We start from the raw sequence: 114,897 nt of genomic DNA, 5'->3' as shown, positions 1-114,897 counted from the left end.
TCTAGGTCAGCCATATTTCTTTAGAATTAATCACATGCATTAGTTCAAAAAATGTAACTTTTAAATATATTTTTAGAATCAGAAAACGGAAATATATACTTCAACATACACACAATCAGTGTATATAAAGTGCGAATCCAGCTAGTTCATTTTTACTGTTATATGCGGGTATGTCTATTGTAGAATGAAGGATCATGGGAAAACTGTATTTGTTTATGTTTTGAAAATATCAAGTTAAGTGATTTGAAGATAAGTTTTAACATATTTTCATTGTGATATGTCTTTATAATATACAAACATAGCATTAAAGTTTAAATACGTGTTATAAAAGCATCATAATATAGCATATCGATTATAGAAAGCGATCCATTTTAACTATAGATGCGATGAATTATCACTGTTAGTGCAGTCATTATTAATGTAGAATTTTCAAAGATGCGAGGAATTTTTATTGTAGAATTATGTGATAAATGCACTTGCAACAAACGAAAAAACTTAGCTGATGACTTTATGATTTATGATACATGTATTTTCAAATTGAAATACAAACTCCTCATTCATTCTTCATCAAATATATAGCTTTTCAAACTTGTCACAAAAGCGATTCTCAAAATGAAAAATTCTAGATCCGCGAATGGATAGTACCGCAGAGATAAAACCATACACATTTGGGTTATTGTACACGAAATGCATGCTACAATTCATTTTTGTTGATTTTAGACCCTTTGGAACTCTTTGTGGGCTATTTCAGCAACTAGGCATAACTTCCCCAAACTAGATACACGGTTAGATTCAGCATGTAAACGATTCCCAAATATCTATATTAAAGGACTTTTGTCTATAAATGTGGACCCCACAAAATTGAAAAAGGGACCAAAAAAAAAATGCATGCATCGGATACATTTGTTATTGAAGGCATGACTGTAACAAAAGGATGAATATACAAAAATATCTTATTCTGGGAGTCTCATTGGGGGGGGGGGGGGGGGGGGGGGTTCTGATCCCGGATCCCGCTTACTGTTTTGGCAGATTCACGTATTCCGCTTATGGTTTTGTCTGATTCCCGTATCCCGCTTATACTATGCAGTTCTCAATTTTTGTAATTATCCGTGTCCCGCTACACTTCATTTCTCTTTTTTTACGACACAATCATTTGACTTTCACCTGTCACGCTTGCAAAAACTCGGCAATCCGGCGTCACGCTCATATCCAAATGCGACCCACTATTTTACTTTATTCCGACTCATATTGAGCCCATTATAAATATATTAAAAAAGTAGCGTGGATTTTTTTTATCACTTTTTATCCCGTCTCGTTTCGTTTTTGAGCCATATATAGATGTCGTATGTGACAATGAGACAACTCTCCATCCGAGTCACAATTTTATAAAAGTAGACCATTATACGTCAAAATACGGTCTTCAACATGGAGTCTTGGCTCACACCGAACAGCAAGTTATAAAGGGCTCCAGTGTAAAACCTTTTAAACGGGAAAACAAAGGTTCAATCTATATCAAGATGTACGTAATTAGTGGTGAAGTGTCATGGAAATGGATAAAAAAGTAAGGATAAAGATCCCTATACGCTTTATAAGAAACTAAATGGAATACATTTGAAATAAATGTTATTTCTATTGAATTTATTAGAGTGTTTTAAAACCAAACTTTCCTCCGTAGGTTAAATTTTATCAAATCTTTCTCTTACTTTATCTATTGTTTGAGCAAGTCGGCTAAATTAAGGCTTTACAGCTAATTTCCTAATGTATGTAAAGCAAAACTTTGGTTGGCTTGCTTGCTTTGTTTGTTTAATTATCTATACAAACTTTGTAAATAAGTTTGACATTTTTAAACAATATGAATATGCATAGTTTAACCTGTATCTTTAATATTTGAATTACATTGGGTGTTATCATAATGATTATCCAATAAAAGAAAAGCAAGCAAGTCAACTAAAGTCTTGTTTTACATGCTTAAAGAAATGAGATGTAATAGATAAAAAAAAATTATACAGTGAAAATGCACCGCATATACAATACTAATGATTCGCTCCACAGTGAAAATGAAAGAATAGTATCATTATTCGACAGTAAACATGACTAGCATTACGAAATCATCATAGTGGAATTTAGTTAAATATGAAAAAACTGAATGACAAAGCATATTCTACGTTATACAACTTTATTAATTGTATTAAAATGAATATTTTTTACTGCAACAACATCTCAACTGTTAGTTATAAAGCATCTGCACGATCTGTTCGTGAAATGTCATAAATATTCACCTATTTTGGTATATATTTCACAGCTGGATGGCTTTAGGCGCGATAAAACCCCGCTCGCATCTCTTACTTTGTTTTATTAGTATTATGTATTTCTGAACATATACATTTTAACTAATTTTCTTCATTTTCTTCAAAATTTAAAAAAAGTTCGTCTGTTTATTTATCATTCTACATTAGACATTTATGGCATATACAGTAAAAATGTTATTTTAGGATCCGCACTTTACATGCACTGATAATATTAAACTAAAATCGTTTAACTGTATAAGGGAAGATTATTATTTTATACCTATACAAAATGGTAGTCAAACACGTTAGTTTTCGATATTTGCTTTCTTATATAAAGATATATTTTAAAAATGATCGATAAAATACAAAACTCGTATTGTCACATAGGTCGTATAGTAAAATGCTGTAAATAGTTATTAAAGGTACCGGGATAATAATTTAGATCGGCAGACGCGCGTTTCGTCTACATAAGACTCATCAGTGACGCTCATATCAAAATATTTATAAAGCCAAATAAGTACAAAGCTGTAAAATTTAGTTATAAATCTTCAATTGATTGTTCTATTCTTACATTAATGATTTTGACAATAAAACAGAAATAGTGTATTCTAAATATCATATCTTTCAAAATGTAAATGTTCATCTAGATAGAGAGGAAGATGGAGAAGGAGATTAAACAAATTACCGGTGACGACTACACTCCACGACCATTCTGTATTATAATAAGTATTACATTGCTTTTCATATATCATTAACATAAAAAAAATATAAATTGTGAACTTTCCATTTCTGTGAGCAATATTTCAGCATCGCCTGCATACGGAGTATATATCTACCAATTGATACAATATTCTCGGACTATTGTTTCCTTCCTATCAGGATTTCCTTGATAGAGGATTGCTGCTCACTAGGAAAGTATTAAACCAAGAAATCCAAATGGTGGAGTTAAAATCATCCCCTCGTAAATTTTACGGACGCCCTCACAAGTTGGTTGACTGTAATTGAATAAAAGAGGGACGAAAGATACCAAAGGGAAGTCAAAATCAAAAATCTAAAACAAACCGACAAAGCCATGTCTAAAAATGAAAAGGACAAACAGGAAAACAATAGTACACATGACACAACATAGAAAACTAAAGAATAAACAACACGAACCCCACCAAAAACTAGGGATGATCTCAAGTGCTCCGGAAGGGTAAGCAGATCCTGCTCCACATGTGGCATCCGTCGTGTTGCTTATGTGATTACAAATCCGGTAAATAGTCTAATTCGGTAGGTCATATTCATGAAATGGAAGGGGATTGTAGTTACGACGTAAGGAACATATCCGAGATCATTTGTGAAACGGTTAAAACAGATGATATCGGATATGTTCCATATCTCATAATTACAATACCCTTCCCTTTTCACGAATTTGACCTACTAAATTGGTCTATCAACCGGATTTGTTATAAAAGAAGCTACTCGACGACTGCCACATGTGAAAAAGGATCTGATTACCCTTCTGGAGCACCTGCGATCACCCCCAGTTTTTTTAGTGGGGTTCATGTTGCTTAGTCTTTAGTTTTCTATGTTGCTTCTTCTGTACTATAATTTTTTGTTAGACTTTTTATTTTTAGCAATGGTGTTGTCAGTTTATTTTTAATCTATGAGTTTGACTGACCCTCTGATATCTTCTGTCCCTCTTATGTTCTCCCAACTAAGGAAATAAACCAACATGGCTACTACTTGTCAGTCAAAAACTTAGTCTATTGAACAAGGTGTAGTCAAAAAAATAAGATGTTATGGTGATACTAATTTCTATGCTTCTCTTAAACAAGGATATATGTTGGATTGTTAATATTCATAAATAAAGATTGGATTTAATTTTCATTTGAAATTTTGACGTTTCATACATTATATTCCATGCAAATTATTGAAAATAATATTACAATTTTATTTCTTCAATTTTAAATTCAATTCGTGCTATTCATAGGCATAACTATCAATTTGTTTAACCAGAACGATTTCACAGCTGGCAGATGTTTCGTTAACGATTAAATTATAAGCCTATAATCAACACACAAATGTCAACATGAATTATTATAAATGCAACTATTTTTTTCTACACATTAACTACTAGACAAATGTTACATCCCCTTCCAAAAACTTAGGTTATTAAAAAAAATATTTGTTTTTCCCGAGCGCAACCGACAAGTTTAATGCAGGAGAAACGCGTGTCTTACTTTTTGAATAGTGAACATGGTAGCTCTGACCACATTTGTCCTCTGCATGGGGTAATGCATCTGCTGTTGGACTTTCGTCCCGAGTGTATTAAAACCTGATATAGCTGACAGAATTAATTTAAGAGATATCTTCAGTAAATGTACTATAAATTTAGACAAAAATATCAATCTTTTACTATAACGGATAATCGTTATGGCATCACACATCATAAAAAAAATAATTTTTCCTGAATATGACTGAATTCGCATTGATATAACACGTGTGTCAGTACATCCAACATTCATGTATTTAGATATGATGTTTTATAATTAATTCTGATCAGATATTGTTTTATGTTTTATCGTTTGTAGTAATTTTATGTATTATTTTCTATTCGTAAGTTTACAGTGAAGATAATAGATCGCCAAGTTCATTTATATGATTTAATTTAAAGCAACTATAAGCACATAATGTATTTGTTTTACACAGTTGGAAGAAAAACCAACATAGTTTGATGATACAATAATTACACAATTAAAAACGCAATTCTTTGATTGTGTTAAAATACATTAAAGCCAATAAATACAAACCTAATCTCGATTTACATCCATTTAGAAATTTACTAGTGACTGCACTGCAATCCTGTCATGTATTGTTGTATTTTTTAGCGGTATACTTAACATTACCATAAAGCACAAAGTTCGGGTAGCCAGTAAACAAGGTGCGGTCCATCATTATTCAAAAATGTCTTGTACCAAGTCAGGAATATGGCAGTTGATATCTAATTGTTCGTTTTTATGTATGTTGCATTGTCGTTTTTGTTGTTGAACTTCAGTTTTTCTGTTGTTGTGTGGTTTTTGTCTTATAGTTGATGTATTTCTACCGGTTATAGGATTTGTTTTCTTTCAATTGACTTATGCATTTTTAACTGCGCTAAAATACTGTGCCTTTTTTTTACACACCATATTTTTTTTTATCTTATAACACTACAAATAATATGAATTTTTATTTGATAAATGAAATCGTGATAACACAGTTCTTTTTTGATATCTTGATGTGTTAATTTGGGATGTGCAATATGTTCACATTAAACTATAAAGGAATTTAAACTTTATAACCGAGAGGAAAACGTCCACTTTATATATTGATTGAACAAACAAAAAAGATTTTTTTTTTAAATATTTCGTAGCTAGTGTCCCTTTAAACCTGTTTTTTTTTACTAAACCGGCTTCCAGATATAACTTTTACATAATGAACAAAAGCTTTAGGGCCAATCAATTATCTGATACATATATAATATTCTAAATCAATACCCGGAGGTAGATATGATATGAAAAAAAATATATGAATAATAAAAAAAGTTTCCTTAATCAAATTATAACAGTATCTGTCAATTTTCGTACATATTATCATCTTTTTTGTAAGTTTTGTTAATAATCTTTGAAATAACGAAAATTAAACAATTCCACTTCTTTATGCATCATTTCGTCAAAATAGTCGTGCAACTACATGGCGATTTTAACTTGATCAATTGAACATTCAGAGTTCAGTTTCTTATAATATTGTCTGATCGATGGATTGTTAATTAGGGTGTATAGCTTAGCCCATTTACGGCAAATTCGTCTATGTTTTTGACTATTGGTTGCGACTTTCACTTTTTTTGCTTTGACTGGTGTCAATAAAACGTTAGCATATTCTGTGTCTTTGTTGATAACAAGCAATTCGTTGCAAAATACCGACGCTACTGGATTTCTGTGATGAACCTCTACCATCAACATACCAATATAAGTCGAATAGCCTAGGAGAAAAAAATGAAAACTTCCGCTGAGTTTTGTATAAAATTATAAGTTTTAAATATCTTATCACATTAGAACAGTAGGAAAATTAGCATTTTACCGGCTTTATTGTCAAACTAAATAACGTATAGTTTGGCATTGGCTTTTAGGACTTTGAGATAGGATTAACTTATTGAGCGACATTGTATTTGTTCCGCTTTATTTGCGTCAGTAGTATTATCAGAAACAAAACAAAAACGATATTTTCGTCCATTTCAACGCAAATGTGTCATATCAAATCAAGCTAAATAAGGTTTATTTCAGGAGAAATTAAATATATATAATATTACTAAAATTCAATATTTAAAAAAGCAATTTGTAAAGTAATTTGAGTGATTAATATGTAAATGTAAATATAATTTTATTTTTAGCCTATTCAAAGCAATCTATGGCATACAGAATGCAAGATTTCATTCTGGATTTCATAACTCATAATTAAACAATTGGTAGACATCATGGAATTTATAATGTCATTATTAACTTTAAAACAGGATTAAATAAGGTACATTTGTAAGTCATGATTTTTTTGGAACTTTCAATTTCTTGATGTTTCTTTTCCGCAGAAATGTATTTGAATTGATAACAACTGAAACATCTGTAATGGCCTTGATTATTCATATTGGCCCTGTTGTTTTCGCAATTTTCCTGTATTAATTTCCTGTTAATTTGTAATAGTTCAGTTTTGCTTTTGTGATAAAGTGACAGATTCATAAATATTGCATTAAACTGGTAAAAAAATATGATACTAAATGAATTACCTTTGTCAAACTTCTCAAAACCTTTTGGAAGCATGCATTTATCTATCCTGGCTAGTGATACCAGACCGATCAAAAGACCAATCAAAATCCTATTCAAACAACTGATAAATCCAATGATGACGTGAAAGAAGAACATGAAGAAAGACAATATGTTGAACATTTTCCTACAAATGAATACAAATTAACAAATATTAGATAGATGATAGCGATAGAAGATAGAAAGAGTACAAGTTCATAGTACCAAGATAATTCAAACAGACGTTCTTGTATATATTTCTGGCATAAAAAACGTCAACAAATTTTAAGGTTTGCACCAACCTTTTTCTAATCCTTGAACCGGCTCTGATGTTGTAAATTTTATAGATAGTCAATTAGACTGTAATTTTAAAAAACCCAACAACAACAGTTTTACAAAAACAGCATATAAGGAGGTAGCATTATTGGTTTTTTGTTAATAGAATAAAGGGAAAAACAGGATCATATTTCAAATTTTTTTGTCTACACAATAAGAAAGATAAACATACAGATAAAATTATCATATAAAGAAATAGCTAGAGTTATCTTTCCTTTGAGTAAATTTCTATATTTGTATATTATATATTATATTCTATAGAAAATACCCGTTAAAAAGTCTATTATAACGACTAAAGGTATAAATGTTTTGATGAAAAAAGCGAAATAATGTATCTGTTTGAATTTTTTAAGAAATCAGCTTTGAGTAATAAAAAAGAATACATGTAATTCAATTTAATTCTAACTTTTTAAGCCGACGGATTTGTAGATTTGAAGAAAAAAAACATGACAGCTAAAAATATATCATTTTGTTCTCGCTTGCACTCACAATTAACATTTTTTTCCTTTATTCTTTATAGAGGACCAATGGCTTTGTATATTGTTGAACGCTTATATTATATACCAAGAGGAATATTGTGATTACTTGTAATTTACACACATCTATTTTCCTAAAAACCATATAATTATCATATAGTTCATAGAAAAAACTAAATTTTACTCTTTAGAAAAATAAGAACAGAAATGGTCTTAACATATTTGAATGAATGATGATACTATTTGAATCATTTTAAAAGATTAAAAAACTGAAGGAAAAAAAAATCATATTTGTTTTGTTTTTCGTATTGTTTTTTTGTGTGTTTTGATTGTTCTTTCTATTGCATTATCAGTTTGCGACTTATAAGTTTTATCACTTATTCATTTCAGTTACGAACACATAAAATTAAATAATGGAAATACTTACAAATTATCTAATGCAAGTGCTTTCTGAGTTTTTAGTCCTGTAGGCATAATAACAGCAAAGTCTTGTTGGAAGAATTTCCCTGATAAAAACACTTGTAGTTTCTTGAAGCCGAAATTCATCATCATCAACGGTCTACAAAATGACAAAAGACACAGTAGATAAAAATGTATCATAAGTCAATTATTCCCATAACTTTTGGTATTTACTCCTATATTTTTAAATACTGTAGTGCTTGTTTTAAACGTTTGTCAGTTAACTTTGTTGTCAGTAACATCGGATAACATTTTAAAACATGCCGTCGTATAGGCGGGTGTGGCTGAACTTGGTCTTTGCAATTTTCATAAAGAGTATATCCGGATAATAGACGAAAAGGTGAAAAGTTTAGTAATTTTATCAATGATAAATTAATTTATGGAAAGAAAACACGATCCAGTTTGGAAATCAACGCTTTACTATTATTTTTGAAAAAATATTTGCTTCTTGATTACGTTATGCTACGAACTTAGCTGCTATGGAGGATAATCAATATTGTTATCTTCATTTGGTGTTTTTTTCTTATCAAAAAACGATTATAAAATTGAATACCTCGATGTTTTCTAATATTGCTTAATATTTCACAGCGGTTTTACTAGGGTTTTATACTTTCACTTAAACTAGTCATCCCTTATGTTTATTAACTATGTATTTACATTGTATAACAGATTAAATTTATTCTTTCTTTGTGTGTTTATTTGTGTTTGATTGAGTTAAGCCATTCCAATAGACAACGCTTGAGTTCGATGCATTTCCTTCAAAACTTCTGGTTTTAGTGAACATCATTTGTGCGATTTGGGGCATCGTCACTTCCGTTCTAATGTTGAGCGAAAGGTTGGAAAACTATAATACTTTATTGCACGAATTATTCGGCAAATTAAATTCTCATCATTGACAATCATCACTGCTATCATTAAGAAATTATGATTAATTACTTACAAAACAAACATTATTTCTAACTTATCCTTCTCAATGACGATCACCAAGACGCTTGATGAACGTTTATAGTGCAGGGATACAGGCGATCACCTCTATCTAATACACTGATGTAATAAAAGCGCGCATAATTGACAAGTTTTTTTTCCGGTGACGAATGAACTCAATAGTGGTCTATTGATATTTTATAGCACGTCTTTCTATGTTGTGATGTAATAATATTGTTTCAGCAAAGGTAGATGGTTTGGTATCATTAAAACGTTTAATCCCGCTGCAATTGTGTGTACCTGTCCTAAGTCAGGAATCTGATGTTAAATAGTTGTCGTCTGTTTATAAGATCGTTGGTTTTTCTGTTTGAATGGTTTTACACTAGTAATTTTCATTGACACTAATACCACATCTTCCAATATCTTTGATGAAAAGGAAAAAAATAGAAACTTATTCATACGTATTTATACTCACAGAATAACAAGAACTGGCTCAAAAAATAAAAATGGAACCTTTCCAGCTAAAGGCAAAACTATAATGTAGGCAATTATAAAGCATACTACCCATAACATCAGTATTATCAATATGTAACCTGAAATAAAATAAAACGTTTTGTTTTAATATGTACTTTCAAGAGAGGTTTAGCGCTATAACATTCAATCCATCATTTTGTACATTTAAAAATGTCTGTACCAAGTCAGGAAAATGACAATTGTTGTCCTCTCGTTTGATGTGTTTTAGCATTTGATTTTGGAACTTTCCGTTTAGAATTTTCCTCGGAGTTCAGTATTTTTGTGATTTTTATTTTTCATATATGACATATCATGTGCTCGTTTGATATTTGTTATGTTATGTGGAGGGTGTTTGAAAAGACTTTGCTTGTTGCACAACTGAATAATTTTTTAATGAATATAGAGCTTAAAAAAATTACATTCTCACCCTGCTACATTGTTGATTATCACTGAGCATTATGTTAAAGTATGACGGCACGGATCATATAAAATAAAATTTAGAGTTGAAATTGGAATGTGTGAAAGAGTTAACAACACAACCAAAGAGCAGAAAACAGTGTTTCATAGAGCGGAGATAGAGTCAGACTGGCTTGTTAAAATTCAATATCTGATATCTCGATTAGAAACTCTTTAAATACCGCACATACAGCGACAATAACACTTTAACGCATATGTCAAATGAGCGTAAGAAGATATCAGATGGACATTGCAACTCCTAAATCTATAATAGATCAGCCACGCCATGGCTAAAATGTCCCATTCCAGAGGTGTCAGACATGCAGTTTGTAAGTTTGATGGGAAAAAGAATAGCGATAAATCATATTGCAAAAGAGTAACTGAATTACAATGTTTGTATATGTTCAGGAATTGCAAATTACGTCTGGTTGAAACATTGGAAATTGGAAGTTAAAGTATATGGTGGTCCGTCCGAAAATTTCCAAAAAGATAAATACAACAGGTAAAATTATAAGAACAAGAGAGAAATGGACAATTCAAGTGTGCATGGTCAATGATGGAGAACGTGGAGACAAACGATAATTGCCGACTGATTTCTGACAATCATTTATCAAAGCCATTAAAACTTTTTTCACAAGTATTTTCTATTCCTGTGATCTCTTAAATACAACGTTTTGATTTTCACAAAGTATATAAATGAGGACATACTTGTATTTACCGGTATTTTTTATGTTTTAGATACCTTTATCAAATGTAAATTAAATATGAACACAAGTATAAAAAATAAAAATCAAATAGTTGATACCGCGCGAGTAAAAATATGTCACACATAGAGAGGTGAATCTATTGATACGATTTCTACAGCTTGGCTTATAATTTTAACACCCAGTTAGAGTAAAAAATTATGTCAATTAAAATCATTTCTTATATTTTGGATAATTAACCAAATGAAAGTAATTGATCTCTTTTGATCCTTTGCAACAATGATATTTGTTTGTCTTGTTGCTTTATATGATGCTGTTTAACGTATTTCGGTTTGACTATATTTCATTATGACGTTAACTTACACCAGATAAGGAATGCAATTTGTGCCCCAGAATATCGTAAACTTGATGCCTAAAAAGAGAAGGAAAATATAATTAAGAGTATAAAATCCGATGTGTTGCAAACACAATAGACAATTAAGTCATATTTATCAATCTCAAACTAGAACTTCCCAATACCGTTTAAAGCACAGCCTGTCTATTGTAACTAGTACATCAATAAGATTGTCGCGAAAGATATATATCTATTACTACTGAACAATTGTTACACCACGATTTGATAACTCAAACTAGTCAAAAATTTACTGCATTTTATCATCGGTACAAGGACATCAATTTTAAAAATAAATCATCTTCTTTCAAGTTTTTCGCATCCTTCTTTAAATGGTAATATTTTTTACAAAGCACAAAATTGACGACACTCACCTCAAAAATTTACACAACTCTTAAACAGACTTATTTAGAAGGGATATAGTTACGATAATGTTGTTGTGTCATTTTTTTTTTTACTTTAACATAGATGCATTTATAGGTTCTTTGCAATGGAAAGACACATGTATTCTGTAACCAGTTGTTGGCATGATACGGGTTATGTTCTTCTCGTGCATTTTATGATGGTATGATACTAAAATCCTAACGAGAGGGATTGTGTTGATATTCATATGATAAATACATAATCTTTCAATCAGTTGACTTGAGCATGTCAGTAACTGCTAGTAGTCCTTGGTTAGTTTATGTATCATCGTCATTTAGGTTTGTTTCTTTTGATACCTATTCTGACATCGGACTATGACTTCTTTTAAGCTGAGTTTTACTGTGCGAATTGTAGTGTGTTTTGTTTACATTGGCTAGAGGAACAGGGGGAGGGTTGAGATCTAAACAAAACATGTTTAACACCGCCGCATCTTTTGCATCTCAAGTGCACGTTGGTTGTTTCATTGTTTTCTCTTAAAGTTTGTGTGTTTCCCGGGGTTTGAGTTTGTAAGTTTGTTACCTGGGTGTTTTTTTCTCTATAGATTTATGACTTGTGAACAACGGTATACCACTGTTGCTTTTATCTATACTATTAAACGAGAAGTCCTCATTTTTGGTGTCGCTTCTCTTCTTTCCACAATAAATTTATCAACACGGTTCTGTGTCCTATAGGTACAGTGCATATTGCCATTTGTCATCCATTCATATGATTATTCAGATTGAATATTTTTGAAGAAAAACAAGACAAAAGGCATCCGGATATTGTCCCGTCATTGGACGAAATTTTAAGTCAGATTAGACTTCCGGTTTGCGTTTTTCTGTATACTTTGAACATATATATACAAAGAATAAAGTGTATTTTCAGAATTCTATCTGCTATCATTTTCAAGTTTACTATCCACGACAGTCACAGAATTTATTAAATAGAGAGGGTCTGTATACTATATTAATGACCACTATGGATCGATTAGTAAACTTAGAATTGAAAGTAAATACACTATATTTATATAGTAATGAATGTTCATAATATACAGATAAGCGCTAAAAATATTCATGTGAACTTTTGATACCTTTTCTGAAATTCTCCAGTCATTTAATCTTTTACAAAATTCATGGATTACAAAAAAAAAGAAGATGTGGTATGATTACCATGTTGAGACAACTCTCTACAAGAGACCAATATGACACAGATATTAACAACTATAGGTTACCGTATGACCTTCAACACCGATCAAAGACCATACCGCATACTCAGCTTTAAAAGGTCAACACTTTGTTTTTATTATGTTTTAGAGATAATAGATGTTTTATATAATATACATTCCACAATGAAATAAAGAATTCTGGTATATGCAAGTATGGGATATTAAACGACAATTGTTAATAAATATGTAGGGTCTTAATTACGTTGAACCTATTCATGTTGGTAATATTCCAACAAGAATCCTTTATTGTGACTTACAATTAGGTTGTCATTTAGGCTCTTTCTGAGTTTCATTGGCAGGAATGAATAATCTCCTCTTTGCATCTTTTCTAGATCCTTACGATAACTGATGTAGATAACAATGACATAAAGAACCATGAATATGCTGGACAAGGAGATTGATGTGTAAAAACCAGCTAAAAAGAGGAAAGTTTAAACTATAACAAATAAAAAAAAAAGTAAAATCACAAATATATACTGAACTTAGAGGAAAATCAATTCGGAAAGCCCATAATCACATGACAAAATCAAATAAGAAAAATCTGTGAAAACATATATCTGTCCGTAATATACATTTCAACAGTTGATCAGGTTGGATTCGTGAAATAGATTTGAAGGTACAATATATCGTTGCTTTTGATCTTTATTGGGTTCAACACGATACAATGCCTGTATCAGTTGAGGAATGTGACAGTTGTTGTCCATTTCATTGAGCTTTCGGGATTATTGTATTTGATGAGGTATTTGTCGTTTGAATTTTCCACGGAGTTCAATGTTTTTGTGATTTTACACAAGATTTGGATGTGAAATCTGTTTCTCTAATGATTTGATTAATCAATTTGCAGGCAAACTAAATGATTTGCAAACAAAAGTGTTCTTTTTAGTGACGTCACCATGCATGGTAGCCTATTTTCATGCTGTCACATTAGGAAATTAAGAAGAATGCAAAAACAAAATCGGAGTCATAATCGAATGAAGAATTGATATCTAACACCACTCGTTGATTAATGAAAATAAATCACATGTCAGGAAATGGATTAATCGTGTGAGAATTAGACGAAAAAAAATATATATATACCATCTGCAACAGTAAAAAACGTTTCAATATCAGGTAAAAATGCTTCTCCAGAAGTGTTGAAGAATTTTAATTTGAAGAATGTGGTAAACAGAAGTCCGGGTTTCAAGAAGATATAACCAGTGAGTAAATCCATGCCAACCTAAAACAACATTAAATATATTACAAATATCCATCAAATTATATAAAAACATTAGTTTAGTTTAAACATATTTATTTATAGTGGATTGGGAAACAAGTTTTGCAACTTATATTAATCCCTTTCCACTTTGCGGGTGCGAGTGCTGCCTTGTAGCGGCATTAGCCTACTCTTTTTCGAAATCTACAAGGGTGTCTTTAACGTGCAATAGATATGGCTCTCTCTTAACACGGGTCAGCCATTTATCGTCCCCGTCCGACGGACTATCATCGTTTCCTCAAGACCATACTCGAGAATGGTGTCAAGGGAGAGCCGAAAATTGAGTTCCCGAAATTTTCATCCCAAACGGGAATCGAACCAGGAACCTTTGTGTTAGTAGTCCGATGCACTAACCACTACACCACGGCTCTCTAAAAACATTACGTCATATATATCGAACCTAGTATATCTGCATCGTTCACACTATACGGATCTATCATGACCCTATTTGCAACACCTGAGTCGATGCCACTGCTGTTGGAGATTTATTTCACCGAGCATATCACCAGCCCAGTAGTCAGCACTTATGTGTTGACTTGAGTTATTATTGATATGTTCACGATTATAAATTAACTGTTAGCAAAACTTTGAATTTTTTGAAAAACTAAGGCTTTTCAACCTCAGTAATAGATTACCTTAGCTGTATTTGGCAAAACTTTTAGGGGTTTTTAGTCCTCCATGCTTTTCAGCTGCGTACTTATAACATTTTTAATTCGGGCGTCACTGATGAGTTTTTTGTAGACGAATCGCGCGTCTGGCGTAAATATTAAATTTTATTCCTGGTATCTATGATGAGTTTATTTTAAATCTTATACGGTTTCGATCCTGTTGGAGTTCATGCAATTTCCTTTGGGTTTTGTTGTTTTTTGTATCTTATTTTTTGATAATGAGAGTTGAGCATCAGTTTACTACCGTAGTCTTGAATTGCCACGAGTAACATCCCATCAAAGGGACTTCTCTAGTGCAATGCAAAACTACGTGTTTCTATTTTACCTTACATGTAATCCATTTCAATAATGATTATCATTAGATGGTTTTCCTGTTAAACTATATTATGAATTAAAATCATTAGTTATTTTCAAATTAAATAAGAATACGTAAGATGATATCACAAAAGCAATTAATATCATAAGACAAAGAAGGACGAACATAATACCTATACCATAGGCAAAAAGAACAGGTTTATTTAACATAACACGAAATGAGTTAATGAGAATAATTACTAATCATTACTCATGAGTCATTATTGAACAAAACAAGGAAAGGGGAATAAATGGTATTGAAGTGTTAATCAATGAAACTTTTAATATACATATAAGTAAGCAACTACAGTTCACAGTACGGCCTTCATCAATGACTAAAACTCATAACCCCTTGTTAGGTATAAAAAGATAACTCTCTCACAAACAAAACATGGAAAAATTCTACTGGATCCCCACAGTGCAAGCAACAATACAAATAATAGATAGTATATGGTATAATTTCCAATAACACACCTCTAACCAAGCAACCAGACGTTAGGAACTATGGGTCGCTGTAGGACGTCGATAAACCCTAAATATCATAGCAAGCTATAAAACGCTTGCTATTTTTGCTTCTTTTTTTAACTGTTAACATTACGATCAATACAATAATCGGAAGTAAATCGAATGAATTTACCTGAAATAAAGCAATTGCTGCTACAAAAAATGTTGCAATCACTCTAGGTGAAGCATGTAGAGGTGAACTCACACCAATTTTGTTCTTTATATTTTTACTGCAAGCCAGGATTGACCTACACAAAAAGAAACATCGTTGACATTAACCCTAGACAAGAACATAGTACTGGAATTAACGTTTTTGAACACTTACAAAAAACAAATGTTTGCTTTCATGGAATAATCACAATTTTTCACCCAAGAGATATAAAAATAGGTCGAGAAACGCCCGGAAAACCGATGTTTTTTAATAATGGCATTATTTATTTATCCTTTTAATGAAAATTGTACATTCAGCTTATAAATAGTATCACTTTACTGAACATTTTGACTTAAAAAAGTTCTTATATTTTTACATTTTTAGTGGATATTTTTAACGGTGTTACTCCTGTTATTGACAATTTACACAATAAGACACAAGATAATATAACCGTACTAATAAATGTGAATTGTTTTCCCAGTCAAAGCAATAAGTCTGATGTATTATGCTTACCAATTACTGAATTTTGTTGAATTATATATATGTTACTCCATCAGTAATATTTAAAAGGGTGGATTTGAAATATCGAGAAACTTGTTTTGTTCATGCATCTGATAGCATCTGGCCTAATTGAGTTAATACACTCATTAGAGCTGTTATTTTATCAAGTCTAATGATATGTCGTTGAGGGAATACATTTTTGCTTGTCTTGTCAGGCCCATTTTAAACTTAACATATTAGATTTTGTCAGTTTTAATGTTATCAATTTGAATTGGTATTTTTGTTATACTTATGTAATTGTTTAAGCAATAAATGTAGTATTTTTTGTACGCGTATATTATAATCATAAATGAAAATGTAACTTCTTATATTGAAATATAATATACGTATCCTGTCATAATTCCATAATGATATAAGGATATTCTGTAACAGGTCAAAGAAACAGCCATCAACAAAAATAACTAAAAGGCATCTAAGAAATAGCAGTTGGTCTTCGAAAATAGGCAGATGCAATTGTAAAATAAAGAATGTAATCGTCTTAAGTATTTTACTTGTGAATATTTTAGAAAGTTATCGAAAAAAAACCACTTCAGGTTGCACTGTTTAAATATACTACCAGATGTTTTACAAACAACGCCCCTTTTGGGGAGATATACAAAATTTATAGATATTTTGTTTTATTTACGTACTGGTTACCAGATATGAACTCTATGTGTTATCTTTAAAAGACATAACATGGGAATGTTAGCAGCATAAACGCAAATTGTAGGTGGTGAAAAGGAATTCTGAGAAAGACGCAAAATGAAGTTAGGGATAGCGCAGAATATTTTTATAAGTTTAAATTTTTTAAAGTTCGGGGCATATTAATACTGAAAATATGCAGCACAGCCTTATGTTTTGACCTTTTGATTAAAAAAGAAAAGGTAGTGCATATCAACTGTCTAAGATATAATTTTTTACGAAACAGTGTGTTGTACTACTTTTGGGACATATTATATCAAAATTATAGAACACTTCATCGGCTCTAACTCAAAATATGGACAATTTTATGTTTATGGCGTCTTGAAATCTTTTGACATCTTCCGAAGTGCTGATTTCTAACCATTTTCAGCTGGACCAAATCAGTACTTTCCTTTAAAATTCGGGACCCAAAATTTTTTAAAGTGTAATTTCATACCCCCTTGAGGCATTTAACATAAATTTGGAAGGGGTATAAAAAATAATGGCAAGTAACCCACTGTTAACACTAGGGACGACAATTAAGGTCTCGGACCACATGTGGCACAGTTTTTAATCAGTAATGAAATTCAGATTCTTACCGTTTCAGACCTGTATTTGTTTCAGTGTTGCGTTCTGTTTTTTTCAAAAGCCATTTTACATAATTATATTGCAGCTGACTTGAGCATGGTGTTGAGCCCTGATGTAATGAAAAAAACTGTTAAAACACAGAAACGTGAAGTTGCCATTTCTGAAATGGTAATATCAAATACAAAGAGTTTAATGCAGTCATAAAAAGTAATCGCTTATGACTCGGAAAGACATTGTTACTTAGAAAATATAATATATTTGTAATGTCAGTATTGTTATACGCACAAACATACACAACAGTTGTCGTTTGTTGCTGTATATATCTTACTTATTTTTGTTGAAAGTGTTGTACATCAATCACGCAGTTAGATTTATCGTTTGAATTGGTTTACATTTGTCATTTTGTGACCTTTTATAGCTAATTATTGGTAATGGAATTAGCTCAATGCTAAAATTCGTACGGTTACCTATAGTTGTTAACTCCTACGTAATTTGTCTCTGGTGGAGAGTTGACGATGATTGCATACCTTTTTATTTTCATATGACATCCTGAATATAATAACGTTACAGGGTGAAAAAATGGCAAAAAGTGAATCAATGCATATTTTGTTAATGTGGTCAGTCTTTGAATAAGAAACGAGACAGAAACGTCAATTGACCATTGTCTGTTTAAATGTTGATATAGAACAGTTCATTTAAATGTGTTTTCGATTTTTAATTGTCTTCACGAAAGGATTACATTCAAATATTGTGTTTTGCTTATATACATCACATATTTATTTACCATATTATTTGTATCCTGTTTTAGACGTGTGGCAAAACTATAAATATGACGAGCTAACGTGTACAGAAAATATCCAATCAAAATCACATAACATAATGATGTGGGTATATAAACTAAAACGTAAGCATCTACTTTTCTAATCTAAAAGTAAAAAAAATATAAACACACTGTGATAAACTGATTTATCTTTAGTCTAACATTCTTAATTTTGCAGTCATTTAAAAATAATAAAATTCTAATTCTTAAGTTTGAACTAATACCGAACAGACGTTTAATGTGCCACACTAAACATATTTGTCTCTGTAAGACGTTAACAATGATACTACTTGGACTAAGACTGTAAAATGAATAAAATGTATTAATTAAACTTCCGGATACTTTTCCAATAATTAAGACTTCATGAAAAAATAAAACCAGAACACTTTAAAGAAAAAAGAGAATTTAGTTTGAAAGTCTTGATGATTTGACTTCTTTTAAGATTCTTCAGTAATAAGACATTTGTTAAGTATGAGTAAACATTTATTCGTGGCGTATCTGTAGAGTAATATAAATAAAGAATTTTAGATTTCTGTTATTTCCTATTCATGATTTTGAACTTAATTTTGTAATGTAACCGCAGGTAGGTTGGACAAAATGCATAAGTTATACCCAATACCTTTCAGAAATAGGCTTTGGTAAGGAACATCGTAGAAATAATTGATCAAATTCTTAGAAAAATGTAATCAACTTCTGTTTGGGGTTCAAGAAGGGGTTTCAAACTTGTCTTATGATGTACAGATTGTACGCGAACGTGATTCCTATCACCAATTAAGATAACAAGTGGACAATGTAATCACATAGTTATGATATTCATTTATGATCATTGGTTTAGGAATGCACATAGATCTTAAAAATAGGCAACAATAGTGTACCGCTGTTCAAAAGTCACAAATCAATTGGTAGAACACAAATCGGAGTTACTAAAAACAAGGGAAACATTTCCCTTATAGGAGGAAAACAATGAAAAAACAAATGTGAATAAACAAAACAAAAGACAATGCAACACAAACAACAACGAACTATAAGATAACAACTCACATTATCCTGACTTGGCACAGGGCATTTGAAGAAGAAGAAATGGTGGGTTGATCCTTGTTTTTTTGCTAGCAAAACTTCGCTATTTTATGGCAATGTTAAAATTAAAACATTGCATAAAAGTAATACAGTACAAATAAATTCAAGAAAATTAAGGACAGAGAAATAAACAAGTAAACAATTCAATAGTTGATTACGACATAACCACAAAATGAAAACAAACACGTAAAACAAGAAAAGACAGTAAACAGAAACAATTTTATTAATGCATTTCTAGAAAAAAAAATATAGTTAAAACATATCAGTATTGTGGTTTTGCACCCAAACAAAATTGCCCTCAAAATAAAATCCCAGTACTGCTATCTTTTTGGCAAGGCAATAGTTAGTGCTTAAGGATAAATGAAAGGATCAGACTGTTGACAAATTAATAGAATTTTGACATGACAAACCAACATCAGTAGTGATGCAACGATTGAGAAAATAGCTTTTTAATCTATTTTTCAATAGTTCTTCCAAAAATATTTCGGGTTTTTTTATCAAAAAAAAAGAGACGAAGAAACATCAGAGAGGACAATCTTTGTTACAAATCTTTAGTCTGAGTAAAATTTTAAAGATATGTCATATCTTTGGAATGATTTGTTTCCAATTTATCCCTATATCTATATCTACCTTTTAATTTTTCTTTTTAATTAATCTCGATGAATATGATGATTGTATTTATTCAGCGAGTCCTCAAAACTTACACCTTACATGGTTGAGATACGTACCAACGTTCATGATCCAACCCATCATTTGAAACCCTATATTAAGAGATAAACTTACTATATAGGAATTGGCCAGCTGATAAATTAAGGATGTAAATCTGCAAAAAACAATAATCGTCATTTTAATTCATGTTTATTGCTACTTTTTATGTGTAAGGTACATGTACCAAAAGACAAACTAAAAACGCCCAAATAAAAAAGGTTGAAACAACAAACAATACACTAAAACATAACATATCAAATTAAGACTAATTTACAAAAAAAACCTAAAACATCGGAGTGATCTTATGTGCTCTGGAAGTATTACTCATAGAAAATACATTGATAAGTGATCACACAATGACAGATTATAAATTGACTATAATCTAACCCTAAGACATTACCAAATTCGTAGACCATCGGCCAACGTAAAATGTATGTTTTTTAAACTTTGAAAATCAGACACGTTTTGCCTGAAGAAGTTGTACAAAACTGTTGCTGAGATGAGAAATAAAAAACAGCACTCAGAATGACACTTATAACTGAAACAGGAGCAACACTAACCTTTGAAAGTTATGTCATTATGGACTTTAAAATTTTCAACTTGCTGACAATAATTTAACATTGTAGTCACATTTTAACGATGTAACAAATCTGATACTATGTATATTTGCTTACTATCTCGTAAATTTGTAATATCAAAGTCGGAATGCAGAACAGTTTGTCATTTCAAAAATATAACAATTTGTTCCCCTAGATTTGTTATATCATTTTCTTCTTGACATTTAAGGTACAGCCTGTTAATAAATGTAGTATATGCTTATTGCATTTTGATTAAGGTAGAGTAACAAGCAACTTGATCATTGCTTTGGTAAAAGCATTACCCCATGGCAGAAAATAAATGTTAAAGCCAATAAATTATGACCCGAAAGCTTGTATTATATATAAAAAGTAGATATTTTATGATTGCTCATGAGACAACTCTTCACAAGAGACTAAATGACAGAAAAAGTAGCAATTAATAGTCACCGTACGGCCTTCAAAAATGACCAAAGCCCATACCGCATAGTTAGCTATAAAAGGCCCCTAACCAAAACGAATCTGAAATAGTTCAAACGAGAAAAAACTAACAGCACGATTAATGTACAAAATATGAGGGAAGACAATTATGTAACACGGCAACAAACGACAACCACTGAATTATAGGATTCTGACTTGTGGCAGGCATATGCATACGCAATGTGGTAGATTTAAACATGTTAGTGGGATGTTTGATTATATGAATTATATTCACTTTATTTGCTTAGTACGCGAAAAAATCCTAAAATTTGTATTTGAAGTCCTAAAATCTTGTTCATTGGAAACATAAGGATTTATTTTATAAAAAAGTAAAATCACAAATTACTGATCTCCCAGGAAAATGCAAAGCGGAAAATCACTCATCAAATGGCGAAATCAAAAGCTCAAACACATTAAAAGAATGAATAACAACTGTCATAATCCTTTCTTGATACATGCATTTTCTGATGTAGAAAATTATGAAGTTAACCTGTTTTATAGCTGGCTTAACCTCTCACTTGTATAACAGTCGCATCAAAAACAACAGAGTTCAGTGAACAGCTGCGTTTGATTTCTGGGAATTGCAACCATTCTAAATTCAGAATATTTTTACATAGCATAGGCAACTTTAAATTAAGTGTTCACTCTTCAAAAAATATAACATACTTACATGAATGCAGTGTAGAACAAGCCAATTAATGGTTCGATTATAGTTCTTCGGCATCTTATTACAGCAAATACAGGATAAAATTTGAGCGAAACAAACAGCGCCATAATTAACCAAACAAAAACTGAAAACGAAACTATAATTATTGTAATTGATAATGGGAACGATTTCTTAGGGATACGTAGTAACTACATTTAATTTTGCACCTTTCTTCTTCATAAAAATGTAATTAGTAAATTATAAAAAAACTTATATTATTGTCTTTCTTGTTGGAACTTAATAAGTATACTGCTTAAAAAAAATCACTTTCGCGTGATAAGAATCTCATTTGAAACCACACAATACTAGTAAATCAAATATTAGTTAAGGACCTTGTTAAAAAACCAATTTAACAATCCGACAGTAATCGTTTGAACTATATGAAATCCTACTGAAAAAGAAATACCAACTGTATAATAACTTACAAATATTTGGTGCTTTTAATCTGTTTATAGTTTTGTAAAGGTGTAATACCACCAAATTATGGTATGTCACATCCGGTTGTATACAAAAGTAGGTCTAAAAAAATATTCCCTTGAATTTGACCGTTGTAGGTAATTAATCCTACATTTTATTACAGTAAAACTATGTCTGTGTCATAAACATATGTCTTGGGTACTTATAAACACTATTATTTTTTATTTGTGATTTCTATAGAAATTTTTGTAATCTTGAGGTTACATGGTGACTAAACCTTGTGCACACATAGCATAAGGGGAGAAATTTGATTGGTTAACTTCCAATGATGGTTATTTTCTTATATGCAATGAAATGTTATGTGAAAAGTTTTCTATAGAACTGGAAAGGATAAAACTTTACTCATGCCAAGTATTTCCTATTTGAAACAAAGATAAATTCTGCACAATTTTTTGAAAAGTGCAAATTTAACAAAGACTAATAGGGGAAATCAATGGTGGTATTACACATAAAGATATTAATATTATATAGATTTTTTTTCCCAATAGGATAATAAATGGTGGACCTAAATATTCTCTTGTCGAAGATGGAGGTTTGCGCCTTCAAGAATGTTTAACCCTGCCGCCTTTTATAGCCATCTTCACGGTTTTTACAGACTCCTAATCGACCATCATACTACATCTCAATATTATTAATTAAATAAAGGATCATTCTGTATATATTATTTGTCTAAACATCAGCCAAACAATGTTGGGCATAGTGCAATGTAATTTGGTGCCACAATATCTCAGAAACATGATTTCGAATCCCGGCGAGGTAATAACAAAACAATTGCTTACGCAAATTTACAAATCTAACATGGTTAAGCTGATGTTTACACAAATTATATATATTCAGAATGTATTTTTAGCCTTGTATCACCATCACTGCTGGTGATCCCATGGATAAAATTTGTTGTTGAGGCGTCACTGTTTCAGACGTACTTAGATATATGATGATGTGGTGTGAGTGCCAATGAGACAACTCTCCATACAAGTAACAATTTATAAAAGTAAACCATTATAAATAATGTACGGCCTTCAACACGGAGCCTTGGCTCACACCGAACAACAAGCTATGAAAGGCCTCAATATTACTAGTGTAAAACCATTCAAACGCGAAATCCAACGGTATAAAAACGAGACACGAGAGACATGTATAAATTACATAAACGAACGACAACTACTGTATTTCAGATTCCTGACTTAGAACAAGTGCAAACATTTGTAGCGGGATTAAACGTTTTAATAGTACCCAACCTTTTCCCTTATTCTGAAACAATAGCATAACATCACAACATATAGAAACATACGATAAACTATCACTTGGAAGGCTTAACATATTTATATTATACTATAAATGTTTCCATCTGAGTAGATAAACGTAAATTTATTCATATCTTACCTCTAACCCAAGGGACAACTAATGATGGAATATTGAACGATGTTAAAACTAATCCCCTCCTGAAAATCAAATTCAGTAGTTGAATTGAAGTACATCCAAATGCAGCTGTATAAACTATGGCTAAATTATCATCTTGCAAAAAGTTTATCGGTCTGAAATATTAAATAAAAGTTGATCATGAATTACTTTTGTGACGTTTCCTTGTAGGAATTAACTGAGTTAGTGTATAACACATGCCTTGGTTCACAGGCATCCTCATCATTAAGAATTAAATGCTTCTTTTAATAATAACAATTGGGTTAAAAATCGTTGAGCGAAGTACATTCTCAATAATGTGCGCACGGTGAAGGCATTTACAACCCTATGAAGTAATAAAGGAACCTTCAATACTAATAATTACCTATATTTAGCGAGAATAGTGACGACACTATTTCAATCAAGTATTTCTTTTATTCACCTGTGAACTTTATTGTGGGATCTCCTGTCATCATGATTGTTACACTACATTGTGTAATGAATGTTCATTTCAGAAGGACTCCAGATAGCTGTTAGACAGGCACAATAACGTACCATAATGAAACATACATCGAATGTGATTATATGACTTTTTTTTTATACTTGATAAAGAAAGTTTTAAAACATGACTAAAAAAAATTACAAAAAGTCTATAAGAAACAACTAATAATGGAATGCATGAGTCCGGTTGCGGAATTTTCATACTGTTTTGAAGACCCATTGTATCCATTGAGTTGTTTTCTGCTTTTTGATCGGGTTGTTGCCTCTTTGACACATTCCCAGTTTTAATTAACCATTGGGTGTACCTTCGAAGACTGCCGATATACATTCGACCAGATTTGAGAAAAAACACAAATAATTGTAAACGTATACAAGAAGGTTATGAAACAAAATATCCAGATATGTTTGATCTCATGTCATAGATTTTTTTTAAAAGGGATGTAAATCATGGGTATACCTGTATACAAATGGTTCTTGTGGGCCGAACAGTAAACAAAATATATTTCGTTATCACTTTTTGATGTGATGGCATTCTTTTCTTCTTAATAATTGAACACAGTAATGGGTACACGTAACCCATTTCCAAATTACAGTCAAGCTAGTGTTGAGTAAGGATCCAAATGATGCTGAATTTTTAATTTCTAAGCCAACACAACATTCACCGTGTTGTCATTTTATTTTATTTAATCACACTGGCTACAAATAACCAAAAATGATTTTAATATTCCGATTTAATGAAAGTTTGAAAAACAAAGAAATTTAATTTTATTTTCAACCAAAAGGCAACTCTTATCGTTTTTAAAGATTATAATTCTTAGATAAGATAAAGCAAAAACAAATATTCTATTACTATAAACAGAGTTATTCTTTTTCCATCCGGTTGATTTGTTGATTTTTATAATCAACATGTTGTTTTGCAACAGCTGTCAATAAGGTTTAACTCGCTATAAGACCTGCTTTAAACCACTGTTGTACGAGCAGATCTAAGGCCAACAGTACATTAACGGGTATTACACGGACACTTTGACTCATGAGACAATCACTCCTACTGCATATATTTGAGCATTAAATTCTTGAAAGAAAACCGAAAGGAGGCGTTGTTTTTTAGTCATGAAATTGACTACAAATTTAATGAAATTCGATGTAATTTCCACCCAAAATTGTGTCAATTATTTGTAGACAAAACCCGCGTCTGGAATGCTAAATTTTGGCCTCGCATCTATGATGAGTGTATGGTACAAATAGAATTAAGATATATGAGAGATGATATCAAAACCATACGACACTGTCTGTTTTGCAGATCGTGATGTTCCACTTGCGACAACTTATGACGAGTACATTCAAAAAATTGTTCGGTTTGCTAGAATATGTTATTTATGAATCTATCTGATCTCAATGAACATAACAATGATCTAACTCCAAAGTTATTTTTGAAGTGTTATATATACAACAGACTTTAATTCGTTTTACCTATTAAATCGTTTATTATCATCATCTACCTTTAAATAAAATGTTTCTCGTCAAAAATTGTAAGTTAGACAGCATAACTCATCTGAGGTTCACATGTTATGTAGTTGATAAAATTAATTCAAAGCATTGAACACCTAATTCCATCTCTGGTTCAAGCGAAATGTTTTTTTTTTTTTTTTTTTTTTTTTTTTTTTTTTTTTAAATGTTAAAATATTTTATTTGAATTTTACATTTGTTAGAGATACATGAAGTACCGGTACCTTATCCCGGCCTCGTTAACGTTAGTATATAGCATTTTATTGATAAGTTAGTACTTGTTAGTGCACAATATGTATATATAGTAATAATGACATGTATGTAACTGAATAGAAATATGATAACAAGATGTATAATAAATTCTAATTTATGAAATTAATTCAATTTTTTCTGCAACCAGATTATGGAATTTTTCATATTTGCCTTCTTTATTTATCAATATTTCGTGATATTGAAGAAATTCTTTTTTGAAAATTTCAAACATATTAATTTATTTTGTTTTTTGTTCGGATGTATAGTATCCTTTGTATACAGTAAAAATAATAATTGTAATTAAATCATTTATACTGTAGTAACTTGTATCGTTTATTTTGTATCCGTACAAAAGTGATTTAATTGATTTGATGTGATGTCCTATTTTAAGTTTATCAAGTAAAAGTTTTATTTTATCCCAAAATGATTTCAGAAATTTGCATGTTAAAAAGTAGTGCTCATAATCTTCGATGACATCACAAATATTACATAGCGGAGTTTTAGTTATTTTCCAAGAGAAAAGTAATTGTTTGGTTGGTAAAATGTAGTGCAGAAATTTCCATCTTAACATTTTGAATTTATTATCTTGTATATAATAAAAGATATAATTTAGCATTTGTTGTCTTTTGTTTCTGTTGTTTTCCAAGATAAATATGTTGTCCCATTTTTGAAATCCTATTGGTTTTTCATAATATCTATTTAAGAGGGAGATGTAAATGTCTTTGGAGGAAATGTTTTTAAGTGATACCATTTTTCCTTTTTTATCTTTAAATTTATATTCGGAGTCAGTGGCAACTTTTGTTTTTAATGATTCTTCTTTAGTTAGCTCTTGTAACCACTGTTTTGGTATTGCTTTCATTAATTTAGAATATTCTGAAAACCAGTTAGCATGACAGGAAAGTTTATCTAAGATCATGTTTTGATTAAATTTTCCTTTATTATCAATAATGGCTTTTAAAAAAAGAATTTTGCTGTTTATCCAGTTTTTGAAGATGAGACATTTACCGTTTAATTTGATATTTTTATTGCCCCATATAAGCTGCTGTCTTATTTGTTTATATGATAGATGATCCAATTCCTTTTCAGATTTTGTATTTATCCATGATTTGATTATTCTTAAGTAAAATTGTGGAATTAGTTCTTTCAGTTTATAGACCAAATTAATATTGTTGAAATTCATTTTAAATATAAGGAATTCTTGTCCAAATTTATCAAAATAAAATCTTGGTAATACTTTCCAATTGGGTGATAGATCTTCGTTGTCGATGAGTTTTTTTACCCAACTAATATTTATCGCTTCTAGATATTTATCTATGTTTATCATTTTAAGCCCGCCAGAATGGTAATTTTTACTTATTATATCCCTTTTAACCTTTTCAGATTTATTATTCCATATAAAACTGTATATTATTTTTTTAAATTTTGCTAGGTATTCGTTATCAATTTCGGTTACAGATGCAACATAAGTAATATTCGGTAAGATTAATGATTTAACAAGAGTTATCTTACCTAACATAGTTAAATTTCTTTTATTCCAATCTTTAATTATTTTTTCAGATTTTTCGTATTGTCGTTGCAAGTTTAATTTTTTACACTCATTTTTATTAAGTCCAAAGTATATTCCTAAAACTTTTATAGGTTTTTGTGTAAAATTAATGTTTTCAACTTTATCTTTGCAGGCTTTTAAATTGCCGAGCCATATTCCTTCTGTTTTATTTCGGTTAAGCTTTAGGCCTGAAAGTGATCCAAAAATTTCTATAATATTCAGAGTTAATGACACTTCTTGTTTTGAATTTAAAAATAAAGTGGTGTCGTCTGCAAGCTGGCTTAATTTTAATGTATGGGTTTTATTATCTAGTTTAATTTGAAAGCCTTTAAAATTTTTATTTTGTCTTAATCTACTAGCTAAAATTTCAACAGCAATTACGAAAATTATAGAACTCGCGGGGCACCCTTGACGGATACCGCGCTCAATATTGAAGGGTCTTGAAATCCAGCCATTATTTAATATGCAACCCTTTATATCTGTGTATAAAGTATTTATCCACCTCAAAAGAGATTTCTGGAAGCCAAATTTCTTTAAAGAACAATACATAAATTCCCATTCTAGCGAGTCAAATGCCTTTGTGAAGTCTAAACATAAGATAGCTCCATCTACATTGAATTTTTCCGAATAATCTATAATATCCTGGATTTGTCTAATATTAAAACCTATATATCTGTTTTTTACATAACCGTTTTGATCACTATGAATGATTTTATGCAATATTGGTTTCAGTCTTTGTGCAAGAGAGTATGCTATAATTTTGGTATCTACATTTAGTAAGGTAATTGGTCTATAATTATCTAAATTTAATGGGTCATTTTTCTTGTATATAAGGGTAATCAATCCAAGTTTCTGAGAATTTGTTAATTCTTTTTTTTCATAGCAATTATTAAAAACATCTACAGCAAAGGTTTGTAAATTTGACCAAAAAGCTCTATAAAATTCAATTGAGAGACCATCGATACCTGGTGTTTTATTAAGTTTCATTTTAAAAACAGATTGTGTACATTCCTCTATTGTCAGGTTGCCGTCAATTTCATTACCTTCTTTTGTACTTAATTTTTAATTTATTTTAGTTTTTTCAATATAATTTTCAATTTCTGTAAGATCAGGATTAGTTGACTTATATAAATTGACATAATAATTTCTCCCCGTTTCTAATATTTTGCCTTGATCTTCTGTTAATTCTCCTTTACTGTCTCTTATAGCAGTAATGTTTTTCCTTGTTTGTCTTGATTTTTCTAATCCCAAAAAATATTTTGTATTTTTTTCGCCCTCTTCTATCCATTTAACTCGTGATCTTATTTGTGCCCCTTTTATTTTATCTGAATATAGAGTTTGTAGTGTTTCTTCTGTTTTATTTATTGAATCTATTATATTTGGCAAATTATTATTTTTTTCATCTATGTAGTTATCGTGAATTTCATTCAAAAGTTTAAGTTCTTGTTCTAGTTTTGTAATTTCATCTCTTTTATGTTTAGCTTTTATTTTACAATGTTCTATAGTTTTCTCTCTAACTTCTATTTTAAAAAGATCCCACACGATTGCTAGACTTTTTTTATTTCTTAATTTTTCATATTTATCTATCAAAGTATTTATTTTTATTTTGTATGATTCGTCGTTAAGGATATTATTATTTAATTTGAAGTATCCCTTTCCTTTGTTCCCTTGACAATGATTAATTTTAAGTGAAATCGCTAAGTGATCTGTATATTGAATTGTTGCAGGTCGTATATCAGTGCTGAGTACTCTTGGTCTCACATCTTCACTTACTAGAAAATAATCAATTCTACTAGCTACTTCATTATTTTTTCTTTTCCAGGTATATTGCGTTTTATTTGGATTTATAGCTCTCCATATATCTATAACTTTTAGTTTTTTTATCAGAGTTTTTAGCCCATTTGTCTTATTTTTTTATTTTTTGTTGATCTTTTCTATTACTTTTTCTATCTTTTATATTAAGCGTTTCATTCATATCACCGCCTATGATAATTATACCAAGACTATATTTTTCAATGACACTTAAAGCTGTTTTAAAGAATATATTTCTATCTTTACTTGTGTTTGGGGCATTAAGGTTTACAAAAGTAAATATATTTTTGTCGATTTCTATGTTGATTAAAACAATTCTTCCGTGTTGATCTACATATTTATCTATGATTTCATACTTAATTTTTTGGTTGATATAAATCGAAACACCTCTTGATTGTGTGCTTCCAAAACTATGATATAAATCGCCCGTAAATTCTTTATCTATTGAATTGTTCGAAAAATGTGTTTCTTGTAAAAATATTATGTTGCATTTTTGTTGTTTTATCCATTCTTTTAGTCTAATTCTTTTTTCATATTTTCCTAACCCCTGACAATTTAAAGAACATATATGCAATGGATTAAGTGACATCTTGATTTTGTTTTTAAAAAAGTATTTGATACATGTATTTCAAATATAAAAAGCATAATATACATACAAATATATACAGAATTTAGAGATAAAAATACAATCATATGTGCATCTCTAATGACAGTTTTAGCTTTGACTGTACATGTGTGAGTTGCTAGACGAAATATAATACGCAAGTTCCGAGATAGTAACTCTCCTGTGACGAAGACGCAAAACGTCGCGTAACTAACCGGAAGGTGGGACACGTATCCACAACAAACAACAAAGTTAACGATGGCGGCGGAATTAAACAGAATGCTTAAACCAGCTTTACGCACATTTTTAATGGAAAGAGGAATGACGGTATCAGATTATAGTGTTCAACAGCTGAGAGAACTTGCCTATAAAGCTGTTGAACTGGATTTACCGGTAATTTCTACACCAGATGACACAGACTCGTTTCTTCAATTTAGGAGTACTGTTGTTTTAAATGGAGAAAAGGTAACTTTTCCGACTGTCTTTCAGTGTGAGCAGAAGGGATGGACAGATGATTTAAAGAGTGTCCCAGTATTTTCTATGGCAGACGTTTTTGCCTATCTTGTTTCATTTGCTAAATGGACACCATCACGATTGAGAACTTACAAGAATGAGAGAGGCTTCCGACTTTCAAAGTCAAATCATATTTCTTCTGCTGAAATCTTCAAGTTACCACATGAACACTTTTATATAAAAGCTAGTTGCATCAGAGAAACATCACAGAAAGCTGATCCCTACATGACTTGGTGTTTGGTTAATTCTGAAGGTGTGTGCATATCAGCAGGATGTCATTGCACAGCGTAAGTAGTAAAGAAGTAATCATGATCAATCATGGCACAGTGGCGGATCCACAACTTTTTATATAATGCCATTAATGGGGCCCACTGACTGACATAACAGGGGTCTCCTTCAGTCATGCTTCAGTGATTCCCTTTTTAAAAATCAATAAAAGTTTTCTCATGAATTAAATAGTGATTTTAAATATCTGGGAGGGGGAGGGGGATACATTGTACATGTAAGTATAGTATATTGTTAAAAAGTATTTTATCTCCGATGCATAAAATATATACTGTCACAGCATTGGCCCCAAAAAATATATTTTATTAATTCTAAAAAATTATGAAGAAAAAAAATCTGATTTCTTAAGGTGTCCAAAATTATATTTTTTTTTAATTTAAGAAGGAAAAGCATACTTGTTTCAATATTTTTCTGTATATGAGACGTGTTCATGCAGTTGTGTTCATATATGTTAAAATGCAAAAAAACTACTATAGTTGGATGTTATATATTAACAAATTCATAGTTAATTCAGAGTCCTTGTTAAATCTCTTATCTTCAGTTCAGTTAAATAAGAAATTAATTGAGAGTTTATTTATCTCACCAATTTAGGTATTTAATCAATAACTAATTCAAATATTGCTTTTCCTCATTTGATACTGAAACATTTTTGTAGGTCAATAAACAGTTCATTCTTTAATTAGTAGATGCATAATGTACAAATGTATATTGTAATACTTTAAATAATAAACTAATGATTTAAATGAAATCCTTTTTTGTCCTCAAATTCACAATGTGTTACATATTCTTTTTATTTAAATCAAAAATGTCTTTAAAGTTATAATCATTTATTTATTAAAAGTCTGATGTCCATATTGTAACGTTCCGGGGTTCTCTTGTCAGGATGATACACCCGTATTTACCTTTGTGGGCCTCCGGTGAAGGAATTAATAATAAAGATCATAATGGAAGTTCATAAATTGTATTATTATTATCAATATAAATTCAGCATAAGTAATTCATGATCACAACAGATACAGTGGTTCATAAAACACATGAATAAAGTTATAAACAAAGATACATTTTATTCTTAACTGCAATACAATCTAGTCGGTGCTAGAAATTTAGTCGGTGCAGAATCTAGTCGGTGCTAGAAATTTAGTTGGTGCACACCGAGCAACTGCTTGGTGCAGGTTATATATTGCTAACCTCATAATTTTATAAGGATCATAAAATATTATTATTTAAATAACTAGAAGCTTTTTATATTAAGAAAGATACTTTTCACCAAGTAATTCCACTTAGTGCAGCACCGAGCAAATATGCTTGGTGCTAGCCAAAAATTATGTCAACACCGAGTACGCTACTTGGTGCACTACGGCAGACGCAGGTTTTAATAAATTCTCCGAACAGTGAATTAAATTCTCTTTACAAATAAAAATAAACAATTACCAATCTCGGATTGAATCTTAAGTGATTTTGTGTCATTTTACTGCATGAGATAAAATATAAAAGTTGCTTGGTGCAATATAATTTTGACTGCAAGTAAAAGAGCTGCGATCGTTCTGCATTGAGGTGAAAAATCCTACTCGGTGCACACCGACCTTGCTATTTATACTTTGGCCCCGCCCACAAATCTGACGTAGTACACAAGAAAAACAAAACATGAAGAATGGCGCCGATAAGTGAAAGTAACGATAAACTGAGACAATATTGGGCAAATGCACTGTCAAATGACGATGACACATCGATTAAATAGAATCATTAGATAGGTTTAAGTACAGGTAAACCACTCCTCTCATAAAAATACCATACAAGGCGTACTCGGGGACATCTGCATGGAGAAGTGTGGAACGGGGGTCACAAATATTTACACGTGAAGAAAAATACACATTTAAGTATATCAAATAATGCCAAGGGCCAGAGCGTAACACTACCCCCCTCCTTATGGAAAAAAGGATTTGTCCTCAAATCAATGGTTTGTCAGCCATGCAGATGTATCAGTTAATACCAGATTAGTATATGAACCTCCTTTTTTTTCTTCTTTTTTTTTAACAATAACTTCGTAACATTTAACAACAACAGTAACAAGTTAAAAATAACACTCTTTCACTTTTAGCACAGTGAAATCAAAGGTCCATCTTACATTATAGCAATAGCAATTGAAGTTTGGTGCAGTACGCTTTTACCTAACTCTATAATATACACAACCAACAACAAGAAGACATTTTTCAAGGCAAGAATATCAATCACAATTGTTCAGTCTCTGTCTGAGAATATTATATATATATATATATCATTTAACATTTTGTTTCCATCACAGATATCATTCCGAGGAACGTCATTATAACTATTTAGAGTCATTTCTCCATATGTTCTTTGGTCCTGTTGGGTTGGTTTACACTGGAAATTTTATACATTGAAGTATATCTATAGGATAATAGTCATTCAATTTTTCCACATGCTACTAAAGTAGTCCTGGTGTTTTATTGTACACCTACAACTTATATATATATATTTCTTAGTTCCTGTATAATAACTGTATCTCACTACTTCACTGTCAATATATTACTCTAGTTCTATCAATACGATAATAAATATATATTTTTTTTCAATAAATACTTGTAACGAAATATACTGCCAATTGAATTACAATTGGAATGTATATAATACTGCTTACTGCACCAACCAACAATGTAACAACACCCAAGACTGGGCAATAAATATTTAGCATCTTAAATCTACTTGTCAAGAAATAAATACTTGGTTAAAATCAACCATAAGACAATATCATTCAATACAAAAACCAGCAAGCTAATAGCTTGTTAACAAAAACAACACTCTCCTTGATGTAACATACATACACCAGTTTGCTCAAATGAGGCCTTATCAACTAAAGTTCACTAGGGGTTCCTGAGATTAGTATAAATAAAACAGCATGTAACCATAGGTCTCAGGAACTCGAAGTGATACAAGGATTAGGACAGACCAAACATTGAACTTTATCATAAAATTTAATAAACCACCCTCCCAAGGGATGCGGGGATATTTATTGACAATCTCCACTGGAAAACAAGATACCAGTGGAAATTGCAATACTGAGTGACTGAACTGACGGGAATTACAGTAGTAGGCCAAGGATGCCATCTACTGTGTAAAATGTTGTAAATACATAGTGAATATAGGAACTTAATGTCACTCCAGTAAATGTCCTTGTAGAATATCCACAATTCTTTTCTCCAAAAGACAATGTAGGTGGGTTAAATTATAAAATGTACATTCTCTTTGTAGTTCACGGAGAGCAATAACAGTTCTTGGAAATGTAGACAAATCCATACTACACTCGGAACGTAAATAATTAAGTATATGCACAAAATGACGGGGGTCTCTATCCAGAAAGTAGGTGTATATATTATCCACTTTGTAGGGTTTTAACGGGGAGTCCTTCAAAATCATATAAGACAAAATTGCTGAGGGATCTTGTTGAAGTGTTGGTACACACGTTTCAAATCGGCTTCCTCCAACGTTAAGTATAATTCTGGACTTTTGGCAATCAGCCATAGCTTTCAGTTGTAAAACATTCTTCGGGGTGGGTATATAACTACTGTCAGTAGATAGTGCATTAACACTAGGTGTATTCAACTCTGGGCTATACTCTTCTGGGGCTAGTAATGATAATACATCAAGTTGTTTGGACTGCTGGCTACAGACTGAAGTTGCACAATTTTCATTAGTATCATCTGCTACATCAGGTATATTGTCATTGGTCTCAAATAGAGGTTCGGCTATAAATATTTTCAGTTCATCTAGGCACACGGTGCTTGGGGCTTCTTCATAAAATAACGGTTCAACAGGTGGAACTAAGGTTGGTGCATAAACATGTGGGGGAGGTGGCATCACTTTCTCTGCAGGGCTGATAATAATTGTACGGGACTCAGGTATGGGGGTGGAGGATCTTGTGGGGGACCTAGTTGGAGACGGCGAACGTTTTCTCTTCTTTTCATTCACACTACCTGCTGACTGATTTACTTTATCATCTTTATTTTCTACTGATAATTTGTCTTTTAAGTTTTCTTTTCTTTGAGGTTTATCATTACTTAAATTGTTTTGAGAACTTTTCTCTGGTTTAGTGGTTTCATGTGACTGTTGATCTCTATTTACATTTACATTAGTGTTATTTTCTTTATTATCATTTTCTGGATGGATTTCAATAATCATTTGACGGCTTTCTCTCTTGAATTTTTTTAGTTTCTGTTGTTCGGCATCCCCAAATAAAAAGTTTTCTCTGCAAACATATTTTAGGTCACGACCACCTGATTCTCCTTTTTTACAATTTCTATGCTTACTATCTTTTCTTAAAAATATTCTCCTACACTCAGGGCACATGTATCCAAAATTTGAATGTTGTTCATCCATATGCCTTTCAACCTTAAAGGGACGATCGAAATCATGGTTGAGGCATAAGCCACATCTGTATAGAGTAATCTGCATAAGAAAAAGTGTTTTTAAGAACACAAGTTTAACTTATTGTATTAAAACCAGCATCATATAAAATATAACAACCTAATAGTTAAGGGGAAATGCAACCTCATCCAGCATATATATATATATTATATATATATTTTCATATATTTTTATAATTAGTATTTCAGTATTTCCATCCTGCTAGTATAAGTTCTTTTATAGAACTATAACTAAATATATAATTTGATAAGTTAACCATTGAAAGGTAATGATTCACCAACATATAATTTTAATCGGTCATGGTGCACTATTTTAGGCTTAGACCGTGGACTTTTTCTTATCCTGTAAATAACAGCATTTATTTTTTCTAACACAGAGAAAGGTCCTTGCCAAGGCCTTTGTAATTTTGGATTTAACCCTTTACTGCGAACCGGGCTATATAACCAAACAGCATCCCCAGCTTTATACTCATGAAAATTTGTACTTCTATCGTACAACCGCTTCATATTATTACTACCAGCCGCAATGTGCTTTCGTGCAAAGTCATGAATTTTGTCTAATTTTGTAGACAATCCATATGCATAGTCAGAACTATATTCTGGTTTGATAAAATTTGAGTCAGGGTGGCCAATTGAAAGATCAATTGGCAAATTTATACTGCGGCCAAACATCATTTCATAAGGGGAAACCTTGGTGGTTTCGTGTGCCGAAGCTCTATATGCCATCATGAGTAAAAATATATACTCATCCCAATTTTTCTGATTTTCAGAAACAAAACTAGCTAACATATTTTCAATGGTACTATTTAATCTTTCTACCATTCCGTCACTTTGGGGTCTCAGGCCCGTAGTTCGGGTTTTATGTAGACCTAACAGCTTGCACATTTCTCGAAATACTTTTGATTCAAAATTAGACCCTTGATCAGAGTGTATTTCCATAGGTACCCCCAAAATTGTTATAACTCTCTCTACTAGTTTATTTGCAACAGTAGTGGCTTCCTGATCTCTTATGGGTATTGCGTCAGCCCATTTTGAGAAATAATCTCCAACAACCATTAAAAAGCGATTTCCTTTATATGTTCTGGGAAGAGGGCCTAAAATATCAACGGCTATCCGTTCTAAGGGAGCCCCAACATTATACTGCTGGAGTGGAGCATGAGGCTTTTTATTAGGACCCTTTTTAGAGGCACAAATATTACACTGCCTGCACCAATTAGCTACATCATGCCTTTGTTTAAACCAAGAAAATCTTTCCCTGACTTTGGAAAGAGTTTTCTTAACACCTAAATGTCCTCCAGTAACACTGTTGTGTAATTGAGTTAACACATAACTTTTTAAGCTTTGTGGAATAACTTTTAGCCATTTTTCTCCCTTGCCATCTGCATTTACCCATTTATGATATAAAACCTTTTGTTTTATATAAAGGGACTCCCACCTAGACCAATAATATTTTACTGCGGAACTACATGGAGAAACTTTCTCCCAAACAGGTTTCTCCCCAGTCTCCTTCCAATTTATTAATAATTTTAAATCAGTGTCATTATTTTGACATTCAGCTAACTTTTCTCCTGTAAAATCGTTACAGGGATCACCATCTGATGTTGAGGGGTAATTTCCCAACTCTGCAGCTTGATCACTATTCCAGGAGGGGGATTTATCTAAAGCTTTCCCCGATCTGGTAGTGACATAGACAGGAACATTTTCTGAAGTCATCATATTATTAGTATTGGGGTCAGACAAGGGGATAGATTTCCTCCCCTTTTTATTAAAGACACTGTATACCTCTACAGTATTAGGTGTAACTTCATCTGAATTTTCAGCTTCTGGCTGAAATTTTTCTTCAGCTTTAGTACAATGACTACAATTTATATCATGACAAGGTCTCCTTGACATTGCATCTGCATTTGCATGTGAGCGACCAGCACGGTGCTCGATTTTAAAATCATAAGCAGCAAGAATTTCAAACCATCTTGCAATTTGACCCTCTGGGTTCTTAAAATTTAGAAGCCATCTTAAAGCACCATGATCACTGCGAACTAGAAAGTGTCTCCCGTATAAGTAATGGTGAAATTGTTTTATTGAAGCCACAACAGCTAAAAGTTCTCTGCGTGTTACACAATACTTTTTCTCCGTTCTGCTAAAAGCTTTGCTGTAGTAGGCTACAACTTTCTCAGTTCCATTTTGGACTTGAGATAAAACTGCCCCCATGCATGTATTGCTTGCATCTGTGTCTAACACAAACAAGTCTTCATTACTTGGGTAAGCTAAAATTGGGGTATTTGTCAGATCTTTCTTTAAAATACTGAAAGCTTCTTGACATTCATTTGTCCATATAAAAGACTGATTTTTCTCAGTCAATTTATGGAGTGGACGGGCAATATCTGCAAAATGAGAGATAAACTTGCGATAATATGAACACAAGCCCAGAAAGGACCTAACTTCCTTTACATTTTTAGGAACTGGCCATTCAGCGACTGCTTTTGTTTTTTCTGGGTCAGTGGCAACACCATCCTCACTGACTACGTGTCCCAAAAATTTGACACGTTTCTGGAAAAATCTGCATTTCTTTGGGTTTAATTTTAAATTTGCTATTTCAAGTCGATTAAGGACTTCAGCTAAATTTTCAATCTGTTCCTCAAAAGTCTTGGAAAACACTATTATGTCGTCTAAATAGACAAGACATGTTTTCCAGGTTAAACCTGATAAAATTTTCAGCATAAGTCTTTCAAAGACAGCAGGGGCATTACAAAGTCCAAAAGCTAATACGGTAAACTGCCACAGCCCACTACCAGGAAATGAAAAGGCTGTTTTGGGGCGGTCTTCTGGAGTAATGGAAACCTGATGGTACCCACTTTTTAAATCAAGCGTGGAATACCATTTAGACCCTGCTAGAGCATCCAAAGTATCGTCTATGCGGGGGAGTAAATGGCTATCCAGAATTGTATGATGATTCAACAGACGATAATCAATACAAAACCGAATAGAGTCATCTTTCTTGCGCAAAATTACTACTGGGGAACACCAGGGGCTGGTGCTAGGCTCAATTATACCTTGTTCAGCCATTTTAGCTATTTCAGCTTCAGCTTCTAGAATCTTAGCAAGCGGAACACGTCTAGGACGTTGTTTTATTGGATGAGCTTGACCTGTGTCAATAGAATGCTCTATCAGCTCAGTTCTACCGATGTCTGTTGCAGACTTGGAGAAAGAATTTTGAAATTTTAATAAAAGTTCTTTAAATTGAACTTTTTGATTTTCTGCTAACTCATTTATATTACTATCATATACAGTTTGGATATGATCAGGCATAGGGATATTTTCAGCATTTGTTTCAGTACTTCCAACTGCATTTATATTCTGACATGGCTCAATCATGTCAGCTTCAACTGTTTCTAACATAGCAGCTACAGTATTTTTCTGAATAACATGTTCTACATTAGACAGATTTAAAATTTTAATGGGAATGAAACCACAATTTGGTTGCACAACAGCTTTTGCTATTAATAGTCCATGTTTTTCTACAAAATTTTTAACAGGTTCCACTAACCCTATTTTTCCCCTTACTATTGGGTCTACAGCTATACCAGAAACAATAGTTTCACTAGATGGGGGTAAGACAATTTTTTCATATATTGAAATTCTGCAACAGGAAACTTGTCCAGCATTTTTATATTTAAAACATGGCCATTCCTGACCTCTGTATCTTATACAGCTTTTACTTAATAGAACATCACATTCATTATTTGTAAGAAAATCCATACCGAGTATACCCTCGGTTGGCATATCTGCAACCAAAACTTTATGTTTAATCAAATTTTTCCCCAATCTAAGATATGCTTCGAATTCACCAATGAATGGTGAGATTTCACCCGTTGCAGTCATCATATTCATTTTTACCGGCGTAATTTCTGGCATTGAGGATGGATTTATTGTTTTTAGAAATTTTTGACTTAAAATGGTAACACTGGCTCCTGTGTCAACCAACATAGAAATATGTTTACAGCATATAGTCATATCTAAATAAAATCCTTCCTCAGATGTCTTTGAGTTATTTATCCTGACTGTGGAGGGCCATTCTGTTGTTGTCGACCTCTGCCCCATGAGTTCGACTGCTGGTAGTTTCCCTGACCCTGATTGGAATTTTGGTAATTATTGTCCCTCTGCGAATTATTTCTATTAAAACTTTGATTATTTCTGTTGTTGTACCAATTATTTCCCTTATTTTGATTGTTATAAGAATTTTGGTTTTGCTGCTGTTGTCTCCCCTGAGTTTGGAAATTATTGTTATTCCCCTTTATACTCTTTATTTCTTGTGACAAATTAGATATTTTCTTTGTCATATCACCTAACAATTCTTTCAACTCATTACCCTCTTTATTTTCTAATTGAGGTAATTCATCAGCTTGGTTTGGAGTATCTGCACCAACTGGGAACACTGCTTTTGTTTCATTTGAACCAATCAAATTTTTACACCTATGGTTATCAGCTTGTTTAAAGGTTTCAAACCTAACAGCTAAAACTTCAGCCTCATTTATGTTTTTGGGCCTTGCTTCTCTTATTCTGAGACGCATTTCAGGGTCATGTAATGCATCTATGAATTGGTCCAAAGCCAATATATCTGTTACAGAGGAAGGGGCACCAGGATAAGCACAGCGAGTCATTTTTTTGATATCTTGACTGAGGGCAGATAGAGATTCCTTATCTTTTCTTACTCTGGTCTGTAACTGAGCTCTGAATATCTCAGACCTATGAACTGACCCAAATCTATTATGAAGGGCATTAACAAGGCTATCAAAATCTCGCCTTTTAAACTCATCTAATTCATTTAAAATGGCTCTAGCACCACCTTTCAAACTGCTAGCCAGACAGAGTGACATTGTATTATAATCCCAACCATTAACTTCAGCTAAAATTTGAAACTGACTGAGATATTCTTCAATATCATCAGTACCATCATAGGGTTGCGGCTTCATATTTACTTTGTGTTTTTGTGTAACACCAGCATGATATAAACTAGGATGAGATTGCATACCCCTGGTATTTTGACTATTACTAGTATTGTAATTTTGATAACTGCATGTTTCAGATATTGAAGGTATACATGTTGTATTCTGTGGCAGTTTTTGTTCTTGTACTGCATGTGTTTTTATAATTTGAGCTTCCGAAGCAATAATTTCTGATCTTTCAGATTGAATTTGGTCAGATTTTGACCTTTGTTTCTTAAATTCTTCTCTTAAATTAAATATTTGTTCTTCGAAATGATTTTTCACCTGCATGATTTGATTTTGAATTTTTTCTTCCATCATAGACAGATTTGCTGCATTTTGTTGTGTTACCATATTAAATGTATCTCTGATTTGATTTGTAAGTGATTCGAATATGTCTCCTACTGCAGGTGAAATAGCTGGTAAACTATTAGATAGATTGTCTGTTTGAGTAGACTCATAAGAACTCTGCGAACTTGTTCTCATTTCATGTGTATTATTCACCACTGTATCATCACTAGCAATTGATAATCTATCTGTTGGATAAAATTGAATTAAATCTGACTGCAAAGAATCATCCATTTTAAAATGATTTTATTTTTCAAACTTCACCAGATAATTTTTTTTTTTTTAATAATTTAAAAATTTTAAATCCCACTTCTGACACCAGTGTAACGTTCCGGGGTTCTCTTGTCAGGATGATACACCCGTATTTACCTTTGTGGGCCTCCGGTGAAGGAATTAATAATAAAGATCATAATGGAAGTTCATAAATTGTATTATTATTATCAATATAAATTCAGCATAAGTAATTCATGATCACAACAGATACAGTGGTTCATAAAACACATGAATAAAGTTATAAACAAAGATACATTTTATTCTTAACTGCAATACAATCTAGTCGGTGCTAGAAATTTAGTCGGTGCAGAATCTAGTCGGTGCTAGAAATTTAGTTGGTGCACACCGAGCAACTGCTTGGTGCAGGTTATATATTGCTAACCTCATAATTTTATAAGGATCATAAAATATTATTATTTAAATAACTAGAAGCTTTTTATATTAAGAAAGATACTTTTCACCAAGTAATTCCACTTAGTGCAGCACCGAGCAAATATGCTTGGTGCTAGCCAAAAATTATGTCAACACCGAGTACGCTACTTGGTGCACTACGGCAGACGCAGGTTTTAATAAATTCTCCGAACAGTGAATTAAATTCTCTTTACAAATAAAAATAAACAATTACCAATCTCGGATTGAATCTTAAGTGATTTTGTGTCATTTTACTGCATGAGATAAAATATAAAAGTTGCTTGGTGCAATATAATTTTGACTGCAAGTAAAAGAGCTGCGATCGTTCTGCATTGAGGTGAAAAATCCTACTCGGTGCACACCGACCTTGCTATTTATACTTTGGCCCCGCCCACAAATCTGACGTAGTACACAAGAAAAACAAAACATGAAGAATGGCGCCGATAAGTGAAAGTAACGATAAACTGAGACAATATTGGGCAAATGCACTGTCAAATGACGATGACACATCGATTAAATAGAATCATTAGATAGGTTTAAGTACAGGTAAACCACTCCTCTCATAAAAATACCATACAAGGCGTACTCGGGGACATCTGCATGGAGAAGTGTGGAACGGGGGTCACAAATATTTACACGTGAAGAAAAATACACATTTAAGTATATCAAATAATGCCAAGGGCCAGAGCGTAACAATATGCATTCTTCTATTTAGACAAAACTAATGTAAGCATACTTCTTTGATATTCTATCCTTAAATTTTCTTGACAAGTGTGTTAAAAAAGGTTTTACCATCTATAATTTTCTAGTACACTACACTTATTTATATCTTCTACATTACCAGTCATTTAAATTTGTGTAATTATCATATTTACTAATAAAGAAAACAATTTATTTAACAATGCCTATGAAATTGTGTGGTATAAGATGTAGGATTATAGTGTGCATGATCCAGTTTTTTTTTCATTTTGTATGAACTTACAGACTCATTATTTGTTTAAACATTATATGTACAATGTATATATGTATTTATTAATGGTATATGGATAAAAGATATACATCAGTGAAACAGCAACTGAACAACAAAAAAATGAAAAATGAAAATGGATTTATATTGGTTGTAATAACTTGTTCACAACCCTCTATATATGAGTCACTTTAGCTTTGAACTTTGAAAAAATGAGAAGGTATCCATATTTTGAGAATTACATGATATTTAAGGAGGATAATAAATTCAAGAGCCAATTTACAGTATACTTTCAATAAATCTTAGTTGTACATTTTTTTTGTGAAACCTACTCCAGTGATAAAGTGAAGTAAAAATAAGAAACTGATCTTAAATTGTCATCTGGCCATAATAATCAAACAATAATGTCATATAATTGTTCTTTACATACATGTATATCTGGGCATATTAATCTTAACATATAACTGTTCTTTACATACATGTACAGATGTATATATATCTTTTATACAACTGAATTTTTTTCTCTATTTTTTCAGGGATGATGGAGGATGTAAGCATGTTGTGGCACTGCTATTTTGCCTAGCAAACTGGTCTGACAGACACATTGATAGAAACACAGAGACATGTACAGATACCAAATGTGGTTGGGATATTCCAAGAAAGGTATCTGTTCCTATGAAACTGGATAGTATAGAACATTCAGTAAATCCCAGGGTACAGCCATTTGAACATGTGTATGACCCAATAAACCATGATGACAACATGGTTGATGTAGAATTTGAAGCAGGTCTCCACCACTTAATTCAAGGTCATGACACCCAGATTATTGAAGTGCTTGATAAATCTGAAGACAGTTTAACCATGCCTAAATCTATCATTGAATCAGCAGAAGACTTCTTGGAAAATTCTTCTTTTTTGGAATACCTCAAATCAAAAGTGAACCAGGATGACTGTGATCAAATTTATTCTTTAACAGAAGGTCAGTCTGATAATCAGAATTGGTATGAGTACAGGCTAGGTAGGATTACTTCATCAATCATTCCTCTTGTATATCACTATCAGGGTAATGATAAAAACAATTACATTGTCAGACAGATATTGGACAAAAACAACAATTTTTCAACTCCTGCAATGATTTATGGGAAAGAAAGGGAGCATCTTGCAAGAGACTTATACAGCAAGGAATATACTTCTCAACATGAAAAGGCTGTAGTTGAACTATCAGGACTGATAATAAACAAAGATATTCCACATCTAGGAGCTTCTCCAGATGCTATTGTTAACTGTAAATGTTGTGGGAAAGGCATTGTAGAAATTAAGTGTCCATACACATTCAAAAATCTAACATTAGATGAAATCAGTGAAAAAAAATATCATCTTACCAAAACCTCTGATGGTGTCATTGAATTAAAGAAAACTTCAAATTGGTATATACAGATTCAATCTCAAATGGCAATTTCTAATTTACAATGGTGTGACTTTGTACTTTATCTTGAAGGAAGTATTAAAACAGAAAAGCACAAATTACATGTTGAGAGAATAACATTTGATCCCCAGTTGTGGACTAGTGTATTGGACAAAGTTAACTTGTTTTACAGTAAATATGTTGTCCCTAAATTAATCCAGGATTAATAATCAAAGATCTTAGCATGATGAGCATATAATATACTGATAATAAATTATTTCATTAATGTTCAGTGAACTGTGTTATTAGTTCAATTACAGAAACAGTCAATGTGCATGTTAAATTTGTAATTGTGACTACTCTAATAATATATGGGTCTTTTAAAATTAATGTTTTTATATTACTGTTTTATTAATGTTGAAAATCATAAAAAAAGTGATATTAAATTGCAGTTTTCAAATTCATATCGTTTGTTTTAACATATATTTAAACTAGATGTATTAATACATGAACATGTACTGCTACAGGTATCTTATATTGGAGTACATGTATGTTTCTTTCAAAAGAAGATTAAGTACATGTATTATTGCTGTTGAGACAGCTATCCAGCAGAGATCAAAGGACAATAAAACAACAACTTTTTGTCACCTCATGACCTTATACTAGCTGATAGATAGGAATACACTAACAATTGACCACATCCCCTCAAAAACAATGCAAAAGGAAATCAAAATCAATCAAATTGAAAGATAAATTTCTAAGCCTACTGTGTCATATTTATTTTCACTAGGATAAGCTTTAAACTGAGGACTGATCAAAAGTTTTACTACAAGTTCTTATATATATACAAATGTACAACACCCTTTTTTATACTTCTGGTTCTGTTTTGCAGCATTTTTTTTATGGCGGCAGAGTCGTAACACTTATTATTTGCTGATTCTTCAAAAATGATGTATTGAATAAAGAAGTATATGGAGTCAGAAAAATGTGTCCTGGTAGGGTGACACATCCTCATTATATGCTTTTTCCTTGTAAACCATGTTAGAAATCTAGCTGTTGGTGTCGTTCAAGTACATGTATAAATAAGGATCAATCTTTGAATTATTCCTATCTCAATAACATTTTCTCCACCTAAATATGGATTTTTATTATCCTTGTTTAGATTTAGTTTAACTTTTGATAGGCATCATGCACTGAAGAGACATACATTGTAAAAATGCACATCTGGTGTAATAATTTGGTACAATTTGAATTATAAACTTGCCACTGGACATAGAGAAACCATAAATAAATCATTTGAAGAAATGCATGACTGTTTCAATATCGTGAAAGTAACACATTATGAATAACAGATGTGGGATATAAAATGATGGAGGCAACAACCCAACAACAAAAAATTGATATCTTAAGAACAAATATAAGCCCCTCACAAAAAAATGCTTTCTGAAAAAATCATTATCTGACAAAGACAAATGAGGGGTTACTGATTTAGGACAGGCACATCATGATTTTCAATGCTGAGAAAAACCGCATATATGCTACATGTATATAAATGTACCAATGGATAATATGCCAAAAAAAGTCTCAAGGGTGTACGATGATTGTGGTCTTTTTACTTGTTTACTGGCGGTTGGAATTCTGAAATGTTGAAAATTCACAGGTTTCTCTCTTATTTCATTAACTTTAGTCTGACTGTTTTAATTTATGTATAATTACTCTAAATAACAGCATAACAATGTCAGATCTGCATTTTTCCTCCCTCACAAGGATTTTAATTCATGCTACTGTGATATCATGATAACACTGCCAACACTGTAACTAGCACCATAGACCAGAGGCGGATTTTGGTTGCTTATATAGGGAATCACTGAAGCGTGACTGAAGTGGGCCCCCTCTTAGGTCAGTCAGTGGGCCCCCACTTATGAAAATTCCTGGATCCGCCACTGTAGACCATTCGACCACCTACATTGTACATGTAAACTGATTGTCTAATGTAAAGTTTGAAATAATGGTAAAACATATAAAGCTACACCATAATCTCTGTCATTACTTCCTAATTTTGATTGCAGGATAACCAGGTTACTGCATTATCATATAAATAAGAAGATGTGATATAAGTGACAATGACACAACTATTACTCTCCATCCAAGTCGCAATGTATTTAAAGTTAAGAATTATAGGTCAAAGAACGACCTAGAACACAGAGGAAGCACATTTTACTTAAATGGTCATATTTTTTATGTCCAACTTTAAGGCTTTTTTACGCATGTACGTTCTATGGACATGATGGACACATTCTCGTTTTCTTCACATTTCAATTTACACTGTTCTGATGAAGTTACTACTAGGCATGAACAAAACACATTGAAATTGTTCTATGAAAAAGAAGATGTGGTATGATTGCCAATGAGACAACTATCCACAAAAGACCAATATGACACAAACATAAAAAACTATAGGTCACCGTACAGCCTTCAACAATGAGCAAAGCCCATACCACATAGTCAGCTATAAAAGGCCCCCAAAGACAATGTAAAACAATTCTAACGAGGAAAACTAACGGCCTTATTTATGTAAAAAATGAACAAAAAACAAATATGAAACACAAAAACAAATGACAACCACTGAATTAAACGCTACTGACTTGGGACAGGCACATACATAAATAATATGGCGGGTTGAACATGTTAGTAGGATCCCAACCCTCCCCCTAACCTGGGACAGTGGTATACATTGTAACATACATACTTTAAAATTACTTTAAATGGCAATATGAAGTCATTTATTTGTGTCAGCTTATTTATTGGAAAACAATTCATAAAATGTTCTACAGTGGTAACAATATAAATATTCAACAATGATCAACAATATAAATATTCAACAATGATCAACAATATAAATATTCAACAATGATCAACAATATAAATATTCAACAATGATCAACAATATAAATATTCAACAATGATCAACAATATAAATATTCTACAGTCATGACAGTGCTAAACAATTGCACTTATCATCCCAGGCATTGACATGAAGTTACTGCATAAAAAACAATACATATTAAAACAGAATAACATATATAATTTCATTTAAGTGATCTGTAATTTGTTACAAATTAGCCCTAGCTTCCCCATGTTTTCTCCAGTTCCCCACCAAAATGCAAATAAGACCAAAATTTAAAATATGTTTGTTTCCGCTATCCCCCATGTAATCATGCTGTGACATCCAGTTAAAAATAAATTAACCTGCCCTCCTGGTCTGTTTACAAAGGATAGTCCCAGGGAGGGGAAACAGATATTCTTTTAGGTGCTGCCTAAATCCACAATTTCATATTAATCTACATGTACATGTATGTCTTTTAATATCTACTGATCGTCAAGCAGTGCAATTAAGGTAGGGGACCCTCATCTGGAGTTTTTTTAAACAATCCTTTTGTATTGCTAAGATGCTAAAAATTATCATGACCCCCTCTTACAATCTAAGAAGAAAATTAGATACCCCCCCCCCCCCTTTTGAAATCAGCAGTAAATACCAAAGCCTGATATCATTACCTATAATTGTAATGATCATACATATATTGAAAAGATATCTATTTTTCGTAACAAAATCAGAGGTAATAAAGGTCAAAGATTCAGTATTTCCGCAATAAACACAAAATTGATACATTGATTGAATACCAAAAGCAAGACATTACGTTGATGCAAATTTTAAAATTTAATTTTTCAGTTAAACATACTGTTTTCAACCTATTGAAAAAGTTATGTGGTATGATTGTCAAATGAGACAACTCTTTGTCCAAGACTAAAATTCATTGATATAAATGTATACAAGACAATTTAAGAATTCAACAGTAAACAGGCCAGCATTCATGGCATTTTTTTTTTAAAGTACGAGTTTTAAAACTAGATTAATGCTTATATTTACTTTTTAAGGTAATATCTGTAACTGTGCCACTTCTGAATCTCTATGGACATTTTACCGTCTAACTAATTTTGGCATTAAATTGCATAAAAATGCTGAAACTTTGACCATTTGATTAGTCAATGGTTTCAGAGACCATGCTATAGTATTTCCTATAAGTTTAAATAGCTTTAGTCTTTGAATGGCTCTTTCAACATGAATTCTCAACTTAGCTATAGAGCGAGTTTGTTTAATTTCATTCACATTAAGTCTTTTCTTTTTTCCCCACACACACTTGCGAGTAAATGGTGGCATATTTAATGTTGCTTTTTTTTCTGTTAACAAATCTCTTATTGTGAAGCCTCTATCTGCCATAATGTCATCTCAAATGTTACAAAATCAATAAAATTAGCCAGATAATTGTTGCCAACAGGATCTATGACTCCTATTTTAGCTCTTGTGCATCCATTTGGCTGTTTAATATGTTTTTTCAAATGATCTGAACTTGTATTACATAATAACATAAAAGGGCAACATCTTTCGTCCAATATCAGATAACAATTAATAAATAGTATCTAAAATAAGTTAAAAATTCCACAATACTATATAATTCATTTTATGTGTCAATTTGTTCGAAAAAAATCGAAAAGAAGAGTCATGATTATATGTCGCTTTCTAGATCTATGCTTAGCATTTATTTCAGATGACATGGACTCCACACCCTGATGACCCTGCTGCCTTTCATAACTTTATCCGTATACATATATTAATAGATAAACAAAAGGCTGCATGCAACACGTATTTTTGTATTTAAAATGATTCGTTGTAACGAGAATATTTGTGGTGAATGGAAACTGTGAGGGTCACAATCTTAAATTGCTTATAAATGTAACTGGAACCAGTTCCGTTATCTGATCTGAATTTTCTGAAATGTGCAAGGTAGATAGACATTTTGATTTTTTTTACCGTCGGTAATGAACCATTGTGTTGATCCCATGCTAAACATAAAAAAAATCTCTGTACAAAGGTCTGTGAATTTTCTACAAAAAAAGTGATTTTATTTTCACTTAATTCTCTTTTTCTACTAAATACAATAATGAACTATAAATAATAATGCTTTGCAAGAAGTTTCCCCTTGATATATGTACAAAATTATATCTCTATTATTCATTGTCTGTGCTGTTTTGATACTATTGCAGTTTGCACATTTCGGAATTGACAGGCCACAGGAGGGGTCATAAACCGTACACGAAAAGATAAAATATTGATATAAGTACTTAATTTGCATTTTGAACCCCCACCCGGCTTGTTTTTTAGGAGCCTGGGGTGTCTAAAAATGGTCGATTTCAGACAGCCGAGTACGCATTTTACTTTCCAGGCGTGTTATTGTTGATTGTTAAAGTCCTGAAAACGGATAGATGGAAACAAAAATGTTTGATATATCTGGCTTTAGATTCAGTTTTTTTAAAATATAAATTAAGGCTACATTTTAATATAATAATTCTATGAATTCACAATATAAAAAAATGCAGAAAAAAAAATGAATGAAGTGAAATATCTTAGTAAGGAGTCATTACTACAGAGATGGTGTGTTTGACACACAAAATTTAAAAGCTTAGTGATATTACCAATATTAAAATAAAAGTGTATTTTAGTTGGGTATTTTTTCCATTTACTCATTTTCAATTATAATCAAGGCACATTTTATTTTTATTCATGAAACATATTTATATATGTAGGACTCAAATCTATGGCGGGTTCCAAATCTATGGCAGATTCCTAATCTATGGCAAATGTGACGTTACAAACGCCAAATAACTCAAATCTATGGCAGATTTTTGTTTACTCCAAATCTATGGCAGATCTTGGAGAGAGAGTACCGTATAACGTCTCAATTGAATATATAGAGAATAATACATGGCAAAATCCGTATCATATGTCGTATCATCCCGAGACATCAATATCAGCCCAAGGGCCTTTAGGCCCGAGGGATGATATTGGTCGAGGGTGATACGGCATGTGATACGGATTTTGCCATGTATTATACGCTTTATCATATGTTTCAACAGAAGAGTATTATATGAACTGTTTTCTGATCCATAGCACTGGGTTACCTTCAGTTCTACTTTTGTCTTGTTTCAAAGGCCTTAAAAAAACTGCTCATTTACTAATCCGAAGCACCTTGGTTACCTTACAATTTGCGTGCTGTTGTTTTAACAATATTTTGTTTATGTTTGTAAGTTTTTTAAAGTTGCATTTAGTGTGCCAAAAACTATGGAAACTTGACGTGCGTGACGTCACATACAATGTGAAAACGACGTTCGTGACGTCACATACCAAACTATGACGTCATTAAATAAAATTTTGAGGAAAATTTTCTTGAGCTAAAAAAAAAAAAAAAAAAAAAGTAGGGGTGTGATAAAGGGTAGGGGTGCGATAAAGGGTATGCGATAAAGGGTATGCGATAAAGGGTAGGGGTGTGATAAAGGGTATGCGATAAAGGGTGCGCATCAAAGTTGCGCGATATGGATTAAACAGCAGCCTATTTATCACATATGCAAAACTACTGTATTTACTACTAAACATATGATAAAACGCCATATTACATCTTCGCCGCCGCTAACGATGACAGAAACCATAGTTTGAACGCCATTCAAGATGAAGATATTTCCCTTACAAAAATTTGCGGGTGGTTAAGAGGAAGATGTGACCTATTATCCCGAAGACGGATCAAATGTGCTGTACTGGCCGAATCCCGCGATGAATTATAGCGCCGCTATTTTCGGTACCACATATTTTAGAGAAAGGATTTTTTGGGGTCTTTATAACTTTCAGTTCGGTGTGAGCCAAGGCTCCGTGTTGAAGGCCGTACCTTTACCTATACTGGTTTACATTTATAAATTGTAACTTGGATGGAGAGTTCTCTCATTGGCACTCATACTACATCTTCATATGTCTAATTAGTAGTAGTTTACTGTCTTTGACTGGCAAAGTTTATAAAATGATATATAAAGTTACCGGATACAAAGATTTAAATCGTCATAAAAAAAAGATGTATTAACGATATCGCTGAAATAAATATTATTTGAAAATTCAAACTGTTCATTTTCATTTGTTACTTTTTTAGATAAAAAGCGGCCTTCTTGTTTGTTATAGGTCTTTTTAGTTGATTTAATGCATTGGTTAAACAGGCACCATGCACAGATTAAAAAAATAATTATTTTTTACAGAGCACATTATGTAATCTTGAAGTCTGTATTAAGGCATATGAATTTATCATTTATGTTTTTTTGTTGTTGACCATTATGGAATGTTTATTTCACAAATGTTTATAGACATGCTCCTGTTGTCGTATTTTTCCACTTGCTTAAGACAAGTCATTGGTCGAAAATGTACTGCATTGTTTTCCATTTGCACAAAACTTGCCATAGATTTGGAAACAACATAAATCCGCCATAGATTAGGAAATTACAAAACTTGCCATGGATTTGGGATGGCATGACGTCACATTTACCACAGATTAGGAATCTGCCATAGATTTGGAACCCACCATGGATTTGAGTCCTACATATATAGAAAAGAAGGACACATTGTTCACTTCCTCCCCCGTAATTCTTTATCAAAAATATTTATTTTGAAATGAAAAAAGCTAAGAAATCTTAATTTTAATAGTGTTCTCTAGGTTATCTCGTCTTCATTCTCTGACATATTCTAGCCTGCCCTTTCATAATATAGTGATTTATTTTAGTGTTCTATCGAACTTTCGAAAAAAAAATACCTGATAACCGTTTAGACAAAAAAAAAATGTGTTCGAAAATCTTACAGCAAGTGATTCTTAATAGCTATAAGATACATTTTTCTTTTACAATAAAACTTTTAAATCTTACGGGAAACTATTCCAAGCTTTCACTGTAACCTCGCTCTAACTTACCCCCCCTCCCCCCCCAAAAAAAAGACCAAACAAACAAACCCGCAATACTATTGTCATTCTTATAGTCAGCACTCAATTGTTCACAAACAAATGTGTTTTAAGCTGCTAAAGACATGATTCAAACGCTCAGAAAGTCCTTTGTTCTATATTTTTGCTCTCCATTTTTATGCAAAACCTTTTACATTTTTATTTTATGGGTTATTGTTGAAGGTCGTACGATGACGTATGGTTGTTAACACATACTTCCTTTGGTTTCTTATGGAAATTTGTCCATTGACAACAAACATACCACATCATCTACTTTATATAAGTATTGTATAAATTACAACGTATTTTGGTGATCTTGCAAAATGATTGTAATCCCGAAAATCGTAAACATATTTTCTTATCTTAAAAGGGGGCAAGAAGGGTTCCATTAACAGGCCAATAAATAAGATTACAGTCAGTTTAAAAAAAATATTTAAAACTTAGGGGTATTTTTTCTCTCATAATAACAGTAAACAGATTCACAACAATGTCAATTTCAAGAAAGCAGACAATAGCTAATAAGTCAATAACAGTACAGCATCAATGATCTTGAATATATGCCACTTTTAACTTAAGTAGCAGTCCAGCTAAGAATCATGCAAAGGGTGATACATCCATAGTGAAGGATATCCATCTGCTATAGTTTAATTGATTCAACTTGAGGCAAAAATAATATAAATGGCAATTTGCACACAAAAAATCAAGCTGTTGCTATGGAAACGGCTGTTCCTAGCAACAAGGTGTTTAATGGCCATAAATACCCAAAATTTGCATATTTTTTCTAATTGGAAAAAGTGCAATACTGATGAACTTTATAAAAAGTATATACCAGATACTTCAATCTATAATGTTCAACTTAAATAGGAAACATTTGAAAAGATGGATGCAAAAAGGGAAACTTGGTTACCATGACAACCAAATTAACAAATATTTTCAAAATGGAAAATTGTCAAAAATGTGACATTTTCAAACTCTATTATCTCCCTAGACCCTGATGATAGAATTGATTTGTTTGATCCTTCTATTTCAGTTGACTCTTGTCTAAAACATATCAAAAATAAAAATATGTAGCCTAGTACAGAATTTTCATAAAAATGTTGATCATGTCGTCACGTTTTTTACAATATTTATGCACTTTTTTCTCAAAAATTATATAAATAAGCTTTCTGTAGATAACCTTATTTACTTTTTATTGCTAGTTTAATGTGAATAATGTTTTTAAACCATTTTAAAAGATAGTCTGTTGAATTCTGAAGCAAAAGCATATATAATTTTTGTGAATATGGACATCTTAAGGTAAATACGATCCGGTTTTTTGAGAAGTTGATTTTCAGGTTCATGAAGACACTTAACTAAGAAGAATGGTAGAATGGTACAAATTTATGTGGCTACACTTATTTAAAACAACCTTTTCTTAATAGATGAATTGAAAAAAGAGCATGTCTTTGCATCTTAAGAATCAAATGCCGGGGGGGGGGGGGGGGGACTTCCCTGAAATAAGTTAAATTCATCAGTACTTGGACGTGTCGGAAGCATCATTGTTTTTAATACAAAATGGAAAGAAAACCAATTGTCATACAAGTGGCAGATTAATTTATGCTTGCTATATAGCTAGGTTTGACCCAACATTCTCTTTAAATGATATCTGTATCATGTAAAAAAGAAGGGGTAGATCATAAATCCCCACCCCCCAAAAAAAAGTGGGTGGGGGGTCTAATTCAGAAAGCGGAATATATGTTGTATACCGGTAAGCGGAGCAAAATTACACATTATTTAAAAAGATTGAATGAAAAACTATACAAAGTGACGCCCCAGAACTGCACTCTGAAGTAACTATATTACAGCAAAGTCAATTTATGACTTTCTTTGATATATTATTGTGTCAGCTGGGAGACGTAATTGATGCCCCCACAGTACAAAAGTGTTGTTCTAAAAATAACTTTAACATTTAACCCCTTATACCCTAAAAAATGACAAACGTTAAACTCCCGTTGGTATCTCCCAAAAGAATAAAAATCAAACCCTGACCACATGCACATCTTTAATATGTGCAAACAGATAGCAAAGTGAAAACTTCCTAGATTTCAAACTTTAGGAGGAGTTAAGCTGAATAACTATGTATCCATAAAGGGACGAACATGGGTATAACAATATGCCCCTCCCCAACGTTCAGTTGCAGGGGAATACACATATTTATTTTCCATGGTTTACGCCATCTACCCAACAAAGGATGATTATCTGTTTCTGATTGTTAGTTTTTAGAACATACAGTGGCAAATATTTCATGCGTGTTTCTGACAATTAATTTTAATGAAATATGAATGATAAAAGAACAACACTTAGTTTTTTTTTAAACTGCAATATGTGCAAAAGACTCCACAAGAAGAAAAGTACCTAGACCAAAGTATTTGTCTGACTCCTAGCAAACATTATTTAGTACTAATATTTGCTTCTGCTCTAAAATTTTCAAATATTCTGTCTTGTCCCAGCTGGAGATGGAGGTAAGTAAGTACCCGACAAATCTCAAAATTATACACCTTCTAATACCTTTGGTCTCTAGAGGTGAGGTGTCTCATACCACAATGACATCTTCTTTTTTTTCATAACATATATCATAACATTTAAGATGCTGACCAAATATACAATTCTGTTAAGATCTGTTAAGTAGCGACGAAATTATTATTAGAGTAATCATGGTCATAAGGAAGGCTAACAGAAGACGGATTTACAAACATATTGACCACGTTTAGAGCACCTTGCCAAGGGTATGATTTTTGAAAAATGCACTAAACACGAGGTGAATTTTGATTTCAGACAGAAGTTTATTCATGCTGTTTGGGTCAGATTACAATGTAGCTAAATATTTCACACAGAAAGCTAAAAAAACATTACTTATTGTTAGATCTGCAACTTCAAAACAATTACGGTACCTATATTTTAGCATTGCACAAGCTTGTGTTTTTCCCTGACTGTTTAAGACGTCTGTACACTAGATTCATTGGATGTTGGATGTGAACTGTAAGTGTACTGACTGATATTTTAGTCTTTCAAACATATTTTGTACTTATTGTTATTGGCTGTAATCTAGCTCTTAGCAAGTGAGTATTCTCAGATCTTAAATACCGATTGACAATAGTTATATCAAGGATTTGTATAGTTAACTATACAAATCCTTGGTTATATTCATACATTTTAAACTGTACACACTGTACCAGTGACCAGACTTTGACCTTAGACTTTCAGTACCAAACAAATCTCTATTTTGTTGGTGATGATTAGGCAGATTTTTTGGTATTCAAAAGACATGCTTTATATTTCAGAAATGACATGATATTTGGAAAATCAATTTTTCGACTTAAGATTTATATGACCATATCATTATTTGTTTGGTTTTATTGTTCCTAAAATTTGAAAGTGTTATTGATCAAATCGAGTGAAATGTTCTGACTAAAATAAAGATATTTCAGTTTTCTTGCTTTGACATTAGCGGTCTGATAATTGTATGGTATTCAAAATAATTGTGACATATTTGTGTTGTTGAGTTGCTGTCTTCCTAGTGTATACTTCAGTTGTTAGGATTATCTCTTTTTCTTTTCTACATACCTTCTTCATGTTCTTGATACCTTGTAAAACTGATGAGTTATCAGTATTAAGGTTATTGGGAATATCATTGTTAAAAAGGGAGCCACATTTTTTATATTAAACCAAATACATGTACCACTAATCTATTCAAACCATTGCCTTTCGCATTTGGTTTTGTTGTTTCATAATAGATGTGCTTGTGTGTTTGTATTCTGTTTCATTGACTTATACATTACAACCCACATCTCCTTTCTTTCATATAGACTTGATTTTTTTATTAGTTGTTAGTGGCCTTGAACTAGCTGTCAGATAACTGCAAGTACTCTCAGATCTGTTCATTGTGTCTTTTTGTGTCTGGATGTATAAGTACTCGGCCACGTCTACTTGTATTTATGTCTATCTGATGAGTTAAGCCTTTTTCAACTGATTTTGATAGTTCATTCTTATGTTGTACTGTTATACCACTGTCCCAGGATAGGGGAGGGTTGGGATCACGCTTACATGTTTAACCCAGCCACCTTATTTATGTATGTGCCTGTCGCAAGTCAGGAGCCTGTAATGCAGGGGTTGTCGTTTGTTTGTGTGTTACATATTTGTTTTTTGTTCATTTTTTATACATAAATAAGGCCGTTAGTTTTCTCGTTTGAATTGTTTTACATTGTCTTATCAGGGCCTTTTATAGCCGACTATGCGGTATGGCTTTGCTCATTGTTGAAGGCCCTACGGTGACCTATACTATGTTAATGTTTGTTTCATTTTGGTCTTTTGTGGATAGTTGTCTCATTTGCAATCATACCACATCTCCTTTGGTCAGTTATTTGGGGAGGTAAGGAACAGAAAAGTACATTAGCTATAGTTAACAGCTGGTATTGTAATTGACTTTTCTAAAAACCCATTGCAGTATTCAAAAGTCATGTACAAAAGATTATTCAAAACAAGAGGAAATGAAAATATGTCTTCTTTAAAGATTTATTATTCATTTATAAAGTTAATATTCTGATATATTTTCTATATATAGCTTTGTTCAATCCATCCCTCAATGTTCTGTGTACTGTAAAATGAACATCATTTGTAGATAAAGACAAGCAAGAACTTTCTCCAACAAATCACTTCTTCCTCTCACATGAACCACCATTGTGTGTGTGAAACCTGAAATAAAAGACAGAATTTCCTAATATAAAAGAATAAAGTCAGTGCATAATGTATTTATGTAACTCCCCTTTAAGATATATGAAAGTAATCATGAATGGGAAAACAAATATAGCTTGATCAAATGTAAAGGGTAGTAGATCAGAAACCTTGGTTAGCAAAGATGTTACCTAATGAAAACTGAAGAAATTTATTAACTGCTCTCAATCTCATTCATACATGTTTATACATACAATCTTCAAATTTAGAGAGAAAGTTGAGAAAATCAAGTGATGCTTGAAATCCAAGGGTGGATGTACAATATTTTACATTACAAAATTCCTAACATGCTTTTTTAAAGTTCATTGCAAACATGAACAATGTATAAACCAGTTATTTTTTTAAATATCAAGATAAATGTATATGTTTTAATGAAACAATTTCACTGCATACATTGTAGGTACATGTACATAAGAATTGCTGAAAAATTTACCATCAGTTTTATAATCCATTTATTATTTATTTAAAAAATATCACTTACCTTATTCGGTACTAGTTTTCTTGGTAGACTGTGGGTAACACTGGTTAGAAATACATGTACCTAAAAAATAAGACATAAAATGTTGAACATAATTTACATGTACATCATGATTAGTACATGTATATAACATAGAAAATACAAGTTTTCATTTTGTTAAACAATGTTAAAAGATCAGGATGATCTTCAATCAGTAAATACAATAATTTGTAATTATAAAATTTATTACATAACAATTAATAGAATTTATAACATACATGAGATATGGGGAGGTGGTTTTTAGTATTTAGTCATTAAAAAATTGTCATTTGAGTGGTCATGGTACAAATGTATATACAATTAATAAAATTTCAATCAAACAGTTGTAAATCTCTCGCAACAAAGAAATGTAATTTAAATTATCCAGATTTTTTTCTTTTCCACAACTCTTAAAAATAGCATCAATTTTGTTGCTATGTTAGATGGGTAGCAGTTTATTTTTTTAATTGAATGACAGGTTCTGAATTTCATATCCATGTATATATACAACTGATGTACATTATTAGATATTATCAGACTTGTAACACTGTTACAGAATGAACCCCTCACTTTATTTAAATATTTTTTCAAAAGGGGTAGAAGGTACCTTTGTAGCTATTTTATTTGTTGGTTTACATTTATTTAAAAAGGAAAAGTTGGATGAGGGCCCATTGAGAGGCATTTGATACAATACATGTCATGCATGTTGTTGTCAGAAGGGGTAACCCAAATATGCAAAACTTCAAGAAATGATTTAAAACTTTGACTCTTTGATATGATTATAGATCATGTAGATGTAATGTACATTTACAAATTTATTGTACATGTATGTAACTGGTAACTGATATATTTTTCTTAAATATATTATTTGATCAATTGTAGGTTATCTATCCATGCTGTAGAAAAAACATGTACATGTAGTTCATTACATGTACATTCTATACCTAGTTATTTCTTTTGAATAAATGCAAGTAACTGTTACTATACATTTTATTGTATTATATTATGGCATGTATGGTCTGAAATATAGTTTGGAGATGAGTGAGGTTTTGGCAATTATAAGATTATTAGGCTATACCCCATTTACAAAGTCAGGCTAAATCATTGTAAATCATATACATGTACATGAACATTTTAGTCACATTTTGCCAATTTACCTTTTTTTTGTGTGTGATCATGGTGCTGGTCAACTTCCACAAAGTTTTAAGAGGTACATGTAGATGTACTAGTACTTGTTTTGAGATGAAACATAGAAAATGGAGGGGTTGGGTAATGATTTACAGTGTATAAAACATTTGAATGTTTTAGTTCACTGTAGGTAACAATAAGTTACATTGTACATCATTATTATTAGACATTTTACTGCACTCTAATATCATTTGAATTCATTATCTCAATATAAATCTATCCTCCATACAAAAGAATATTGAAATTAAATTAAGTTAGTATGACTATTACTTACTATTACTCCATGGTCTAGGGATCTTTCTGTTTTGGTCATGCCTGCATACTCCTGTTATTGCTCTCCCTTTTCACAGTGGATAGAGGGTGCATACACCATGAACACTGTTTTCTCTTTTTTATTACAATAAACAGGACACTGTGCCACACAGTCAAAAGACAGTCAAGTGAAAAGCCACACATACAAAAATGTACTTAGAAGTTATCAAGTTATGTCATGCTTCATTGCTTACTCATGCAGTCATGGACATTGACAATTATATTGTCTATCATGTCTATGTAATCTTGGTACTTCTACACAATGTATGAGTTGCAGTCTTATTGTCTGACTAGCTGATCTTCGTTGGGATGTCTTTGATCATGATACAGTCCTGATAAATTGAAAACTACAACAGGAATTCTCAAGCTTCTTTTAATACTGGCATCGGACTCGGTAGCATGGTATACACATCAACAAGGCAACTGACACTGGAAAAGTTGTGAAAGGACTCGCCTTTGTCTAAAAATGTTCTAAAATATTTCCACATCATGCACAGTATCTTCTTAAAGTAGATATGGACTCCCGTAACAGTAAAAACGGAATAAAACTGTTATATCTAATGAAACACAGCAGATGCAAAATCTTTGCAAACAGGAAATGAATTATTGTAAACATTGCAGTTCAGGGGTGAATTAAGAAAATATAGTCTTTATACTATTTATTCCTTTTAATTAAATAGGAACCAGTCTGTATTTTCATAAAAAGATAGAAAATGGTACAGCTATGTTTAATTCAATTAAAATAACGACGTTAGATGTTTTTAAGTCACATGGCAACTGTTGTTATGTAAGAGAAAGTAATGTTTCTTCAAAGGAGTTATCTCCCTTAGACCATTTTGAATAAAAAAGAAATCAAATTTACTCAAAATCAGTACTAGGCTACATATTTTATTTTTTGATATTTTTTAAAGAAAATTATTCTCTTTAGGTTGCATATAAACATTTACCTTAAAACATCCGGTCTTAGGAGAAAATAGTAAAATTCTTATACTGCAATAAGTGGGGAAAGTTCATATTTGTCCAATATTCAATAAAGCACCAAGAAAAATATACTGTGTTCAATGGTTTCATATTACAAATTTAGCTCTTACTTCACAATATCTTTCAACACAAAAAGTATTGTGGATTTCTGTGATACAGTGTGTATCACTATTTCATCATTTTGCATGATTCTTAGCCAGACTGCTACAAAATATAAAAGCACAGAACCAGGACATAGGAGCACAGAACCAGGACCGTTTTTCTTATCACCAGCACAGCGTCAGGACAATTCCGTTTAACGAACTTGCACGACTTTTGCAATATAATATTGTTGTAATATACTTTGCATGGTACTTATGACACATCAGAGAAAAATTAAGCAACAAAACAGTCGTTTTATTGCCGTTCTGATACCATGTAAACAAACCCACCAGCACAGAATCAGGACCCACCAGCACCCGTCAGGACCAAATCACCAGCACAGTACGTTCTCTCGCAGGACAACCATACCCACCGTGAATGTGATGGATGTAATATATATCTTTCTGAATTGGTAAGTATTGAATTTATTTTTCGTTATGCGAAATGTTATTAATTTTCATTTTAGTAACATTTACGTTATATAAAAAGTAGAATGAACTAAGGATACGTACATCACAATACCAGGTCTTCCACCACGTTTATTTCTTTCAAAGCAAGAAAGAAAAATTGAAAGAAAAATCTGAAAAAAATAGTACAAACATAATTAAATAATAAAAAAGAATTAATGTTGAAAATAATATTTTATTAACAAATTCATAATCTCTCTCAAATACACTATCTAAAGCTGGAAATAATTCTTGGGCTAGTGGTATTGATCTTAACTTAAAATTACTTAAATCTAAAAGAGTATCAAGTACTCTAATCTAAAATAAGCATTAAAAATATGGCGAAAAAGATATTATATTTAAAGTATTGTAACATATGGAAGAAAGAATTATTTATTGATAAACGACAAAATAAGACATCTGGGAAAAAACTTAGAACTCATCGATTATTCAAACCAAAATTTAATTTGGGCCATACCTATTGAAATAACCATGTTTTCAAAGATATGTTTTACCAGATTTAGATGTGGAGCTCATAAACTTGAAATAGAAAAAGGTCGTTCCTTTAACTATAAAATAGAATGTGCAAACTCTGTAATGAGGAAATAAAAGATGAGATGCATTTTCGTTTAACACGTAAAACTTATGATAATGTCAGAAATCTCTTTCTTAGCAAACATATAGTAAAAATACTTCAAAACTGAATAACAAATCTCTTTTCATTTGGCTAATGGGAAATGAAGATACAAATATTTTGATAATAATTTGTCAATTATTAAAAGTTTTAAATATATATGAACATATGAACAGGAATACAATATTAAATTTGTTTCTCTATATAAAGAGATAGATAGATAGATAGATAGATAGATAGATAGATAGATAGATAGATAGATAATTTTATTAACCAATCATCGTGCAAAAAATTGAGCTATACAATCAAATGAATTACAAAATAAAGCACAGAAAATGATTAGAATGATTAAAGTACATTTGAAAATTGTATTGTAATTTTTCCGCTCATTTTAGGCGCCATGATTGGCAAATACAATATTTGTTTGTTGTTTGTTTGTGTATATGTGTGTAAATGTCTTATTGCAAATATGCGGTAATAGGAGCATACCTTAGAAATATATTTTTCATTTGTGATTTTCGGACAAGTGCAATTTATTATACCAGGTATATTAAATTTTGTTCTACTAGCATTGGGTCAGTTCCACTGATGTTGGACTATTTGTCCCCAAGAGTGTAATACAAGTGTGTGATACAAGTCACACATGGTGTAGTGAAGATTAAGCAGATGAGAGGAACCGAGTGATCATTTTCAATAAGACTAATTTATCACGACGGCTATTTTTTTAAATTGATGGCAGTTTATCTTTGTGTGTAATGGAAAGTTAAACAGAACGTCTTTTGCATATTACATCATTTCCTTTGTTAACCGGTCTACCAGAATCTTTGACCAAAACATTTGAAATGCTAGCTGTTAGTTTGTATTGGTCAGTATAGAATTTGTTAAAGAGGTTTCCTTACCAAGATGATGAATTTTGTGTGATTGAAATGCATATCCAAGATAATTATATGTATAAATGACTGAATGTTATAAATAAGAGAAACATCAGCAATAGATGGGGTATGTTGACCATGACCGTCAAGTTTCTTAAGAAAGTGTCAGTGATCTCTGGGCTATTTGGCATTGCAGAGGCAAGATATGATAGCATTCCACCGGCATCTTGCAGATTTAACAATCTGAACTATCAACCAAAGTACACTTTAATTTGATTTTAGAAAACAAAAGCAGGACGTTTTTTTTTTAGTAAAATCTTATTCAAATGTTTAAAATTTGTCAAACGATCGTATTAAATTTATACCCCATAGACGTGTAACATGTGCCTTATTGTGCCTTTTTGTCGACACAGAAAGGAATGGATAACACTAAATATCCGACATTAATGTTTTAAGAATGAAAAACATATTTTATACATTTTACTGCAAGTTATAATCTTGAATGAGTTCATTTATATTGTTAATACTGTGAACATACAAAACTAACTTACAGCTATGAAGAATGCTCCGACCTCTAACCCAACAACATTGGAAGCTACATCATCAGTAGTAGAAGACCTTCAATAAAAATAATAACTTTACTTTTCTACATTGGCTAGAGGTTTAGGGGTAGGGTTGAGATCTCATAAACATGTTTAACCCCGCCGCATTTTTGCGCCTGTCCCAAGTCAGGAGCCTTTGGCCTTTGTTAGTCTTGTATTAATTTAATTTTAGTCTCTTGTGTACAATTTGGAAATTTGTATGGCGTTCATTATCACTGAACTAGAACATATTTGTTTAGGGACCAGCTGAAGGACGCCTCCGGGTGCGGGAATTTTTCGCTACATTGAAGACCTGTCGGTGACCTTCTGCTGTTGTTTTTTCTATGGTCGGGTTGTTGTCTCTTTGATACATTCCCCATTTCCATTCTCAATGTTAATGCACACTCTGAAGCTTTGATTTATATTGAAAACAGATTGTGTATTAAATAAGATTACTTTTTGAATCAAAGGGTCATGTGATTTCTCAAAATTCCTCAACTATAACAAAACTACGTTTCTGGTTATCATTTCTTTCCAAACGACTAGATTTATTCATCCTTATGAATTTTCTTCTTACTTACTTTACCTAGTCCTTGCTATGCCTTATGGCACATAGGGCAAGGACAAGTTTCCTCCACTCTTCTCGGTTGTTTGCTTTTCTTTCCACCGTGCCCCAGGTATATCCTCTTTCCTTAAGCTCATTTTCTATGGTGCATCTCAATGTGGTTTTAGATCGGCCTCTTTTCCTTTTCTCCTCTAGTGTCCATCTAAGGGCTACCTTGGTCATGTCATCAGATGGTTTGCGTATAACATGACCAAGCCACCTCCATATGTGTTTGTATTAGCAAAGTCTCCATGTCGTTGGTGCTGGTCATCTCATGTAAATCTTTGTTGGAGATTTTCTTTTGCCAGAATATTTTCATTATCTTCCGCAGGCATGTGTTATGGAAGCTGGAGAGTCTGTTAATATCTTTGTCAGTCATTTTCTAGCACTCTGAGCCATATCGGAGCACAGATACTACACAGCTGTTGTAGAGCCTGAGCTTGGTCTTCTTTGAAAAGGCTGCTGTTTTCCAGATGTTGCCTAATCTTATGAATGCGGATCTAGCTTTTCCTATCCTTATCTTAATATCTCTTTCAGCACCACCTTCGTGTTGTTATACAACTGCCTAGATAGTTGAATGAGTCAACTATTTTCAGCTGTTTCCCATCTATAAATATTACAGGTTGTCTCTCTGTATTGAGGTACATTAACTTTGTCTTTTTGGCATTGATCTTAAGCCCGATCATTTTAGTTGTTTCTTCTAGTTTTTTGGTCTTCTCCTGCATATGGTCTTCGGTATAGGATAAAAGTGCTAAATCATCAGCATAGTCTGTGTCCTCAAGCATGGTACAAAGTGTCTATCTCAGTCCGGTTTTACTTTTGCTAGGGTTGTTCTCATTACCCAATCAATAGCAATTATAAACAGCACAGATGACATAACGCATCCTTGCCTCACTCCAGGTTTTACATGGAAACTAGTGTCAGCTTCAGAGTTGATGGTACATGAGAAGTTTGTTTAGAACTGCTTGATAAGTTGCACTATCTTACTAGGTATTCCATAGTTTCTCAGAATTTCCCAAAGACTTTCTCTGTGTAAGCTGTCAAACGCTTTTTCGAAGTCCACAAAATTTACTAGAAGTTTTCTCTGCCACTCATGACACTGTTCTAAGATGTTACGTAGTACAAATATGTGGTCTATACAGCCTCTACCTTTTCTGAACCAGCTTGTTCTTGTCTTAGTTTCTTATCCACAGCCTCTATAATTCTTGATATTAAAATTAAAAGTAAGACCTTACTTGGAATAGATAGTAAGGTAATTCCTCTCCAGTTGTTGCAGTTAGTTAAGTCTCCTGATTTTGGAATTATTATGATGTTGCTTTCAGACCAACTGTTAGGAATAACAGCTTGTTCCCATATTTTCTGGAATACTGGATGTAAAGTTTCCGCTGCTAGCACTGGATCTATCTTAAAAAGTTCTGCATTTAGTGGGTCTGTGCAAGGTGCCTTGTTTTTCTTCACTATATAACATATTTTGTGATTTCTGATTCGGTGTTATCTATAAATTCCTCTCTCAAATCGTACTTCATTGTTTATTTGCCTTTTGATACAAATTGTTATGCTTTTTTGTTATTTCATGTTTACTAAATCGGTGTTACGTCTATATACTAGATTAGCCTTTAATAAGTGTTTGTTATGACTATAAACTTTCACCTCTTTTCTCGAACTATGGATAATTTTGTAAAAAAAAACAATCAAACCTTCTTTTATACTGCATACCTTACGACAGAATATTTTCATTTACCTGTTTACATTATTCTATTTGGCGGCATTTTTTTCAAGATTATTGTTGTTTTTCTAAAATTGTTTAATATCTTACCCCTTATTTTATTGATTTTGAATTGACAGTGTGTCATAGATCAAATTTATTCGTTCAGTGTATGTTCACTTGTGGTAATATGTCTTTTCATTGAGTTAAGCCATTTTAATTGATATTTTATAGTGTATCTGTATATTTTGTGATGGTATACTATTGTTGCAAATAAGGGGTGAAATTTGGTCACCTCCAGTTTTTGGTTGGTTCGTGTTGCTTAGTCTTTTGTTTTTATGTTGTGTCTCCTGTACTATTAGTTGTCTGCTTGTCATTTTATTTTTAGCCATGGTGTTGCCAGTTTATTTTCTATCTATGAGTTTGACTCTCCCTCTGATACCTTTCGACCCTCTTTTGGTACCTTTTTAAATGTTAACACCAGCTGCATTTGTTTGCATCCGTCCTAAGTCAGGAATATGATGTTCAATAGTTGTCGCTGGTTGATGTGGTTCAGAAGTTTTTTCCGTGTTGAAGTCTGCATATTGACCTATGCTGGTTTTCTTTTACATATTGTGACTTGGATGTAGAGTTTGCTCATTGGTACTCATGCCATATCTTCTTATATCATGTATATACTTACATGGCCTGTTTCTTTTATACTGAAAACAAATAACAAACAATTAAAGAAGGATGAGATAGAAATGAATATCAATGTATGTTTCAACAGTAGTGTTCCCTCCTTGAGTTTTACAATACCCGTCATCTTCTTGACAATTTAATGAGAAGACATTATTGTATGTGTCGCTTCTCTTCCTTCCACAATAAATTTATCTTCATTCTCCTTAATTTGTCCTATGGGTACCATGCATAATCGTATTTATCACCCTCGATTATGATTATTCAGTGAGTTATTATGGGAGAAAAGCGAAAATAAAGGCTGCCGAAAATTGTTTCCGTCAACAGACGGACTTTAATGTTATGGACAATACTTCCGTTTAAGACTGGTTTTTTTTAATTACACATAATTTCCATAAAGTTCTTGCGGACACGCATTTTTGTTTTGTGTTTTTTTTTTTTTCTATGAATATACATTTACTATGCATAAAGTGTATCATCCATGTACTATTAATTCCAAGTTTACTTTCCGCTGGTGTCACGAATATATTATATAAAGAGTCTCTATAATGACTTTATTCATGGTAAAGGTATGTTTATGGTATACAGAAAAAAACGGAGTTTGGATAGAAGGGAGAGTGCTAATATAATTTATGCTATCAACAAGTGCCTATAATTTTTGATACCTCTCTTGAAATTATCCAGTCATTACATCTTTCACCAAATCGATAAACCCTACAACAGTTTACAAACTTTCAAATACGCTCTAAATACCTGCAATTTCGCAGGTGTGTTCTTGTCAAACTTATTGTAACAGGCACTCTATTGATCAATGCTTATATTTTTGCATAACTACATATTTCAATTAAAACGTTACGCTTGTTCATACAAGCGAAAAAGGAATTGAAGAGTGTGTTCAAGTGACAACAATGTGACCAAAGGGCAGAACCATTCAAGGCCACCAACGGGTTTTCAACACAGCAAGAATATTCTGTATCCGCAGGCAGGCTTTATAAGAGGAGTGGTAGATACCAGAGACATTCAAATTCATAAATCGAAAATAAACTGACAATGACATGAAAACGAAAACCAACATAGAAAACTCTAGACTAGGACGTTTAAACCCTACTAAAAACTGGTGGTGGTCTCGTGTGCTCTGGAAGGGTAAGCAGATAAATAATAAATGATAAATAAATTTAGAAAGGATTGACATGGCAACTCTACACCTGAAATATCTGATTGAGAGATTAAAGCTTCCTCATATGAAAATCAAGTACAACCCCCATAACGTTAAAAAAAAACACAGACTTCATAAGTGCTGTGCTCCAGACAGATAAACTACCCCAAATTATTTTTGTACAAGATCGGATGAGATCGACTTTGTGTAAGATTTACGGTCATGGTCACGAACTAGTTAACTCATACGGTGTGCCTCTGTCGAAACTAACTATGAACATGTGTTCCCAGGCTTAGCTCATGAGGTACCAGAATAGAACTCTTTTCTGTAATTTTACTGACTTTTTGCCTGAGTGCTAGCCTTGTGAACGCATCCGGGCTTACATCTTTTAAAGGGTAAACTGTGAATCCCTCAGTTTTTGTTTGTTACAATATTAAAAAAAACCACTTAAACATTTTGATTTAGCTCTTGAAAGAAGGAGACTACATCGCAAACATGTCATTTAAGATGTTGATTGGTTAGTTGACTATGCTTAAAAATGCACAGAACACCAGATATCTATTTATGAACTGCTTCGTTTAAATTTGTCCATAGAGGTATCCATAGTATCTGTTTATTAGTGTATGTAATGCATGATGCCTTTTCATATTTTTTCAATTTAAACTGACCTGTTGCAATCGTCGACCTTGCCTTCATGTATATAAAAATTATTGCTATGAATGTGTCTCAATGACTAACACAGATATGTTAATCCAATTTGAAAAAATGTCTTATGAAAATCCTTCAATACATTTATTTTTTAAAGTGTATTATAAGAACAATAAATAAGTCGTTTTTAAAAGAATTTGTTATCTTTTTTACCTTTCTCGGTTATACTTCCTTTTTGGATATCAAGGTCAACCGTTTTGTCGTTTGGTTTTAGTTCGTAGATAGTAGATGTTTTTGTGTCCTGTTAAATTGTTATACGATGATGACTGATGTTCCCATATTTTGACTATTTTATTGATTGTGACTGTTTATTTAACGCATCATGTAAATGTAACGGAATTTGATGAGACTGTTATTAAAGTGAGAGGGTTAGCGCTATAGAACCAGGTTTAATCCACCATTTTCTACATTTGAAAATGCCTGTACCAAGTCAGGAATATGACAGTTCTTGTCCATTCGTTTTTGATGCGTTTTGTTTTTTGATTTTGCCATGTGATTATGGACTTTCCAAATTGATTTTCCTCTGAGTTCAGTATTTTTGTGATTTTACTTTTTTTTACCTTATGTAATTTAAGTATTTTCTGAAAATGAATATTTATATATACCCCAGATAAATCTGAATATAATAATGAAATACGGATATATGACTAGCATTCCAACAAATAATGAAACTGTATAAGAAAGATGCTGATTTTATTATTCCCTGCTAGTTTATTACGTTAGCTTTTAAGTCTTATAAAAACAAGGAGATTTGCTAATCTTTAAGTTGTTGGTTACGCCACAAGTGAGCAAACTATTTTGTTCCGCCATGAATTATTTTGTTACAAATGAAATCACAAGACGTAGTAACAATAGACTAGGGTCTTACCACATCATGAACCGGCTTATAGATTGTTCCTGTCGGTAGAAAGTTTTGTGTATATGTATTGAATATGCTCAGAGAATATGGTTAAAATACTTATTATTTTCAGGAAATACACACTGTATTTTATGAAAGACTTTGTTGTAATAAATGTACTGCTGTTAAATGTTTATTTAAACAAACAAAGACCTCTCAGTTGAAAATAATTATTATCAATTTCTTACCAAAATTCCATAAAATTCACGGTATTCTCAAGATAAAAACGTCGATAAAAACTAAAGTAAAATACAGGTAAATTCGCACAAACGTATAAAAATCACCCGGAAATGGAGGTCGACCCTTTTAATTTCAAAATTATTTTTTAATGTACGGAGTATAATTTTTGAACCGTATAAATGTGATTGGTGACTATAAGCATATCGAATAAGCGATAAACTACGGACAAATCAGTTCAGCCTATCTGAGCAGAATCTGAGCAACGATTGTGTATCATGTATGCATTGTAATGAAAACTAAGCAAAGGTTTCAAAGTCAATAGACCATAACTATTTGGGCGGGGTGAAATAACCTCCATGGTAATGAGATGTACTAATATTTTACAACTGCATACCAAATATCTTTGACTTACCACTAGTAGTTCACCATCACAAACAGTCAAACTAATACATTGTTGACGCCGCCGCCGACGCATACATATGTCTAAGTGACATATTGGCTACATGTTATAAAATGGATAACACATCATTTTTATTATTTTTGTTATAACCAGAAACAGAATTATTTACGTTATACCCAAGTCCCACTAGGCCACGATCGCACTACGATCTGTGAAAAAACAGCAAATTTTGATGATCGCAGTAAGGTCGTATCACGGTCGTGGTGAGTCTTCAAGAATGTGATGAGCGTGGCAAACTTTGAACATGTTCAACACAATCGTGGTGCGGTCGTGGCGAAATCAGGTCGTAGTAGAAGCGTAGTGAGAGCGCACAAAGATCGTAGTGAGATCGCAAAGGTCGCTGTACCATTGTAGTGAGAGCGTAGCGAAAGCGTGATTCTATTTGGAGAAACTGCGCTACGATCTCATTGCGACGTTATTACGACCTCACTACGATCATGACGTTCTCACCGCGACCAAACTACGCTTCCACTACGACTATACCACGCTGTTCACGACCATAGTACGATTCTAGCACGCCCTTGCCGTCCTCGTCACGCTCTTCTTACGACCTGACTACGTTCATACTACGACCATTATTCTCATTGTCATTTTCCCATAAAATATATTAATTCTCCCCAGGTTTTGTTTGTCTGTATGTAATTGGGACTTCTTGTCCATTTTCTCTAACGGCTCAACCATCCTTCTTGTTTTCATATAGATTAGACCGTTTGTTTTCCCGTTTGAATGGTTTTACACTAGTAGTTTTTGGGGCCTTTTATATCTTGCTGTTCGGCGTAAGCCAAGGCTCCGTGTTGAATGCCGTATCTTGGCCTATAGTTGTTACTTTTAAAAATTGTTACTTGGATTGAGAGTTGTCTCATTGGCACTCATACCACATCTTCCTATATCTATTGACGCACCTGTTTCATATCTGCTATCGTTCAATAAACTATCGTTATTTCAGCTTTATGGACCAGCAATAGGTTATAATTTAGGTCGGATTGGCCGGCCCGACATCTTTATTTGATCAAGATTCGTTTCTATCAGAGCTCCATATGTCTCCTCATTAACCCTAACACTACGCCCACGTGTTCTAGTATATTTTGGTGACATGACTGTATTTTTTCCGAGAAATCTACGTTTTAATTAGAAATAGAACTAAAGGAATGATACTGTATTGATATAGAACACGATGTTGACGTTATTGCTGAGGAGAGCGTAGTAAGATCGCGGATTGAACGTAGTGTAATCGTGGTAAGAACGTGCTATAATCGCAGTAGAAGCGTGGTAAGATCGTGTTGCAATCGGATAACTCGTGGTATAGTCGTAGTGAGAACGTGATGAGTGTAGACAGATCTTGATAAGCGTAGTTAGGTCGCAGAATAAGCGCGGTGAGAACGTGTTATAATCGTAGCGGGATCGTTGTAGGAGCGTAATGAGGACGTAGTAGCATCGTGAAATTAACGAAAATTTACATACATTTTCATGCCGCTTATACCGCGACCTCACCACGATCTGAATTTAATTTAGATCGAGGTGAGCGTGGTGCGATCGTGGTCTAGTGAGACTGGGGCTTTACACAGTTTTGTAAAGGGAGCCTAGTTGAGATTCATATAGTAAGTGTGTTTGAGTTAATGCTGAACACGTGATTGCTGTAAGAATACATGCTTTTCGGAGGTTCTAAACTAGGAGGCGATTTGTTTTTTTCTGACAAGTTCATACATTTTGTATTGCTTAATATTGATAAATCTTTATATTGTCGTCATTTTAAAGATATTGTAACAATGTTCTTAGAGCTTAGTTTTTGGTAAAGATATCGGAGTTCTCGTGCCATTCGTACTTTTACATTGAGTTTCCTTGCTTTCAAAGCATTTTCCAAATTTATTTAACATAAAGATATGCGCTATTGACAATTTGATGATATAATCAATGATAATCAATTAATTCGCAATTGGCTGATATTTTCCTTGGTGTCTACAACGAGGAATGGCTTCGCGATTCGTGAATGGCTTTTTGAAACGTGACCCCAAATAAGAATTTCTCCATAATGAGGTGAAGGTGATGTGCATATTTTAATAGCTAAATAGGGATATTTTATTCAAGTTTTTAAACAATAAACTTCGAAGTACAATAAAGCTGGAATTTAACATTCATAACAGAATTGAAATATACCCCAGTGCTATATCTTAAATGGAACTAAGCCTGTTTACTTTGATAACTTTTTTTTCGTTTATCCTTAACGGAATTTACACATATCAATGGACATTTAATTTGGTAATATTTCATATTCAAGATGTCTTGATGTATTTGCGTGTGCTGTAACGTTGAATATTTTTACCTGGCAAAAAAAAAACGCGTATGTTCGACTAATTTTATAAAAAAAAAATAAGTTAACAATTATTAAATGAATAGCAATGAGTTATCAAAGGTGTGAATTTAAAATATAAAATACCGAGAAGGGCATTTTTTGCATGTTCTACCTAAGGAAATGTCTGTACCAAATCAGGAATATGACAGTTGTGTTCCATTCCGTTAGCCTTTTAATAATTGAATTCCCAATTATGATTTTCTTTGTCAATTTGTTATTTCAATTTTTTAAAACTCTTTCAACACCTTAAAAAAATGTGAGAAAACTGGTTCATGCATCTACGTGATTGTTGTGGTTAATTCACCTGTAAAATTGTCATGTATAAAACTGGGTGTAAAACATGCACTTGTCAGTGCTACTGTAAAATGCCGATGTGCTAAGATTTTACACTTCCTTGAACATAAATGAAAGTTTATCAAATATATTGTATATACCTGCTGTTCAGTATCACGAGTGAAATTTATGTGTGAAGATTCTATCTATTATATACTATACAACTTTTGTCAAAAACAGATTTATGAGGAAAAAAATATTATGGGAATTTGTTTTTATTTAAAGTCTTTTTATTTGTGCAAGGAACATAATAAAGAAAGTTTAAAAGGGATATAAGTATTCCATATCTAACTGTGCGTTGTTATAGCTCATATGTTGATGTTATGTTATAAATTTTGTATTACGTATATTTCACACATTCCTAGATTGTCACCATCCACCTAACATTTTATCTTTTTTTATAAATTTCCTCAAAACTGTCAGTCATCAGATATCTAATTGTGTCCTATATTTTAACCAACAAGAGTAATACAAGGAAGCTTTAAACTAGAATAGTCTTTCCTTTTACAAAACTTTGCATTTTTCATAAAAACTAAGGATTTTCTTATCCCAGGCATAGATTACCTTAGCTGTATTTGGCACAACCTTTTGGAATTTTGGATCTTCAATGCTCTTCAACTTTGTACTTGTTTGGCTTTATACATATTTTGATATGATCGTCACTGATGAGTCTTATGTAGACGAAACGCGCGTCTGACGTACTAAATTAAAATCCTGGTACCTTTGATAACTATTTCCCCTTAAAGAACGATACATTTTTGTAATACACTCTTTATGACCTTCTTTTTGATAGGAGCATACTTTCTAAAAAATCACTTTTCGCACTTAATGACAATATCCACCTAAATTTTCGGGATCAGAAGTATGATATTTGTAAATATTCATTTGCCTTCCGACAGCACAATCTTCTAAAAAGATTGATTTTTGCACTAAATAGTCCCATTCTACTTATTTTTTGGAGGACAGAGATTTGATATTTGAAATGTACATATTATGACCTTTAATGTGATATACGACAATAGGGAAAAAAGAGGGACAAAAGATACCAGAGGGACAGTCAAACTCATAAATCGAAAATAAACTGGCATCACCTGACAACCTAACCATAGAAGACAATGTAATTGTTGCACTCAAAGACCCCACCAACCCACTTTTTGGGGTGTCAATTTGATATTTGAAATTTACACTTTACGGACTTTCATTTGATACGCAAAAACGTAACCATCTGAGAGGTTTGAATACTTTGCACTAAACGACCCCACCCTTCCCATCGGGTTAAAAAATGGTTTAAATTATCATGTTGAGTAGAGTCCAAACGGGCGTCTGGCGCAAATACCAAATTTATATCCTGGTATCTATGATGAAGTACAAAAAGAAAAAAAAACCAGACAAATAATAGTACACAAGACACGACATAGAAAATTAAAGACTAAGTTACGCGAACCCCATCAAACATCCCTAACTAAACTAATTGATGGATACATAAAACATTTTGAAAATAGAAAATTAGTTAACACACCGTTATGCGATTTAAAAACTCCATATTTAGTATGTGATTAGTGTGCTTTTTATAGCGATTATTGGATTACCAGCCAAAATGTCTCATGATTATTTGATAATCTAGAACTGTAAATATTCTTATTTGAATATCTTGTTTAAAAAAATATTTATGATTATCAAATTGACAAACAATTTGTAATTATGTGATAACTTGGACAATTCCTTGAGAGGCCTCATTTCAGTAAGGCTTTCGGTCTTATTAACTATGTCATCCTTTTGAAAAGCAAATATTTAATCATATCGGAGAATATATGATAAATTGGACAAAATAAAATGTGTCGTTAATAATTGTCATATGATCAGAGAAAATTTGTACTTTTTTGCCATTTCCCTGAAAGCTATTGATAGTATTTATCAAGTTAAGGTATGTATCATGTATGTATTCATATAACAAGATACACATTATTTCAGTTAATCTATTAGTAAGCTATCAAGATTAACCTTACAAATACAATGAATTGTTATCGAGCAATCGATGATCAAAGGATTTTTCTATTCTATGCTGCTATCAAAAGAGCTTATGATCGGATTTCATCAGTGAATATCAACTAAAATGGCGCACTTGACCTATAATGTCATCCCCTTTTAGTGAAAATCATTTATTAGTCATCAAAAAAGATATTACAGATAAAAATGAATTCCCAGGTAAAATTCAAACAGGGAAAGACAATATAGACTGACAAAATCGAAACAGGGAAAGACAATATAGACTGACAAAATCCAAACAGGGAAAGACAATATAGACTGACAAAATCCAAACAGGGAAAGACAATATAGACTGACAAAATCCAAACAGGGAAAGACAATATAGACTGACAAAATCCAAACAGGGAAAGACAATATAGACTGACAAAATCCAAACAGGGAAAGACAATATAGACTGACAAAATCCAAACAGGGAAAGACAATATAGACTGACAAAATCCAAACAGGGAAAGACAATATTGACTGACAAAATCCAAACAGGGAAAGACAATTTAGACTGACAAAATCAAACGATATCAATTAATAGAACGAGTGAAAAAACAACTGTCATATTGCTAACTTTTTGTAGGCGTTATCAGAACAAATGGTGGTTAAGAAAATACATGAAAAAAGTCAGTTTTATTTAAATGTTAATTTGTTGTTCTGTTACTTCTTTGTTATCCTCTTGTAGTTGACTGATGGACCCATATTTTGACTATTTTATTTATTGTGTCTGTTAAGTTAACGCATCAATGTAAATAAAACGGAATTTGATGAGACTATCATTAAAGTGAGAGGGTTAGCGCTATAAAACCAGGTTTAATCCACCTTTTTCTACATTTGAAAATGCCTGTACCAAGTCAGGAATATTACAGTTCTTGTCCATTCGTTTTTGATGCGTTTTGTTATTTGATTTTGCCATGTGATTATTGACTTTCCGTATTGATTTTCCTCTAAGTTCAGTATTTTTGTGATTTAACTTTTTCCTCAGTTTCCGTTTGTGAAACGAATTTGTTTTCTCTCGTTGATAAATGACGTTTGAACAACGGTTACTACTGTTGCCTTTATTTATTCCTGTTATGAACTGTACTCAAAGTCGACGTAAATGTTTCTTAATATGTGTTATTGTTTAATCTACTCATAAAATGTTACACTTATATATGTGAATACGTCTTAAAACTTGAAGCCTGTCATATATATGACATAATTCAAGTACAAAATAAACATTGATGTGTGCATGTTTCTTACTGTTTAAGTATTGTATTAATCATTTTGCTGACCATTAACAATGTAAAACTTATAATTCTAATTTCATTTTTCCAAGTTTGGGTTTTCAGTACGTTCTTATCTCTGAATGGCTGACAATAAACAAAATTGTCATACAAGTATTGTTACAAACAGCTTACATTTTTTTACATAAAAGCATCTTTTCAGATAAAGGGAAATGAGCTTATCGGTACTGACATGGTGAATATCATATTTTTATTAAAATTTACATTGATTAAAACTAAGAAATTAAAAAAAAAAAAGTTTTCAACTGCTGGCAAAATTGACCTTAGATACATTAAAAGATTTATCTCCCTTTTGGTCCTAAAGCTCCTCACTTAGTCATGTATTTGTCTATCTTTGGGTTTAAAATTTTGGGCCTTTGGGCGATTGTTAATCCAGAAAAACGCTTTGGGGTACAAAGGTTTATAATGGAATCTTTCATTTACAGTCTAATGTTTACAATAGCTTTTAACATATGTAAGCATTAATTTTGACAATGCTTAATGAATTTTGCAGTAGACATGGATGCGATTATTTACAAACTAAAAATTATTTAACTTCATGTTCTTAGAGGTGCCTCGTTGGCCTGGCTGTCTTCTGTATGATACTGTATTACTAGTCTGTAGAATAATGCTGTGAGTTCGAACCCCTCACTTGACTGATGCGTGCGATCCCAATATAAATTGTATAGGTTTGCCGTTTTTTGCGCTTAATATCTTTTATTCTTTCCAAGAATCCCGGCTTTAACCAGCAATAACAACTGGCCACTAGGACAAGGATATTGCCAATAGTGCTATAATCAATCAATCAATATTTTTTTTAGCTGTATGATAAACGATATGTTAAAAAAGTATTTTTACAAAAATGATGACCCAGATTTTAGTTCACACGGAATTTTATGATTTTGAAGTCTTGTAATATTCAATATGATACAACGATAACATGAACTTGGAAAAAGTATAAAAGGATAAATTCAATTAGATGACAAATGTTAATTTTTCTAATCTCGAATTCATGTCGTGGGTCTTATATTAATCATTAATCAAATAGTCAAAATTAATACGGTTATCAATGAACTTCTATCACTAGGCAGTACAACTCGTTGCTGCATGTAACAATTTTCAGAAGCTATGCCCGTTATGTACGAGGAAACACTATCTGTAACTTGCATAACCTCTGTAGCGATTCTTGGATGATTCGGTAGGTAAATCGTTGCAAGGCGTTTGCTACTATCCAACTTATCCTCATTTTTAAATGACAACCGACGTGCACACCCTTCATCCGCCAAGTGGATTCCGTGTTTCTCTTTCAAACATACCTTCGTTTCTAAGTGGTAATCGATGTAAACACCCCCAATTCGCTCACATATGTCCCTATCCAACTTACCCTCCTTTATAAATGGAAGTCAATGTGAACACCCTCCATCCGCCCAGTAAATTACGTATTTCGATACCCGATGTACCTTCGTTTATAAGTGACAGTCGATGTTGTTATGATATTGTAATTATTATATTTATTCATATTGGCATAATTTGTGTTGTGTGGAACAATTATAGATACTGATCGAATTATTGAAACTTTCCATTTAACGTAACATAATGATTCCAGAATTATCCTGATAAAAGATGCAGTATTCATACTTCTTGTTTTCCCGTTTGAATGGTTTTACACGTCTAGTTATTTATGGCCCTTTATAGCTTGTTGTTCGGTGTGAGCCAAAGCTCCGTGTTGAAGGCCGTACATTGACCCTTCTTGAAAACTTTTGTATAATAAATCTTGTAAAATTTTATTATTGATTTTTGTCTTTTGTTGGCTACAATTCAAAGGTGATTTCTGACCGTAACAATGTGCACATTTCTCATCCAAGTCGATCACGTATATCTCTTTACAGGTAACCTTCGTTTATTAGTGGCAGTCGAGATGCACATCCTTCATCCAAGTCGATCACGTATATCTCTTTACAAGTAACCTTCGTTTATTAGTGGCAGTCGAGATGCACATCCTTCATCCAAGTCGATCACGTATATCTCTTTACAAGTAACCTTCGTTTATTAGTGGCAGTCAAGATGCATATCATTCATCCAAGTCGATCACGTATATCTCTTTACAAGTTATCTTCGTTTATTAGTGATCAATGCTCTTCAACTTTATACTTGTTTGGCTTTATAACTATTTTGTTTTGAGCGTCACTGATGAGTGTTATGTAGGCAAAAAGCGCGTCTGACGTATTAAAGTTTAATCCTGGTACCTTTGATAACTATTTACACCACTGGGTCTATGCCACTTCTGGTGGACGTTTCGTACCCGAGGGTATCACCAGTCCAGTAGTCAGCACTTCTGTGTTGACATGAATATTTCCTGTAACAACAAAACTTTACATTTTTCGAAAAACTAAAGGATTTCCAAATCCCAGAAATAGATTACCTTAGCCGTATTTGGCACAAATGTTTGGAATTTCGGATCCTCAATGCTCTACAACTTTATACTTGTTTGGCTTTACAGTTGTTTTTTTTAGCGTCACTGATGAGTCTTATGTAAACGAAACGCACGTCTGGCGTATCAAATCATAATCCTGGTACCTTTGATTACTATTATAGATGCAACTTATATGTACTATCTAACTATTTATAAATAAGATTGCTTCTTGATATTCAGTCAATATTTCTATTATATATTTGTGCAGTAGATCAACTAACTTAATAACATAATACGTCAATGTTCATCCGTATATTCAAATGTATATGTTATAGTCACACAATTGAAACAATGTATTGCTAACTACAAACTTTTTTTCTCCTCAAAACATTAAAACAGTATTTCATTTTAACATTTTGCATTGTCAACAATAGTAGGTAATAAACACAAGGCAGTGTTTATTTGGTACTTGATTTGTGACATGTTTATGATAGACTTTAAATTTAAAATTTATTCTAACATTATGTAAAGACGTATTTGAAAGGTATTCTTTTAGTATATATCACAGTCACACCTTAAATAACAATATTTCCGCGACTTTTCGTAGAAGTCTCGTATATTCTGTATAATTGATATTGGTCGCGGCATTACAGAGGTAAAATTATATTTTCTCATAAAATGTTAATGCAATACTTAAAAAGAGTTTTTCTGAATTCATCTTCACCTGGAACACTCAAGCTGAATATTTGAAAGCCATTTACGCTAATTTCCGTATGCCTGTAATTTAATAAACTACATTAAGACCCATAATTACAAACCTAATCTCGATTTATATCCATTTTTTAGAAATTTACCAGTGACGTCACTTTTTGTGGCGTTAATATACACTGTTCAAAATTCTATGGATATGCTGTTTCTGTTTACTGCCTAAATTAATTTTCGGTAGTTCGTTATTCTGTGGGTAACATCTCGAAATGTACTGTTATATTACTTATTTTATGTATTTCTCTGCCATGAGTGTTCTTGCATTGATTTATACTGCAATCATGTCATGTAATCTTGTCATTTTAGAGGTATTTTTAACATTACCATAAAGCACAAGGTTTGGCAAGCCAGTTAACGAGGTTCAATTCACCATGTTTTCCAAAAATGTCCTGTACCATGTCAGGAATATGGCAGTTGATATATAATTGTTCGTTTTTATGTATGTTGCATTGTCGTTTTTTTTTGTTTCACTTCATTTTTTCTGTTGTTGTGGGTTTTTTTTCTTATAATTGATGTATTTTTTCTCGGGTTTAGTTTATAGCCAGGATTTGTTTTCTTATAATCGATTTATGCATTTTAAACTGCGTTAAAATACTGTGCCTTTATTTTTTACAAAACCATATTTTTTTTATGTTAACTACACTTCAAATAATATGAATTGTTATTTTGATAAATGAAATCGTGATAACATAGTTCTTTTTAAAATATCTTGATTTGATTATTTGGGATGTGCGATATGTAATAGTTATACACCGAGGGAAAGGTATGTCTGGATAAGAAACCCCGTCGGCCGGAGGCCGCAGGGGTTTCTAATCCAGACATGCCGTATCCCGAGGTGTATAACTAACTTACACCCCATTCTAAACTCTAATATTGTTAACATTGATTATCAAATGAAAAAAAACAACAATAGCATATATTTTATTGACAATATCAAACCATGATTTATAAGATTTTATTGTTATTACATGAAAACCCACTAGTAACCTTTTTTGGTTATCTTCGTTCACACTTTGACAAGTGAGTATGTTTTACCAATGTCAAGGTTGTTTTTCATATTCCAAATACATCCTTGGTATGATATGGATCATTAGGTCAAGGTTGACCCGTATCGTGTATTCATATTAAAAACAAAAAGTACGTCATGCTCCTTGTATGCAGTTGTCAATATGGAAGGGTGTGAGACGGACGACATTTCTTAGCAAGCGTTGGATTTGGTAGATGAGACTAATTAAAAAGATAAAGGCAATATAATAACCCAAAGTAGTTACCTGTATCAGTTTAATAAAGGTAATCATAACTATATTTTCTATCTTAATACGGTTTCATGGGAAAAAAAGCCCCCCCTCTCCTCGAGAATGAATAAACATTCATATTCGGACCTACAAAGGGATAAGTGTGTCTGCAATAGAAACCCGACGTCCAGACACGCTCAGCATACAAAGATACAGATTAAATATTTCGTTACTCTTTTGCGGAAGAGGGGCCGACCCAGCTGGGGTTCCCAACTCAAAAGAAAGGGGCGGGGGTTCAAATTAGTCAAATACATTGATATTTTAAATCTGGTCCTACCCGCGGAAACCTACCCCGGGTCGGGGGGGGGGGGGGACGCAGAGTTAGAATCCCCCCCTTTTTTTATATAATAGAAACATATGACTGGTATATTAAAAAAAAAATACTTTCAGCAAAGGAGTAATTGAAGGATTTTTTTAATTTAAAATAAATGCTTAATTTTTTTTTCGCTATTGGAATTTCCTTAAATGTTTTTTGTAATATCTTGAAACAATTTGTAGTGAAAACTGTTAGTAATTTCTTGTGTTCATGCTATTTAAAGAATAATCAATTTCTATTGTTACGAATAACAATGGACTTTCTTTGCGGGATGTAGAAGCAGGGATTTCCAGAAACCCCGCTTGTCACAGCCTGTGGTCAAAATCCATTGTTATTCGTAACAATAGGTCTATTCAATTTACACGTGTTTCAAAAATAGAAACTATGAAGTATAACAATAGAGCTGGGGTGTAAGTTAACATTAAACTATAATGGAATTTAAACTTTATAACCGAGGGAAACACGTCCACTTTATACATGATATATATTCACTGAACAAAAAAAATATACTTAAGATTTTGTTTTAAATATATCATCGCTAATGTCCCTTTAAACCTTGTTTAAGCCGGAGGCTGATCTAACACTGACATACCAAGTCGTAGTGGGATAACTATTTTACATCCCAGCTGTTTTAGATTAGACGAAAAACCATTGACAATTTATAAAATCTAGTTTAGAACGCCTTACAATCATTATAATATACTTTATATATTACTATATGATATATACCTTTTATGACCCCCCAAACACAATGAGTAGATATCTAACAATGTCAACTCGCTCCACTTGCCAATTGGCTCACACTATATCGCCACTTCATAAAAAAATCGCCCCTCTCTTGTTTTACCGACTCGCCCCCAAAAAAGTCTAAAATCAAATTGAACAATCAGTCTGACAACTCAGTTATGAACGAAAAAGGTTTAAACCACTCTGATTAAAGGTCTGCCAACTCATTCAATTTATAAAAAGATCTTGCTTCCTTTAAGTATTGTAAATTACTTTTGGTTCGTATCCAGTCGATCTGGTGTATTGGTATATGTCGTGGCTTGATATGCTAAAGGGCTTGGGTTCGAATCCGAGCATATTCACTAGATTTTTCTACGTGAGTTTTAAAAGATAGTCTTTTACGTATAATTAAAGTTTAATGGTGGATTTAACATTCCTGCCAAAATGTTACAGAAAAAAGAAAGCATGCATAACAAAGACACTCAAACTGGGGTGATCTGGTAGGGGTGATCCGGCTCAAATCACCCCTGTTAGAAAAAGGAGCTGGGATGTAATACTAAACAAAAAACTTCACATAATAATCAAAAGCTTTAGAGCCAACAAATTATTTGATACATGAACCTATATCATTTACTCATACCCGGAGGTAGATATGATATGAAAACATATATATGAATAATAAAAACCACGTTTCCTAATCAAATAATAACTTTATCTCTCAATTTTCTCTGTAAGTTTTGTTAATAATCCTTGAAGTAACGACCATTTCCAAATTACAACAATTCCACTCCTTTATGAACTTCCTTCTTTCAACTACATGGCGATTTCGACATGTTCGATTGAACATTCTGATTTTCGATCCACATAACTACGTCTGACCGATGGGTTGTTAATGAGTGTGTATAGCTTAGCCCATTTACGGCAAATACGTCTGTATTTTTGGCTTTTTGTTTCGACATTTCCGCGTTTGTCATTGACAGGTGTTAGTAACACATTAGCACACCCTTTTTCTTTGTTGATAAGTAGTAATTCGTTACAAAATACTGACGCAACTGGATTTCTGTGATGAACTTCTACCATTAACATACCAAGATAAGTCGAATAACCTGAAAATTAATAATGTTGATTATAAAAATTCAGTATGATAATGATCGCTAATCAATCATTTGAACACCGACTATAATAATACTATGATGCACATGCCTTCCGTCTTAACAAGACATAAATATTAGATAGACTTCAATACTGAAATTGTGTTTTGCAACGATTTGTCTTATTCAAAATCTTATTTTAAACATTACAGGGGTGAACATCCACTGATTAACATACTGATAAGTTGTGGTTATTTTTCAATGATATCCATACAAAAAGTCAAGTCATCTATATACATCTTTCGCCATCATAAATCGGCATGACATTAATATCATGCCTTTCGCCCGTTTCATCTGTCCGACTAGAAATGCACTGTTGTGTTAGGCCCATTTATATGATTTACTTTATAAATGAGATAATTTGTGTCTCGTCATGTTCCGTAGTGTCATAGCTTTAAACGGAATTCTTCTGAACGTTTACGCAAATTTAATTTCTAAAAAATTCAACCAGATCGTCTTGACGATGACAACAAAATAAAAGAAAAGAAATAAACGGGAAATAAAAATAACCCACAGAAATCTAATATCATAATACCATAACCAAGAAGAAAAACAATGAAAAATACAAGTCAACAAAAACAAATCATTGCACAGAACCCAAAGACTAAGCAACACACACTTCTGCAAAATCCTGGGTCTAGCATCAGATGCATCGAAAAGGTAGCAAGTTCTTGTACTAAGACCAACTTTCATGTTGCCCATGTAAGTACATATTCTGTTATAAGTCACTGTTTTTGTTTAGGTGTCACTTGAAGCACGCCTCTGGGTGCGGCATTTTCTCGCTGTATTGAGGACCTTAGTGTGGACTTCGGCTGTTTTCTGCTCTTCAGAATAAGAACAAGAATCTTATCAAATATACTGCTAATTTCCTTCTTTTTTTTGGTAAATTGTGGCCAGAAAAGGACGTCCTAAATCAACATGAACTTCAAAAAGACTAAATACAATTTTACGTCAAACATAATTTTATTTTTGATATATCTTCTTACGTGTTGGATATGGTTTTCGGCTTAATCATATTGATTTTAGAACCTTGAAGTACACACATGACACTGTGATAGTGTGTATTTAAAAGTAGATTGAAAAATTGTTTAACAAGTAATATGTAATAAAGTCAGGGGGGATTTAACGTAGCTCTTTCATTATTTTTTCCATACCTAAACTTTCAACTGATACTGTACGTATTTTCACTTGTTATTCTTTTAGTTATTACGAGTATTGTCAAATGAATGAAGTGATTGGTTTTTGCCGGCTGAAATTGCTTTTTGTAACGTTTATCGAAAATAAAATAGTGTTTGGGTTTTTTTAGTTTCCGCCGTTACATACTTTGTTGTATGGTCTTGTTTAAATTTGAGTTTGTGGTTTATGTCCTTATTGATCTCATTAAGATGAATTTTGATCTTTACGTATAATGACCTCATGAACATTGTCGAAGAACCCATCGAAATACGATTTAAATATTTATTAATAAAAATTTACCTTTGTCAAACTTCTCAAATCCCATCGGAAGCATACACCTATCTAACCTGGCAAGGGATATTAAACCAATAGCGAGACCAATCATAATCCGACTAAGACAGCCAACAACTCCAATGATGACGTGGAAGAAGAACATGAAGAAGGACAATATGTTGAACACTTTTCTGAAGAAAAAATATGACAAAAGTTATAACTTAATAATGTCACAATGCGCATCACTAGAAAAGCCATATCAATTTCGTAAACATGTAAAGACAGGTTAAACATTAGTTTGCAGAGCATTTCAGCATGCCTTTTGTTATCTGTATAAAAATTGTAAGACAAAATATTTTTATAAGATGTAATTCAAGGAGTTCCAGATCTCATAAACTTAAATAACCTTTTGTCCAAAATAGTGAAATTATGTTGGTAAAAAATATCATAAAAATTATACATTCCTAATTTTTTATAAAGCTACAAGTAGTGCAAGAATTTTTTTTTATTAGCAGGACCAACTATGCGAAGTCAAAATATCGTTAAAGTATACACCCCTTTAATTGAATTTAAAGGCAACCTAACTTAAGTTATCTAAAAATAAAATTATGGTATGTTTCAATTATGAATACAAAAAAGTATACACGGATGACAATGTTGAAAACTATTTTTTATATTGCAATGTGCTGATTTCAAATATTAATATAAAATGTAATATTTTTAAAAAATGTAAAGAACAAAAAAAATGTGTGTCGATTAACTCGGTTTATGTAAAAAAAATCCTGTGTCCACTCTAACAAACGGCTTAATTATACTTCAATATGTCGAAATTTCGTCTTATATGTAACAGTAATATATCCGTATCCTTATCCTTTATATCAGTCAAAACTGAGAGGAATCATATGGCCCCGTTAACTCATGTACGAAATTCAATCGATCTTTATTTGAATCGTTCTTAAAATATCAGTCTGCATTTATAAGGGACTTTCCTATTGAACTTTCCTCGGAATTTAGTATTTTTGTGTTTTACTTTTTATATTTGCACAAGCAAGACCGTTCCCTTTTCTGATCGATTTCAGGGGAAATAAATCTTTTTCACAAGTATAAACAGGGTCCTAGATGACAAGGTGTGGTAACTTATGACGGATAAGGACATTGTAAGTTTTCTGTAATAAAAAAAATTGGTTCTCCTTAGGAATGTCCGATTGTTGTTGATATAAAAAAAATGTCAATCCTTGATATTGATTCGATTGATTTTTTAATTTCGTCGTCATCTGTGAATCAAATTTTTGTGAACAGTCAACTTACTCGCGATGACATCCGTAAAAAAGTAGATATCCCAACGACGTCTAAACCATAAACAAATGGGACACATTTATTTCAGCTACGAGTATATTAAACAAAATCAGAAACTTACATATTATCCAACGCAAGCGCTTTCTGAGTCTTTAACCCTTTAGGCATCATGACAGAAAAATCCTGTAGAAAGAATCTTCTTGATAAGAAGATTTGCAGTTTTTTAAAGCCGAAATTCATTAGCATCAATGGTCTGAAAATGACAAGGATAAAAAGTATGAATAAAAAAAGAATTGGAGGGATACTACGACACTGAAACACCAAACCAATATTAGAGATATGTTTAATTTTCTGGGATAGTTAGTTTATTCTAAAATTAAGTCCTAGTAACTATTAAAGAAATTATGTTACCTACAATTGGAATAGATTTTGGACCATATTTTCTGTTTATAGATTGTAACATACAAGGTATGCTAACATATTTAGCAAAAAGTCAAAACTGCGAAATCGTCACTTTGTTTAGTTATAGTATAAAACTTAGGAAATAGTAAAGAAATTCATATACACTTTTGTCTGTTCAGATCATATATGAATTCCCTTTAAATATTACTTATCTTTATCATTGTTCCTACAAGATGTCGAATCGGTGAATGTTATAAATGTTATTTTTTTCTATATTGCTGCAAAAAATACTATTTGGACCCTTATACTCTAATCATTGTTCCTAGCGTCAGATTGCTAACTGTTGATGCACTTAAGCGTTTAGTATATGATTAATCATGTTTCTAGTTTTTTTTTAAATGTTGAATATTTTGTTTCATGCTGAAGAAAATCTGCTCAGTTAAAGAAATTTTATGTGTAAAAGGTTTTGAAAATGATACATATATTCATGTAACACCTTTTTTTTTTTATATATAACATACTTATTGATACATGACTACTGTAAAACAATATAGACCATACGTTTAAATTCTGTTCACCACTTATAATTCAATTCTCTATGCTTTATACTCACAGAAAAATAAGAACTGGATTGAAAAACGAAAATGGGACCTTTCCCATTAGAGGCAAAACTACAATGTAGGCAATCGCAATGCATGCTATCAATACTATCAGAAGAAGTAATAAGTAACCTGAAATAAATTAGAATAATGATTGATTTTGTATATGTCTTTTTGATTGGTAAGTTTTTAAAACCATCATCAGAAAATAACAACAAACGGAAACGGTTTCGCTCTTTCTCTTTATTCATGAGGAATACTGCCTATATTATTTTTATGAAGTTTTCGGTGAGTTGCATTCTTTTTACTTAGCCTTGTTATGATCCTTCCTTTCACAGAGATTCATTCCATTGGAAAACAAAACTTTTAAATAAAAAACAAAATCACATTGATAAGCTGGAGAAAAAAAACACGAAAATTAAAGAAAATTATCGAAGTTATGATAATGATAAATACATTGTTGTCAAAGATACCAGTTAAAATGGTCATAAAAAAAATCAAATGCAAATATAATAAAGAAAACTCAGAATTTAAATTGTATTCAATGTTTGGAGCTCAAATATTGTACTACAAGGACTGAGGAAAGTTTTATACCCAGGATTTTCAATGCGCTCATTTACAAACAATTGGAAAATATGAGCATATACAATTTTGAACATACACAATTTAGCTTATGCCGGTCAATGCCTCTTACAAATATTGATTGATATATTGAACAGTCTCTATCACGAGAAATACATCAACTAGTTTTAGGATACATTATTGCATGAATGTTCTCATCAGTTGCATCGTCAACATGGTGGTGAGATATAACCCTTAACTATTTTAACATGAGTGCGCGTTATGATAAATAAATAATTTTATAAAGCTAGAGTATGCATTACATTTTTCTAAAAGACAAATGCACAGCTTTTGTACCACAAAGCGGACCTATAAACTCGAATGGCAGCTATTTTGATTTGATAAAGCACCAACTTTTATAATTATGATAATTAATTGAACAAATGTTGTAGTAATAATTGTATGAAGTTGCACAAAATTACCTCAAAATTTGTTTTGTCCTGTTGTGTCGTCAAAAATGAATGTTTGTTGTCATTCTGTTGTTTATAAATGTGGCGTATACCATTTTCTGACGTCACTCACGCGAAGTAATGAATGTGTTTGTCGATAGATGTTTTTGTGTTCTGTTAAATTGTTCCATTTAAAATTGTTATAAGATGACAGCTGTACCCATATTTTGACTTTTTTACTTATTATGTCTGTTTAGTTCACGCATCATTGTAAATATAACAGATCTTGATAAGACTGTCAACAAAGTGAGAGGTAAAGAGCTATAAAACCAGGTTTAATTCACCATTTTCTACACTTGAAAATACCTGTACCAAGTCAGGAATATGACCGTTCTTGTCCATTCGTTTTTATGTGTTTATGTGTTTGTCACTTGATTTTGCCATGTGATTAGGGACTTTCCAAATTGATTTTCCTCTGAGTTCAGTTTTTTTGTGATTTTACTTTTTGCATGTTGTTAGGTCTATTATATTATTTAATTAAAACATATTTATTTATAGTGGGTTGGGAAACAAGTTTTACAACTTATATTAATCCCTTTCCACTTTTCGGGTGCGAGTGCTGCCTTGTAGCGGCATTAGCCTTCTCTTTTTCGAAATCTACAAGGGTGTCTTTAACGTGCAAGAGATATGGCTCTCTCTTAACACGGGCCAGCCATTTATCGTCCCCGTCCGACGGACTTTCATCGTTTCCTCAAAACCATACTCGCAAATGGTGTCAAGGGAGAGTCGAAAATTGAGTTCCTGAAATTTTCATCCTAAACGGGAATCGAACCAGGAACCTTTGTGTTAGTAGTCCGATGCACTAACCACTACACCACGGCTCTATATTATATTATTTACTGAGTGTTCTGAGGTATAGGAAGATGTGGTGTGAGTGCCATTGAGACAACACTCCATCCGAATAACAATTCATAAAAGTAAACCATTATAGGTTAGTGTACGGCCTTCAACACGGAGCCTTTGCTCACACCGATCAACAAGCTATAAAGGGTCCTAGTTGCGGTTTTTTTAACATAGCCATATAAGCGGGAGGTTTCGGTTAGCAAATTGGGGAAGATTAAACAAACCATCATTTCTAAAAATATTTGTACAAATTCAGGAATATGGCATTTTTTATCAAATAGTTCGAATCTATGCTTGTTGGCGTTTGTTTTTGTTGCACTTCAGTGTTTCTGTGTCCCGTTTTAACCTCTTATAGTTGACGTGGTTCTCTCTGTTTAAGTATGTATCACGGATTTGTTTTCTTGCGGTAGCGATAGGTTTCTATTGTCTTTATTTACGCTTACTTACACCATATTAAGTATGCAATCTGTGTACCCGAATAGCGTAAACTTGCTGCCTAAAATAAGAATAATATAATGTGAATTGCGTTTTCGAATATCGTTGTCGTTAAAATATTTATAGTGTATACAATTATATGATTAGATACAGTTTCACATTACTGAAAATAATTTGCAAATGCCTGAAATGGAGGAGAATGACAAATAACAATCAAAACCAAGGAGTAAACAGATAATATACATGGTAATAAAAAAAATACTTGCGTTACAATTAAAGTTATTTTAAAGTCACCTTCACAGTGGATGAAAATCTACTACGCTTTCTGCTATCTCTATAAACTGAACAGGCGTATCAGGTTCGTTAAAAACTGCAATCAATCCGAAGGCTATCAAGACATTCATACGCTGCTTCTACGCACGAATTGGCATTTCATGACGACGTGGTTTTTGTGTCTTACCACGCAGTCCTTCTGCGCTAATGCCGTATTAACGATAATTTCCCAGTACGATTATACATACGAACAAACCATGATCAAACCCGATATTATTTGAATATCACAAGACTGTGTTTGGATGCTGCTAAATGCTATACTATCGAATTACTCTGTTGCTAGCAAGAGTATCAGGTTTTACCTCGTTATTTTCACGACTGTGATTCCTGACAACTGGTGATAAATACTAAACTCTTCGTTATCGGTTTAGAGTAGCCGACTACACCATATGCATAAACGTGACTGAGGTCTGTCAAAATGTCAAACTGGAGACCAAAAGTTGAGGAATTCAAGAACCATTGGAATGTCCCATATCCTGTTACACTCTCAACGGCAAACAGGTTGCATTTAGGGAGTAAACTATGGTATTCTTCATAACAATTAACAATAAACAAGCCTCATATCTTGACTAACATCTAGAAGTTAACAATGAGGGTTTATTGAACACAAAATATTACGACAAAAGAGATGATTTCAGCTATCTAATTTATCTAATCCATTTCTAAGTAACAACATTCCAGCAGCACCTGCATACGGTGTATATATCTCCCAATTGATACAATATTCCCGTGCTTGTATTTCCTATCATGATTTTCTTGATAGAAGGTTGCTGCTCAAAAGGAAGCTATCAAACCAAAAGTTCCAAATGATGAAGTTAAAATCATCCATCGTAAATTTTACGGACGCCATCACGAGTTGGTTGACCGTTATGGAATAACCGTTTAACATCTGATATCGGATATGTTCCTTACGTCGTAACTACAATCCCCTTCCAATTCATGTATGTGACCTACCACATTAGAATATTTACCGGCTTTGTTATCTCATAGGCAACACGACGGGTGTCATATATGGTGAAGGATCTGTTTACCTTACCGTAGCACCTAATATCACACCCTAGATTGTGGTGCGGTTCGTGTTGTTTATTTTTTTAGATTTCTTAGTTGTGTTATGTGAACTATTGTTTGTCGGTTTGTCCTTTTTATTTTTAGCAATGACGTTGTCAGTTTATTTTCCATTTATGAGTTTGATAAAAAAAATCATCCGTGTCATTTTTATGAGGGAGAAATCGGTTGTCCGGGGACTGTCATATACTAGTATTTGATGAGTCTGAATTGAAACAATGACTTTAATATGTCTCTTTTTTTCTAAGAGATGATGCGTTTGTTTTGTGCACGTTTCACGTGACACCGTATTTACAAAAGGGCTTTACAATAGAACAACGCAACCAAAACTACAGAATTTCAAGGGGTCGACGTGTCGTCAATAATGGTTTAGGAGATTTCAAATTGTGCCTTCCATTATGCAGATTGTTTCGGATAAACGAGGAGATGAAATTTCTTCTTGTGTGTCTCTTTGAAATCTTTCTTAAGCGAACACGGTATCTAGTTCAGCAAAATGCAATTCTTGACGAGAAGATAGTTCAGCAAAATCCAATTCTTTACCGGGAAGACGATGAGCACACCCTGATCCATGTAGTATGGAGGAAACAGGCTAACATGTAGTACTGCACTGCATACAGTATTGGGACTTAACTGTGACCCTACGACATACAAGAGACAGAGGATTATATTTAACAGCCGTCTTGGTTAAATACAATCAAGACAGGATAATTTGATGAAAGTGGAAGCTTTTGACTTGTTCTCTGTTTTTAAAATGTTGAGATCAAATCGCTATTTTAACCAATAATTTTTCATTGTACTCTGGAATAATGTTTGAGATAATAATCATTTAATTGGCTTAAATAAAAGTAATATTAGTTATATATTATAATGATGAAAATTGGTAAGCAAAGGGTTTTAATGTAAACAAACTTCAGCATATTTTGGCATTGAGTAATGACAACATCATACTGTTAGACAAATACGCATATTTTGCAGTTTTAACATTTGAAACGTTTGTGATTTCCTTATTTATAAAATGTATTTCTATTTCTTAAATATGAAACCACCAATTAAGACTTTAACGTCGCTGGGCTTCTAAAATGTCGCATATGACTGTTTTGGCTAAACACACTTTTTAACACCAATGGTCTGGGCGGGAGGAAATCTTTTGTAGTTCAAAATAGCATAAAGTAAGACCAATCAAAATGTGTGAAATAAGACATATTACAAAATTGCCAATGTCAGTTTTTTGTAAATTTTGCTTCCAAAATGTTGAATGAAAGCTTGAAAATCGTTGTAGAATGGCTTTGGGAAAAAAATAATTGTACATTCCTTTATTTCTGTGAAAATAATCTAAGTTCTTGGGTAATCCAGAAATGTCAACGTTTTCATTTCACCGCTATTTACAAAATTTTTCAAGTTTACATACGACATTTAGGAAGCATGCATTTTGCCAAAATTTTAAAAGTCTGTTTGTGAGATATTTTTTCTTAGAAAATTTGTTATTTACAACATTTTAGAAGCCCAGCGACGATAACCGGATTTATGCATATTGTCGTAGCTTCACTTGGCCCTACCATGCACAAATCCGACCAAATTAAGTTGCATATCCGGTTCTTATATATTTCGCTACGCCTTGTAAAAGAGGGGCAAACGATACCAGAAGGACATCTGAACTCATAAATCGAAAATAATCGACAACGTCATGGCTAAAAAAGAAAACGACCAACAGACAAACAATAGTACACAAACAATCAATATAAAAAAAGACTAAGAAACACGAACTCCGCAAAGAACTTGGGGTAATCACAGGTGCTCCAGCAGTGTAAGCAAATCTGGCACAACATGTGGTACTCTTTAAAGATCTGTCACGATCTGCACAAATTCTTTTTTTTAAATCGTAGCACAATCTTCGTCCAGTCTAACGAAAAATTAGCTGTTTTTATGACACAATTGATTTCATAGTTGAGTCAACAAAATACCAATGGACCTGTTCCCAATGACTTTCATTAATATGATGGCCATTAATTGATATGTCAAAATGTTTGTTAACAATGACTTGCATTAATACGTTGACCATTAATTAATATGTCAAAATGTGTATTATACATGACAGAAAGTTTTTGTTTTCATCCTTTACACAATGTATTTGTATTTGGCACCTTTAATTACAACCTGTTTCCGTTGCACTTATACTAAAATGTGTATTTTACTTACAACTAGATTGTCATTTAAACTCTTTCTGAGTTTCATTGGCAAGAATGTGTAGTCTCCTCTTTGCATCTTTTCGAGATCTTTACGATAACCAATGAAGATTGAAAGGACGTAAACTACCATAAATATACTGGACAAAGAGAATGACACATAAAATCCAGCTGAAAAAATTATTGTTAAAAGTGAAACAGAATTTAAAATTCATGAAAAAAATATGTGTACCATGATTATATAAAAAAAGTGTGGTATGATTGCCAATGAGGTATCTCTCAATAAGTGACCAAATGACACAGAAATTAACAACTATAGGGCACCGTACGACCTTCAACAATGAACCAAGCCCATACCGCATAGTAAGTTATGAAAAGCTTCAAAATTACAATGTAAAACAATATTCTAACGAGAAAACTAACGGCCTAATGTATGTACAAAAATGAACGAGAAACAAATATTTAACACATAAACCATGACAACCACTGAATTACAGGCTCCTGACTTGGGATAGGCACAAACCTTCAGAATTTTGCGGGATTAAACATTTTAGCGGGATCCAAACCCTCCCTAACCTGGGACAGTGGTGTAACAGTTCAACAAAAGAACGAATACTACACAGAGTTGACGTGGCCGGGTACTTGTATATCCCAACAACAAAAAGACACTAAGTACAGATCTGAGTGAAAGAACTCGCAGTAACTGACAGCTAGTTCAAAGCTACTAACAACTATTAAAAAAAATATGCATCTAAGACTATATTCTCAATCAGAACAAATCCAATATCCAATGAATTAAGTGTTAAGATGTCATAAACAGTCAGAGAAAATCATGAACTTGTGCAATGCCAAGACACAGATATCTGCTAATTGTAGATCCATGAATGTGTACATGTATATAACAATAGTATTTAGTTAGCTTTTAATTTACTGATAACAAAATCATTACTAATACCAATTATAACAATATTCAATAATCATATTACAGTAATGAATTGGTAACCTTTCAGAATAAGTTTATTTAAAGGATAAGTTTACTAGGATCGTTTCGAACTATTCAGGGCACGCTAAGCAACATTTCCGTAAGAATGAGGATGTGCTATCCCGTTTGAAATTAGTTTTCTACAGTTACACAAAAAACTTCAATACCAAATCTTAATATCTATGGAAGAATTTAGTGAAAGTTTTAAGTAATTAGTAGTAACGAAATCCTTCGCTTAATTGTTTACCAGTAATACATAGATTATATTCATTAGAATAAAATAAAAATAACACAACAGACACTCCCATAGAGAACGAGTTATGAAATTAATGACCGTTAGATGGTGTCAAAGGAACATCACAAACCAAACAGGGAAAATTACAATAGGTAACGAAAAATCGTCTCTTTTGTCGGAAATTTTAGTGTGGAGTTTCCCGGGTAAAACTGAAATATCTAAATCTAGGAAAGGACAGTTATTACCGTTTTTAATATTTAATTAATTTGAAGTCAGTTCCTTTTGGTAATATTCGGCAGTACAACTGAGAAATATTTGATTAAAATAACTGTAAGTGTTGTAGAATTTATGAATAAAATACAATTTAGACGGGTCTTTTTTGAGTTTGGTCATAGACTGTGATTCATATCAGTACACAAACAAGTGGGTACAATTAGTGCTCAATGGAATACCCATATCCTGGCGATAAACGTTGTTGTCGAAACGTACATAGATATTATCAAGGAAAACATTAACATTTTCAATCGTCTCATCACACCTGAAATAAGAATATCTCGCAAATTTACTCTTTTTTTTGGGAGAAGGAAGCTTAAAATGAGATGCAGCAAATATGTTTGCATTCAAATTTACCAAACGATCATTTTACTCAAAAGGAAATCTTTTGATTGTGTGGAATTGTAGTGTAAAGATTAGAAAAATCAAATCTACCAACCGAATCAACAGGACCATCAAAAGTGCGTATTTTTTCTAAAACATCCAAAGATTTGTTTATGCTCCAAAAATAGACAAGTGTCTCGCTACTTTGAAGACTCATTGGTGGCATTCGGCTGTTGCCCACTCTATGGTCGGGTTGTTGTCGCTTTGGTTCATTCACCATTCCCTTTCTCAAATTTAAATCCACTATTTTCATATATTTTATTGCAATAGTTTATGATAAGCTCTTTGATAGTAGTTAAGAAACTTGTTAAAAGCACTGAAAGATCAGTTGTAGAACACTTTAAAACTGGAGGCCGAGAGTATTTATTTCATGATGTCGGTTGGTGCAATTATTGTATGAAAGATTAAAAAAATCAATGTTTTGTTTGTTTTTCTCGTTGCCAGGCTTTGAGCAATGAGTGACTAATATATTTCATGAAAAATTAAGGATTTATCAAATAACCATCCTTGAAATGGTCACAAGACATAACTTATCAATAAAGCAATATTTGTTTAATTTTTTTATATTAAATAATTAATCGATTTTTTTTGGCAGTTAGTGCCAACTTATTTTGAAATCATCATTTATATTTAGATACTAGGCAATGCTGTATCCATCAGGATATTTTGCGTAAAGATATTTTTTAGTAATATATTTGTAATCTTTTTGTATACGTCTTTGCCTCGCCTGCACAGAAAAGAGAGCCCCAACTTCTCTATATTAAACTGTCGGACGGAGAAATCAAGGGATTATCATGTTTATTTATCCAGATCAATAATACAGCTATTACGACATTATCATTTTTATTTATTCCCCCCAAAAAATAAGAATGTAGAAATATAAATATAAATACCATCTACAACACTTAAGAACGTTATACTTTGTTGTATAAGCGGGCTATCAGATGTTCCGTTTATGGATAACAATAACAGTGCCTGCACACCAAGTTTTATTTGTGGATAAAGAATTATCAGTTCAACACCAAGCTGAAAAAGAAGACTAATGTTAACAAATTAGTAAACCTCGTTCTTTTTAATCGTACACAATGTGTATATTACTTTTCAGTTAGTCAGAAATCGTAAATTTGGGCAGAATATTCAAATATGTCTTTCAATTTAATTATTTTCTATAAATAGTAGTAGGGTCATTAAAATCGTTTTTTTAAGTCGTAAGACCTCTATTATTATTGGAGTTAAAAATCAAATTTAATTTTTAAATGAAAATCAATGTATTAAATTGAGTGCATGAACCGATAAAGTGGGGACACATAACAATATCCAGTAGTCATTGTATTTTCTGTATATATTCCAACCGGGTCTCCGTACTATATTTATGACGTAGTTCTGTCATTACAAGCTTTTTATGATTGTTTGTTTATGCTTTTCTATTATATTTCGGGTGACTTATTGTGTTTATAATAACCTGAAGAAAAGTGAAACCCTTGCTTCTCATCTTCGAAAACGAACTAAAATCTATTTACCTGAAATAAAGTAATTGATGCTACAACTAGTGTTGCAATTACTCTTGGAGATGCATGTAAAGGGGACTTGACACCAAGTTTGTTCTTGATACCTTTACTGTGAGCCAAGAAGTTCCTGAAAAATTTGTCAATGAATCATATTCCACTGTATCAAAACCACCTACTTCAGAAACGTTTTAGAAAAAAAAAAATAAGTAAGCACCACAAAACAACAACCAAAAGATGCATTGCGATAAAAGAGGGACGAAAGATACCAAAGGGACAGTCAAACTCATAAATCTAAATCAAACTGACAACGCCATGGCTAAAAACAGAAAAACAATAGTACACATGACACAACATAGAACACTAAAACATAAACAACACGAACCCCACCAAAAACCAGGGGTGATCTCAGGTGCTCCGAAAGGGTAAGCAGATCCTGCTCCACATGGTGCATCCGTCGTGTTGCTTATGTGATTACAAATCCGGTAAATAGTCTAATTCGGTAGGTCACATTCAGGAAAGGGAAGGGGATTGTAGTTACGACGTAAGGAACATATCCGAGATCATTTGTGAAACGGTTATTCCATAACGGTCAACCAACTCGTAATGGCGTCCGTAAAATTTACGAAGGGATGATTTCAACTTCACCATTTGGAACTCTTGGTTTAATAGGCCTTGTGAGCAGTAACCCTCTATCAAGAAAATCATGATAAGAAATGCAAGCACGGGAATATCGTATCAATTGGGAGATATATACCCCGTATGCAGGTGCTGATGGAATGTTGCTACTTAGAAATGGAAAGTTCAAAATTGGAAAGCTGAAATCATCTCTTTTGTCGTAAAGTTTTGTCTTCAACCGACCCTCATTGTCAATTTCTAGATGTAAGTCAAGATATGAAGCCGACTTAACTGTATCTGTAGTATCATATTGACATGGCCCAACCATCAAAACATATATTTACTACCTAGGAAAACAAACAGTAAATACAACTAGATTTGTAACTAGCATGACAGATGTCACCCTTGTTCCACCATTTCAAGGGTAATGGAAGACATTTGAAAGTTCAAATGCCAAACAGCTTATCTATACATGCCAAATAACATATTTCGAAAGTTTCATAAAGTTTGGAGAATTTTTAAAATTTTCATATGTTTGCTATTTCCATGTTAACGGTGTTCATTCCAAAAATTCAAACAGCAGACATCTCTTTAGTATTCGATCTTGTTCATTTATACGATGTGATTTGTGGGTAAATAAATAATGTTCAATAAGGGTTTGACTGAGATTTTAATTGTCATTAAGAATGGTGTAACTGTGTTAGCGAAACAGGGTATTGCATCTATTCTTATTCCGTAGAATTTAGTTATGGCAGGTTTTTTTCAACTGTTGCAGATGTAAACGTTTTGGTATTTCGACAAGGGTTACAACTTATACAACACAAGTTTTTGAACTAATTAGATAAATTGAGTATTTATTAATTGGTTGTGGTTTGTAAAATTACATTTTGCAAATAGTCCCTGTGTAAAAAAGCATAAGTCTAGTAATACGAATTGACCTCAGAAGAAATTTTAATTCTACTGATTAACTAGGATAAATTTGAAGAGATACAAATTAACCTTTGTCTCCAACACACCCCATGAAGCTTTCTAACAATCAGATATCATAACACATCTCTACACGAGGCAACGTTTTAAATGTCCTTATTCAGACCGGATGTGGGTGTGAATTTCCCGCACAGCCAAACGGACATTCAACTTAAATAAGCTTTTACTGCCAATGTGGCATATTACCATATCCCAGTATCCCTTATGGTCTATTAAATTTTGCTTTTCTTAAATGTTTTTATCTAAAAATTGTTTTGCATTATAAATTGAGAAATTAACAATAAATTTTCAAAATATTAACAGAAAGTAAAATCACAAAAAAACTGAACTCAAAGGAAAATTCAATTGCAAAGTCCCTAATCAAATGGCAAAATCAAATACCAAAACACATCAAACGAATGGACAACAACTGTCATATTCCTGGCTTGGTACAGGCATTTGTAGAAAATAATGGATTTAACCTGGTTTAATAGCACTAAACATCTCACTTGAATGACAGTTGAATCAAATTCCTTTATATTTACAACGGTGCGTGAACAAAACAGACATAATAAATGAAATAGTCAAAATATAGGTACAGCAGTCATCACTGTGTTATAATCTCAAAACAAACAATCATTTACAAAAAAAACACAAAAGCATCTATCAAATTAAAAAGAAACACATGCATTGCTTCTGACGTGTCTGACGTCAGAAAATATAAAAGTGACATAGAAAGAAATTTCGTGGTTCAATGTTTATTCAAAACAATTATAATTATATATGGTAAATGGTGGTGTACAGGATTAAAAAATCAAAAGTTATGTTAGAATTGATTTCAAAGAAATAGACCGAGAATTAAAATTGTCCAGAAGTTCTTTGGAATATTAAAGAACCCACATATGTTTAAAACCACTACGCGAGTAAAATAGTATTGTTGTATATTAACATCCATAAATAAAGTATTTTCAAATTTATAATAAAAAAATAACATAATGACATATAATAGAATTATAACATAATGACGGGATCTTTACAGAGTCACGCTATAAGATTCAAAGATATAAAAAAGGGGCTCCATTTGGATATGTGTGCAACCTTTCTTTGCTGTGTCATAGATAAAGGCTATATATTCATAAACATTTGTCAGCATCAATGTATTTTCAAATTTCTGTTAATTTACTCGGAGGTAAAAGTAAAATTACCAAAAATACAAAAATAAGGCCGTTAGTTTTCTCGTTTGAATTGTTTAACATTGTCTTATCGGGACTTTTTGTAGCTGACTTTGTGGTATGGGCTTTGCTCATTGTTGAAGGCCGTACGGTGACCTTTAGTTTTTAATGTTTGTGTCATTTTGGTCTTTTGTGGATAGTTGTCTCATTGGCAATCATACCACATCTTCTTTTTTCATAATAGGTAAAATGTCATAAATAGTACAGAAGTCGACATTGTGTTATAATCTTAATCACTATAGTATAAAAGCAAACAAATTTGTACCAAAGAAGCACAAAATGGCATATAAACCAAACAAATTACCAAAAATTGAAGACAAGAATACACAGATGTACCATATAGTACAATAACAAAATGACGGGATGCATAAGTAAATAGACACGACATATATGTATCAAAGGAACATAAAAAGGCATTTCAGACAAAGCACATGGATAAAAAGGAACGACACGAACACAAAAATGTTTTACAATAGCACAAAACTGGCATGTAAAGTACAAAGCAACGTCATGTGTATCAAAGAAACACCAAAAGACATATAGACAAAGCAAATTAGCAAAAGTGAAAGTCAAGAATACTAGAAGTATCAGAGAACAATAAAATTATGACAGGATGTACAAGTACCAAGCCACGTCAAATAGATATATAAAAAAAAAACCAGACTAAACAGTAAAAGTAATATTATTTCAGACAAATATAAGAATAGTATTACACATTATTAAGATTGTAAACAACGTCAGTACCTAGACAATATACTTCAAGACCATCGTGTATTATTTGTGAAGTTGATACGAAATATTTACCAACAATGTCTTGGCACCTTCCGATGACCTGTTTGGGGAAAATGTCGAGATATGTGACGTTTTTACAAAAGCTGAGTGTGAGCTGCAAGCTTTAGAATACCAAATAAATTGAGAAATGTATATCCCAAATGCAGGTGAATTTGGTGTGTTGCTACTAAGGTGTGGGAAGTGTTAATTTCAAAATTCAAATTGTCTCGTTTGTCATAGATTCTGGTACTGAAATGACCGTGTATATCAAATTCGAGGTAAATGTTTAAAAATGAGGCGGAGGAAGCCGTGTCTGTTGTTTCTTTGATTTAAAGTTCTGGGGGATATAACATGACCTGGCGTCTCTGATCTTTTTGTTTGAATCTGAAGTCTGAAAATATGGAGAGGTCGACAAATATGAAGAAGTCGACAACGTGAGGCGAACAGTTCGTTCCCATAAATTTTATTTCTTCTCATAGAAAAAGGTGTTTAACAATTTTTAGTAAAACTACTAGTGTATTGGTAACGTATAACATGACGTATTTAAAAAAATATATTACTATAGATAAACACACACGAAGTTATAATCTATTATCAGGAAAGAACAAGTAATGAAAGATGTCGCACTTCCAACGGGAAAGCATGTAAATCAGCTGTGAGTAAAAATTCTTAATATTAGTCCTTTACGTGAATGTATTTCTTACGTTACGATTAGATAATCAATAATCTATAATAAAGAATAAAGGATTTTGTATTTTGAATTCTTACCTCTTCAACCCCGTACATGTATCTTTAATGTCCCGTTCTGGTCTTTTCAATAACCATTTTACGTAGCTATATTGTGGCGGGCTTGCACATGGTTTGCATTCCTGATAATATCAAAAGAAATTTAAACTTAAAAGGCTAAATATAAGTCCACTATAAAAATAATAAAGTCAAAAGATTGTAAATGACTCAGAAAATCGGTAATCAATCAGCCATGAAATTGCAGAAAAATTGCATCTTATAAAGATCGATAACACCAAAATGTGTAAAGTAGTTAAGGATACTAAAGCGATATTCAAAGCATATAAGATGAAGGAAATTTGACAACGCTATAACACAAAACGAAAGTCGACAATAAGACATACAAGTTCACATAACACTATATAGAAAACCACAGAATTAACAACAAGAACCCCACCAATAACCGGGTATGATCTCAGGTACTCCGAAAAGGTAGACATTAGCATATACAATAGAAGCACCCGGCGTGTAACTTGTGCGAGAAGTACAAATTCGATGAACCGGACATAATCATGCTCACGACAATGAAATTTAAACATAGTCGATAATCTGTTAAACTGGTTTTATATAGAGGTACAATACAATTATCTTTTAAAGAGACGCGACTTAAACTTCGGCGCTTCAGACACGCATATTATTTAGTGTCCTTTTTATCCTTTTTTGTGACACAGGGTCGATACCCTTGGATATCCGGTAGACCAATTTACCAACGGACGTCTACCGGAAGCCTAACGGACGTCTAACAGATAAAACAGATGTGAAACGGACATTAACGGAAGGATAACGGAAAAAACGGATGCCTACCGGATGTAAAACGGACAAATGCAAATTGAAATTTCGCATGGTTTATTGCCTTTGATTTTTAGATGGTTTATTGCCTTTAATTTTTAGATGGTTTATTGCCTTTAATTATCAGATTATTTTGTTCATCCGTTGTATCCGTTACGCTTCCATTAAGTGTCTGTTTAATCCGGTACTCGTCCGTTGGATGTACGTTCGACGTCCGTTCTGTCCGGTACGTATCCGTTTCACGTACGTTCAATGTCCGTTGTGTGTCAGTTCGGCATTCGTTACATGTCCGTTAGTACACTAACGGACTCCCAACGGATAAAAATGTTGTCAACGGATAACTTTTTTTTATCCGTTAGGCGTCCGTTCGATCTATCCGGTAAGGTGTGACAGAGGCTGTAGATATTCACCTTGAGATGAAGAACTCAGATTACGTAATAAAAAATAATAATGCTATCCCGAAAATGTACTGTCTGCACAGGTATGAATAATTCGAAATACTAAAGATTTTCTTATCCCAGGCATATATTACCGTAGACGTATTTGGCACAACTTTTTTGAAATTTTTTGGTTCTCAATGCTCTTCAACTTTGTACCTGTTTGGCTTTCTAACTTTTTTTCATCTGAACGTCACTGATGAGTCTTAAAGAGACGAAACACGCGGAAGGCGTAATAAAGTATAAGCCTCATATCTTTGATAACTAATCAGGAATTTAAAAATATCTCAGTTTCGATATGAGACAGCCTATATTTAAGAATTGAATGCTACTTTTTGTAAGACCCCGTTTACACTAGCAAAAAGGATCGATCTTTTTCTAGATCGATCTTAGTAAAGATCGACCCTTTAAGATCGGTCTTTGATCTAATGTTAATGGAAAAGATCGATCTCCAAATAAAGTACGAAGTTGAATAGCATTGAGGACCAAAATTCCTCAAAGTTTTGCCAAATACAGCTAAGGTAATCTATGCCTGAGGTAGAAAAGCCTTAGTATTTCAAAATTTCAAAATTTTGTGGACAGTAAATTTATAAATATAACCATATCAATGATAAAACATGTCAGCACAAGTGCTGACTCCTGGGCTGGTGATACTCTCGGGAAAATAAATCTCCACCAGCAGTGGCATCGACCCAGTGGTAGTAAATAAACTCATCATAGATACCAGGACTAAATTTTGTATATTCGCCAGACGCGCGTTTCGTCTACAAAAGACTCATCAGTGACGCTTGAACATATAGCTATAGACAAGTTGTTACATAGATATTGATAGCTGCTACGATATTGAACTTAAATCTTTTTAAGATCGATATAAATAATGATTGAATCAACTTTGTAGAAGTGTAAACGGGGTCTTCCTTCATTGGGATGTAAAACCGTTGACCGAAGTACATTTTGTAAAAATGTGCACACGGTCCACGACTTTTCACCCTTATGAAGTTACAAAAAGAAGCATTCAATACTTATCATTACATTTTTTTAGCTACGATCATGAAAACACGATTTTTCAAGTTTTTTTTTAATTTACCTGTGCACTTTATTGTTCGAACTCGTGTCATGATAAATGATACATTTTGTTGTGAATAATGAATTTGATTGTGGAATAACGCGAGATTGCAGTGTAGCCAATTAGAATAACGTATTGTAATAAAACATTATATTAAAGTAAACGATTTGGACTGAGCAACAGAGGGAAATGTTACCATTACCGCTTATGGAAAAAAAATTATTAAGATTGGCCCATATAGCTAATAAAATGCTTTCATTCATTCTTGGTTTTCGAATATTCTGCTCAAAGCGTTCCTGATATATGCAATCCATGAAAGTACATCCGAGACACGAGGTTACTAAGAATGATTTTAATTTTTCCCTAGCACTGATTCATTACCGCTGCTAATGATATATAAATCCCTAAAGTATCATCAGGTCAGTACTGACATGATTTATACCTTAGCATTCAAATATTCTGGGTGTATTTGATGAAAGTAAAACCGGAAAATGCTTCCACTGTGTAGACTGTGACATGCGAATCGAAGTTGGCTATATTTGAAATAGGATAGCTTCCATGTGAGAAGCAGCCCCTAGTCAGGGAAATTTCGAATGGATACATAACCTCTGGAATATTGTATTAATTTGGAGATCAATAATCGATAAACAAGCGCTACATGAAGGTTACTACATAAAAATGGAAAAATCTCGATTGGAAAACTGAAATTATCACTTTCGTCGTAAAGTTTTGTACGCAACTGACCCCATTGCCAATTTTTGGGTTTTAATACAAAGTTTGATAACCTAAATTTCATAAAAATGCTGAAATATCATGTCCTAGTTGAATAAGATGAAAGATATAACCGTAAGTAGAAAGTTTGCTGATTTTTTTTATATTTTCCTATGAAGAAGCTATGACAACCTGGAAAATTTATTATTTTCAAATATCTATTTCAAGCAAAAATACTCTCTCTGTTCAGTACGTTAAGCCTATTTGTATACACCCAACCCATTAACAGGGATAGCATGATCATTACAAAAACTTGTTCCAACAGGGTTATAACAACTGAAATCGACACTGCATAAGTTCAGTATATGATATATTTGACTGTTACGATGTTTTGGCAGCATATGAGGAAACGAAGACAGATTGTGGCTATGACTTTAATGTTAAATATCAAAGGTCATCTGAGACACCATAAGTTTGAAGCTTAGCAAACTAGCTTGCGTTGAAAAATTTAAATTTTTATTTTTAAGAACTCATTAACTGCTCAATTGAAACAACAATGCTTTATCAAGAAATTAATTTAAGAAAACACATATTCTAAAATATTTTACGAGTATCCATATGTAATCGTGCTGCTTCAATACTGGTGTATGAAAATGTTTAGTATCTAACGACACGACGTATTTACATATTTTCATAAACTTGTTTAAATGATATACTAAAAGTACAATAAATATTTCATTACCTCATAATCTGTATCCTTTTTAAGACCTCTAACAAAAAGATATGTATGTCGAACAGACTTGTACAGAAAATAGCCAATCAATATCACATGACACAATAATGTTGGTATATAAATTAAAACGTAGGCGTTTATGCTTCGTATCTAAATAAAATATCAGACAAAACGTTATCAATGATTTAAATTGTAAATCTAAATTTTCAAATTGAAACTTATTTCGTCAGGATGTTTTAAATACAAAACATGTAAAACGTATCAATATACTGATTTGTCTTTGCAATCCAATGAACACAATTTTATAGTGATATTTTAAGCATGTACTTTTCTCAAATACTTTTTAAGTGATAGTACATCAGTTTGAAGTCTGATTGGGATGAACAAATCTTTGTATTGTGCTTCCCTTAATTGAAGTTATTGTAAAACTGTATATAGTCTTTCATGATGAGTGAATAGTCATGGAAAAATAAAGCCACAATAATTTACATATGTAAAGCATGATATTGCCATTGTGTACTGTGAAGATGAAAAACGGGATGTCTAGAAACCTCTAACCGAAATGTCAAATTAGATTTTTGACCCCAATTGTGACTGTACTTGCCATATTAGTCGTGAGTATATTCGTGTAGTAAATTAAAATATATTTTACATGTAGCTAGCATTACACTAATGATAAAACTATATTCAAAGTGAGCATTGTCTAAAATCTGTTTTCCAAAATATATTTGCATTTACATTTATGTATTTAAAACGGACTATAGAAAATATGATGAAAGGTTCATTCGAAATATAATTTGGTCCTGACCTGATAATTGAGAGTAAAAGTGGTTGTTTTTTAGTCTGGTATTATTTTTAATTTTAGTTTCTTGTGTACAACTCGTTCATCATCCCTGTATATATATTCGTTTATGGGCCAGCTGGAGGACGCCCCCGGGTTCGGGAATTTCTCACTGCATTGAAGACCTGTTGGTTTCCTTCTGCTGTTGTCTGTTCTATGGTCGGATTATTGTCTTTTTGACACATTCTCCATTTCCATTCTCAATTTTATGTTGAATGCATTCAATTCATTAGAATCAAAATATATGTATCCTTATAAAGAACTGGTTGTGTTTATATCAATTTCAAAGATAAATTCAGTCTCATTTGGTTGGTAAGAATTTATCTTAATATAAGAGGTTTCTCAACATCTTACGAACGGACGAAACTCCACGAACGTATCGTTATGGAGAAGTCATTGTGTGCAGTTTAATATTTTAACGATATTGTAGCATGTTTAAAGACAACAATAAACAATTAAATACTCTTTTTACAACCTTGCATTTTATTGTTGTGGTTAAAGATAAGTGTTTTGATTGATTTTCTGTTGTTGAATGTTACGTATTCATACGTTGAATTTCGTTTGTTTACATGTCGAATATTTGCGTTTGAGTTATCTCCCTTACCCATTAAAAAAGAACATTGTTTTTTCTAATGTCGTTGTTAAAAAAACCTTACATCGTGTGCCACTGTGCATTTGATTTATTGATTGTTGGATGTTAAACGCTCAGTGACAGGAATTCAATGTAAGGATTTTTTTTGGGCTGTGTGTCAGCAATTGTCATATAAAGTTGCACTCGATATATCGTATTGAAATTCATGGTTTGGTGTATACGAATAGAAAATATGAGTGATACAGCACCAACAAAACTAAAAGTAATAATAAGTATAGTTATTAAAACTCGTTTACATTGAAAAACAAAATACCTGTCAAAATATATATATATAAACAAGTAGAACATAAAAACGGAAATATGTTTTAAAAACATGTCATAAAAGCTCAACAGAAAAGATATATAAAAAACAAGTAGAAATATATGAATACTAATGTCGACAACGCCTTTTCTATAATAAAATCATACAAAAAGAGAAATAAGAATGGCCATGAAATCAAAACAAGCCAAAGGCCAAACAATAGCATTACTAAACATCATTTACAAGTCAACTGGCTTTGTTTATTCAAACATTTATTTCAACATTTTCATATATTTATCTACTTGCAATTTTAGCTTGAAAATAAATATTTAAGGCGAGGAAGTGCACATTTGGATTTAAGAGGTTTGGGGCAACAAAGTTATCTCGGATGTGAGGATGTTTTTTCAAATTAAAAACCGGCTGATTCATAGAGGCGTTCAGTCAAAGATCTATGTTACCCCTTTTTAGCCCTGGACTTTTCACCTTTAATTTGAGCTCAAATAAGTTTTCAACAAATATTTATTGCCTCTCCCATCCCAACAAAAATACACTTAAGTACAGATTTGAGACTATTTGCAGTCAATAGAATATTTCTAAAACTCAAAATGGTTTAAAAAAATGTTTTTTGTTTTGTTTTGTTTTGATTGTGCGGAAGACATTTATAACGGAAGTTTACAGCCGATAGTGCAAAATTAATGAATAAATAAGCGCTCCCTCTTTTTTCGTTACGGCAAGTTACGTCAAGTTAGGGCGATTTTCGTTCGTTCGTAAGATGTTGAGAAACCTCTATTAATATATATTAATTAAGGGGTATACTTACGAACACAGAATCGGTCAGCTGGTAAATTAAGATTGAAAATCTATAAAAAAAAAAATTGAAATTATTGCAATTGTAGTGTTTGAAGTTACTAATAACTATTTCTATTCTAATAACCAAGTTCTCATATTGACTCATTTATCGATATTATCGTGTTGGTCATTTATAAACAACAACATATACGCCAGTCTAAGACGGAACGTATTATGAAATACCAATGTCGGTGCGTCCGTACGTCCGTTCGGATTTGGTTATCTACAATGAAACTTAAACTCGCTTCAATCAAAACTTTGACATTATAATTGATTGACTTTGGATTTTTTTTTTATCTGTTGTTTCAGGTGTTTTACCACCAAATCATGGAATATCACATCCGGTGATAGGTTGAAAAAATATTCCCTTGAATTTGACAGTTGTAGGTAATAGATCCTACATTTTATTGCAGTAAAACATTTCTGTGTCATAAACATATGACTTGGGTGTTTCAAAGCATCATTACTTTTTTTATTTGGGATTTCTTCTATAGAATATTTTGTGTTGAGTGGTGCACTCCAGTATACCTTGGTTGATTTCTTCCAAACTTTACACTATTGTGGGGATGAAAAAAAGGACACATTCTTTTGAATTGGTTTAGTTTCCGGTTTATCGGACCAGAGTTACAGATTTTTAACTTTCACATTTAAGGCAATTTTTTAGTACATTTACTTGAGTATTCCTTTACTAATTTCATGCATCAAACTTTGCATCATTGTTAGGATAGATGATGGAACCTACCTTATCTCTTATCAAAATGTCCGGTTTGTTGCATCAGAGTAAGGAAAATTTAATTGCCACATTATTTAGCATATTAATCTATTGCAATAAAAAATCATATCTAATAAAATTTGTAGATTTAGCTAACAAAGTCCTTATATTTGTATAAAGTAACATTCGTTTATAGTGGAAAACTGTTTTTACGTTGAATAGGCTACAATTAAAAATTGCTCGCCGGTCCCTCTCTGTGATTACCACTAGATAACGCTGGTTCATTTCCCAATCAATCTATCATCAAAACAAGAAAATTAACTCGATTTTCGTTCATAGTCTTTTTCAAAAATGATGAACGGTTCTTTATATTGGTATGCAATCATTTTAACCGTTTCAAATTTATGAAATTATATTCGTACATCAATGTTCTTGATACGCCAATAACAAAAACGGAAATATATTGAAGTGATACATTTTGTAATTATTCAAAATTATATCAGAAACGTAAACCTAATTATAAAATAATTATAAAATTAAGAGGAGAGAATACTCGCATAACTTTTTCGAATTGGCGCATAACCTCATGAGCACATAACACAACGGAATGTCACTCTTGCATACAAATGGCACATCAATATATTAAATAAACTGTGCAATCGTCCTCCACCTTTAATGATGATTCTAAATTATAAATATAACCAAAAGTTGTTAATCTATAGATAGTGAGGACTAATGAAAGCTAACCCACTGTAAAAATATTTCTTTGCAATTTTTTAAAACTTCCTCAGAAAAATGCTCGAGCCACTTGACTTTCAAAGCTCAAAATTAACGTTTTTACACAATATTTGAATAAAGTAGTTAAAGATTATTCGCTTCTCAAAGTGTAAGACGCAATAGAAATCATATGCTTGCACCATCCTACCGAAATACGGATTTAATTAAGTCCTGAACATTTCGACATTTCTTCGTATATTTATATCAAAACCGGTTTTAACCAAATCACAAGTACGTGTTAAGATCCGACTAAATACCTATTTCCCGATATGGTCAGGTAAAGTTGCTACATTATTGATGTTTGTGTCTGTCCCAAGTCAGGAGCCTTTAATTCAGTGGTTGTCGTTTGTTTATGTGTTACATTTTTTGTTTTTCGTTCATTTTTTTTATATATAAATAAGGCCGGCGTTAGTTTTCATTTTTTAATTGTTTTACATTGTCATTTTGGGGCCTTTTATAGCTGACTATACGGTATGGGTTTTGCTAAAAAAATAGTAACAGTTCATTTTGAGATATTATAGAAATTACGGAGATGCAAAGTCTTTAAAAAGTGTTACAGACAATTTGTTTCAATGAGTTGACATAACTATGTTCATAAATATAATGTCTCGTCAATATTAGGCAATATTAGTCCATATCCATGCACCGCGGATGATTAGCACTGTTCGTAATGATTTCACAGAGCGCAGAAAGAGGTGTTTAAAGTATGGATGCACATATTCAATTCATAGATAATGATAAATTTGAAAAACAAAAAATTGAGTTACAAAAGCAAATTGGTGACCTTAAAAAGCAAGCATTCTACTAGAAAACCATGATAGGAAGTATGACATGCAAATATACGGTATAGATGATTGTTATAAAGATGAGCATGTGTATGCTATAACAAGAAAAACTCTTCAGTGAAGACATGCATATTGACAACAGAAAAACTAATTATATGCTAATCGCAAATGCACATAGAGTCGCTACGCATCGGAAAGGTCCAAAGCCTATCATACTTCGTTTTTTGCATTTTGGGGACAAACAACTTATCATGTCCAACGTGCACAACTTAAAAGGGAAAAACACACGCATACTTGATGATCTGCAAATTTCAATGAAGGAGGAGAGGTTTCTACTTTTGCGCAATGCATACAAAATAAGAGAAAGAGTCTAGTTCCAAACAAAAAATCGAGCAAAATATGACTCGTAAAGATAGTTCAGAAGAATTGTCTCCATGGGAACAATTGTTTAACTGCAGTTGTTATATAATTGTGTTAGTTGTGTATATACTTTTCTCTAATTCTATGTAAATTTTTCCCTTTCCGAACCCATTGTATTAAAAAATTTAATCAACGTGTGGTTGCCAGTGATCTCAGAAGATCATTGGATGATTTTAAGGGTCATGACCTTTTTAGCTAACAGAAATGAATCAAATTATGCTATAACAGGTGTTAATGAAATTGACAACTTCGTGCAATGTGAAAGGTACTCGGAGGGGATTTTCGGTTAACAAAAAATGAAAATGTATGTTTTAATCATTAGAGAAACAAATTCTTACATAGTTACTCGTGAATTATTGGATTTATCCAATCTCGATAGTTAAATTATAAATTTTAAAGTCCTCGCCGAGGCGGCTCGGACTTTAAAATTGATAATTTAACTATCTCGATTGGATAAATCCGATAATCCACTGGTACCAATGTAAGAATCTATATTTATAAGATAAAACTGGTTATTATACAAAATGTCATAATATATAATACTATTGAGTATATAAATTAACTATGAATATAAGATATAAATTAAATAATAAATTCTACAAATCAGTATATATTACATTGAAACAAGAAGTTTGAATTGTTATATTCTATTTAAAGGCTTTAGCGTAATAGATCATGCAGTAGGTATAGAAAAAAAACGAATCGTTGCTTTTTCATTTGGCTTACATTTTATTTTGTTTCTTTATTTTTGCTCTATTTGTTTTTACTAGATTGATTTAATATATAGCTTTACAATTCTCTTTACATTTTTGTATACTTTTCTAGTTATACGTTCTTTATGTGTTGAATAAATGCATGCATGCTTTAGCTTACATATAAAGTTATATAATATATGACTTTTTGGGGTTTTTTTCGTTCCACATTTTGTGTTCACGCTGTTTATATTTCTAGCGAAAATGCATGATTCAGTTCATAAAAATGTATGTGAATTTATAAGATCCCCTTAAGTAGTGTATATATACACAATTGGAGGTGCCTTTTTATACCTTTAAGACTCTTCATTTCTTGAAAATAAACGTTTAGATTGAGATGAAACATATACATTTTGTACCTTCAATACTTATAAGGGGACAGAAATTTATAAGGTGAGCTTTAAAAAATTCATTTTTAGTTTTTGATCTAAATTATAGTAAATTAACAAATTGTGTATGCTTATTTAAGTTCAAAGATGAAAATGACACCACACTGAAGTGACATGTATTGTCGAAATGCGCATCTGGTACAGGAAAATTGATACCGTTAATGTTATTGTATTAATGTGATATAAACATAAGACAAACTTGACCAGACCAGATAATGAAGCACTAAAACAATGAACATTTTGTGGTAAGGTGCTTATGGTGTGATCTCTTTTATTTTGTCTAAATAATTAGTTTTTGTATAAACCTAATTTATTAATTATAAGTTGTATGAAATGGTGTTTAAATAGTGAAATGTAGTACATATTATTATGCAGATCAGAACACATTTTCATATTATATGTTTTACATGTTTCTTTTTCGGTTTTTTTTATTTTGTTTTATGTATATATTTATTACAAAACATGGATTTCTGATATTTGGCCTATAAGTGAAAAACAAATTTCAGGAAGTGAAATATTAGGAAATCAGTTCTGATGTCTCGCATGAAATTTTTTTCCTAGTTTTTACAAATATCATACTTCACAGTTGAAGAACAAATATCATGATGGAAGGAAAAAACCTTAAAATAATGTCCTATGATTGTCAAGGACTTCACATGAAGGAAAAACGGGGAGAAATTTTTTATTATCTTAGTTCAAAAGATTTAAATAAATATTTTCTGCAGGATAACACTTTGCAGAACAAGATAAAGTTTTGATAAAAAAAAATATTATGGAAAGGCCATTGAATTTTTAATTCATTTGCTTCAAATAGTCCAAGTTGCTATACTTTATAAAAATAAGTTTAACTATAAAATAAATAAAGTTAAAAAAAAAGACAGAGATGGCAATCTGGTGGGATTGGATCTCAATATTGAAGACAATAGATTTACTCTGATAAATGTTTATGGACCAAATATTGATACTCCCTGTTTTTATGACAAATTAACAGAAATTATAGATTTCTTTGGAAATCAGTTTTGTATTATTTGTGGGGACTTTAATCTTGTTCAAAATTTCAACCTTGATACCCATCGCTATATTAATATATACAAACCAAGATCTAGTATACGATTTTAGAAATAAAAGAATAAAGGAATCTCGTCGACCCGTTCAGAGAAATATACCCTGACTTTAAACTATTTACATGGAGAAGAAAAATCCTTTTAAACAATGTAGATTAGATTTCTTGTAAATTTCTGAAAGCCTTGTAGGTGACATTTGTGAAGTAAACATTGGTAATAGCTACAGATTATATCATTCACCAGTGATTTTGACTTTAAATATAAATGACTTCAGAAAAGGCAGAGGCCTCTTGAAGTTTAACAACTCTCTCCTTGAAGACCCTGAATATGTAAAAAAAAAACAAACAACAAATTACTAACACATTTAAGCAATCTAAAATACCAGTGCATAGAGGCGGTGCTTTACATGGTATTGACAATTTAGATATTGAATTTTCAATTAATGACCAATTATTTTTGATAACCCTTCTCCTTGAAATTGGAGGTAAGACTATTTCTTATTCAACATTTATAAAAAGAGAAAGGACAAAACAGGAAATCCAACTGACTGAGGAGATACAAAATTTAGAAAATGAGGTAAGTACAGAGATTACTCTTGATGAAATAGAAGCCAAAAACTAAGAATTTTGAGACAGGGTTTAAGGTCAATATGTTAGGTGAAGAACTCAAAAGAAGGAGATAGGCCTACAGATTTCTTTTGTAATTTAGAAACACAAACTTTTGTCAACAAAACTATTAAAAACTAGTTAATGATAAGTAGTAGAAAATCAAAAAGAAATCTTAAAACAATCGAAATATTTTATGAGAAACTTTACAAAAGACAAGAATGTCATAAAAAAAGGTAAACTTATCAAGACAATTACCATCTTTGACATCTAAATTAAAAATGACATCGAAACCGAATCATGAGAAGATAAAATTTCTTTTACTGAATTAACACAAGCTTTGAAAAGGATGAAAAATAATAAAGGTCCTTGGTCAGATGGTTTTACTGCAGAAATTTTTAGAGTATTTTGGATAGACATTGGAACGTTTGTCTCCAGGTCAATAATGTATTCATATCAAAACAGTTTTTAAAAAACTGGCGTCCAATTACACTTTTGAACATACAAACTAGCTTCTAGTTCGTATAGCTGAGAGGATAAAGTCAGTTCTGATATTACATTTACTGTCGCTCAGAACTGCTGTCTGTCAGACTTTCTCCCGTTGGAGAGAGGCTGTAGATCATGTGATACCTCACATTTTCTTGCTATGTGCTGGAATATTAGGCATTTTATTACAAGTCTATGCTGAGATATCAGGACTTAAAATTAATTTAGACAAAACAAACGTTATATTGATAGGTAGTAATAGACATAGTCAAGACAAAATGTGTGTAAAATGAGAAATGAAATGGAGTTTCAGTACCTTCAAATTATTGGGTGTGTTGATTAATAGAATGTTAAATCTAAATTATGCTTTTCGAATACAAGAAATAGAAAAATATAACATAAATGGTCAAAAGATTCATTCACCCCGTTTGGTGAAATAACAATTATAAAGTCACTAATTGTTTCAAAATTTAATCATCTGGTCCTGTCCTCCCCAGGTCTAGATGATAATATGATAAGTCAACTTATTAGTAAAATGTATTCATTCATTTGGGATGATAAGCCTGACAAGATACAGTGGGATCTTCTATGTCAAGAATACTTCAGAGGGGGCATAAAAAATTATAAATTTGAAAAAATTGATACAAGGGTTAAAACTTACTTGGGATAGAAGATTATTTAAGTCAAATTCTAAATGAATTCAATTATTTACCTCCACCCAAAATATAAATTTTATCGAGTTGGCTTTTTTTTGGAATTATCAAAAAAACAAACATTTTTGGATGAAGTTTTTCATACCTTGAAAACTATGTCTAAACTCAGACATCCATTTCATTTTTAGGAAGTAATGTAAACAACCTGTTAGATGAACATGGAGATATTTTAACATATGAACATTTTCAAAATTATGTATAATTTGAATTCCACGTATCTACAGTTTTATCGACTTATATTAGCACAAAAAAAGAGACAACACGCCATTGGAATCATCATTAAAAGAGACAAAAAAACAAAACAAACAAAAAACAACATCAGGCTATTTTATATTTTATTACGTTAATATTTTCTTCAAGTCCGAAAATGGTTTTTTTTTGTAATTTGTGTTTATTTTGCAAGTAACATCCTAAAACTTTCAAACATTTACTTTGTGAATGACATATTGTAGCCGACATTTGACACAATGTAAATTCTTGGATTTTCGATAAGGTTCTTATCGAAATTCCTCTTAATTTGAATCTTTTTTTGCCTCTTTAAAAATTATAAACTGAATTTTACTAAAAATAAATGTATCCACTGACAAAGTACTTCATTTATAGATGTAATATGCAAGATACAAGACCTCATTTAAAAGGTCTTCAAAATTATATGAAAGAAAACTAGATTTTATAGAAACATATTTCTCATATATATCAGGAGCCTGTAATTCAGTGGTTGTCGTTTGTTTATGTGTTACATATTTGTATTTCGGTAATTTTTTTTACATAAATAAGGCCGTTAGTTTTCTCGTCTGAATTGTTTTACATTGTCTTATCGGGGCCTTTTATAGCTGACTATGCGGTATGGGCTTTGCTCATTGTTGAAGGCCGTGCGGTTACCTATAATTGTTCATGTTTGTGTCATTTTGGTTTTTTGTGGATAGTTGTCTCATTGGCAATAATACCACATCTTCTTTTTTATATTCTCTAAATAATAGATATGTAAGTGTGGAAGAACACAACTTGTACTGGAACCCCTGGGCAGAGGTCATTAATTAAATGTAAATGATGTTAATGTATATACATGTGTGTATATGAGAATTTGAAACTATTTGTATTCAGTTATACCATACCATATCTATGCTCATATATTTCTCGTACTACTATTACTATTATTGCTATATTAATGAAAATGTTATAACTATACAAAATCCATAGATTTCTAAGTGTTAGTTCATATATATATATATATATATATATATAATGTATAGTATGCTTATTTATTCCACTTGCTTGATGATTGTGCAACAAGATACATATGTGTTGATACCTGTAAATTTATGGAGAAAAAAAAGATTATACATGACAAAAAATAGTTATAGTTACAAGAAGTATGAATACCAGCAAACCAGGAATTTCAGTTCTTGTTTATTGTAACAATGTCTCCATATTGATAATGTGTATGATGTTCGTCAACTGTATTTGATTTTGTTCAATTATTTATAACTTGTTACTATACTATATATAAAAATATTAATTTTCGCGAACCATTTAGGTCACGGAAATTCCAAAATATGGCATCAGTAAGGAGAGTTGTGCAAATAATGTGAATACACAGAACCCCCATCCAAATTATCTCTAGCTAAAAGTATTCATCTTTTTCTATTTTATATGTACTAACAATATTTCATTTTTCTATAATTTCGATTAAAATATTCCAAAATCTGAGTAAAAATAGATCGAATGCCCAAATAAACATTGTCTGATTGGTTGAAGTACTTTGGCGTCGATGCTTAGCATAATAAGCCTCGATGTAAAGCACACGCTTCATAGGAATAAGGAGAGTTTTACAAATAATGTGAATACACAGATCCTCCATCCTATTTATATTTTGCTGGAAATGTTGCAGTGTTTATCATTTCTGTTTTGATTCTGCTCACAACATTCCATTTTTGCTATAATTCCGATTTAGATATGTGGAACCCGCAATAAAAATAGATGGCCTCAATCACGTGGCCTCAATGATTTAATTGCAACGCAAAAAAATCCATTAATCATGTTGTACTTTGTTACCAATTGGAACTACTCGGCCTTTCTGGTTGCACGAAGTGAATAGCCGAGTAGTTCCGATTGACGATGTTACATAAACCGAATCACACATACAGATCTGTGCGCTCAAATGTAATTCTTGGTGAAGTATACAGGTAACTTCGTTTACGAAAATTTATACACACTTTTTCATTAACATATTACCAGACTTTTGCATATTCACGTTTTTTTTATGGTGAACTGTAGTCGAATTCAATTCTATACATTTTTTTTTACGTTAAGCAATAGGAGTAAGAATATTTTTTCGCGCCAATTTAAGCAGCTTCATCACCATCAACAAAATTATTTATTGTTATTTTCGTGAAATTTTAGTCATATAGTTTATCAATTAGTGAATTTATGGTAAGTATTACTTATTCATGTTAAGGTTCTACTGATGTGCTTCTCTAGACCTTTTTGACGGTCCGTTTTATCCCATTTATCTCAATACTATCTCCGATGACAGAAATGTCAACTCGACCTATTCGTGTCGAAAGTGAAAATCGTATCTATTTGATGAAATAATTTCTTCTTCAACGGTTCATGCATTATTTTGTATTATTTGATAACCAATCACATTCACGTTGCATGTTTGCATGAAAATGGTTATGTATTAGTGAATTGTAAGGGCGATGCAACATGCCAGGTCAGTGCGCGATCACGTGACATTATTATTTGTAAACAAACATGCTCCCCGTGTAACACGTGTCTGAATTATCCTTTCAAAGTGTTATGAATCTTTCAATCACTATTTTATGATCTATTTCTTTTTGTTTTTAGGTTTGCATATTAGTCGTTCAAGTGAATTAGAAATAGTTCTGAGTTAAACTTGCAGCTAGGTTAACCCCACACACCCAAACTATTTGAGTTGAGTTTTTTGTCCTTCATTGATCTTTTGATGTCGTCCCTTACTGTTGATGATATTGATATCGTTCGATGATATTGTTCGAAATATGCCTATTGATATTCTATGCATTATTACTATTTGTATATCAGTTGTATGGACCATTGCCAATTATTGTAATTGTGTTTGTGCCAATAAAATATTTGTATTTGTATTTGTATTTTTGTGTGTGTGCGGTTTTTTTTTTTAATGAATTAGAAGGTAAGTCTACATAAGTTATATTTAACTTAAGTTTAAAAAGATGACTCCACTTTCCCTCTATATTTAAAACCTGCATTCTAATTTAAACAGCATTTGCTCCCCTTGAATGTTAATTTGCCCCTTCCCGGTCATTTCCCTTTAA

The 114,897-nt window shown here is 32.1% G+C and overlaps 3 protein-coding genes and 2 long non-coding RNA genes across 6 annotated transcripts; 1 reads left to right on the top strand and 4 right to left on the bottom strand.

The window, feature by feature from the left end:
- Window positions 1–5,484: 5,484 nt before the first annotated feature.
- LOC134706859 (stimulated by retinoic acid gene 6 protein-like) lies at window positions 5,485–67,099 on the bottom strand. Of its 2 annotated transcripts, XM_063566174.1 has the most exons (17): window positions 66,909–67,099; window positions 65,089–65,107; window positions 62,068–62,134; window positions 60,077–60,144; window positions 23,953–24,104; window positions 22,057–22,177; window positions 20,407–20,446; window positions 18,511–18,651; window positions 17,738–17,835; window positions 15,900–16,014; window positions 14,066–14,204; window positions 13,246–13,403; window positions 11,334–11,382; window positions 9,773–9,890; window positions 8,342–8,473; window positions 7,087–7,250; window positions 5,485–6,291 (listed from the first exon to the last, which is right to left on the bottom strand). In XM_063566174.1, coding segments are annotated over exons 2-17 (1,857 nt in total). In that variant the 5' UTR covers window positions 65,091–65,107; window positions 66,909–67,099; the 3' UTR covers window positions 5,485–5,998. The 2 variants fall into 2 exon arrangements, with proteins under 2 accessions (XP_063422244.1, XP_063422245.1); XM_063566175.1 differs by lacking the exons at window positions 65,089–65,107; window positions 66,909–67,099 and adding an exon at window positions 62,679–62,791 and having other exon boundaries at window positions 23,953–24,011.
- Window positions 30,424–44,153, top strand: LOC134705003 (uncharacterized). The gene is made up of 2 exons (XM_063563776.1): window positions 30,424–30,988; window positions 42,946–44,153. The coding sequence occupies exons 1-2, from the start codon at window positions 30,447–30,449 to the stop codon at window positions 44,039–44,041; spliced, it is 1,638 nt and encodes a 545-aa protein (XP_063419846.1). The 5' UTR covers window positions 30,424–30,446; the 3' UTR covers window positions 44,042–44,153.
- On the bottom strand, window positions 56,268–58,985 carry LOC134705002 (uncharacterized). Its single transcript, XR_010105458.1, has 3 exons — window positions 58,405–58,985; window positions 56,928–56,987; window positions 56,268–56,407 (listed from the first exon to the last, which is right to left on the bottom strand). It is a non-coding gene; the product is annotated as an uncharacterized LOC134705002 (long non-coding RNA).
- Window positions 67,100–80,738: 13,639 nt separating the features above from the next.
- On the bottom strand, window positions 80,739–90,972 carry LOC134706858 (stimulated by retinoic acid gene 6 protein-like). The gene is made up of 6 exons (XM_063566172.1): window positions 90,820–90,972; window positions 87,238–87,286; window positions 84,892–85,009; window positions 83,998–84,129; window positions 82,608–82,771; window positions 80,739–81,086 (listed from the first exon to the last, which is right to left on the bottom strand). Exons 1-6 carry the CDS (start codon window positions 90,937–90,939, stop codon window positions 80,794–80,796), a joined length of 876 nt encoding a protein of 291 aa, XP_063422242.1. The 5' UTR covers window positions 90,940–90,972; the 3' UTR covers window positions 80,739–80,793.
- A 7,567-nt stretch (window positions 90,973–98,539) lies between these two features.
- LOC134706857 (uncharacterized) lies at window positions 98,540–104,893 on the bottom strand. The gene is made up of 3 exons (XR_010105666.1): window positions 104,849–104,893; window positions 102,304–102,444; window positions 98,540–98,641 (listed from the first exon to the last, which is right to left on the bottom strand). It is a non-coding gene; the product is annotated as an uncharacterized LOC134706857 (long non-coding RNA).
- Between the last annotated feature and the right edge of the window lie 10,004 nt (window positions 104,894–114,897).

This window comes from Mytilus trossulus, chromosome 2 (genome assembly GCF_036588685.1).
Source record: "Mytilus trossulus isolate FHL-02 chromosome 2, PNRI_Mtr1.1.1.hap1, whole genome shotgun sequence".
Lineage (NCBI taxonomy): Eukaryota > Metazoa > Mollusca > Bivalvia > Mytilida > Mytilidae > Mytilus > Mytilus trossulus.
Note: the sequence above shows the minus strand (reverse complement) of the source record. Positions and strands in the feature narration are given on the sequence as shown.

Coding starts and splice junctions, on each gene's coding strand:
- LOC134706858 (XM_063566172.1), bottom strand. CDS start 90,939: ATGGTAGTTTACGTCCTTTCAATCTTCATTGGTTATCGTAAAGATCTC. Junction 84,130..84,891: donor AATCCAGTTCTTATTTTTCT/GTGAGTATAAAG, acceptor TGTCATTTTCAG/ACCATTGATGCTAATGAATT. Junction 81,087..82,607: donor ATTTGAGAAGTTTGACAAAG/GTAAATTTTTAT, acceptor ATTAATTTTCAG/GTTATTCGACTTATCTTGGT.
- LOC134706859 (XM_063566174.1), bottom strand. Junction 22,178..23,952: donor AGTTGTCCCTTGGGTTAGAG/GTAAGATATGAA, acceptor TTTCGTTTTCAG/TTTTTGTTTGGTTAATTATG. Junction 20,447..22,056: donor TTGTTCTACACTGCATTCAT/GTAAGTATGTTA, acceptor TGTTTTTTGCAG/ATTTACATCCTTAATTTATC.
- LOC134705003 (XM_063563776.1), top strand. CDS start 30,447: ATGGCGGCGGAATTAAACAGAATGCTTAAACCAGCTTTACGCACATTT. Junction 30,989..42,945: donor GCAGGATGTCATTGCACAGC/GTAAGTAGTAAA, acceptor CTATTTTTTCAG/GGATGATGGAGGATGTAAGC.